Source organism: Pipistrellus kuhlii, unplaced genomic scaffold, assembly GCF_014108245.1.
Source record: "Pipistrellus kuhlii isolate mPipKuh1 unplaced genomic scaffold, mPipKuh1.p scaffold_m20_p_5, whole genome shotgun sequence".
Taxonomy (NCBI): domain Eukaryota; kingdom Metazoa; phylum Chordata; class Mammalia; order Chiroptera; family Vespertilionidae; genus Pipistrellus; species Pipistrellus kuhlii.
In genome coordinates, this window is record NW_023425551.1 from 49,333,906 (window position 1) to 49,478,084 (window position 144,179).

At 35.7% G+C, this 144,179-nt stretch overlaps 1 pseudogene; it reads left to right on the top strand.

Moving 5' to 3' along the window:
• The first annotated feature begins 77,577 nt into the window (after nucleotides 1-77,577).
• LOC118705981 lies at nucleotides 77,578-112,429 on the top strand (annotated as a pseudogene).
• Nucleotides 112,430-144,179: the final 31,750 nt, after the last annotated feature.

Consider the following 144,179-nt stretch of genomic DNA (forward strand, 5'->3'; position numbering starts at 1 on the left):
AATTAAGCTAAATGTTTATCTGTTCTGCACTTGAAGTTATGTGTCACATTTAAAGGTTTTGAAATATAAAATGTATACATAACTACTTAAAAATGGGTAAGTTCAGCTGAAAATTCAGCAAATTTTCATAGTGGCTAGTATTCAATAAAAGCATCTTCCTGATAAAATATAGTTAATTCTTTTTCAAACAAAATTTGTAATTTTTAATGTAAAATATTTTTAATATTTTCAAATTAAATTCTTTGTACAAATATATAAATCAAGCCACTTTGTATTCTGAGATTTTCCCTGCATATGGAACACTCAGAAAGGCACATGTTCTCCAGAAAAAAGATAATCATAAACATCTGGCTTTTCAGTGGTATTTTCTTCACCATAATAAATGAAGGGAGTAGTCCAGGGACTTCTATGAATATAAAAATATGAATTTTTACGTGAACTATTGAAATCCCTCATTTAATAAAAGCTTAGTGAATTGTGGAAAATATGTAAAATATGTTGATTTTCTATCTCTCTCAAATTTTCTAAAGAAGCACTTATAAATTTGATTGCCTTTAAAAACAAAATGAAATCCTTCTATAGGTCTATAGTTTGTTGTATTTCTAAGTTAATGTTTTATTATTATTATTTTTATTTTGTACGCACTGTGGCTGTGAGCCTAACTCACTTATTATGAGGCCCATTGAAAAGAACCTGTGGTCATTCTGACATTTATGTTGCAAGTCCTTAAGCCTCTTTGTATGGAGATGTTAAACATGACTCAGCCCACAGAGATGGATTGAGAACAATTCCACTCAAAGGCAAAGAAAAACATCAGAGACTTGCAAAGTGTATGAATGTGATCCATGAAGCAGAGTTTATTAGAGCCATAGGTTTAGTTTCCAGAACATTCATGTCAACAGGACATGCATTTTTTACATAGATTTATATAATTTAGAAAATACATTTTCCCCTCACAAGAAACTAGAAATCAAGTTGTTGTAACAATCTTGCTATCTGTATTGCCTAATGTATTCAGTTGACAAAGTGCTGACTGCAAGCTTATCTAAACACCAAAACACATCATATTTTTGTATTAAAAATGATTTCTAGGTTTTTTTTTTCCCCAAACCCACCCAGTATTTAATTAGACGGTATTTAATTAAATATTTCTCTTCTTAGAATTCCTTAAATCAATGGCCTATATTCATTATCACGGGATAACTGAATGTCTTAAAAAGCGCTTGCATTACCTTGGAGATTACTATCTATAATAATAAAAGTATAATATGCTAATTAGACCTGACTGCCGAACAACCTTCTGGATCATTCCTAACCGACTCTGCCTCAGCTCTGCCACCATGGCTTTGTCCAGAAGGACGTCCGGAAGGTCTACGGTCTAATTAACCTGTTACCTTTTTATTAGTACAGATGATTATAATCTACACTAATAAAGAGAAAAATGCTAATTGACTGTACTTTCACTATGCCCACAGTCAATCAGACTATGCAAATTAACCCAACAAAGATGGTGGTTAATTTGCATATGCTGAGGAAGGGAGGAGTGAAGGCTGAAGACAGCATAGAAGGAAGAGAGAGGAAAAGGTGAAAGCAAGGTGGTTGCCAGAGTGAAAGCATGGGCAGGGCGGGTGGTGGCACACAAGTGCAGCCTCAGCGGCCACAGTGGCCATTTGCAGAAATCTTCCTGCAAATGGGCTCCTAGTGGTTTCTTAAAGAGGATTACAAAATAAGAACAACATTTATAGAGGACATGCAAAATTATTTTCTCATGAAACCATTTTGTAATTTGGTCTTTAAGAATATTATATCAGCCCTGGCCAGTTTGGCTCAGTGGATAGAGTGTCTGCCTGTGGACTGAAGGGTCACAGGTTTGATTCCAGTAAAGAGCACATGACCAGGTTGTGGGCTGGATCCCCATTGGAGGGCATGCTGGACAGCTGATCAATGATTCACTCTCATCATTCATGTTTCTCCCTATCCCCCCCCCCCTTCCTCTCTGAAATCAATAAAAATAAAAAATATCCTTGACTTAATCACATCCATGGAGTCCCTTTAAGAATAAATTATATCAAAGGTAGCATGAAAGCTTTTTACCATTAGGCATTTTTGTGAGGATATGGAGAAAGAGCATACAGGTTATTGGTTCAATGTACTGACATGTCCATTCTTTGATCTATAGTTAGAGGACTACAGACCACTTTAGCCACATCTAGAAGATCTTTTGGATGCTTTAAAAATGTAGTTGCTGAGCTCCAAACCAGAAAAATTGCTTCAGAATTTTTGATGGTAAGATCCTCAATTGATATTTTTGGGTTATTTTTTTTTTAGATTAAAAAATTAATACAACAGCCGAGACCGGTTTAGCACAATGGATAGAGCGTCGGCTTGGGGACTGGGGGGACCCGGGTTCGATTCCGGTCAAGGGCATGTACCTTGGTTGCGGGCATATCCCCAATAGGGGGTGTGCAAGAGGCAACTGATCGATGACTCTCTCATCGATGTTTCTAACTCTCTATCTCTCTCCCTTCCTCTCTGTATAAAATCAATAAAATATATTTAAAAAAAATTAATACAACAAGATTAACACTTTTAGTGTAAAATTTTGTGAATATTTACACACAAATCCACATGTTAAGCAAAAATTTCAAGTTACTTTTATCTACTACATTTGCTTATCATTGATTACATTACTTTATTGTGTCAAACTTTATTGTGCATCAGAATCACATAGAGGACCTTTCTAAACACACTTTAGAACACTTCGCCCCTAACATCTTTGATTTAGCAGATCTGTGGAATGCTTGAGAATTTCTGTTTCTGACATGTTACAGGTGCTGTTGCTGCTGCTGGTCCGGAAGGCACACTGAGAACCAGGGGACTAGAGCAATAGTTTTCAACCTTTACTTGTGCATCACAATCACCTTGGGAATTGAGAGAGAGAGAGAGAGAGAGAGAGAGAGAGAGAGAGAGAGAGAGAGAGAGAGAGAGAGAGAGAGAGAGAGAGAGAATATAAGGAAGAAAGAAGAAGGAAGGGAGGAAGGGAGGGAGGGAGGGAGGGAGGGAGGAGGGAGGGAGGGAGGGAGGGAGGAAGGAAGGAAGGAAGGAAGGAAGGAAGGAAGGAAGGAGGAAGGAAGGAAGGAAGGAAGGAAATACCTAGGCTCCATCGCTTTAGAGAAAATTACTTACTTGCTCTATAATAGATACCAGACATACAGTTTTTCAACAACTCCCTATGTGCCCTGGCCAAGTGGCTCAGTTGGTTGGAGCATAATCTTGTACAAAATGTTATAGGTTCCATCCCTCGTCAGGGTGCAACTGATCTATATTTCTCTTTTACATCTCTCCCCATACTATCTCTCTAAAAATCAATAAAAACATATCCTTGGGTGAGGATTAAAACAAAAAACAAAAAGAATTTCCCACATGATTGTAATATGCAGCCAAGGTTGAGAAATGCTGCCATAATGGAAAGAATAAATATCATTCCTTGTAGTAATTTTTTCCAGAGTATACATTGGCCAGACTTTTGAGAGGAACTAAGGAAACAAGAGTATTAATACTCCTGTCATAAGGAGCATTAGGTATTTCCATTTTAGCACATTATTCCTGGGGGGAAAAAATCTCATTGTATCCACTATATTGAGGAGGAAATTGATGCACATGCTATTAATTAAAATCCCAAAGAACATGATTGAAATTAATCAGAGGTGGAGGCAGAAAACAAAATCATTCCTATCTGATTCTATAATCCATAGTTTGCAATTCATACTTTGAAGATCAGGTGGTCATGGGGGCATATTTTATTATAAAAATTGAAGATTTGACTTGTCTTATTCCCCACATGCCAATTTTACAAGGTCATGGACACTGAAGTACCATGAGGAAAACTTTGGATCTATTCAAGCACCAGATAATATACTAGTTTTCTCCCCACAGTTATTCACCATTAAGTATGGGAAACATTATTTCAGCCTGGAGAAAATGGAAGAATAGATGTTATAATTGACCATCTGGGCTATAGTATTGCTCCAGTGGGATATCTGATTTTGAATAATATTGCATGCAGATGGGCTGGCCAAGGAGTAATGAATCCCTAATAATTCAGAGCAAAGTCTATTCTTTTCTCTGGGGGTAGCTTCTGCAGTGGAAGAATATGCTCTTAGGATATATTATTTTCCAACATTGCTGTTGGTGACAAGATATAAAACATTAATAAATGAAAAATTCAGTCTTTTCCTCTCTCCCCAAACAAAATAAGTTTTATTTATTGTTCTCTTTTGAGTATTCTTTTAATTCCTATATCTACATGAACGTTAGTTTTGTCTTAACTACTTCTGCATTTTTTTAATTTTAATATGTTTTTATTAGTTTTAGAGAGAGAGGAAGGAAGAGAGAAACATCCGTGTGAAAGAGAAACACCCATCAGTTGCCTTCCATACACACCACAACTGGAGGTCAAACCTCCAACCTGGGTATGTGCCCTGACTAAGAATTGAATTCACCCCCTTTCGTGTACAGGACAATGTTCCAATCAACTGAACCTCACTGGCCAGGGCTGATTCTCCATTCTAATGATACAAACCACAGTAGGCTTAAAGGGCAAAGTTGAGATAGCCTCAGGGGCTATCCAACACTGTATTAGAAAAGGGCATATTGCAAATGGATAGAGAGAACACACACACACACACACACACACACACACACACACACACACACAAATACACACACACAAAACTAATGAGAAAAAATAAAAACTGCCTTTGGTATATTGCTTACATTAATGGCCTGATTCTTTAGACCATTGCATTTAGCACTAACTTCCTCTCTGCCTTTTGGTTCTGTCATGTGGCATGTTTTAGCCAATAAGGTGTTAGCATATGTGATAAAACAAAAACTTGAAAAGCATATGTGTAATTGGCTTGTTTTCTTGCCCTATGCCATTACCACAAAAATAACATGCCTAGATGACACTGCTAAGATCACTCTAAATCAATCAATAGGCAGCTGATTCCAGCTTGTGAACAAGTCCCACCAAGATCAGCAGAGCTGCTTAGCAAACCTATGGTAAACCACAGATGCATGTGCCAGCACAGTCCAAAGCAAATAAAGCCTTCAGTTTAGTGAGCTAAAAATATTGTTTATATGCCTGAGGTTTAAAGGTTGCTGCTTTGCAACATTATTAAAACAACTAGAGGCCTCATGCAAAAAAATTCGTGCACCAGGGTTAGAGGTCTCTCAGCTCAGTCTGCAACCTCTCGCAATCTGGGACCCCTCGGGGGATGTCTGACTGCAGTTTTAGGACCAATCCCTATGCAATCTGGGACCGCTGGTTCCTAACTGTTTATCTGTCTAACTGCCTGATCACCCCTAACCACTATGCCTGTCTGTCTCATCACTTTTAACCCTTCTGCCTGCCTGATTGTCCTAGGCACTTGCCTGCCTGCCTGATCACCCCTAACCACTCTGCCTGCCTGCCTGATCATCCCTAACAGTTCGCCTGCCTGCCTGATTGTCCCTAACTGCCTCTGCCTCGGCCTCCAGCATTGTGGCTTCATCCAGAAGGACATCAGGAATGACATCCAGAAGGTCCTCCAGCTGTCCGTCTAACTAGCATATTAAGCTTTTATTATTATAAATAGGTAACTGATACACAGCTTGAACATTGAACACTTAAGTTTGAGAAAATTTAAGAGAAGAACAAAGTTGGAGAAGTATTTTGTAGCTAATTATCATTAGAGAAAGAACAGTCACAAGAAAGTGATTCTTAAGAAGATTCTCAAGAAGAATCTGTTAAACATTATTGAACAGATTTTAGGTAAAATTTATATTTCTTTCCAGTTAATATTGGTCGTCATATTTGAATTTCATCACTTATAACTTAGTGGAGTTTATAGAGTTTAGTCTCAACACTAAAAAGTAGCAGACCCAAACTTTTATGGATTATATTTAACACTAAAGTATTCAGGAAACTCCATTCCAGGTTAAGACCATTGTCAAGATGTATTGGGTTGCAGGTTGCTGGATAGAGAGAACACACACACACACACACACACACACACACACACACACACATGTCCTATATGGGAGGCAATCGATTGATGTGCCTTTCTCACATTGATCCTCAGCTCCCCTTCCTTTTCAGTCTCTCTCTAGAAATCAGTAGAAAAAATATCCTCGGGTGAGGATTAAAAAAAAAAAAGAAGAAGAAGAAGAAATAAGAGAATAAATCTGCCAAATACCCAGGTCTTTAAGCCCAAACTATTTTTATAAAAAATAAAGTTACTGTCAATAAAACAGGCATAGTGAGAAGGCAGGGTGGAGCCAACTCCTGACTCCATGTTGTACTGTGGGGCAGGGCAGAGCTATCCTCCATTTTGTGTAACTGGACCGTAGCCCTAAGCCAGCCAATCAGGGTCAGCCAAAGCAGTGACATCACCACCCCTATAAAACCCATTTGTAGAGAGCGGCCTGAGAAGGCACGTGGACATTCTTTAATTCTTATCAGCTGAGCACAAGGGCACTGGTAGAGTCCTGTTATCAATACTGATTTCTTATCTTTATTCTTGTGCTTGGAATGAGGAACAAATAGGACCTTGACTTACCCAGATCTTGATATGCTAAATCTTGTACCAAAAAATGAGGAACTTACCCAGTTCTTGATGAGTAGGACCTGGGCACACCCGAAACTTCTTTTGACCTTAAACTTCCCCTTTGGAAATCAATAAATGTGCTGTGTTGTCTGTGGTGGATGTGACTGCCTCTCCATCGGAGAGGTGGCACCCACCTGGTGCCCAGCTTGATGAATCTATTTCTGCCTCCATGTCTCTTCTTTCTTTCTCTAATTTTTTAATCCCCAGCTCCTCCACTCAGGAACCTGTTGTTTTCCGTGCGAGATGCAAAAAACAGAGAAAATGCCCACTGCACCCATTGATATGTTAAATTCTCTCTCTCCCACCAAGCCATTGTCCTGTAAGTGGGACCGAGTTCCGACTAGTCTGAAATACAGGCTTTCTGCAATTGCATCGGACTCGCTCCCTGGTAGTCTTTGGGGATCACGAAACCTTTGGGCACAACAGTAGCAAGTTAATATTCTACACCTATCGGAATGAGCTCTCACTTGAATTGACATTTTTAGTAAGTATTTTGACTAAATCATGCTGTTATCCCTATTTTGACAAAAAGAAACAGTTTTCTTGGAAATATTTTTCTCAAAGTTTTCTTAAAAACATAGTTAAGGAAAAAGTAAATGCCATTTTCACCTATCAAGTTGAAAGGTTTTAAGAAGATAAACTCAGCTCTGAAAGATATAATATAGCCACCATAGGCAAATGCTGATGGATGGGAGAATAATTTGATGCATTAATTCCTAGAGATAATTTGAAAACTATATATTAAAATTTAAAAGATGATTAAATTAAAATGTACACATATTATTGAATTACTTCATTTATTTATTTTTCAAAATGTGTTTTTACTGATTTCAGAGAGAGATATGGAAAGGGAGAGAGATAGAAACATCAATGATAAAAGAGAATAATCCATCTGCTGCCTCCTGCAGGCCCTCTACTGGGAATTCAGTCTGAAATCTGGGCATGTGCCTTGTCTGGAATTCAAGACATGACTCCCTGATTCATGAATCAATGCTCAACTGTTGAGCAACACCAGGTAGGCTGGAATATACTTTAGAACATTAAAAAACACAAACCATATGAATCATGGTAAAAATACATAGAATTTCAACATCACTAGGTTTTTACTAATTAAATCAGTCTAATTTTTTCTCATTGCCTGGGAATAAATTCTATATCATTTGCTTTTTACATATGACATGCTCTAAAAATGTCCAATAAATAAATATATAAATAAATAAAAACATTCTAAGTTTTTAAAAAATGTATGTTTGGTGAGAAAGCAATGAGATGTTTATGTGTTTTAAGATCTGAAGCATTTTTTCTCTAAATTTTGCTTATTCAGGTCTCATTATAGAGTTTTATGTCAAATTTCATGTAAAAGATTTCTATTTTAATATTTGAAAAAGATTTAATTTTTTTATTATAACAGTAATATAATTGTAAAAAATTCAAACACGTTAGAAAGTATAAAGGGGAAGTAAAAAAAATCATGATGTGGTCAATCCAGAAGTAATCACTGTTGATACTTTTGTTATATATTTTGAAAGGTTTTATCTATGCATAGAAATTTATGTATATAAAATCATATCAAATGACCACAGACTGTTTATGACTTCAGCATACTGTGAATTTCCATGTTAAAAATGGTGATTTAAACATTTAAAAATATTAATGACTATATAGTGTCCCTTTGTAAAGAAGTATCATTTTTTAAATGATTCCTACAATTATATATAAAGTTGTATTTTTTATTGTTGTATTACTATTATAAACAACACTGAGGTGTATAATATTTTATAGACTTATATATTTTTAAAGACTGAAAATAATCAAGAAACATTCTTGTGAAGAGTACAGAAATAATTAAGAACATGATAAATTGACCTCAATTGAAAAAAACATCTTGGGGGATTATTGTGTATACATGTGAGTGTGTGTGTGTGTATACAGTGGGAAGAGGGTTCTGAGAACTTATAGTAAGGGAAGTAAGCATCTCCTCTTCCTACAGCTTTTTTTTTTTTTTTGTACTATTGAAATCTACTAAAGATGAACATTATAGAGTCCCTCAATGGGTAAAACAATGATTGCAAAACTATCACATATAACTTCAGAAGCTGTTCATGGAACAAAATACATTTACTGCATGGCTCTGCTGAAAACATGATGCTATGAGAATGGAGTAGTTGATGCAGTTGTCTGACTCCTCCATCTTACCTAAGAAACTTTTAATTAAACAAACAAAACAAATAAACAAACATTGTAATTCTGAAAACAATATCTTTTAACTTATAGACAGACTTTTTCTGAGCTGATTTGTTTAGAACCAGAGTTAATAAATTTAAACTAATTTCATCAAGCCAATGTCTACTTGTTTTATAGTTCAATGTTTTCAATCAATTTGTGTGCGATTTGACTTAACTTATAATACTAAATATTTCTTAAAATTATTTTATTCCATTAAAACACTTTTTGATTTATAGTCACTATTTTAATAGCTCTCCAGATATTACTAGATAATTTCCAAGAATAAATTAGAAACTCACACAAACCTAAATTTGCCCAAGAGAACAAGCAAATGACTATCAAATGTGGTAATGAAGATTCTCAGAAAAAAATAACATTCTTAAAGACAAAGATAAGACAATTTGGTCACAAAGGGCAGTGCAGTTTAACAATATAACTTTGAATAATCATTATTGTAAAAATATTGCTGTTTTATAACTCTAAGCTCTTTTCTCTGCCATCTTCACATCTTCCCATTCCTCTACATCAAACATTCAAACATAAACAATTAAGTTTGCTCTCAATAACTAGAATAAAGACTATATTTTGAACTGATAAAACACGTTAACTTGCAGTTACTTTGAATTTATTGTTTACAAGATATTTTCAAATATTTATTGCCCCAAATTAAAAGAAGAAATTGTGACTTAAATACAATCTACATTTCTTATTCATATACTGCTATTGCTTTTAAATAGTTCCCTCTTGTTTAGTCATTTCCTAGAATAATGACTATTGTTGGTGGAGATGTGGAATATAGGAGCCACGAGGCACTGCTGTTGACCATATAGACTTGTGTAACCATTCTGGACAGCAATCTTGTGGAACTTTGTCAAAGTAAATATATATGTTCCATGGGGCACAGATATCCTTCTGAGTATAGACTCAAACAAATTCTCAAAGAAGTTCCACAGGAGACATTTGGCAGAGTGTTCACTGTTCCAACATATTTTATGTCAGGGATGTGGAAGCCACCAACCTTCTGCTATCACCAGAGAGCTATCTAAGTATCATGCCATGGATGCAACATGGAGAATTATGAATCAGTTGAAATAATTGTGATCCTTAAAATCATAAAAATATGCATATATAATTTTTAAAATATAGTGCTGACTGACAAAATAGTAGAATGAGTATTAAACATGACCTGATTTCTATAAATTGAAATTATGTCCATATAAAATAAGCATACCAAACTAGTAAGAACAGAAACAAAAATTTATATATATTAAGTATTACCTAATAACAGACAAACATATAAATTGTACCTCCACTATGCACAGCAACCAATCAGAAGTTATATACAAATTAACCCAACGAAGATGGTGATTAATTTGCATACAAAGGCACCAAGTGATGGGGCAGGCATTCTGTCCCCCACCACCACCTCCCCATCCCAAGGCCTCTGGGCAGCATGGGAAGGCGGGGCTGCAGCCGAAAGAGGCACCTCTGGGCCTGGGCTGGAGTGAAAAGGCAGTGCCAGCAGCCAGAGAAAGGTAGGCCCATTCTAGCATGAATCTTCATGCATCAGGCTTCTAGTATATTATAATGACTGATTCTCAGTGGAAAATTTTTGTATGTATATTCTATTTAATATATACATATGTGTAAACATACATTCACACACATACATGTAATTTTTTTAACTGCAGAAAATGGGAAAAACACAGGTGTTAATCATCTTAGGTAGCAGCTGATTAATACTGTGGCTCTGGAGATTACTACTGAATTTGGCTCTACTTGTACCTTTTACTGCCTACATAAACTTGAATGGGTTGTGTATTCTCTCTAAGTCTTGATTTACTCATTTGTAAAGTATAAGAATCATATAAATATAGGATTTTTGTGAAAATTTGCACACAGAAGGCTTACGCATAGAAAGCATTTGCAGCCCAATGACTATGACATAGTATTAACAATTGCTATAACAACAGCAGCCTTCAAACTGGAACTTGATACAAAAGCAAATAGGTATATAAAAGTCAGAATAAGTTAAGGGAGATGGAAACATTGATGAGAGTGAAACATTGATGCAAGGCTCCTACTAGCAATCAAACCTGTGATGTAAGCATTGCCCTCACATGGAATCAAACCTGTGACGTCTTGGTTCTTGGGTTGATGCTCAACCACTGAACCACACTCATTGGGCAGAACTTTAATTTTTGAGAAATAAATGAAGAGTTTTAGAAATGGATTAATATAAATAATACTAATATAGTATCTTAATTTATTTAAAATGTACATTATTGTTTGCAGCCAAAGTTATAGCATTGTATTGTGAAGATATAATACTTATAAGTGTAATATACAATATATATATGTGTATATATATATATATTGTATATATATATTACACACACACACACACACACACACACACACACACACACATATATATATATATATATATATATATATATATATATATATATATATATATATATCCTCATTTGTCTCTTGATTCCTGGTGTTTCCTTTTACCCTATAACTCACCTTTTCATTTCTATAGCTATTCTCCTTCAGGAACACTATTCCCCATGGCTTTATAGGTTTTTACTATAGGGCTTGCTTTGGCTAAAGGATATCATCTCGTGTGATCTTTGTTGCAGAATTTGAACTTTGTCAAGGCAAATAAATTTTGCCTGTGAGAACTTTAAACTACCTCATACAGTTCACTTTTCTTTCATTTCTGAAAGATTTATATACTTAGTAACTCAACTCTCTTCTGATTATTCTTGGGTTCTCAAAATCTTGTTAAGTCTAGGATACTACCTATGCCATAATCAAGATATAAGGGCTATGGGGGGGGGGGGTAACAGGGGAATAAGGACACAGGTAATACCTTAATTAATAAAGAAATTTAAAGTAAAATATGCACAACACATTAAAAAAAGGCATGAGGGCTACCGAACATCTTCAAAGAGTGACATATTCTTCCATGTAGTTGATTATTTTCTGTTCTTGTGATGGAGGCATGTCAATGTTACTGATTCCATATTTACTTCAGATGACTTTGTTAGAGACTTTCAGATCTTGGAGAGCAAAGACATTCACTGCCATATCAAACAGAGAGTTATAGAATATCTTTTACTCTTTCTTGGACAAAAATACCAGGTACAACCCAGTTTGGGGAGTTTTTAAGATGCCTCAGCAACTCTAGAAGCTATCTTCCCAGTACATACTTTCAACTGCTATATTAATCCAACTATTTCTAATTAAAAGCAATTTTTCAAGGTTGAATCCGTTAAAATTTTGTATATTTTATTTATTTGTCCCCACAAAAAACAAATATTACATATGTTTCAGCAGAATATTTCTACTGTTATCAGCTTCCTGCTTTCTCTGCTCTGCTTCATTTCTCCTTACTAATTTTTCCTGTCATCATCCAATTTCTTATAGCCTCTTCTTATTGATTTCTGTGTCTTGAGGCTTATAGAACACAGCCATTTGTCTTTATTTGTTCATCAATAACATATCTTGAGATAGGTAATCCCATTAACTCGACTGGTCACTACTCAGAGCAAAGTACACCCTTTGGGTAGAGTTCTCACCAGGCTATTTCCTATTTCCTATTTACCCTATAATTGATGCCTCAAGGACTGGTCCCAGACCTGTTTACATGGTACAAAATGTGACTACCTATCAGGCATAAACAGCTAAGAGGGGGAACATTTAAAATATTAGGCTTTCGAATCAATCAATACAGTTATTTTTCCCCCCCCAGCTGTTTTTATACTTGAGAAATATATACTCATTTCTCAAGTACTCAAACCACATTTCTCCAGAGGCAGTCATATTATTTTGAATCTTTTTCCCCTTCCTATGAATAGAAAACATATTCAAATGATCCCACTAAAAACACACGAAATAAAGAACCCCTGACAATCTGCTAGGCTACAGACTCAGTGATGCTTTATCTTTATCATCACAAGTATAATATATGTTTTAAAAAGTCTAACATTTCCATTTCATTTTCTTCTTCCAGAAAATTGTTTCCTTATAAATTATATCCCAAATATTTAAAATCAATGACATACAGTATATTTAAATAATCTTTGAAAACTATATACAGACCGAAGCACTTTAGAATGGCCCTCAGCTTTTTTCTTTGCTTTAACACGAACAATAGGTCAGGTTTTCTCTAACTGAAACAGGTCTAAGTAAATCTGGCCCTCTTCCTCAGCATTACTGCTTGGCAGGCTCAAGCCCTACGGTCAGATGAAGGCCCTGTCTTTCCAAAATGTGATGGAGCGTGAAGTTCCGCCTCTCCTTCACTCCCTTTCAGACTTTTTTTTCCTCCCAGTGTGGCCAGATGGACTTTTTTACATCCTGTATACAGCACTAAGCTTGGATTCTGTTTTTCAAGAGGAATCCAAGCTTAACCTCTCAGTGTTAGAGGATCTTTCCAAGGGAAAATTTTTCCAACCACTCTTGTGCATTTAAAATGTCTCAATAATTGTGTTTTTAAAAACTGATTGCTTCGCCCAAACTTCCTACTAACTTCCTATCTTTATCTAGAGGACATTTATATAGCACACACAGAGACAGAATAGTGCATGGATTCAGCTCATGCTTAGTTAAAAATAAAGGGAAAATCAATTATAAGAAAATTTATTTTATAACAGAAACAAACAGAGGCAATGGGGGGGGGGGAGAGAACAAAATATTTTTTCAATTATGGTTCATTTTTCTTAATTATGATACAGAATGTCCTAATACTTTCTTATTCACTCTTAAGCAAATAGTAAATAAATTTGCTGCCTCAGACCTGGAGATGGGGCATCTAATCTGAGTGACATAATTCATCTGGAAAGCAGCTCACTGGGATTGTCTCATAGATCTGATAAACAGCAAGCTGTACCGCACTTTCAAATGCTGACTGCAAGTTGACCCTGTTTTGTTTCACTCTTTACAAGCCCAAAGGTTAGAATTGAACTTATTTTATAGATGAGGAACATCAATATCTTAAAAAACCATCAACGGTATTGGGGCAGGGGGAATGGGGCAGTGGGTCTGGAATACAGACTCTCTATTTCTTTGACCTCAACATGGACCTTCGATAAAACTCTACATACTGCAATTTTTTTTAGATCATACAGGAGGGCAAATTCACTTCTTTCCTGCCAAAATATCCATGTTTGAGCAAGTCTCAAGTTTATTAGGGAGGAAATATTCTTTTTAAAAAATATATATATATTTTATTGATATTTTACAGAGTGGAGGAAGGGAGAGAGATAGAGAGCTAGAAACGTTGATGAGAGAGAAACATCGACCAGCTGCCTCTTGCACACCCCCCACCGGGGATGTGCCCGCAACCAATGTACATGCCCTTGACTGGAATCGAACCTGGGACCCTTCAGTCCACAGACCGATGCTCTACCACTGAGCCAAACCAGTTTCTGCATAGGAAATATTCTTGTTTAGCATTCTGAAAGTATCAGTAGAACTCCCAGTGCCCCTCTCTCAATTTTAAGATCTGAGCTGGTCCTGGCCAGTGTGGCTCAGCTGGCTGGAGCATTGTCCCATGCACCAAAAGGTCTCAGGTGGGTTTCATTCTCATAAGTGCAGGAAGCAACAGATCAATGTTTCACTCTCACATACATGTTTCTCTCTGTCTCTCTCCCTCCCCCTTCTTCACTCTCCAAGGTCAATAAAAGCATGTTCATAGGCAAAGATTAAAAAATAAATAAGGTTGCCGAAACCGGTTTGGCTCAGTGGATAGAGCGTCGGCCTGCGGACTGAAAGGTCCCGGGTTCGATTCTGGTCAAGGGCATGTACCTTGGTTGCGGGCACATCCCCAGTAGGGGCTGTGCAAGAGGCAGCTGATCAATGATTCTCTCTCATCGATGTTTCTAACTCTCTATCCCTCTCTCTTCCTTATGGTTCATTTTTCTTAATTACAATACAAAAATTACGATAGTCATATTATTTTGAATCTTTTTGTTTGCAGCCAATAAAAAATCAATAAAATATATTAAAAAAATAAATAAATAAATAAGGTCGAATCTCAGAGAGAAGGCAGGGGCGGGTGGGTGGATGGGAAGAAATTAACCAAAGAATTTATATACATATATGTATAATCCATGGACACAGACAAATAGTGTGGTGAAGGCCTGGGGCAGGGGGCAAGTGTGGGCTAGAAGGGGTCAATTGGGGACATCATTAATACTTTCAGCAATAAAGATAAATAAAACATATTATTAAAGGAAAACATAAACTTTGGTTATGTTGGTTACTTACATTGGCTATCTAAATATAACATGGGGAAATTTGGATTTGAGATTTTATTTCCAATAGTTAATTAAAAGATATTGTTCCTGAAATAAAATAATGTAATAAATAACAAGCTAGGTAGGAGAAGTATCTGAAGGCAGAAGCCTTCCTGCCAAAACTAAGCTGTGCTCTCCAGAATGACAAACACCTTCAGTTTCAGATTGACACTCATTCATTAAAAATAAATTAGCGTTCCCATCTGGTCTGACTCACTTGATGGGAACAAAAAGTTCTAAAAGAACAAATAGGGGCAAGGGAATTGAAAAAGAAGGGAGGCATGAGACTGACCTTGTGCAATTTTCCTAGGTCTGAGACCACAAACATAATTCTGACGTATAATTCAAATATCCTAAGCAGAACAAGAGCAGCCGACCTCTGTAAAGTTATTTATTACCCTGGATTACCTGACAGGTCAATGGAATTTTCATTTCAGTCTTAACAATTTTTCCTTAATCAATTTTTTAAAACTAGCTTCTGTTCCAGGATAAAGTGTTGTTATTAAGAAATAAAATTAAAGGTGTTCTGCATTCATTGTGATTTACTTTTACCAAAGCAGTGGTGGAATTCATAAATAAATTAAAATACAAATTTCTTTAGCAGAGGCTCTTGAAACAAATAGCTCAAAACTTCTTCCATTTCTAAGCCCTTTGTTACAATCCACAGTCAGGGAGGAAAGCATGTTTGAATTGGCCAATCAAAAAATGTGCAAAGGACCTAAATAGATACTTTTTGAAAGAGGACATAAGAAAGACCAAGAGACATATGAAAACATGCTCAAAGTCACTAAGCATCTGAGAGATGCAAATCAAAACGACAATGAGGTATCATCTTACACCTGTCAGAATGGCTATCTTCAACAAATCAACAAACCACAAGTGCTGGTGAGTCTGGGGAGAAAAAGGAGCCCTCTTTCACTGCTGGTGGGAATGCAGACTGGTGCAGCCACTGTGGAGAACAGTATGGAGTTTCCTCAAAAAATTAAAAATGAAACTTCCATTTGACCTAGTGATCCCACTTCTAGGAATATACCCCAAGAAAACAGAAACATCAATCAGAAAGGATATATTCATCCCTATGTTTATAGTGGCACAATATACCATAGCTAATATTTGGAAATAGTGCCTATTAGCAGATGAGTGGATGAAAAAACAGTGGTACATCTACACAATGGAGTACTATACTGTGGTTAAGAAAAAAAAAAGAAATTTTTACCATTGGCAACAGAATGGATGGAACTGGAGAGCATTATGGTAAGTGAAATAACCCAAAGAAAGATAAATATCACATGATCTCACTCATTTATAGAATATAATGAACAACATAAACTGATGAACAAAAACAGATCCAGAGACAGAGAAGCATTGATCAGACTGTCAAACCTCAGAGGGAATGTAGGGTAGGGTAGAGGTAAGGGGAAGAGATCAACCAAAGGACTTGTATGCAGGCATATAAGCCTAACCAATGGATACAGACACTAGGGTGGGTGAGGGCATGAGTGGGGGAGGGGCGCCATGGGGGGATATAGATACCTTAATCCATAAAGAAAAACATCTTTTAAAAAGAATGGGAAAAGTAGATAATACAGACAAATTATTTTTCAAAGAAATGTTATCCAAAAACATTGGTATTTTACCCTATTCTGCATTTGAAAAATAGACTTAAACTTGGTTTGAAGTAGCACTGATTCTTGGGGGTGGGATAGTAAGTTTAAGATGTCTAATAATCATTTGTTCTGAGAATCAAGCATCTTATCACAAGAAATCAGAGCCAAGTTATAATATATAAAGAAAATATTATATTGGATTTTGACTTCAGGCTTTCTTTGCCTGAAAGTCAAGATTTCCTTCCAAGGGATGTTTAAGATACAACAGACCTCATGTTTTATAAGATAGCTACATGTTTACATGTACAATTTAGAACTCATAAAACATTATGGTTGTTTTCAGGGTACATTTAATGAACTCAAGGAAAGAATGTATTTACAGATGTTTGGCTTGCTGCTCAGTCTGGGTCTTCTAAGGGTAATACTTTAATTGGGTATTAACAACCAAAGTCTAGGCCTCCACTTAAGACATTTAGAATCTCGGTACAATAAGTACATTATGAGATAATCAATCTCCCTGAGACTGGTCCATGTAAATCCAATTAATATGAGAGTTTATGAGTTGAGTTATATTTAGTCTCCTCTCTGTTCTAGGCCCACAGGACTTCTTCCTGCCAATATAATCCCACAGGACAGCTTTTAAATTAGATCTAACTTGTGTCTAAAATGCTCTATCTTCAAATGTGTTGAAGTAAGAAATGTCCAAACTTGTAGACAATTTTTATAAGAGTTTATTTGAGCCAAACTGATGACATAGGGCATGGAGCAAGACCTCAAATGCTCCAGAGAATAACTGTTTTTGAAGCTTCACTTATGCATTTAAAATGAAGGAGGTGAGATAAAGAAGATTATATAGAGGTGGAGAAAAAAGCAAGGCCAGGATTGGATTACAGGATAGTTAACAAGATTATATGTTTTCTTAGGATGGTTATGCCTTACAGGGGTATTACTTCTGGCATCTCAAAGGTTTGTGCTAACCTATATGCACAAACACAATGGACAGGACTTAGCTTAAAAACTTTTCATTGAAGAAGTATATTGTCCTAGGTTGTGACTACTCACCATGACCTTCCCAGTTAAAAATTTGTAATTTATTACAGCACCTTCTTTTTGTCCACAGATTTCCAATTCTGAATACTGGTCTCAGTTGAAAATCATGGTCTCAGAGAAGCCCTCAATGACTAGCCTATCCATAATAACCTCTCTTTAGATTCCTCTCTCTAGATTTCTCTAATTTACTTTACTTTTTCACAAACCACTCAGCAATATCTGAAATACTCTGATTCATTTAATTTTCTACTAAATTATTCTCTCTTTCCCACAAGTACATAAGGCCCATGAGACAGTCTTGGTCTTTTTCACTTTTGCTACCAATACTAAGAGCAGCAGAGAGCTGGTACTCAATATATTTGCTTGCAGAAGAAGAAATAGGGCAGAAGCAATAGTATAATCTCTGAATTTCCATTTCAATCTATATAAGTGACACAGCTACTAAGATAAGAGTACATCAACTCAGACGCAGCATCTCTTCCTCACATAGGTTAAAAGGTGACTCACCTGCAAACTCCAGCATATGAACAGCCACATGTTGCCACAAGACCTGTGTAGTATTATCAGCAATTGTGGAAAGAAGCACAGGGAAGGCTAAGGGCTTTCTGTAGTCCTGAGAGCCAGAGACCCCAAACATTGCTAACAAATGCTTATTGTCATAAAGAAGACAACTGTGTGCCAAGTCTGGTGGATCAACAAGAGAAGAGCATTCAAAACTGGGAGGGGGTCTTGCAAGCATTGAGGTAGGGTACAAGGAGAGCTCAGAAGAACTAGCTGATTATTATTTATATTTTTATTTATTTTTTAAAAATATATTTTATTGATATTTTACAGAGAGGAAGAGAGAGGGATAGAGAGTTAGAAACATCGATGAGAGAGAATCATCGATCAGCTGCCTCTTGCACACCCCCTACTGGGGATGTGCCCACAACCAAGGTACCTGCCCTTAACCGGAATCGAACCTGGGACCTTTCGGTCCGCAGGCCGACACTCTATCCATGAGCCAAACTGGTTTCTGCTAGCTGATTATTTTTTAGTGTTCAATTGGGCTGAGTGAAATGAATTTAAAAAATAGTCACAGTCCCTGTGATGGTTAATTCTATATGTCAATTCAACTACCATGGAGTGCCCAAATATTTGGTCAAATATTATTCTGAGTGTAACTGAGAGGTTGTTTTGGGGTGAGATGAACATTTAGACCAGTAGACCGAGTAAAGCAGATTGTCCTCCTTCGTGTGTGTGCAGCTCATTCATTCATTAGAAAGCCTGAATGGAACAAACATGCTGACCATCACCAGGAGTAAGAAATCAAGATGGAGCGATAACGGAAAGTGGGAGATTGTCACGGCGAGTGGTTTTGGCTCCTGCATGTTGGAGCATTGTTCAGATTAAGGAATTTAGTTGTATTTATATTTAAAAAAATAGTTGGAGAGACTGTAGGCTGAAGACTTTTAATATTTTAATTTTGGAAATTTGTTTTCGGTTTTGCTTGTCCTATTTGGCACAAAGGGCTCTTTCTGTCATTGAATTGATGGAATAAAAATTATCTATACTTACATCATTAAAACCTGAAAATACATCAAAAGGAGAGATAAAGGCTGGCTCCACACTACCACAGAAATCTTTTACTCAAGTTGCAGTGGCAACAAACTTTCTAAGGTAGTTCCTGTGGACCTGTGCCCTTGTACAGGATCTTAGATCCTCAACTTCTGCACAGCAAAGGAAACCATAAACAAAACAAAAAAAGCCCACTGAATGGGAGAACATATTTGCCAATGTTATCTCTGATAAGGGTTTACTCTCCAAAATTTATAGGGAACTCATACAACTTAACAAAAGGAAGATAAACAACTCAATTAAAAAAAAAAATGGGCAAAGAACCTAAATAGACACTTTCAAAAGAGGACATACAGAAAGCCAAGAGACATATGAAATCATGCTCAAAGTCACCAATCATCTGAGATAGGGGTGTCGAACTCAATCAGAGAAGGGGCCAAAATCTAAAATCCAGCCTAAATCGCGGGCCGAATGGTTTACTGAACAGTCATAAACTGTCATTGTGATGGAAACGCAGCGGAGTGCAGTGATGACAGCGCGGTGCGGGCCACATTGCAAGGCCTGGCGGGACGGATTTGGCCCGCGGGCCTTGTGTTTGACACATGTGAGAGATGCAAATCAAAACAACAATGAGGTATCATCTCACTACCTGTCAGAATGGCTATCATCAACAAATCAACAAACCACAATTGCTGGCCAGGATGCAGAGAAAAAGGAACCCTCCTTCATTGCTGGTGGGAATACAGACTGGTGCAGCCACTATGGAAAACAGTTTGGAGTTTTCTCAAAAAACTAAAAATGGAACTTCCATTTAGCCCAGTGATCCCACTTCTAGGAATATAATCCCAAGAAAACAGAAACACCAATCAGAAAGGATATATGTACCCCTATGTACATAGCAGCACAATTTACAATAGCTAAGATTTGGAAACAGCCTAAGTGTCAATCAGCAGATTAGAAAACTGTGGTACATCTATACAATTGAAAACTATGCTGTGCTAAAAAAGAAGGAATTCCTACCATTTGCAACAACATTGATGGAATGGGAGAGCATTATGCTAAATGAAATAAGCCAGTCAGAGAAAGAGAACTATCACTGGATCTCACTCATTTGTGGAGTATAATAAACAATATAAGCTGATGAACAAAAATAGAACCAGATACATAGAGGCATCGAACAGACTGTTCAATCTATGAGGGAAGGTGCAGGGTGAAGGGGGGTAAGAGATCAGCCAAAGGATTTGTATGCATGCATATAAGCATAATCAATGGACACAGACAGTAGGGGGTTGAGGGCATGCTCTGGGGCACATGTGTCAAACACAAGGCCCGCGGGCCAAATCCGTCCCGCCAGGCCTTGCAATGTGGCCCGCACCGTGCTGTCATCACCGCACTCCGCTGCGTTTCCATCACAATGACAGTTTATGACTGTTCAGTAAACCATTCGGCCCGCGATTTAGGTTGGATTTTAGATTTTGGCCCCTTCTCTGATTGAGTTCGACACCCCTACTGGGGATGGGAGCGGCAGAACAGAGGTCAATGGGGAAAAAGGAGACTCATGTAATAATTTAAAGAATAAATAATTTAAATTAAAATAAATTTGTACAATGTCCCCTGAAGACCGTCAGGCTGGATCTGGGAGGGCTGCAATGCCCTTAAAAATGTAGCCCTGTGGGACAGGCTCCTTTGTGCTAAGATATATCAGTGGCTGACTGACTGTGCACTCAAATATGAGGTGCTGTGAGTGAAAGAGAATCTATTGCCAAGATCCACATATATTGCCCTGGTCAGAGGAAAAAAAAATCCTCCTGAACCACATATCCATCCATTTCTTATAGGAAATTCAGCTCCATTTTAATCTTATGGGACCACCATCATATATGTGGTCAGTCATTGACTGAAAAATTGTTAAATGGTGTCTGAACATATTTTTAAAAAATTACTTGAAATGGAAAAATTCCATGATTATCGAAACTGCAAAAGCAAAATCAAGATAAAATAGCGTGAAAGGCTCTGTGTCTAATAAAGATGTTAAATTTGTTTTTTAAAAAAAATAAGAACAGCTTAAGAGAAGAAACCTTTTGAATTATAACAAACATTTTAGGAATAAATGTTACCAATTCTACAGAAAATCTTTCAGAAATACCAAGAGTAGGGAATACTTCCCAACTCATTTAATGAGGTCAGAATTACTTTGAAGCCAAAATTATACAAAAACATTATTTAAAAAAATTACTATAGATCAACATTCTTCAGAAGATGCAAAAATTCTATACAAAACTTTAGCCAAATTGAACTCAACAACACAGAAAAAAAGATTTATTTTTCAAGTTTTAACATTTTGAATCAATCAATGTAATTTACCATATTAATAAATTAAGAATGAAAAGCCATATGACAATTTTAATATATACAGAAGAAGCATTTGAGAAACCTAAAATTCTCAGCAAAATATGGGTAAGAGGGAATTTTCTTAACCTGATAAAAAACAGTCATGAAAAATATAGAGCTACCATCATGCATAATGATAAGAAAACAAGCTTTTTTTTCCCCTCCTAAGTTCAATAAATAGAAGGATATTTGCTCTAACAATTTACATATAATATGGTTGAAGAGATTTAAGGAAAAGGAAAATAAGATTTGTTCATACTAGAGAAGGAGAGGAAAAGTGTTTATATCACAGATGACATGCTCATCTATGTAGAACATCAATGCAATCTACAAAAAAAGCTATTAGAATTACTAAGAGAAGTTTATCAGGTTGTAGAAATATATATCAAGTGTGATTCTATATAATAACTGAAAACCAAAAATTAAAATAAAACACTATTATTCCAATTGCATCAAAAATAGAAAGTACTTAGGGATAAATCTGGTAAAAGAAATACAATATATTGACATTAAAAAACAAAAAACATTGGGGACATACATAAACCTTTCACAATAAAGAATTATTTAAAAATAAAAAATAGAAAACATTGAGGAAAAATTTAAAAATGCACTAATTAAGATTGATATCTTGTGTATGAGTTGGGAGACTCATCGTTAAAATGTCAATTATAAACCAAATAGTTAGCATATTCAAAACAATTGTGATAAAAATCCAAGAAAATTTTCATAGAAATTTATATATCATGTCTAAAACTCATCTGTAAATGCAAAGGATTTAAAATAGCTAAAATAATTTTGAAAAAGAACAAACTGGAAGGTTAAGTATAGTCAAGACAGCATAGTATTGGCATAAATATAGACAACTAGTTGATCAAATCAAACTGATAAATTAATTCAACATTAAACATGTTTCCTATTTAAATTATACTGCCATAATAATGAAAAGACAAACTATAGAATATAAAAAATTTTGCAAAGCATGTCTCATAAATGATGTATATCCAAAATATATAAAAAATTCTCAAACTGTATAATACAAAAGCAAAGAATGCAATAGACAGGGGGTTAAAGATCTAAAAAGACACTTCAACATGCTGAAACTGGTTTGGCTCAGTGGATAGAGTATCGGCCTGTGAACTAAAAGGTCCCAGGTTCGATTCTGGTCGAGGGCATGTACCTTGGTTGTGGGCACATTCCCAGTGGAGGGTGCGCAGGAGGCAGCTGATCAATGTTTCTAACTTTCTATTACTTTCTCCTCCTCTCTGTGAAAAATCAATAAAATATATATATTTTTAAAAAGACACTTCAACAAAGAAGATATATAAGTTGTCAATAATTTTATGGAAAGATATTCAGCAATAACTAAAAACTAGAAACAACCCAAATGTTTATCTATATATATAAAATCCTAATATGCAAATAGACCAAACAGTGGAACAACTGAACAACCAAACAACCGGTCACTATGACATGTGCTAACCACCAGGGGGCGCACATGAAATATGGCGAGCATCGGCAGCAGTCAGCAGAGCGCGGGACATGGAGAGTGTCAGCTGCAGTGGGATGGTGGAGCAGGTGAGCAGGGTCGCAGGTCGCTGTCATTGGGGTGAGCCTTGGTGATTACTGAAAATTCTTTCTCCCACACACCACAGTCCCACCTGGCACTTGCATCTGCTGCCAGCGCTGGCCCCACTCACACCTGTTGTTGGCACTGGAACTGCCACTCGCACCCACTGCTGGCACTTGGTGCCAGTCCCGATCACTTGGCGCGGTCAGAGGGTACAAGCAGCAGCTGCTGATCCCAATCGCCCCTGAGTGCTTCTACACCTCCCCCTGCTTTTGAGGGGCAATCAAAGCAGCAGCAGCTGCTTGCACACACTGCTGGCACCAGCCCCAATCACCATCAGCAGATGCGAGCAAGGCCAGCACCATCAGTGAGTGGGAGCAGCCATGGCTGGAGTGGGGCTGCCAGCAGATAGGGGACCCAGTGTACTGGGGACCATGGCAAGAGGGGCCGGGATGGGACATGGAGGATGGGCCAAGACCTGCCCCTGTGCCCACTGCAGCCTCCCGACCCACAATTCCTTTCAAGGTGCATGAATTCATGCACTGGGTCCCTGGTCAATAGATAAATGGATAAATACACTGCAGAATATTCATAAAATGAATTACCACTCAGCAATAAATATTAATAGACTATTGGTGCATGGAGGAACATGAACAAAAATATCTAAAAAAAAAATGCTGAATAAAGATAATAAAATAATTTGTTATCATGGTTGCCTAGAGATTGGAGGAGGGGGCATAAGAGGGAGGAATAACTAAGGGACACAAAAAAAAATTTTGAGCATCAGCCTGCGGACTGAAAGGTCCCAGGTTCGATTCCAGTCAAGGGCATGTACCTGGGTTGTGGACATATCCCCAGTAGGAGGTGTGCAGGAGGCAGCTGGTCTATGATTCTTTCTCATTGATGTTTCTAACTCTCTATCCCTCTCTCTTCCTCTCTGTAAAAAAAATCAATAATATATATATATATATATATATATATATATATATATATATATATATATATATCTTTGGGTTGATATGTTCACTACTAAGTGCATTCTTACTAGCTCTTATCCTTTTTTTTATATAGTTGCAAAGTGGAGCAATTATTTGATTCTATTTTATGCAATGGTTTCTGTATTCAACAATGAGCTCATTAAATTCCTGGAAATATAACAATCTGCTCTTAAACACTGGTTTGAGAAAGTTTCAGCACACAACTGTATCTGATGCTCCAAAAACAAAACTAGGCCCAGCAGACTTCTAACAAAACATTATAGTGATCATTGTTACATAAAAATTTCCAAAGCATAGGAAATGAAGGAAAACTTGCAAATTCTTTTTAAGAAGCAAGTGTAACATTTTTATATAAATTTGATAAGAATAGTATAACAAACTAAATTAAAACCTAGTAACACTTATGAGTATAAATGCAAAAAGTAACAACTGAAATGATAGGGAGTAGAATCTAACAGCTCATTAACAAAATAATAAACCATACATTTCAAGGATGCACAATTAGTTCACTGTTAGGAAATCCATTAATTTAACATATAATAATAAAAATTATAGGGAGACAAATTATATGCATATCTCCATAGATTCTGAAAACAACTTGGCTAAAATGCAAGACTTGTTCATAATAAAAACCCTCTGGCAAGCAAAAATTGTTAAAAGTCTTGGCAAAGTAGATTAAGTACAACCATAAAAAATTAGAAATGAGTGAGGAGAATTTATAGAAGTAGAACAAGCTTGCTAATGTCACTTGGGATCCAAGATTTTAGGGTAAAAGAGAGAGAGACTGAGAGAGAGAGAGAGAGAGAGAGAGAGAGAGAGAGAGAGAGAGAGAGAGAGAAAGAGGGGCATAAAAAAAAAAAATAAGCATTCTAATCCTAAATTTCAATTTGAAATATCAGCATAAATTCAAGATATGTTTTCTTTTCAAAAACAAACAAACAACCTATTTCCTAGTTCTGAATACTGAACTACCTAAAATAATACCATAGCAATAAGCATTCCAAGTGTCTAGATTTGGAAATCTCAATATCATTCCCTCCTAAAGATAACTGTGTTCTTTTATTATATTATTATTATTATTATTATTATTATTGTATTTTATTGATTTTTTACAGAGAGGGATAGAGAGTTATAAACATCTATGATAGAGAAACATTGATCAGCTGCCTCTTGCACACCCGCTACTGGGGATGTGCCTGCAACCAAGGTATTGTACATGTCCTTGACCGGAATCGAACCTGGGACCTTTCAGTCCGCAGGCCAACATTCTATCTACTGAGCCAAACCGGTTCCGGCGATAACTGTGTTCTTTAGAGAAATAATATATTCTGGATTTAAAGAAGAAAATATACACAATAAACGTGAGATATTTTATCATTTGTAGAAAATAAAGATTCTGAAACTACCTTAAAAAAATGGCCAAAGTTGAGATAATTAGAACACTAATAAAGATAACTAAAACTCATTGCACTTATTAAATATATTAATTTTCGTAGTTTCACAATGATACAAAACAAAAAGAAACTTTGAAGGGCCTGAACAAGTGAAAACTTTTATTTTGGAAATGAATTTACACATGATTTAAGAAGGAGCACGGGGAAAGTCAGACATAATTCTGCATTTATTATATCTTTTCTGTATCATCTAATCTCAGAGTACCTTCCCTGTTGATAAAGGGATACTTCTATTTCTTTTATTATTACAAAACAATACTTATCTATTTAACCAAAATAACAATATTGTGAAATAAAATATTTCAAAGATAACTACAGAAGGTTAGCTCTTGCTTTTGACAACACTGCATTTTCTTAAGTAATCAAAGATCCGATTAAGATGACAGAAAACACAAAACATTGTTTTGATAAAATACAGAATTTTTGTTTTCTTAGTAAATTACCTTTTACAGGCTCTTATCAGGAGCAAACAGTGAAAAAAATATATTTTTTTTTCTTTTAGGGATACTTTTATCTTATAGAAACATTCCAGATACTCATTAGAAAATGGAATGGTAAAATTAGAATCTCATGATAATGCTGTATATATAATTAAAATTTGCTAAGAGAGTGAAAATTAAATGTTCCCACCAAAATAAAGGTACATTTGTGAGGTGATGGACATTTTAATTAATTCAATGGGGGATCTTTTCATAACTTATACATATATTAACTCATTATATTATACACCATTAATATCTTATAATTTTGTCAATTTACCTTAATAAAGCTGGAAAAGAGAGTATTAATTTTCAAACCTTTTGCAAACCTTAGTGAATTGACAAAATGGGGAATGACTGGTTATATCACAGGCAGAAATTAAGACATCCTGTATCCAGTGATAGATATATATATATACACACACACACACACACACACACACACACACACACACAAATACCTATAAAGTTGCCTTGGAAAAATAAAAGAAAAGCTGAATTTGAGTCTGATTAAGTCTTTATTTCAGTTTGCATCTAACCAAAAGACAGAAATCATATAGTTTGGACAGGAGCTATGTAAATAATTATTAACTCTAACTCAGGATTGGTGTAATGAGGGATTGGATACTTTAGGATAAAAATAATTCTAAATAATACAGGAGTGGCAGAGAGAGGGAACAGCCACCACACCTATGGGTGTGAAAACACTAAAAAAAAAAAAAAGAACAAATCAGGAGAAGACTCCCAACCAAGGATGAGGTCTAGATCCCATTGGAGAGGCTGGGTCCAAGGCACACTGCATGGCAGATTCACGGGAGTGCCACGCCAAGGGGTCTGCAGAGACTCTGCCTCTCGGGGTGGCAGGGTAAGGGGTCCAACAGTAGACTCCTCACCGGAGAAACTCACTGGAAAACGACTCGCTGGGGTGTTTGGTTGAGAAACTACCCAAGGGGAGGAGCTGTGTCCTGGAACTTGTTGCTCATCTGCTAAAAAAGAGCCAAGGAAATCACCCACAGGGCGGTGCCTTGTGTGGCTGGCCACTTCGTGCCGCAGAAAACTGCCAAAACAACACACCAGAACCAGGAGGCAGAGTTCCTTTCGTTCTCTAGGACCCCCTTGGCACCTTCTATGATAAAGCTTGACATCATGCCAGCTTGCAAAGAAAAATATATTCCGGTATACCAAGCAACATAATGGAGGGTGAATTTGGAACTAAGGGATAATAGGTTGAAAGAATGATAAATTTCTAACTTGAACTCCCAATACATTGAAATATAAGAGGTGTTTTAGTTGGCTCGGGCTATGCTAACAAAATATTGTAGATCAAGTACCTTAAACAACAGACCTTTATTTTCTCACAGTTCTGGAGGCTAAAAGTTCAAGATGGAGGTGCCATCAGGATTGGGATTAGTGAATCTCTTCCTGTCTTGCAGAGAGCTGCCTTCTTCCTGCATTACCAAGTGGCCTTTCTCTGTGTGCAGACGGAGAGGGAGGGAGACGTCTCTGGTAGCTCTTCCTCTTCTAAGGGCATTAGTCCTATCAGATTAGAGACTCGCCTTATGTCATCATTTAATCTTTATTATCTTTTTGTAGCTCCTATCTTCAAATACTGTCATTTTTGGATTAGGGTTTTAACATATGAATTTCAGGAGTACACAATTTGCCTATAACAAGGGACAAAGCAACACGTTTATCTCAGGGAATACAATAAAAATTAAAGTGGAGGGAAAACCTTTAGATTAAAAAAAAATCAACATTTGAAACTAAAAAACAAAAGCTATTTTGACAAATGTGAACACGTACTAGATATTTGATATTAACAATTAATTTTTTAATATGTGATAATGCTAAGTGAAAGCATTTTTTTAAAGTTCTTATCTTCTGAAGTTATATTCTGAAGTATTTACATATAAAGTGATAAAATGTCTTGGATTTTCTTCAACATAATTCAGAGGAGAAAAGGAATGGATGCTGGTAGGGATGAATTAAGATTGCCATGAGTTAATAATTTCTGATGCTGGGTGACAGGTACTGGAAGAGCTCATTAGACTATCTCTCTACTTTTGTATAAGTTTTCATGTCCCATAATAAAATTAAAAATAATAAGTATTTCTTTAAATAAAAGGTTAAACATTTAAGAGAATAGTATATATAACTATGTCAATTCCTTTTAAAATGTTTATATTTCAGAAAAATTAAAAATACATTATCTTGAGAATGAAAAAAATTGAACTAAACCAACTGAAATGTTAAATATTAAAACAAATTATAAAAAAAACCACAAAGAAACAAATTATAAAACTCCCTTAAAAAATGCCACAATAAATGCCTAAGATAATTTCTTTTGAACCATTAAGGATTAAAATATTTCTATATTTTAGAATTTCCATATCATGTTCCATGGCCAATAAAGTCCACAATCTGATTATCACTTTGTACCCAAAAAACTATTTGAAAGAACATGCCATATCTGGATATAAAAACAAAAATCAATAGTAGTATTAGAAAAAGAGAGTAATGATGCTATCAATGGTCTGAATTGTTTTAGTACTTTCTCTAAGGAAAAGAGAAAAATAACAATGGAATAAAAAAGGAACAAACCAGAGGTGAGGAACCTCCAGATTCTCGCAGATTAAGGCAATTGGAGAATTTGGATTTTTTTCTTTTTAATCTGGAAACTTGGTAAACAAAGCTGGAGGTAGAGTGGGTATTGAGCCAGAAAGGCAGGAAATAAAGGAAGGCAAGAGCCTTGAGCCTGGCCTTGCCTTTGAACTCTACACTGTTTGTGGTGACCATCTGTGGGCCACAGCTGTGGCCTGTGGAACAGTAGATGAGAATCTGCCATGCTTGCTGAGGGAAGCAAAGCACTCGATGATACTACTTTTCTTAGGTTATTCTTAAAAAGCACTTTGAAAAACCAAATGAGTAGGCTTGTGAATGAAAACAGGGGCTTAAAAGAAGGAGGCTTCCAATTATTTTGCCAGACTAACCAAAGGCAACCACAAATTCTTTGATGAGGGGAACTACCATGTCATATCTGAATTCCACTTCATAGTAACTAAAAGTTGATGAATAATATATTTATACTTAAATTATTATATAAGCAAAATGTATGCATTTTTCAACCCATAGTGTGGGTTCATTTCTTTTAAACATTTTGCAATATTCACAAATTCTGTCTTAGGAACACATAAAATATGCTGATGTATTTTAGGCTTGAGTCTTTTATATTGTTTCAAACATCTCATCTGAACTTTCCAGGGCGCACTTGGGCGCTCTCTCTCTCTCTCTCTCTCTCTCTCTCTCTCTCTCTCTCTCTCTCTCTCTCTCTCTCTCTCTCTCTCATCTTTAAATACTTTATGACACTTAAGCTTCATTCCTTATTTCCAATTTCCTACTACCAGCTACTTTGTGCTCTTCTGAATTTTGCCATGTTTCTCAGGAAACAAAATTTAAATTTGCTCACCAACTTACGCACTCTAGCTGTAAGTGAAAGACTCTTCTACTGCAAGGTCTTTCCTGTGAGCCAGAGTCACCACACCACTGAGGGAGGTTTGGGGGGAAATGCAATAGATACATTATAATTGTGATGGTATATGTAAAGTGAGAAAATCTCAGAATATTTCTTTTAGAATATTCATGTGCATGTGTTGCATTTTATGAATGTATAGTACCATTTGAAAACGACCGAGCTTCCTAAAGAACAGCTGTTGCAGGATTCATTTGTCCTTCTAACCCCATCCAAATAAGCAGGTTAATCCTAAGAGAGTCTTTCTGATCTCAGCATCCAGTGAGTAGTATTGATAGACCTTACGATTTCTATTGTAAAGACCAAGGTATGGATGATGTCTACATTTATTATATAACTAGAGGCCCAGGGCATGAAATTCATGAATGGCGGGGGCCCTCAACCAGGCTTGCACCCTCTCACAATCTGGGACCCCTCAGACATCACTCTTGCAATATGGGACTGCTGGTTCCTTATTTCTCACCTGCCTGCCTGCCTGATTGCCCCTAACCACCTCTGCCTGCCTGCCTGATCGCCTCTAACTACTAGACTACCTACCTGATTGCCCCTATCCATTCTGCCTACCTGCCTGATCACCCCTGACTGCCTCTGCCTTGGGCCCCTGCCATGGTGGCTTCATCTGGAAGGACATACAGAAAGATGTCAGGAAGGTCATTTGGCTGTCTGATCTAATTAGCATATTACACTTTTATAAAAGTTATTGCTTTAACTTTTACCTTAAAAGGAGAACTGAAAAGTCTCACACAGACTTTGTATTTTGCATTCTTTTAAGCTTATATGAGCTTACCAAGGCCAAGCTAGGCACATTCCTTACCAAATGGTCAGCAACCTCCTCTCTAATGGCACTGATAATGTGGCATTTGGACCATAAATATGTAAACAAGAGGATTTCTAGTGATTTTTTTTTTTTTTACTAAGAAAAACACAAAATATTATGGACTTACCAGTACTTCAAACTAAAGCGACCATATATCTCAGTTTTTCCAAGTAAATAACAGTTTTAATTTATTTACTCAAAGTATTTCTAGTGATTTCTTTCACTATCACAAGTATTCATACGTGGAGAATAAATTATATAATCCCAAACTTGAAACCTTTCGCCTCCCACAGATGAGCAGTATCCATTTTACCCTTAAGCCAGGTAAAATAAAAGAGTAACCATAAAGTGCAGCTCCCTGCAAAAGCAATGGTGACCTACCAGTTTCTAAAATGTTGAGGGTTTTTTTTCTTTTAATCTAACTATACATCAAACAATAAATGAAAAAAATTCTATGTTAAAAAAATGATTGTACATGGCATCAGGTAATTAAATAGAGCCACTTGTATTGTAGTTTACCAGAATAATCTTTTCCATATAATAATAATGGTAGTGGTAGGATGTCAAATGGGGTATATATACTTAATGGTTTTAATTGTAAACACAAATATAACTGTAGAATGTTAGTTTAGAAAAACAGAAATAGTACTAGGACTTTAGAATTAGAGGCTGAAATAATATTCATTTATAATTGTCTGTAATTATATTATTCATTGTGGAAAACAAGAGAAGAAAATCACAGAAAAATGGTATATAATCTACCCATAAAGAGATAAAAATAAGATATTAGTATTAAAGAAAGCTTTCAGTCAATTATGAGGTAATATTTCTTTTTATTTTAATCCTTTTTTTTTTTTACTTTGTTATTAGCTTATATTCACACTGATTTTTCTCACCTTTGGGATTTTTATTTGCCTTATTCTACCTGAAAATATATTTCCTTTATATGGATTGATATACATCTATTTATAATTGACTTGGAAATCAATGGCTTCATGACTAAGAAGAGCAGAAGTTATTTATTTATATATTTATTTTTTTCCTTTGTGAGCAAATATGCCACCAGGCAGGACATTTTGGATATTTCTTCAGTGCACATCTCATATAATATGCACTATATTTTAAATATGGAAAAATATGTACATGAAAAGCAATTCTTTGTCATGTAATACAAAAGAAAGCAGTGAAACAAGGTAACAGTAGAGATTTTTAGAATCACAAGTCCTGACTTTGTGTCTCCTTGCTGCCATGCAGAAGTGGTATGACTTTGGGTAAGTCATTTACCACCTATGGTGAGAATAAAGAACAAATGTGACAATATACTTGAAAGTATTTGTAATGTGGAAAATCTTATTTGTATGTTGACTGTAGAGCACATCATTATTATAAAAACATAAAGAAAATATAGAGTGAGATGAGTATAACAGCATTAACATCTATACTAATAAAAGGGTAATATGTTAATTAGACTAGAGACCTTCCGGACATCCTTCTAGACCACATGTGTCAAACACAAGGCCCGCGGGCCAAATCCGTCCCGCCAGCCCTTGCAATGTGGCCCGCACCGCGCTGTCATTACTGCACTCCGCTGCGTTTCCATCACAATAACAGTTTATGACTGTTCAGTAAACCATTCGGCCCGCGATTTAGGCTGGATTTTAGATTTTGGCCCCTTCTCTGATTGAGTTCAACACCCCTATTCTAGATCAAGCCATGGTGGCCGGGATGAGGCAGGGCTGTTAGGGAAGATCAGGCAAGGAGGAGAGGGCAGCTGGCGGTGATCAAGCCAGCAGGGGGGGCAGTTGGGGGCAAGCAGGCTGGCAGGCAGAGTGGTTAGGGGAGATCAGGCAGGCAGGCAGGCGAGCGTTTAGGAGCCAGTGGTCTCAGATTGTGAGAGTAATGTCCTACTGACTGTTTAGGCCCAATTCTCCAAGAGGTCCCAGATTGGAGAGGATACAGGCCAGGCTGAGGGACACTCCCCTCCGTGCACAAATTTCATGCACTAGGCCACTAGTACATTAAAATAAAAACCAAGAAAAAATTCACATCTAATGATAACAAAGAGAAGGGAAAAATAAATAATATATTATGATTCTTTCAGAAAATTCCTAAGTTTCTTTTTTTTGAAATTGTGGAACAGAGTGATATACATTGTTTCCAATCAACCATGCACTTTTCTGCCATTACCATGAAAAAGAGTAGTCTTCATTATCACTTTTATTTACAAAATGAATTTGCATGTTTTTTTAAAGCGCTGCATTATTTCTGCCATTATCGTGAAAAAGAGTAATGCAGCACTTTAAAATATTTTAAATTGCCTCAAAAATAAGGTGTTAAAGATATTTGCCACCTCATAATTCCAACACAGAACACTTACATACTGCACCATAGTTGAAGAAAATGGTAACTATAAATGCAGAGAGAAATATTTTAAAATGACACTATAAACATTGAATTAAAAATGAAACTAGAATGCAGAGTTGTTAAGCCATTGGAATTAGGCCTTATTTAGATGTAGCGGTTTAGATCACTCCACTCCAATACTAAAGCTGGCAGACTGCCTATTCTGTGAGGTAGATGTAAAGAAGAGAAGTTGATGTGCTAATTAGATAAAGTACAAATCCCTAAGATTTTTTTTTTCACATAGAAACTATTTTCAAGCACTAATAAAGTCACTTTGCATGTAGTTTATAGACTTCTAAGTTCCTCATTTTCAAAATAGACCTGAAGAAATGAACGCCAAGTATAAAACGCTATAGTTGACTCTGTTGATAGAACAGCTCAAGACAGGCCGAAAAGAATAATGTAATAAAGGTGCTCAATACATTTCTGGAAATCGTTAATGTTCCTATTATTCCAGTTATCACTTTGAACCTTAGAAGTTATAAACCCCACTTAAAAAGTCAACAAACCAAATGGTCCTTCCCCAAAACTCCACTGCACATCAAGTTCCTTTAGGGAAGGATTTCACCAAAATGTGTGAAATTAATCCTCATTCTGAAACACAGGGCTGGGTGCCTTGAAAGCTTGCTTGTTTCCTTGAGTCGTGCCTTGCAACACAGATGAGTTTAGTATTTCAGGAGCAGACACTAGGGGAAGCGGTGAGCCTGCCAATTCTGTAACAGACACCGGCATGTCTTCACGTCTCACAAAGACCACCTTTGTGGGCCGCATTCTTTTCCCATCAGGCCGTGCTGCCCTGACCTGTGGTGTGTTTTTACTTTCCAAAGAATGCTGATCCTCTCTAAATGATCTACTGAAAACTGAGTGTTGAAGCACAAATGAAAATTGAAAAGTGCCATTTAGCGCAACAACATAGTTATTTCATGGCCTACTGCAAGTTAGCAAAGGCACGTTTCAGCTTTTAAGATGGGAAAGCCAGATCATGCTGTATCATAATATTGTGTGTGTTTTCTGGAAACGGCTTTAAATCCCCCTTTTCCTGGGTTGGTGGCTGCAGAGAAGGCAGGGAGAAGGGAATGATATTTTCATGTGGAATAGCTTTAAAAAGACTGAGTAATGAAACCTTGATTAAAGGGAACAAACACTGAATTCAATATCTTCAGTGGCCAGACCCTTTCAAAAGGAACTAGCTTAGCCTCAGGAACAGTATAAGCAATTACAGTGATTAAATTCACGTTGTACTAAAATTTGATCCAGCCAAGAGTACCATGAATAGTCATACAGTGTAAACGAGTATGCACATGCTCACTTTTAATACCACGTAGATATGTGGGAGTAAAAGTGAATTTATGTAACTTCCAATTCGCACCAAGACTTCCTCCATAAGTCAGTCTTTATGATAACATATTTGATGTCATTTTTCTAGAAACACTAACGCTTAGCAAGTAGTGTCTCTGGTCCTAACAGTGGAGAATAACTTCTAATTTGACTCACTAACCACAAATCACTTTCACACAAATAAGTTTTGGGATAAGGTAATTTGCTTCCCTGCTAAAGCTACAGGTAATAGAAAGTACTCAGCCTCCTTCCCCAATTTCAGTGTATTGTTTAAAAGTTGGATTTTTAAAGGAAAATTACGAAAATAAATAAATAAATAAATGATGCTCTTCTGATTCCTTGTTGCCCCCACCTGTGTTTGCAACAGGTTCATGGAAACTGGAACATTGTGTTTACTGACAACAGTATAGTGACTGTTGTCCAGAACCTTCTCAATAAATGTTTGATTGAACCAAGACTTCAGTGAATTTCTCAATAGCCTATTAGCTTTTATCAGTGTGAAGTACACAGATGACAATAAGAAGAGAGGAGAGAATACCTGCAACATTTATGTTATATACCTCACCTCAGACTTCTGCCCTACCCATGCCCCAACCACTTCTCACTGCTGCATCTTCAAGACTTTTGTTAGAAAATGAATGAACAATATCCCCAAGTATATTTATTCTGAAACTCGAGGCCCAGTGCACGAAAATTTGTGCACTCGGTGTGTGTGTGGGGGTTGTCCCTCAGCCTGGCCTGGGACCCTTTGGGGGATGTCTGCATGAAGGCTTAGGCCTGCTCAGACATCCCTCTCACAGTCCAGAGCCCTTGCTCCTTACAGCCTGCCAGCTCGCTGCTCCTTACTGCTTGGCTTGCTGCTCCCCAGCGCTGCCTTAGATCTGGGAGAGGCTCTTGCCACTACCGCTGCAGTTGCCTGGCTTCTGGCTGAGTGGAGCTCCTCCTGTGGGAGCGCACTGAGCACCAGGAGGCAGCTCCTGCATTGAACGTCTGCCCCCTGGTGGTCAGTGCATGTCATAGTGACTGGTCATTCCACTGTTTGATCAATTTGCATATTACCCTTTTATTATATAGAATTGTTTACTAAGTCTCCTTTGCATTATCCATATGCCAAGCAATGTGACTGGGAATATTAATAAAGACTCAAAGATAATTATTTGATGCTATTTGAAAATAATTTTGTCTATTATAACACCATGAAAATATTTAAGAAACAATTATTTACTGATTTTTCTACCATGTATTGGATATCAATTCTCACAATACCTTTAAGGATTCAATGTTATTTTCATTTCTCATTTTCAGGTGAGGAAATTAAGGCTCAGAGGAATTAAATAATTTTCCCAAAGTCATGCAGATAATTCTTCCAGGGCCAAGATTTGAACTGAGGCCACCTGGCTCTGCACAAGGGCTCTTAAACACTAAATTATATAGTAAAGGCTTGCTGGGTAGTGATAAGAAAGTCTTGCTATGTTATTTGATTTGTGTGAGAAGTATATTTTTAGACTGTAATATAGCTCTTTCTGTGGCTTAACCAAGAGTTTTAAGTAAAACAATCACATATTTGCAAAACCACCCCAAAGAAATATATCCAGTTGATAAAGGCTTTTTCTCTGAATTATCAGTTGAACATTATTCATTTGCAAGCCTTCAGCAAATTGTAGCACTCACACAAACACAGTAATTAGTTTTAATTTCCCTTTGTTAACCTAAAATAAAAGCGGGGGTCACTGATATCTTGGTACTGAGAACTTCAAGCTACCTAAAAACAAGTTTAGCATTGAAAGGGTATTTGATAATTGTTACGAATCTTAAAATTCGTATGGCCTTTGTCTGAAAAGGTGGTTTTATGAATTAAATTTCCTGTTACATGCTTTACAAATAAATTCTGCGTCTTAGGTTTTGGTGATGCTTATTTCTGTTTGCCCTTAGTCTTCTGGCCCAAAGAAGATTTTAAGATTATAAATACAAAGAGCTCTGCAGCTCTCTTTACCTGTAAGTGAAATGACATCTGCTTAAGTGGATTCAGTGGCTTAAGTAATGCCTCTCAGCCTTAGACTTTCTTTTGTGTCCTAACTTGGGTTTTGTTCTTTATCAAAATGCTTTATTGTTCTACATTATTTTAACCCTCTTTCTTTTTATAAGTATTTTTGAAGTCTTTCTCGCCTTCCACTCTAAATACTTCAAATGTGTTTTTAATTGTTCATGCTTTGGTTTATTAAATATGTATGAAAGTTCTATTGTGTACTGGTACTATTTGTGGGTTGGAAATATGAAAGTGAATTACATGTTGTGCTATTTTTAGATTATTTATATTGCATAATGATATTAAATTTATACAAAGGAAAATGTGCACTATATATGTATAAGCTATAAAGTTCACAACAAAATGCTAACCTACCCTGTTTTCCCGAAAATAAGACAGTGTCTTATATTAATTTTTGCTCCCAAAGATGCGCTAGGTCTTATTTTCAGGGGATATCTTATTTTTCCATGAAGAAAAATACGGTACACATTTATTGTTAAATGAAATTAAAGGAAATTTGCCGAAACCGGTTTGGCTCAGTAGTAGAGCGTCAGTCTGCGGACTGAAAGGTCCTGGGTTCGATTCCGGTCAAGGGCATGTATTTGGTTGCGGGCACATCCCTGGTAGGGGGTGTGCAAAAGGCAGCTGGTTGATGTTTCTCTCTCATTGACATTTCTAGCTCTCTATCTCTCTCCCTTCCTCTCTGTAAAAAAAATCAATAAAATATATTTTTTAAAAATTAAAGGAAATTTATTACCTGTATACAGTATGGTAGTACGGTAGTTGTCAACACAAACCAGAGGAACTGTGAATCCTACAGTATCAAGAATTTACTCATTTATTCAGTGACAATCATGTCATCATCTTCTGGAACATCATCATAACAATCCAATTCCTGAATTTTCTGATGAATTTCTTGTGACTCCACATTTCTTTCAGAATCAGTGGACCAAATCTCTCATGTTTAGCCTAGGGGGGCCTTATTTTTGGGGGATGCCTTATATTTCACTCTGAAGGAAACCTGTAAGTAGGTCTTATTTTTGGAGGATGTCTTATTTTCGGGGAAACACGGTATGAACCAACCACTCAATCCCAAAACCAGAATCCCATTAAAATTATTAAAATCTATGCATTCATTCCTTATCCACTGCTTCTGCTTCCTCTAGAAGAGATATCTACTATTTGGATTTGTCTTTTTCACACCCTTTTTTCTCCTGACCTCTATAATTCTCCTCTTTCTTCTTTAATAGTTTTAATATAAGTGCATATATCTTCTTTCACTGTTTTATACTTTACTTTTCAAGAGCACAATTTTACTTGTTCATCTCCTATTGAGGAACTGAACTATTTTCAGATTTTGTTATGAACAATAATGCAATAAACATTCTTGTATATCTTTCTGAATGCATTTCCTAGAATTTGTTGTACAAACATCATAGTGAAATTGCTGTAGATTATATGAAGATTCATTTTATCAAATTATACTGCCATCAAATTGGTTAAAGGTCTCCATTGATTCAACAGTGGAAATTAAGAAACTTCTTAAGTTTTATCTAACTAGTGTGTATTAAATAATATTATAATGTTGTCTTTACTATTTCACTAATTTTTAACCTAGGGTAATATTTTCTATGTGCATGGATCATTTCTATTGCCTCTTCTGTGAAATATTATTTCATATCATTTGCTCCTTTTTATTATTTTTCATTTTAACATAAACATTAGAGCTATTTATTCATGAAGAAATAATTTGATGTATGGTATAAAGAAGTCAATTTTGCTTATTTTTAACAATACACAATAAATAAACTCCATTTATTTACTGGTCCAGTCATTTCCAAGTGTTCCTCAAAGCCAGTTATCTTGCACGTCAAATTTGGTTCTGTTTTTAACTTTATTCCATCGTTTTTTTTCTATTCCTTTGCCAATGTCACATGGACTTAATTACCTTTACAACCTATTCTTATTTTTTTCTGAGAGTATCTATATTATTTTTAGTCCTCAACACCACTGGAATTACATAAAACCTATTGATCAATTTGGAGAAAATGATAAATTTATAATATGACCTCTTATCCATGAAGACATTATTTATAATCCCATCTAATAAAATAATAATATGCAAATTGACCATCACTCCAACACACAAGATGACCACTCCATGTGGTCAAAGATGGCCACCCTCATGTGGACATAAGATGGCTGCCACAAGATGGCTGGCAGGGGAGAGCAGTTGTGGGTGACCAGGCCAGCAGGGGAGGACAGTTGGGAGGGACAAGGCCTACAGGGGAGGGCAGTTGGTGGGGGAGCAACCAGGACAGCAGAGGAGGGCAGTTAGGGGTGTCCAGGCTGGCAAGGGAGGGCATTTAGAGGTGACCAGGCCAGAAAGGGAAGGCAGTTAGGGGCAATCAGGCTGGCAGGGTAGCAGTTAGATGTTGATCCGGCTCACAGAGAATGGTTAGGGGTGATCAAGCTGGCAGGCAGAAGTGGTTAGGGGCAATCAGGCAGGCAGACAGGCAAGCAATTGGGAGCCAGCAGTCCTGGATTGTGAAAGGGATGTCTAATTGCCTATTTAGGCCTGATCCAGGAGGCAATTGGACATCTCTCAAGGGGTTCCAGATCGGAGAGGGACTGTTCTGAGGGACACCCACTCCCATGCATGAATTTCGTGCAACGGGGCTCTAATGTCTTTAAGTAAAAACGTATACACTTTTTACTTTGCTAACTATTTGAACTGTCAATAACTGCGAGAGTGATGTTAAAATTTTTCACTAAAATAGATTTTTGCAAATTTCTTTCTTAAATTTATGTAAACTGCTATATATTGGTAATTTTGAAACAGCAAATGTTAGGTAGACTTATTTTTTGACTCCTATTGAAATAGTTATATACTTTCTGTTACGATCCTAGTTGATTATTGTTAGTATAAAGAAAAATTCTTTATGTTACAAATGTTGATTATGCTTTGTTAATTTTACCAAATATATTATTTTAATAGTGTGTGCATTTTTCTGGATTTTCAATAAAAATGATCATATCATCTTCAAAATAGACTTTATAAGCAATATAGGTATAAGTAAAGTAGTTAGTTGTTTAAAAAATTTATGACAGTGGGTTGGTAATGGTCAGTGGTAAAAAAGAATTCTGGAAAAAAAGATTTAATTAAACAAACAAAATTAACAGAATAAATATTAGGGTTGAGTTCAGGTTTGGGATTTTATCATGTCAAAATAGTCACAATACTCTGTATTTTTCTTTGTATCTTCTTTCTTATTTAGGTCATGAAAAAATAAACATCATCATGCCACCAGTGAACTTCTACACTTGTTTACTGTTCTAGTCTATAAGGGTCCTAATGCATTGAAGATGTAAAAGCTCTTTGGTGACTATATCTTTAAACATGTGCAAAAAATTAAATTATGGAAACTTGTCTATCATTGTTTAACACATGTATGCAACACTTCCAACATCTAATAATTCCATTTGGACAATTCCCATGTCAGTTTTTCAAACTGTCATTGCCTTCTTAAAACTTAGTTTATGAAGACAGATTAGTCCTTTTCTAAGATGGAATTGGACATCTCCCCAAAACAAGGGTTTGTTTTCATCTGTAAAGGGAAACTAAGTAATGTAGGTGATACATGTTTGAATCATCCCATAAAAAATCAAATTACTCAGCAAATTTATAAGAGATAAAATATATATATATTTTTTAAATATATTTTTATTGATTTTTTACAGAGAGGAAGAAAGAGAGATAAAGAGCTAGAAACGTCGATGACAGAGAAACACCGACCAGCTGCCTCTTGCACACCTCCCACCGGGGATGTGCCTGCAACCAACATACATGCCCCTGATCGGAATCGAACCTGGGACCTTTCAGTCCACAGATCGACGCTCTACCACTGAGCCAAACCAGTTTTGGCAATTTTCAATGACAGAAAATCCAAAATCTTCTATAACTAGAACTTCATGAAAAATTGCCAATTAACTAACTTTTTTCTTTGTTTATGATACTGTTAATGGTAAGACTGTCCTGCTCAAATAAACTTTATAGAAAAATAATTATCATCTTTGGAATAAACACAAACATTGAGCAATACATCCTAAATTTATAAAAGAAAGAGTATCTCCATATGTTGAACTAATTTTCTTATAAATGAAACTATATAATATTATTAGGTCAATTTGACAAGATATCTGTCAACATTTGTATATTAAGAATTTTAGCTTGGTCCTAGAAATAAATAAATATATATATATATATATATATATATATATATATATATATATAGATAGATAGATATATATATAGATATATATATAGATATATATATAGATATAGATATAGATATATATCTATATATATCTATATATATCTATATATATCTATATATATATATTTGTAATATATCTGAATTAATTTTAACTTAATAGACTTTGGTTAGTATTGAAAAGCATATGTCAGAATACATAAAAAAGCTTCTAGCAACACAGTTATCAATAACATTAGGCTCAATTTTATTCTTCATACCAATATTCTATTATTCATATATTCAATAAATATTCATAGACATTAATATATCATCCTAAACAAAGGAGATATTATATCAAGAAAAGATTGGGAAGCTTTTGAGTGAAGATTATAATATGGTGAGAGAAATACAACAAAATAACAATTTTATAGGCAACCACAGAGTCAATTTCAGTAAAATGTGATCAGTAATATGAGAGGAAGATGCAGTGTGTGATAGGAGCACATTTAAGAGATCCCTTTTTAAGTCTGAAGATGAGATTTAATGGAGGGCCATGAGAAGCCTTTAAGAGGAATGGACATTGAGACTGAGACAGATACCTGATCTAGAGTTAGGCCAGTAAATGGGAAGAAGGGAGAGGAAAGGTGAAAGTATTCTGGGCATACATGGGGACTGCCTGCTGGAAGACATGGCAGGCAGACAGAGCCTGGCACAGCCGAAGAGCTGAATGAGTTTTCTTTGGCTGCAGCCTGGGCAGGAGACTGCAGAGAGAACAAACAGTATGAAGAGGAAGCCATGGGTTCAGTGCTGAAAGAGCTCATAAATCCCAAGAATACACTTCCGATGTTCAGCAGCATCTGGAATTTGAGACAGAAAGGTCTTATGGGCATATTTGTATTTCAGGAAGAAATAACATGCTGCCAGCATTCTGGAGTGAATTAGAAGGAGCAGGAATGATAGGCGGGAGATGTGATAAAAAGACTATGTTAATAATGATGCTCTTGGAGGCACAGTCAAAAGGATTCTATTATCATTTAGGTATAGAAGAGTAAGGTAAAAAGAAGAGTCAAAATTAGCTCTTCGTGTTCTTGGTATTAGAACAGGGTGGAATGGATGCCATTCATTCAAGAGAGGAATACCAAGAAGGAAACATTAGGAGGGTTTAGCTTTGGACAGTCAAGTTTAATGTATCTGGAAAACACCCATGTGAAGATTTCGATCAAAATACCTGCAGCCTAGAACTTAAGAAGAGAGACCTGAGCAGGAGAAAATAGGATTTTATAAGTTATCCATACATATCTTCCAATTGAATATACATAAAAAGTTGAGATATCCTTGGTACTAGAGTAGCTAATGAAACTAAGGCAGCCCAGAGAGTAAGTATTGCAATGTTTTAAATTGTAATAATGTACTGAGCACTACAATTTGTATCACATGGTAACATTTTGTGAGAAATAGTGAGTTTTACTAAAATGAACTGTTACTCTAAAAAATAAGAATAATGAATGACCATGGTACTCAAATATATTTCAACTCTGAAAAAACTCTATATGTATTGAAATAAATGTCCAGCATATTATAGAAAAAATTTGTGACTTAACTTTAGTTTTAACATTTTAAAAGATCACTGAAAACAGTCTTGCATATCATGTTCTCATTTTCAAGCAAAACAATTTATCATGCTGGCAGTTTCTTACAGATTTATGTTTAATATATTTACTATGATTTTACTGATATTAAATTTGTCAAACAAAGCAGAGTTGTTAAATGTACAAGACTACATTAAAAATAATGTTTCTTTTCTGTGGATTGCTTATCACTATGAGCTGTTTATTAAACTAAATTAGTAATTAAAATAATAATCAGTTGTTAGAAGCCTGGTTTACAAGTGCAAAAGAACACAACTCTAAGGTTTAAAGCAAGAGATAATTTAAGACATTAAGTTTGTGGAAAGAATCTTAGTCAGAAAATTTATTATCTGAGACAGACTTTTAACACATAACCATGAACTGAAATTAATTTACTCATCTATAGTAAACATTCCTAACAATAATCCATTCTGAATATCTTGAGAGGTAGCTCAGAGATGAGCATATCTTAGTTCAAAGTCTGAGAATGGAACAATCAATGAAAAGCCTATAAACATGTGTGTTTTAATCTGTTTTGAAAGCAAAAAGAGATGAATATGTATGCATATATACTGAGGAATTTTGAGCAGACAGACATGCAATGGTAAATGAGAGAGGCCCTTTTACTATGTGCCTGGTAAGGAATTATTTAAATTATTAGAAAATATCCTATATAATAAAAATGTGATATGCAAATTGTCCCATTGACTGGGAGGTCTTCCAGGAGTTCAACTAGGGGGCAGGGCCAGCTGGGGGAAGGGAGAGAGTACCCAGCTGGTAGCCAGCAGCTACTAGGGACCCTACCAATGCACGAATTTTGTGCACTGAGCCTCTAGATATAATATAAACAATATATTGTTTTGTATAATTTTAGCTACATCAAATATTTTCCTATTTCAATTGTTTTTTCCACTCTATCTTCTAGAAATAAATATGGGGCGAATTTTAATTAATTTTCTGATCATCTCCTCCATGAATCAAGTATTTAGCATTTTGTCAACATGGGACAATAATTCAACAAGTGTTTATTCTTTTAATCCTTTCCTACCTCTGAGTAGTTATGCAGATAAACACAAAAGGTTAAATTAATCATGCTTCAGGTTAAATCATGGTATTTTGATTGTTCTAGTAAAAAATGTGTTTTGCTAAAAGATAAAGTGACTAAAAAACAAAACAACAATAACAACAACAACAAAAAAAAACACAGGACAGTGAATTTCTGAGAAGCCACTGGGAGTTTTAAAATGAGCCTGAGGATAAAATGTATCTGGTACTTTCCAATCCCAAAGAGTTATTTCCATCTATTATGAAAACTCTCAGAGACAAACCATATTTATGTTATTAATTATTGTCTTTGTTTTCTCCACAGATTTCTGTATAACAAAGCTTCAGGGAACTGCTCTATTTCTTGGCAGGAACGTGGCATTTATGAGGAGAGTCAACTTGGTTGTTGTCTGAAGGCAACACAAAGGTCAACTACCTAGGGAAGCATTGCCAACTGAATCAAAAACTGTAAAAGAAACAACCCGATGCTGACTCTGCCAATACTTTCTACCATTTCTATCTCACTGGGGCACAGCACTAATTCTCTACAGGCCTGGCACTGCTGGTCTAAATAAAGAGCAGATGGTGGGGAGGGGGTCTGTGGACCATCTCAAATTTAACCTAATAAGACTTTCATCCATGAGGGGATAAATCCAGTCTGTGTGATTTTATATGTGTATTGTATTTTGCCTACTCAAAAAAGATTTATTAAAGAGGTAGTACATATTCCACGTTCAGTAAATATGAATACACTAGTGCCTTGGTGCATGGATTCGTGCACATTGAAACAAAATTAATTAGAAGGTGGTTGGAGGGGCAGGACTGCGCGAGATGGGCTGGACATGCTCTGGAGTCAACCTCCTGCTGTCCCTCCCTGGCCAGCCACACCTGGGGCAGTGCCATGGCTCAAAGGGCATTTGAGGTCACCCTAGCTCAGCAGTAAACCAGATTTGAGGTGACAGTGCATCAACAACAACATAACCCATGGCCAAAGGTGGGTTCATGCAGCTCTGAGAGGAATCAGGCTTCCTCCTCTCTGGTTCTGGGGTGCATCACCCAAGAACTGCCAAGTCACCGCAATTTGGCAGCTCCTGTGTTGAATATCTGCCTCCTAGTGATCAGTGAATATCATACCTACTGATTGGTCAGACAGACAGATGGTTGGTTGGATGGTCACTTAGCCTTTTGTAAATAGATATAATAGATAGATAGATGGATAGATAGATAGATAGATAAAGAGACAGTTAATTTAAAGTTTAAATTGTATTATCTAAATATGGTTTAGATTAGTAGATTTTTGGTTGTTTCACACTATATAATACCAAATTTAATGTCAGTATATCAACACAGCTAAAATATCTCCCTGATAGTTATGAGCAAACATCCTAGAAATGAAATATTAATAAAATAAGTGCTTTGTCACTATAATTTGGTCATATTAAATAGCTTTTTGGGAAGCATCATACATGTTTCTTCCCTATATTTTTTACCCCATGCTTCCTCAGTTTCCAAATCTAAGTTATTTTTTTTCAGCTGCTAGAAAGGGCAGGAATTACTTTAGGCTATATTATAAAGTTTTGGACCATCCTATACAATAAAAGCCTAATATGTTAAGTGTCCAGTAGACTGGTCAGCCATTCAACCAAACTGTAATATGCTAATGTTATTCTAAGGCTGCTCAGCCACTCGCTATGTTGTGCACTGACCACCAGGGGGCAGATGCTTCAACCAGTAGGTTAGCTTGCTGCTGGGGTCCAGCTGATCAGGACTAAGTGAGACAGGCTGGACATACCTTGGAGCCTTCCCACAGTTCCCCCCAAGCTGAACAACCTCCCACATTTCTCCCCGGCCCTGATCATGCACCAGGGAGATCCCTCAGCCTGGCCTGACCCTCTTGCAATCTGGGACCACTCAGGGGATCTCAGAGAGCTGGTTTTGGCCTGATCCCACAGGCCGGATTGAGGGACCCCACTGGTGCATGAATTCGTGCACTGGGCCTCTCGTGTTATATAAAAATGAACTAAAAACAAAGAAAAGTCTGACATAAGAATATTTAACATTGTATCACTGAAATGTGCTCCACCTTTTCCAAATATTGAATTCATTCTATATTTCAAAAATGAGCCCAATATTGTGTTCAATATCTGGAGCTTAGAAGTAGGTTATAAACCTTTATTAACTCCCAGTGAGCATATATAGAAAGACTAACATTTTATCTATGATGTTTTTTCAACTTTATTTAGCAGTATGCAGTGCATACAAAGGATAAAATTTGTCTCAATGACACTATCTCTCTGAACTTGTAAGATCTTACTTTTTGCTTCCAACTGTTTCTTTGATCTTTGCTTTTTGCAGAAGAAATAGTGTATTAATACTTGGGGAATGGGAGTCAGTTTTTTTGCTTAGGACTTAATACTTATCTCGTTTGAAAGGCTAGGTCTGTGGTCGGCAAACTGCGGCTCCTGAGCCTCAAGCAGCTCTTTGGCCCCTTGAGTGTGGCTCTTCCACAAAATACTATGGCCTGGGCGAGTCTATTTTGAAGAAGTGGTGTTAGAAGAAGTTTAAGTTTAAAAATTTTGGTTCTCAAAAGAAATTTCAATCGTTGTACTGTCGATATTTGGCTCTGTTGACTAATGAGATTGCCGACCACTGGCTAGGTTCATGATTTTGTCTAATAGTATCAGGATATGAATAGAAAAAGATACATTTAAATATCTTAAGAAGTATTTTGTAAATAAATATAAAATTATAAGTTAAGCAATGCATACAATGCAGAATATAAAAAATGTACATGAATATTTAAGTATATTTTGAATACTTAGTATTTTATCCATAGAAGCAATAGTTGCACAATGACTACTTCTTTCCTTCCTCATTATTTTTATAATGTGATTTTTTCAAATTCATATAGTCCTAATTTTTGTTTTGAATAGTCAAATATTTGTATATGTTGTACTATTTGAGTAGCCATAATTCTTGTTTCAAATTAATGTTCCACATTTAACTTCCAAAATATATTAGTGAACTTTATTCCTTAATTTATTATAAAATAGATTATTAATGCTTATAATTTTAAAAATTACATTTTCAAGTGGATTTACTTGAATTGTCAGTTTTATCTATATTTTTGATCCTATGCTTTCTATTTTAAAAGCCCTTAGACTATGGGGCATTTTATAGATCAGATAACTATTTTGTCTCGGTGGGTAGAGTGTGGCCTGCAGACTGACAAGTCACAGGTTCGATTCTGATCAAGGTCATATGCCTAGGTTGTGGGCTCGATCCCCCCACCAGGGTGTGCAGGAGGCAGCTGATCAATGATTCTCTCTCATCATTGATGTTTATATCTCTCTCCCTCTTCCTTCCTCTCTGAAATCATTAAAAATATATTTTGAAAAAGATAATTACTTCTAAAATTTTAAACTAGAAAATTAAAAATGTAGCCCAGCCGGTGTGGTTCAGTGGTTGAGTGTTAACCTATGAAACAGGAGGTCATGGTTTGACTCCCTGCTAAAGCATATTCCCGGGTTGAAGGCTTGATTCCCAATAGGGGGGTGTGCAGGAGACAGACAACCAATGTTTCTCTCTCTTCATTAACGTTTCTAGGTCCCTCTTCCTCCTCTCTGAAATCTATAAAAATATATTGTAAAATCAATCAATCAACCAATCAATTTCTAAAAAAAAGGAATGCCAGCCTTGTTATTTAGTAGCTAAATGACATCAGAAAATGTTATAGACCTGTCTAAGCCTGTATCCTCATGCATTACAGGGGTTATAGAGAATAAAGAGGCAAAACTAGACACTGAGGTGTCTTCATAATATTAATTTTGCCTGTTCCTAAGTGTCACTACTATGCGCTTGGAGGTGATGCTGACTCAGCCTTCAGTTTGAGGATGGTAATCCTATTTCTCTGTCAGTTACTATTTTCTATAACCTCATCCTAAACTAGTCTGCATTTGGTTCTCTTACCACAGAGACTGGTTGTGTTGATTCCATTTAGAACCAATAGACTTAGGTGGAAAATTTCTGGAAACTCTTGAGCGGAAAAAAAAATTTGCAAGGGCCAATTTTCTCGTTGTATTTTTCCTCCTGATGTGAAGCCTGGAAGTGCAACAGCCATTCTGCCACCTTGAGGCATCAGCTTTAGGTTAATATAGATACCACGGCAGGAGGAGAGACAAAGAGAAACGGGGTCTTTGGTATCATCATATGTGTCACAAAATAAAACCATCCCAAAGATGGCCCGGATTCATTTATTTTTTAAAATGTGCTTAAGGCGGGTATTTTGTTTGTTTGTGTTTGCTATTGCTTTTCCACTATCAATAGAATAATAATAATAATAACAGCTGATAAAAAGCAGTAGTTTCACCATGATATATTTTACTTATTTTCTAATTTTTATATAGAAAATATGTTTCATTTTGTGTTCTGAAAAAAAAAGTTTTTTGTTTAATGCTCTCCTTATTGTGGTTTCCTTCCAGATCACATTAACTGTTTTCTCAGAGATCCAGGAACTGCACCCTGCCCTTGGCCTAGCAGTAGTAAGAGCTTAGATACTATTTCACTGGGTTACTGCACTTCTTGTGTTTTACAAACCTTACATATTTGTAAATGAATCATTTGTGAGTTCTCTTCAAATTTTCTCACTTTAACTGCATCCTCTATTTCTCTTTGAATCCCTGACTAATAGGATGTGTGATTCAAATCAGATAAAATAGTATTAACCAAACTATTTTGTGGCCTATCCTGTATAAATGGATCACTTTATTAGAGCGTTTAGAATGAGGTATTTCTTCATTATGCAATGGACCTTCATAACAAATGCAGTAGGACAAAAATGTGAATTTGGTAGCTTCCAATAGAGTTTCAACTCATTATTACTAAAACAAGCTTTTCATAAATTTTTAAAACTATTATTGCATTATAAAATTGGGTAATAGTCTTTGAGTGATAATAAAGTCCTCTTTATTAAAAAGAGAAGCTATTATGATGTGTAGCAAACTACCACCAGATTAGGTTTATTTTATGTTTTATGATAAATTTCAATAGTCCTATAAAATATTGATAGATACTCAAAATTTGCCATTTTAAATATTCAATAAGTGTTCAATAACAATGGAACATATTTTCTGGGTTACACATTATATGAACTACTATCATTCTGGGAAAATCCTTGCAAATAAGCCATTTTATACAAAGGCTTTCAAAAATGCAAAAGGAATCATTTCATGCTATGAAATTTCAATAATGACTTTAAATTATACTAGGTTGGTACAACCCTGGTCCTCATGCAGCAGGAATGGAAGATCTAAAATTGCATTCCACCTTCTGAATAGAACATCTACTTTCAGTCCCCTAAGGTTCTTGGCACATGAGCTCTAATACAACCTAATTTTGAATGCACATAACTTTATGTGGCAGTCCAGAAATTACATACCAGTAAATGCCGGATACTACTATGGCTTCTTAGGGTGTGAATGGGAAGAAAGGAATAGTTTTAAATACTTGTTTCTTTAGGCTTAAAATGACCACTATCTACTACTGATCTGAATGGAAATTGATTTCCCAAATGCACATTGTGCTTCTTTACATTATAAACTCCGTTGGTAAAGCATTTATTTTGTCTATCCTGTGTTAATTGCAAGACACAGTAAGACACTTCTGTCTGTGATTTAATCAATTGTGGAGTGTACATGCACAATTTCATGTTATTAGAACAATGATTTTCACTTGTTCAAAATTTTCTAACTTCACATGATTAATAAGGCACTTGAGATGTGGTTTTCATTTAGATCTTGTAAGCATCAGAGTTTAACTGTGATTTTTATCTGAAGTATTTATTCTTCTTTGAATCGTAACTCTGGCAAAATAACATTAAAACTAAGAGTATGTGATGACTAAAGTGTGTTTTGAGGGAGGAAAGAGGAAATTGGAAAATTCTCCAATCCTTCTAATCTGAACTATTAGAGGAAATTTGTACAGGAAAAAAGTAGTCTGCTATATTTAATACTTGAAAAACCTTCACTCCTATCCCTGTAACAACTTTGTTCACTTTTTTTTTTTCCCTTTATACCATTACTACTTTCTTAGATTGCTTCAAGAATTCAGGATCCAGGGAGAGGAGATACAATGGCAAAAATTTCCATGAGTGAGTAAAAAACAATTATGATTTAAGTGTGTTAAATTGTTTAATATAGGGTTTGAAAGCTCAATAAATATTAGTTTAAAATTCTCAAAAGGCCCCTTTTAAATCATTTAGTTTAATTACAGAGCACATGGGGGCTGGGTGTCAAGAAGTTATGTTATATACCTAGAACCTATATATAATATATTTTGAACCCATTTTTTAAAAATTATGCTTTAGGTTATATAAATGATTGGTGTTAGTCAATACTGATATAGTTGTGAATATTAAGTATATAGATTAATATATTTGCATTACACATAAAAAGTTATTCATCTAATGGTGTTAAATGTTTTAAATGTACTGCCACATGAATTTTCATAAGGAAATGTTTAAAAGTGCATGATATAATTATTTAGGTATATTTATAAACATTCTTACTTTAATATAATGGAAGCTAATAATAAGTACAAGCATCATTTTTAGAAACTATGTGCCTTTCTCTGTTTGTTCTGAGAACTATTTAGGCCCAAGGAAATATGAATAATTGATATTTTTCATCATTTAAATTAAAATTATCCATATTAAATACCAAAAGAAACCCAAATCCACTTGTTAAAAGATGCCCGATTGTTTGCTTGTTCTTTAAAAATGGGGCTCTGTCACAACAGTAATGATAATACATTGTGAAACACTGACATGCTTAAAAAAAAATAAAAGAGGCCTGTCAAACTCAATTATGTAAACTTTTCATAAAACTTTTATTAAGTCTCTTTAAACACATCTGAGATATTACTTATATAGCACTTTTTCAATAGCTTTTAAAAATAAGTTGGGGAAAGGATTATAAAGCTTCACCATAGTAATTAAATATAATTTAAGTGTATATATAATTTAATTTAATTTAATTTAATTAAAATAAATGTATGCGGAAATAATTAAAATGTATCCAGAAAGATATCACTAATCACAGATACTATATGTCAAAAAACTCATTTCCTGACTTAAACAAACTAAATTTACTTTCAATTGTCAGCTTTTGTAGTAGCCTGTAAAAGCTTAAAAGCAATAGTTATAAAAACCTATCACAGTTTGTTATTTAACTTATGAAATTTTCTGAGTCTGTTATGTCAAACAGTGCCCCAGTACCATTTTACATTCCCACTAGCAATGAATGAAAATTTCTGATGCTCCACATCTTCACCAGCATTGGGTACTGTCAGTGTTTACAATTTTGGTCAAACTAATAAGTATTTTGTGGTATCTAATTTTCATTTTAATTTGCATTTCTGTGATGACATAATGTGAAGCATCTTTTCATATGGTTATTTGCCATCTGTATTCTCTTTTTCAGTGAGATGCCTGTTAAGATCTACTGCCCATCTTTTAGTTCAGTTGTTTTCCTATTGTTGACTTTTAAAAGTTCTTTGTATATTTTGGATAATAGTTCTTTAATAGATGTGTTTTTTTACATTATTTTCTTGTAGTCTGTGGCTTGTCTTCTTATTCTTTTGTCATTTTTTCACAAAACAAAAGGTAACTAGATTTTTAAATTAGGCCTTGAAAAAGGAGAAGTATTTTAAAGTAGAGTTGGAAAAAAATATACCTTCAGGCTGAGGGATTAGCAAAAGGAAAGAAAATAGAATGAAAAGTATAACCTGTTGGGAATATATTGGCATGAACTTAGGCTAGTGATATAAGCAAATAATAAAACTATTAAAAATTGTGCTCCCATTGTGATGACTTCTGAGTATCATGACACAAAGAATACACATTTAAGCAGTGAGATTTTTTGAGGAGAGGAGTAATCCAGGTTTTGGCTGGTCTAATATATGGATCACCTATATTGAATTTACTGTTAACACATTTGTAACTAAGTGCTTTTCCAATTTCTTATTTGTATGCATACATATAAGAATGATAGAGCTGGAGAGCAACAGGATTGTAAAAATTTGCATCTTTTTAACATAGCTTCATCATTACAAAGTGACAGGAACTGTAGGCATCCTAATGCTGGAAACTCTCTGTGCCATATTTGAGGCAGTCATTTATTTGGTAAGTTACTGTCCTAAAAAAATGCACAAACTTGTTTTACCCATATGTTAAATATGAAAACAATGGCATCATACCTTCTTTTCAGGCTAAATATCAGAAAAGGGCCATTATATGCTGAGACTTTACCTTTTTTGAGTGATCAATTTATTTGAAATAAAACCAACATTACCATATTTGCATTCCACAGACTTATCAGAGATCACAGGAATACTACCTACTCCTAAAGCTTAAACACATGTCTATTAGGCATCATTAATATTTGAATTCTTCTTTAGAAAAATTTTTATTTTTTTAAAATATATTCTATTGATTTTTCACAGAGAGGAAGAGAGAGGGATAGAGAGTTAGAAACATCGATGAGAATCATCAATCACTGCCTCTTGCACGGCCCCCACTGGGGATGTGCCTGCAACCAAGGTACATGCCCTTGACTGGAATTGAACCCAGGACCTTTAGTCTGCAGGCCGATGCTCTATCCACTGAGCCAAACCGGTTTAGGCTAGAAAAATTTTTTAAAAGTGCATTGAATAAGAAATGTATTTGTATGCAAATTGTATGAGAGTTTATTTATTTTCAAGATGTGAACTCTTTATTCCCAACTTTCAAAGGTCAAAGATGCTTGGTATTTTTTTTTTTTATTATAGCCCTGCCAGAAATGACACTTTCCTATATGATGAAAGGAAGAGTACATGTTTAAAAGTGTCTCTGTACAACACTGGTTTGATATATCATGTTTTCTCAGTGGGGTCTGCTGTTAGAATCACAAGTCTGAAAAAAACACAATTTTGCTTAATATTAGGATTGATCTTGCACTAATACTAAGTTGGAACAAAAAATGTTTTCGAGTAAGGATATACCCTTTTGATTTCATCACTCTTGCTAGAGCTCCTTCCTTTACCTAGCTACTCTAAATGTAAAAGATTGAGCCAACTGGACCATATCCTTCCTTTGGGGGATAAGGCTCTTGCTACATCTTTATTCAGTACTTTAATCTTTACAAAAAATCTGATAAGACTAAAATATAAGATTTCCTCTTTGATTTTTTTTCATCCACATGAAAGCCATTGTGATCTCTCTGGAGAATCCAACTTTGTTCAGTTGTTTCCTCACTGTATTCAAAAACCTTTAGTGACTCTCATCTCCCACAAAATAAAGCCAAGCATGTGAGGCTTTGACTGTCAGTGTAAAAACTGCTTTCCTATATCTATGTCCAACCACAGAACCCTAACCTTTGGGCACACTGAATTATGCTCCATTTTCCAAAAGTACTTTCCACTTAGCTCTTTTTGAGATTTTGTTTGTGTCATTCTTCCTATGAGAGATGAAATCCTACCTTGACCTTGCTTGGAATGCTACTGTGGATTTTGAAGTATGTAGCGATGTTTGAGAATTTGGGAAACACATCATTTGGAGAAATTCTGAGCTTTTGACTTCTTGTATTTCTTGCCGATTAGCAGGTAAAATCACAAATCTGCTGAAACATTTCACTTTTGCTTCTGGAAAATCCAACACTGTGAGTAGTTTCAGCAAGTATTTACAATTCTTTTTGGAACTTGAAGACTATCCTTGTTTAATCTTACCATTCACCATCACCATCTCTATATTTATAAGCAGTATTCTCACCACAAGTATAATTCTCTTTTCATTTTAGTTTAAACAAATAGAACTTCACAAATTAAGAATGAGCCGTCTAATAAACAGTGAATAGAAGACTAGACTCCTGGATGTCCTTAAGTCACTAACTAGAAGAGTATTGGAAACAAGAAGCATTTCATGTATATTACCTTGGACATTGAAGGCAACAAATATTGTCTGGTTTTGTTCAGTGTTTTTAAGACACTTATTGACCTAACAAAAAAAGGAAACAGTGAGAAATTAAGTTGTAAAATATATAACAGCACCACAGTTCAAAAGTTCTTATCAATCAGATTACCGGGCTGCTCTTTTATTTTTAATACCTGTAGCCATTTATCAGTACCAGTTGGAATCTCACACTGTTCTAAGTGCAATACTAATGCTATATAATTATTTTATGACATGTAATAATGCCACAGTATAGAAAGAAGTCAAGTTAGGTGACTCTCATTTATTCTTGGTTACCTTGAGACTTGGTTTAGCAATAATAAATTATTGTTTTAAATTATGTTGGCCTATGAATGTCCTATCAACCATCCATTGTGTAGGATAATCAATCAGATATTTTAAGGCTGTACAGTCAAAATAGGTTTTTAAATGATACACAGAGTGAGCTAGCTTTGTAATAAAACAAAACACATTATAAGCACATAAATGTTCTATTTATATAGTACATTTGCAAGTGTAATTTTCTCAGGGTCAAAACAGTTTATTATGTTTTATGAGTCTTCAGAAATCATTAATAGTGTATGTTGATATGCAAAAGCTTGAAACTGTTGTTCTAGCACTGTGTGTGTTCAAATAAGATTGCTATTTAGCCCCATAATAAAAATAATGAAGTGGCTGGTAATTTATATTTCTCTTTTTTGCTTAAAATATTTCACACATTTCAAAGCCTATTAACCAGTATCACATATTTGTTTCAATGCGATGTAGCAATTTCTTATAATACAATTATACTATTTCAGTGGTGTCAATATTTTGTCTTTATTAATGCAATATATGTCTTCATAGATCATTTTTGAACTGTGTACTCTTTAATAGATTTTTCAGCAAGAGTGGTATACAAAATATTTAATAAGTGGTAAGGCAAGAGCAATAACAAATTGTCTTGAGTTTCTTAACTAGTTCCCAGAAAGCCACATAAGAAGTCACTGACATAAAAAGTCAATCTGGTTGACTAGGTGTGTTCTGGTTGCACAGCATTTCTGTTCTGAAAGAGATGCTGTTCTTTATGATTGGGTGCCAAAATTAGAATAAGTTCCTTAATGCCTTTCAAAGACTTCAAAGTTCTAATTTTTTGGAACCAAAGTATAAATACAATTGCAAGACACACTCCTGAGGAAACAAATATTAAAAAATAATTTAGTATATTGGAGATATATACCATATATATATATATATATATAGAGAGAGAGAGAGAGAGAGAGAGAGAGAGAGAGAGAGAGAGAATATGCAAATTAGCCAGGATGCTGTAACAGTCACCTGTGCGACTGCACAGGTGAGGCCCAGAGCAGACACAGAGACAGAGACAGGGAGGCCTGCCTAAGCTGCCCCAGTTGAAGGCAGGCCCAGAGAGGAGAGGGTGGGCTCACCTGTAGCAGCCGCATCTGAGTGCAGGCCAGAGGGGAGAGAGGAGAGAACAAAGGGGAGTGGGGAGAGGGGAGAGCACCCACTCCCAGTCGGTGACCAATGGCAGGCCCTTGCCAGCAGTCCTGCTTCTGCACGTGAACTGCAGAGGAAGCCTTTTCTCACAGCTCATTGGCTGAGCTCCCAGTACACCACTGGCAATGTTCTTGGTAACTTGAGTAATAAGAATCCAAGAAGGTTATCTAGGGGTTTTCCACCTCACTCATGTGGAGGAAAAAATGAAGGTTGCTGCTGGAAGGCCTAAGAAATGTCATATCCTGCCCTAGCTGGTTTGGCTCAGTGGATAGAGCCTCAGCCTGCAGACTGCAGGGTCCGGGTTCGATTCTTGTCAAGGGCATGCACCTAGGTAGCAGTCTCCTCCCCAGCTGGGGCCCAGGTCAGGGCTCATGCAGGAGGCAACCAATCGAAGTGTCCCTCTCACATTGATGTTTCTCTCTGTCTTTCCCTCTCTCTCCCATGCTCTCTAAAAATCAATAGAAAAATATCCTCAGGTGAGGATAAAAAAAAAGAAAGAAATGTCATATCCTATGAAAAATACATCTTGAAAATGCCTAAAGAAAGTTGTCATATTTTTGTGGTGAAGGGATTGGAGTCTGTGTTGATGAAAACACCTTGGCGGCTGCATTGGCAGCAGCAGTGGGATGATGGGGGCAGCGCCTTCTAATGATTAGCCAGGTTGCCTCCTGCAGAGGGAGGCCAGACTGTGGCTTAGGCCCGCTCCATCCCCTGAGGGCTCCCCGACTGTGAGAGTGGGCAGACTAGGCTGAGGGAACTCCCCAGTGCATGGATTTTATGCACAGGCCTCTAGTAATATTATTTACAAATAAGTTTTATATGATCATTTAGTTGCATCTAGTTATTGAGTAGGCTTGGAAGATGTTGCTGAGTACTTTGTTACTGCATGTTGGAATCACTTAGGAGAATTATTAGAAACTATGGATGCCTTATGCATTGTCCCCCACACATTCTAATTTAATTAGTGTAAAGTGCACTAAGGATACTGGAATTCTTAAATCTCCCCAGTTGATACTAATGTGCATTAAATATTATATTTATATCAATATATTTTGCTACTTTATGATAATTACATATTAAAATGTGAAAGACTAAAAAATAACTATTCAGAGATATCTAAAAAGAAACAAAAATATATGTTCAAAATGGAGTATTCTGAGTTTACTGAACTCAAGTATTGCACCAAAAATGGTGCACAAAATACCACTTTTTTGTAAAACAATTTTTCCACAAATATAGCATTTTTTGGTGTTTTTATTCTTACTTTTTTAACACATTTGTGATGGAAGTTATTTAGAAAATTGGAAATATTAGGAGCTGTCAATGTCAAAAACAGACATACAGCCTAATTTTTATGGCCAATTCATCTGGATTATTATTTTCACTTGCTTGATTTGAAGTTTCAAGGATAGATTCAGGTTAGCTAATGCCAATGGATGTTCCTTTTCAAAAAATGTTTGGCTTATTGTTTTAACAGCTCTAATACTATTTAGTAATGGACAAAACAGATTTTTTTCAATTGTTCTCTTTTGGCACTTTTCATAGGTAGGTAGCATAAAGCTTTTATATTTTTTGGAATTCCTTTGAAAGGTTACTTATATTTTCAGAGATTTTGCTTTATTTCATTTTGATTTTTGATTTTTAATGGAAATTTATATTGGGCATGCAAAGAATATAGTGATTCAGATGAACTATAAACTCTTTGTGAAATTAGATCTCTAATATGACATTAAAACTAAACCAGTCAATAAGCAGGATGGATGAAATTGAGAAACTATAATCATTAAATAATCATCAAAGATTGCCTATAAAATTGTTTGGGTAATGAGGGACTTGACACTTGACAGTAGTCTTGGCTGAGAATACACAACAATAAAATACAGGTATGTCATCAATAAAACAAACTCTTAGGAGAGCTTGAATCTTTAATACCATCAATTCATGTAAAATAACCATATCTCCTAATATTTGGTAAGAATCGAAATGCTAGCCCCCATGTCTTTGACATTTTAGTGATCTATCTTTGGTGATCGCTTTTTTTACATTTCCATCATTCATAGGGTGTAACATTATGTTCTGCTGAAAAGAATGTGACCTCAGGGGTGATTGAATAAAATTGAATCTAATATACACAATATGTTTTAAAGAACATTTTCAGCTATAGAAAATACTGTTGAGAAACATAAACTAGAAAATGAGACATCACAAGGGTAAGAAAAAAATTCATGCATATTGACCTCTAAATCTCACCTATTCTGCTTATAGGCAGCTTATTTATTCTTTTTAAAAAATTTTATATATTTTTAATGTTACATGCAGTAAACCTTAATATTTTAAGAAAAAGGATCTTAAATATAGTAATGTTACATGCAATAAACATTAATATTTCAAAAAATTTTAAAAATATGATGTTACATGCAATAAACACCAATTGTTCAAGAAAAATGTTCTTACATATAGTAATATTAAATGCAATAAACATTAATCTTTTAAGAAGAAAAGAATTTTAAGTATAATAATATTACCAAAACTGTACTAAAATAGTATGATATCGCAAAAGTTGTAGGAAATATTAAAAATCTGCTAATAACTGGATTGTTTCTATCATATCCCAGAATATTTTTCCCCTCTGGCCTATTTTTGCTCATCAGTTTATATTGTTCATTATATTCCACAAATGAGTGAGATCATGTGATATTTATCTTTATCCAACTAGCTTATTTTGCTTAACATGATATTCAGCTTATTTATTCTTGATCACTACTTATTCCCTTTTATTTGGTCATGTGTTTAACAAAATTAGCTGTCTCTTTTCTGAGCTATTACAAAGGTGCTAATGGATGAGAGAATTTTAAAAGTAAATATCAGATACACATGTAGTAGTTAAAAAAAAAGACTGTTAATTGCATAAATGTGAGAAAAAATAAAGAAAAACTATACAAAGCAGATTTTAGAATTTAATGGAAAAATGTCCTAAAAGTTTAATGTTCCTTTTGGACATACTTCTATTGCAGTACAAGTAATAAAAACATGTATTTAACGATGGCATCGATACTTAAAAGTGTGCAAAGATTTCTATAATTCATTTATCATGGATAGAATACAATAAAGTTTTTAAATATTCCTATGAAAATAGAAAAAGTAAGTTCATTTATTATAACATTCACTGTCTTTGGCAAACACCTCATTCTATGGCAAAGTCCAAATGATGCCTTATTTTATATTTCATGCTTTTTAAAATATGCTATGATTCATATGTATTTCCTCTCATTCTTTGAACATCACTGTAAAAGAAGTAAAGAAATTATATCTACCGGTATTGTATAGGTGGAATATAAAAGTTTACAAACAGCAAATATGGATATTAATCGTGAAAAAATTCTAAATGTTTTATCCTCATCACATAAAAAAAAGTTGAACCTATTTATTACACACTCATATTTCAAAATATTCCCTCAAAATTACACTGGCATATTTAATTTTATTTTGTTAATTATTTTTTATTTAATGTTTTGTTCTATTTTATTTTTATTTTAAAATATATTTTATTGATTTTTATACAGAGAGAAAGGGAGAGAGACAGAGAGTTAGAAACATCGATGAGAGAGTGTCATCGATCAGCTGCCTCTTGCACACTCCCCACTGGGGATATGCCCGCAACCAAGGTACATGCCCTTGACCGGAATCGAACCCGGGACCCCTCAGTCCCCAAGCCGACGCTCTATCCATTGAGCCAAACTGGTCCCGGCTAATGTTTTGTTCTAGATGCACAACTACAGATCACTGAAGTTGCAACCCAGTTGAGTGCAACAGTTCTTTCAGAGAATATACTTTGTCTGAGCTGTCATGCTGGGTAGGATATTCTTAAACCTCTTGGTGGGACCAGAGGAAAAGAATGAAGTGGTGAATACTAGTAGAGGTATACAATATACCCATGTGGACAGACACAGCCTGTTTTGAATGCTATGGACTTCGATCAATACCTTTCAAAGTATTATTTCACCATGAAATGGTGTTCTCAAAACAGTTTTGTCAAATGTCAAGAAAGAGGTGGGCCAATAACATGAAGTTTGGAAGAACAAGTAAAACATTTTAAAAGTAAGCCTGCTTGAAAGGTATTTTGATCTAATTTACTGATATATCTATAAAACAGTGTTTCTCTCTGCCCCCATGGCACATTTTTTTTTTTATTGAATCTACTTGTAAAAATAAAAATGTTTTTACCTGCTTATCTGCAGAGTAAATATGACCAAATACAGCTCCAGAGATGGCTCCATAAATACTTTATAACAGTAGAGTTTGTTTAAATCTTCTATTTTTACACGACCATTGCCAAATTGTGAAAGCTAATGCTGAAAATATTCTTATTAGATTACAAGTTACCAAGACCCATTAAAGAATTATTCCTTTTAAAATGTGTTTTTTTCTCCTTCTCAATGCCTCTGGAATGGCATGAAAACAAACTAAAGCTCAAAAAGTTGTTTATGTGGATGGATTAATTTGATTACACAATAATTTCCTGATGTGATAGCTTCTTGTGGTCATTACATAAATACTATTTGAGAATGAGGAGTGAGGATTTACTAAGATCATTTTTTTTTTTTTTGACACTGCCCAAAGTTGAAACAAAACATTGGGCCATTTGTTTTCAATTTCATAAAAACATTGGAATTCCCTCCCTCTTCCTTCCCCTTCACTCCCCCAATGATCACAAGTGGATAAAGTGGAGTAGAGATAAAAGTTATTTTCTAAATGAAAATACAATCCGGGAACCCACTTTAAAAACTCCAGAATTGACTAAGGACTAGTCAATCTTTGCAAAATTTTAAGTGATTCGTATACACAGTCAGAATTGAGGACTGATTTATTGTAGATGTAGGTGGTCCAGGATTAGACCTGAGAAGAACATATTTAATGAGGGTTGAATAGGTTTTTAATTCATTTATGTTTGCTTTACTAAACATGAATCTGAAATGTGTACTATCAAGGGAGATTTGGTTCTACTAATGACAGGTAAAAGAAGTATAATTCTCCCAGAAAGGCAAAATATGTCCTATTCATATTCATGTCCACTTATAAGCATTTAGTTTTAAATTTTAATTATAATTGGTCAATCTAATAAAGAGTGCAATGATTTTTCTGAAGAAAATATATTAAAATATCCCATAGTAAGCTGCCATGAAATGTTGCATGCTTTGGGATGCTTCACTTACATTATTAAAGCAATATATAAAAAAAATCAGCAATAACAATAAAAAATATAGCTCAGAATTATTAAAGCTTTGCTACAGAACTTAAAGGTTGCCTATGTAAAGTTCATTTTCAACTTATTTTCAGTGAAAGTGCAAGAATTCAGAGCCAGTATGGTCAGTTAATTATAGCAAACATATTCAAGATGCCAATGATGCTTGTATCTATAATAATGCTTCTTATAGGTATGATTACTCAGGAGAAATAAACAGATCATACAGGAAAACAATATCTTCCTTTAGCATTAAAAATATATATGCAATTTAGAAATTAGTAGTCCTTCTAATATGAAGACATCATTTAATTAGTAGACCAAATTTGGAGTATAGGAAAAAGGTTAAAACAATATATCTTCATTTTTTGTGAGATAATATTCCAAGTATAGTCCAATAGTATAATCTCATATATCTTCCTAATATCATTTTGTAATTTTTAGGTAAATAAAATATACTAAATTCACAGTGGGGTAATGATAGTATGAAAACCCTTTTTCCTTGTTTTTACCAAAGTTTCACTTCTCAGAATATTCAGGTTATGGTTGTATACACTTCATACATCCAATTTTTCTCAAGATAGGGCTTTATAACAATTTTATTTTGCTGTGAATAAAGCTACTAATTTCTGTGTTTTAGTTATTCAAATTATGTGCAGATAGCTATTGTCTGGCTCTAAGCAAATAAATACTTAAGTGTTGAGGAAATATAAATACAAGATTACTGCCCCAAGTTATGAATATTCCTAGTGTGTTTAGACAAGAAAATGTTAAATGTGTGTTTAATAAGTTCTATTCAGGCTTCATTCATTATTTGAACTTCTAGAAACAATTAAGTATTGACACAAACATGAAAAAATAATTAAGTCTATGGAATTTAAGAACACACATAATCCTTAACTCTTTTATCATTTAAAAATAGTGGTTACAGATTTTTAATTGGATATAAGGGCTAGTAAAACCCAGAAATATACTTATAATATAAGCTTAGATTCAGTTAATTTAAATGGTGCTTTAAGGATCACAAATAATGAATCTCTAACATACAATGAATGATTCACTTTCATTTGTTGATAATATTTTAACAATAAAAGCAATTTTTGCTTGGCTGGTGTTGCTGAGTGGTTGAGTGTGAACCTATGAACCAGGAGGTTTTGGGTTGATTGCTGGTCAGGGCACGCCAGGGTTGCAGGCTCCATTTCCCAGCATGGGCCATGCAGAAGGCAGCCGATCCATGAATCTCTCTCGTCATTGGTGTTTCTATATCTCTCTCCTCCTCCCTTCCTCCCTGAAAGAAAAAGATATTTAAAAATGTATATTTAAAATATATTTAAATTCTTCCGCACAATGTGAGGAAGTAATTTTTCTTCTACCCTTTTAAGAACACATATAATCTTTAACTCTTTCTATCATTTAAAAAGAACATTTCCCCACCCTCTATTCTGGAATAAAAGATTAACAGAAGACAAACCAACAGAAGTTTAATAACATGTATAACTCCTGTGTACATGGGAGACACCCAGAAAAAAAAACGAGTAACTCCTAAAATGATCCAAGCTTTCATCTTAAATACCATCTCCAGCTAAAAACACAAGATATTGAAGGGTGAGAAGACATTTATGAAAAATTTTCAAACAAAGCACAGTAAAGGAGGATTAGGCTGTTAGGCAGATTTCAGTCTTGCCTTCTCGATTGATAAGCGTTTTGAGAGATTTAGTCATCCTTCTCCTCCTAGAGGGAGACACCCTTTCAAATGGAGATTTTCCTCATAAAGATAAATGTCTCTTATAAAAGGGTAACTTCTACTCAGTTTTCAGATATTTTCAGCTATTTCCTAAAATTTATCAGACTAAAATAATATTTATGCCAAAGAAGAATTGAGGAATAAAATGAAGAAATAAAATGGAGTTAGGATATTCAAGCTGCTAAGTTACTAAAACCAAGTAGGTTGAAGAATGAAGAAATTATTCTATTCTTGTTTTACTAGTCTGGGACCTTAAACTTTTAAACTTCCCAGTCCTGAATTAATGCTGAAATATATACCAAACCTCCAGATAACTCCCTAAAGGACTGAGGAAAGAATATTTACAGATCCAGACCTTGCATCCATCCAGACTACCAGTCATCTAGAGAATTACCATCGTGGGCCAATCCAGAGGATAAGAATATAGGATGGTTCTTCTCAAGAATGTACTTCTATAAGAACCCTCAGCTTTTCCTTCTTTTTTTTGAGCATCCCTGGTATTGCCAACTTGTGTTTCAGGTTTGCAAACCCCAAGATTTTTGAGTAAGTCCTTATGTTTTTCTAGCAAAGCCTGTAGGCTCTTTTTGAATTCATTCCTATTTGGGGGTGACAAATTTTGCTGCCTTTCAGAATAGTTCTAATTCTTGGAGTTATTGGTGCCCTTGATTGAAAAAAAAAAAGTTTCTGCTCATGTCATTTAAGAAATAATGATCTGAAAAAGTATAAAGTTGTGAAACTTTTAAATTAAAATAATTCTTATCTTAGAATCTGTAAATGAGATCTCTTAAGATTATTTACATACCAAACTTTATGAAGCATGTATTTTCAATTTCACATGTTTGTTGTCCTTCTTTCCTCATATTTTTAAAATAATTTTTAAATAAATGGAAAATGTATATAAAATAAACATTTCCATAACTTAGAACATCTACAACTGACATTTTTCATATTTATTTATTATTTTTATTTAAATAAAGCTTTAGAGATTTAGCTAGTCTTCTGTAATGAATCCCCTCAGCACTACTCTTCTTTGAACTCCCCAGAGCAATTACCATTTGACTTTCATAAAAATCCTTGTAATCTATTTACTATATTATCATTATCTTACGTGTTCTTTTTTTATTTATTAAATTATTATCTGTGTACATATCTTACCATTCCCCCCCTCCCATTCATACTATCTTACATGTTCTTAAACAATGCACAGTTATGTGTTGTATAGGTCATCCTCCATTTTTTCATTTTCATTCAACATTACTTTTAACATCTCTGATGCTGATCTATCAGGAACCGGCATTAATATTTTAAGCATTCCCTTATTAATGGATACTTATGCTGACTCAGGTTTTCCAAGATTATATTTATTTCTATAATACAAACACTTTCTTAGGTGCCTTTGTTTCCTATGGAGAGTGTTTCAGGCATAAAATTGTTGTATACCTGGGTATGCACATTTGCAGGTCTGCTAGATATTGTCACACTGCTTTACAACGTAGCTTTGCCACTTGCAATTCCACAAACATGGTCATATTCTCATTTTTGACAATATTATTGGGAAAATAGCACCTTGTTTTGCTTATTTTGCATCTTGATTACATGAAATTATTATATTTAATAAATAATGTACTTTTGTTTAATTATGTATTTATGTTGTAATTATGATTACATAACTTTCATGTGTATACAGATGAAAACATATACATGAAACTTACAGACATGTAAGATTAATAATATGATAATCCCCTTACTTTTTGAATTATATGCTAATTATAGACACTACAATAAAATGATGTGTAGAATACATAATAATGAAATAGTAGCAGGAGGGTAAGTAGCAGGAGGGTAAGTAGCAAGAGGGTAAGTAGTAGTTAAGGGTAATCTTCAAGAGAAGATTATGAGATGGAAGAAATAAGTTAAATGAAGGGGATAGTTAAATGAAGATAGGAAATGGGTGATGTAGAGGAGAACTGCTGGAGAGAGTCCCTTGACTATGTAATAAGGAGATGGGTTGAAGTTTCCAAGTGAAGGACATAAGCAGTTTGTCTACAGTTTGGGGAAGGAAGGCAAATATTGCCATACAGAATAAGTAAGGTACATGAGACGGGGCAAGCTGTTGAAAGTCCTTTCCTGATGACTTCTGATTGCTTAACAGTTTAGGAAGCAGGATCATTAGATGATATTGAATGAGGGAGAGGAGATGCAGGAATTTAATGAGAAATATTGTAATATTGAAAAGAGTAGGAGAATAAACAAATTAGGAAAATAGTGATTCATGGGCAGCTCTATTAAGCTCATTTGCCGTTTGTCATCTGAATTGAAAGTCAGCATAGTTTGTGTCTTTTTCTCTAATCATCTTCACTTTGCAGTGGGGAACAGGTGGAAAGGTAAAGTTGGTCATGCAATTACTCATCAAGGATATGAAATAGGAAAAGGTTAAGGAAAGTGAGGAATTACCATGAAATGATTGTAATAACTGATTGTGGATGCCGAGTAAAGAGGAGGGAAGGTTTATTACTCTGTTCAGGCCACCATTAGAAAATATCACAGACTGGATAATTTCAACAACCGAAATGTATTTTCGTACAAGTCTGGAGGCTGGAAGTCAGAGGTTTGATTTCTGCTGGGGCCTCTCTGGTTTGTGCTGCACTACTAAAAAAAGATAACTTGGAGATGAAGCAGTAAGGCATGCAGGGTAGAAGGTCTGAACCCATCCTCACATATATAAGTTCCCTTAAATAAGTGCTTTCCTTGCCATTGGCTCTGAATTAACCCATTTAGGCCCTATAGAAAAATAGTTCAAATAATCTTTGGATATGAAATGGTGGCTTCACTTTATTGTTTATCGAAGCAATGATGGGAACATTATTGATATCAAGTATGTAGCCCAAAGAAAGGAATTCATACCCCCCAAAATATGAGAAGTGTTGGGATAGATATGTAGACTTTGTAGTCTAAACAGTTTTGTACTTCCTCCGGGACATTTATGCCTGCTGGCCTGGCATTCCCAGTGTACACCTGTCATCCTCAGGGTAGTACTCCCTTTACTCCAAAAGGTGTTCCATTTAAATTATAAAATATAGCCTACCAGTTACCAATATCTGGCAATAGAGGCCAATTTTTAACACTAATATTTCCTCCAACATTTATCATTTAAAAATAGATAAAAAACACAAAGTACATGTTTAATTTACATGTAAAAGTTAAATAAAATTAGCACATAAATTAATGTGTGTCATTTACTTATGCTTGTTCCATAAGTACAGTTATACATGCCATTTTATAAAACTAACAGCAAGCATGCTCAGCCATGTGGCTCAGTGATTGTCAACCCATGAACCAGAAGGTTTTGGTTCAATTCCTGTCAGGGCACATGCCCGAGTTGCAGGCTTGATACCCAGCAGGAGGTGTGCAGGAGGCAACCTATTGATGTTCCTTATTGACGTTTCTATCTTTCTATGTCTCCCCTTCTTTCTAAAAAATAAAAATATGTTTTCAAAAATAAAATAAAAAACTAACAGCAAGGAAATGAATGTTTAGACTATTAAATATAAGAAATATATTGCATTTACAATAAAATCATGGCTGTGTTTTAATTTTATATGAAAAAAATGTTAATCCCATTTAAATGTAGGGAAAAAAGTTTTGATTGTATGGAAGAGGAAAAAAAAAAACTTTCTTCTACCCTTCAATGTTCCTGTTAGTTGGTCCAGTAATTAAATTGACATGAGAGATATTACAAGAGAAAACAACCAAACTTAATTGCATATATATATATATATATATATATATATATATATACACACACAAGGGAGTCCCACATACAGGAGAGAGTCAGAGAAATTGTATTCATGAGAAATTTAAAAACAGAAAGTAAAAATGAGGTATATATGACATTCTGAGCTAAAGATAAGGTAAGGCACTGGGTGCTTCAGAAGGAGGAAAGACATTACAGGATGATAGGAATAGATGTTCAATAATTAGCAGTTTTCCTTGAAATATAACTAGGTAAAAAAAATATTTCTGGTGATAACTCTTACTATAGGCAAGGCCCCTCATTTAAATTATTTAAGGGAGAGATAAAAGTTTATTGTGAGCCTGCAGGGTCTCTGTTGCCTTTAGGTCAAAATAATGTTTATACCACAGAGGCAAAGGAATAAAACATAAATACCTTCGTTCTTAAACATGACAAATAAATATGATTCCCTTTGCTTGGCTTAGTTTTTCCCCAAATCCATTCAATACATGAATCACAGATGTTCCCACGGCAAGTCCTTAGAGATGTGAATGCAGGGTAAAAACAAGTATTTAAAAATAACTTGAGTAACAGAACAAAAAAAATTAAATGTGAAAACTCTTGTAACAGTTTTAAGATTAGCAACAACCCTGGGGGAAGTAGAGGGAGCATGTCATTGAAATCATACACCCAAGAGTGTAAGAGTGTAGAAGGTCACAATATATCATTTTTGAATGTGGAAGAAGATAATCTGTGAGGACCTCACTTGGCAGATGACAAATGTCCTCTAGGCTTTTCTAGATTAAAGCCTGCCAAACATGAAATTTCTGCATAAAGCTGTCAACTGATCTGTAGCACTATTGTATTGCTACAGATTTCAGGAGAGATAGCCAAAAGAATCAAGCTAAAACACATGCAAAAAGATTAAAACCAGTTTTGAATGTTAGGGAGCAAAAGAGGACAGGGATCTACAAAAAGAACTTAAAATATGTTGAGGAAAAGGACAAAAACTTTTATTGGACAATAATTATTTGACTCTAAGTGACATAACAAAATTCAGCTCTATTTACTATTTCTAATTCATGAAAATTAAAAACTATTAGAGCTGAAATGGATCCTGGGTAAGTAAATAAGGAGGTAAAGTTTGGAGCTTGCACTATAAGTTAGATACTCCTAAACTTGAATTCTATTGTAGCTCTGCATGTACTCAGTGATTGATCAAGGTAAACTTATTTACCTTTTTCCATGCTAATAAAAATATTTGTAAAAGGAGGATGATACAATCTATGTATTTTATGATAAGTTATAAATTAAGGTAGTTTAAAATTTAAACTCTAAATAACTATGTTTATTACTTGACTAGAGGCCCAATGCACAAAATTCATGCAAGAGTAGGCCTTCCTTCCCTGGCTGCCTGCACCGGCTTCCCTCTGGCTCTGGGTTCCCTCTTAGCTCTGGCTTCATCCAGAAGGTCATCTGGAAGGGCATGGAGTTTAATTAGCATATTTAAAAAATATATATATTTTATTGATTTTTTTACAGAGGAAGAGAGAGGGATAGAGAGAGTTAGAAACATCGATGAGAGAGAATCATCGATCAACTGCCTCCTGCACCACCCCTACTGGGGATGTGCCTGCAACCAAGGTACATGCCCTTGACCTGAATCGAATCTGGGGCCCTTCAGTCCGCAGGCTGATGCTCTATCCACTGAGCCAAACTGGTCTTGGCTTCATTAGCATATTATGCTTTTATTATCAAGGTCAACAGCCATATAACAAGTGGCAGGGGCCATACTGGTTTTTCTAGTATTGATTCTGTATGTAGAACAGAAATTGTAATTGGAACACCATGTGATTATGTTTAGAATAGGGTGCACATATTCTCCAAGAGTCATCCAATTTCTATCCAGGAAAACAGGTTAAACTTATCAGTAAATGGAGATGTAACAGGTATCACCACCCTGCTTCTTTTAAGAAGTGATGGCATTAATCCCTAGAATTCCTGGGGGGAAAAATTCCCCTTTTTGTGAAAGCAATCTTCACAAGAAGGGAATGTTTCAGGAATTTCCACTTAACTCTTCCTTTAGCCACTGGGTCAGAGAGCAAATGTAAGGATTCTGCCAGTTGCCTATTCTGTTTATCCCAATTATATATCCAGAAACTTGAAAAACAATTAGATGCAATATGAACTGAGATTGAGCTAAGACACTAATCACTTGACTGTCCTAAGCCCCTACTTTGATTCATGGACGATATCACACCAATTCAGGTTTTAGCACCAATCCAGAACAAATGTCTACTATTAACTATTATAGAAGTACTGGGCATTGCCCTCACTGGTTTGGCTCAGTGGATAGAGCATCAGCCTACAGACTGAAGGGTCTCAGGTTCCATTTCAGCAAAGGGCATGTACCTTGGTTGCGGGCACATCCCCAGTGTGTGCAGGAGGCAGTTGATGGATGTTTCTCTCTCATCAATGTTTCTAACTCTCTATCTCTCTCCCTTCCTCTCTGTAAAAAATCAATAAAATATATTTTTTTAAAAAATTAAAGTACTGGGCATTTCCTTTTCACTTTAGTAAATAGCCTCGGGTCCCTTTGGAGAAGGTCTGGAATATATACCGGCAGCAATAGTTCAGGGTCTTTCCTCAAAAAAAAAAAACACAAAAAAAAAACACTGTCTCCTTTAGTCAAGGGGCTTTAGGTCTAAAACATTATATGGCTATGAGTTTCCATTGTGACTGTTCAAGTCAGGTTTTTGACTACTTGATATAGAAGGTTTGTTTTTTTTCCATGTAATGCTCTAGCTGACTGACCATTTATTTTATTTTTTTTCAGAGGGACAACAGCATCAATTAGTCACTGTCAGAGATCCCTAAAATGCAAGGAACTCTTATTACTGACATGTTACTTTTGCCCTTTATGGTAAATATATCAATCTTATCTTTGGCAATTAATTGCTATTATTGGGCATCTCATACTCTTGGTCCCCACTTGGTTTATTGGTAAACACTTAACAACTAGATTGCCAGTGAAGGTGGGGAAGGGGGGAGTGTGAGAAAGGAAAAGGGAAAAAAAGGAAAGAAAAGGTAAGAAGGGAAGGAAAGAGAAGGAGGGGGAAATAAAGCAAGTTCTTATTTGTGGCATTTGCTGATTTTTGTAGTACAAATTCCACCATTAAGGCTGACTTCAAGTTACTGATATATCACTGAACATAAAGTTGAGAAGAGATACAATATTTAGTATTTCTACCATATATACACAAGACATAAATAAGTTAAAGGGTTTTTCTCATTTTGATAGAAATTCCTCAGGAATTATAAGTTTTTATCCTCTGACACCACCCATTTTCCACACCAAGATATTGACTGACTCTTTTGCTTAAATTTTCATAGCTTCTAATTTGATCAAAATAGCCCTTTTCCAGAGGAGCTTTTCAATGAAATAAACTACATTTTTGTTTCTCACTATTTAGTTGTATTGTGTATGTTTTATGTTACTTTCAAATAATTAATAATGTTCTTTTAAGAAACCATATGTAGGAGAAAAGAGATGATGGTAGCAGTAGCACTAACTTTGAATATTCTCAATTCATTCTTAGAAAGAGACAGGACAACTAGGATAGGAAAAATAAGAACACCAACCTCATAGACATAGACAACAGTATGTTAATTATCAGAGGGAAAGGAAAGGGAGGAAGAAGAGGATAAAGAGGGGATGAATAGTAATGCAAGGAGACTAGACTTGGGGTGGTGAACATATAATAAAATGTACAAATGATGTATTATGGAACTGTAGACCTGAAACTTATATAATTTTATTAACCACTGTTACCTCAATAAAATCAATTTTTTAAAAAGGAAAAATAACATCTAATACAAAAATTGGTGCCACGATAATTTTATAAGCCTTAGAGTATGCACAAACCAGGCCAATTCCAATGTAGCATGAAAGGCTGTGAGGAGGAGAAGTTGTGTGGGAACAGCACAGTAAAGACAAAGAGGGCTTCTGGCAGATTTAACACCTAGGAAACCAAGCTTCCTAACCAGCCCTCATTTCTGTGGGTGAACAAGTCAATTGACAAACTGGGGAAAGTCTTTAAAGTCTCCAATTTGCTGGTAAGTGCAAAGGGGACTGAGAAAATCAGAGCATGCAGGAGATCCTGGGTCCACAGGGCTCCCTCAAATATTCAAGAGGGAGGGCACACTTCTGGGAATAGAACTTACATAAATCCTGAAATTTCAGATACAAGTGGGAGAGGAATTCTGACAAAGATATATCTCAAGAAGTTTTGAAGAGGGGGTTTAAGGTCAACTATACGACAAAATTGGAGGTTCCAATCCTTGTCCCTCCCAAAACAAAGACTTAACAACATATGGACCAAAATACCTTTATGAGAACTTCAGAGTCAAGTTAAGAAGTTGCAGTAACCCAGAAAAACATGGGACTAAGAACAACTGCATTGAAATAAGTAAGTTTACCTTTCCCTGTGTCTTCCTCTTCTCCCAGATGACAGAGTTAAAGATCAAAAGAGATGCTAACAATTTCTCTTGCAGGGGCTACAAAGAGTGAGAGGAGCATCCCACATACCCAGCTTTTGGAATGTTGCCTGAGAAATCTCCTGTCTTGCTCCACCCAGAGTGCTGAGGAATCTGGCATAGATGGAATGCTTTGGAGCAGCTGAGTACAAAAAGGCATGGGTGGCTCTTGGCAGCTGGTGCAGCACATAGAAGCCAGCTTAGTCCCCAGCAGATGGCAAGGAACTCAGCAGATAGTGCAAATCTCAGCGGCCTATGTGGATCTTAGCAGATGATGCAGTTCTTAGCAGCTGGATTAAATCTGCAGGAGTGAAATGAGGCACATAACCAAGAGACTTCTCCAGAAGGTGGAGGGGGAGGGGGGAGAGAGGAATGGGGCTTGTGCACCATGTCCTGGCATCTAAGTGCATTGTCCTAGGGAAAAGAGGACAGTACCCACATGGCTCAGCACGTTTGGAAGAAGACATGCAAACCTGAGACTTCTCTCCCAGGAAGAAGGAGAGGAGTGGAAAGTGCACACCCTATAACCTATAAAAAGGTTTGAGAGGCTTCCAGAACCTCTAGTCAGGCTGATTGGTTAAAGTCTTTCACTGCTACAGTTCTGAAAACGGGAAGAGGTAGCTGCTTGTTCAACATGCACACACAAACACAAGGCTACAAGAAACACAAAGAATCAGGGAAATATAACATTAACAAATGAAAAATAATCTCCAGTAACTGACAGAAAAGAAATAGATATCTATGAAGTACAAAACAAAGAATCCAAAATAATAATCTTAAAGATGCTCAGTGAGCTACAGGACAACACAGACAACTAAACAAAAGAGGGGAAACAATTAAGTTAATGAATGTAATATATGCATTATGAGAGTCCCAGAAGGAGAAGAGAGAGATAAAAGGGCAGAAAATTTATTGAAATAAATAAAGACAAAATCCTCCAAACCTAGGGGAAAAAAAGAATATCCAGATTCATAATGCCCAAGAAATTCCAAATATGAGAAAACCAAAGCAGTCTACATGAAGACACATAAGAAAATTGTTGAAAGTCAAAGCAAGAAGAAAATTTTGATAATAGCAAAAGATTCATCATGTGGAACACAAGCAGATTTCTCAGAATAAACCATGCAGTTCAGAATGAGAATGGAAAAATATATATAAAAAGGAAAGGAGAAAGGATTCAAAGAATATCACTACAAAACTAACAAGACATAGAAAGGCAGGAAAAAAGAAAACAGGAAGAGATGAAAAAAGACAAAATAAATTGACAAAATGCCAATAGTATACTTTCCTTATTGAAAACTTTAAACACAAATGGATTAAACTCCCAGTAAAAATTTTTTGAAGTGTCTGAATAGATGAAAGACCCAACTGTATGCTGTCTTCAAGTGATTCTCTTTAGATTAAGGACACACAAACTTACTTAGTGAATGTTTGTAGTTAGTAAAGGTATTGTGAATGATGTATATGCTACAAATTTGGATTGAGACTTATTGAAATATAGTTGCCAATCAATAATTGAGATAGAGCAAATAGGTCATTGGGCAAATGGAAGTGGAACTCAAAAGAAATATAAATTAAACTGAATCTCTAATTCACATCATTTACAAAATTCAGATGTAAATAGATTAAGAACTACATAGGAAAAGTGAAACTTTAACATTTTAATAAAAACAATGTTTAAGAAGAACTTTATAAATGCAGAGTCAGAATAAATTTCTGAAAAAAGGGCAAAAATTACAACCCAAAAGGGAAAAAAATGATGCATTTTACCACAATCAAATATCCATGCATCAAAAGATATTTGCTAACTATTTCATACGAAAAATTAGGAGCCAGAGAAGTTAACAAATTCTTACTTCTCAATAAGAAACATATAAGCAACGCAATAACAAAGTTCACAGAAAAGATAGATAATTGATAAACATCTGAAAAGCAACTCAATCTTATAATAATGAATAAAATATTAATAGAAACTATGGCAAATATAATTTCATACTCACTGCAAATTTCATACATCAGTAAAAATGTAAGTCTTGCCAAAACCAATTTGTCTCAATGGATAGAGCGTCGGCCTGCGGACTGAAAGATCTCAGGTTCGATTCTGGTCAAAGGCATGTACCTTGGTTGCGGGCACATCTCCAGTAGGGGGTGTGCAAGAGGCAGCTGGTCGATGATTCTCTCATCGATGTTTCTAACTCTAGCCCTCTCTCTTCCTCTCTGTAAAAAATCAATAAAATATATATATTTTAAAAATGTAAGTCTTACAATAACATTGTAAATGAAGTAAGAGAGCAGTGAAAATTTCTATACATTGTTGAGAGCTTGTAAATTCAGACAATCATTTTGGAAAGTAATTTAATTTTATCAATAAAGTTAACTATAACTTTTCATTGCTAACTGCATAACTTAAAGAAAATTTTGCTTATGTTTTTTTTGAAAAAAATATACTATAATTTTCTAACGTATGTAGATTAAAAAAAGCAGAAATATCCATTTAATGGCCTCCTTCTGAAGAGAGCATAACATTATTCTTTTGTTCTTGCTTGCAAGTTAAAATTCCCAAAAACTCACTGTTTAATATTACTCTTTCTCAAATTTGTGGTAAAATTCACAACCATTTTATGTGTGTTGTTATTGTTCTTGGTCAAATCCCATGGAAGAAAGTATACTTCTTCCGGACATAAGTAAAGAATAGCCCTCAATATATATTGAATTCATCTCCACAAGAAAAAAAATAAGTATATTTTTATTGGAAGTCAAAAGAAAAATCTGTAATGAATTAAAGGATATCTGCTTACCTAACAAATGAATCCAGCTAGCTAGCTAGCTTTCAATCTACCAACAATCTCCATTTTTATTTGTCTAGGTTCCTGGAAGTCACACATTTGTGAGATTTAGAGTAATTTCAGAGACTGAGTTCTAAGTCTCATTTTGAGTGTGTAGCAAGGTGGGGAGGGGTTATAAAACTATCCCATCTTCCTTGTTTCTATATATTAACATTAGAAATCTCTTTTTAATTGCTAAGTACAAATGAGGCAAAGAGTTAGGCGCTTTTAAATCATTATTCTTCATTGTTTTTCTGACTGTACCCAGATTTTCCCTGGACAATTTTTGCCATGGCTGACTTGTTAAGAAACAATGAACCTGATTAAGAGGCACTATAATTTAATGGTTAAACCAATACATACTCTAAAGATAGAAGTGTGTTCTAATATTGCCTGGGTAAACACGAGCAATTTATTTAATCTCTCTGAATGCCCTGATTGAGTCATTTACAATGGAGATAATCACATTAAGCACCTAATAGAGTTGTGTGAATTAAATTAGACAAATTGTGCCACATTTAGCACAAATCCAGGCACAAAAATACACGCTGAATACAAATTAGCTGCCATTATTCTCCTCTGAAGCCTGGGGAATATATCTTCCTTTACCTTCCAATACTGAGGGAGCAGGAGTATGGCTGTTTCACACAGTGTGAAACATCTGTGTGGGGACAGAGACTGCATATGAGTGAGTTGGCTGCAGCTTCATTAGTATTGTGTTAGTTTCCTATGGCTGCTATAAAAAAATCCCACAAATTTGATGGATTAAAAACAACAATATTTGTTGTTTTGAAGTTATGGAGGTCAGCTGTCTGAAATCAGTTTCTCTAGGCCTATTTCAAGATGTCAACAGATCTACATTCCCTCTAGAAACTATAAGGGAGAATCCATTCCTCGCTCTTCCAACTTCTGGTGGCTGTTGGCATTCCTAGCCGTGTGGCCTCCTCATTCCAGTCACTGCCTCCATGGCCACGTGGCCCTCTCCTCCTCTGTGTGAAATCTTCCTCTGCCTCACTTTTGATGAATTTGACAGAGAGCTCAAGATTCTTAACTTAATCACATCCACAAAATATCTTTAAACATTCCCAGATTTGGGACTGGTTCCCAGATATCCTTGGGGACAGTGGGTCAGCCTACTACCAGCATCTTACTCTCCAGCTAGTTATATCAGGACGGCCACTCCCTCTTTATCACATAACTGGCCAAAATAAGATTTTATGGTTTAGTATTTGTCACACACATGTAACCTATAAAATGCTATCAATTGATTTTCCTCAAGATTTTAATCGTAGGTTGTGGGATCTGGATTCAAACTGTCTGGACTCCAAACTTGGGTCCTGCATATACTAGGTGAGTGACATGAGGAATTTTACTTAAGCCCTCTGTGTTACAGCTTCCTCATTTACAAATGGAAATAATAATTATTTCATAAATTTGATGTGGAGATCAAAATAAATCACACATGTGAAATGCATGCAATTATACTTAGCACATTACTAAAGAATAGATGTCATTCTTTTTATGTTATTGTTTTGTTATTAAACACAGTTGCATATGAGCTGTATTTCTCAATCAGCGATGACAAATGTGGTTATCATTCAAGAGGGAATCTGACCTACATTTTATATTATGTTAGACTAAAAAGAAAAAGGAAGGAGCTGAACTATAGCAGAGTTATATGCTGTCTCCCTTTTGTTTCCATCTTTTATCCTCAGAAGCAAATGGAAAACATACTTGAAATTTCAAACGAGCCAATATCACTGACAAGCTCATGAAAATGGTTTATGGAATACACTAAAAAAAATCTTAACAGTCACATTTTGGAAACTATTGTAATTAGCAGCAATGCAATTTACTAGTCTAAAATGTGTAAATAAATTTTTATCTATATAGTACACATTAATTTTATAATGAAAAGTATTATCATTTTTCTTGCATTTCATATATAACATTTTTTCTAAGAATGTTTTCAAAATGTTTATTCATATTTATTTTTAAATTAAATTTAAATTAGATGATCATATAGGTTTCAAGTGTACATTTCTGTGATACATGATCTATATATTTCAAAGTATTTATTGAGTGCATATTTATTCGAGGTCATTGGTGGCATTTCAGGTGCAATATACTAGTAATAAATAATACATAATGGCTTCTTAATTCCTGAGAGGTCCTAATTTAATATAAGAATTTCAATATCAAAAACTTCACTATGAAAACCATGTACTGATAATTAAAACTAATAAGTACACATTTTTATATGGATTTTCACATGCACTCCAATATGTGATCTTCAAAAACATTTTCCCATGATTGCAAAGCTAGGTCTTAAAAAAAAAACTCACAAAAATGAATCTAAGTTCCTTGACTCAAACTACTATGCTTTGCTTCTCTCAAAAGTTTAGACAAGAGCTATAGAATTTCAGGGAAATATGTTCCTTACCTTCTAAAAGTCATAAAAGAGAATTCATTGAAGTGGCTAAATTTTAACCTAATCTTGATACATTTTAGATTAAAGGCCAGTGATAGTGTTAGTATTTTAAATGGAGCAAGCATCGCCTAGTTTAATGAAAAAACGTGGCAGATGGGACTGGAAAATATCAAGTTGATAAATAAAATACTTGTAATGGAATATGAGAGATTGACATCAAATTGGTGAAAGACTAAAAAAGTGCATATTTTACTAGGCATATAATAGAGAATTAAAGTTTATGAGAAGAATCATATGCTGCAAATTCTGTAAAAGAAGAAATAAGGGCAGATCAGAATACAGGCTGGATAAGAGGGTGTAGTGAAAATTACTGATGTGGCTTGAGTTGGCACACTACAGACCTTTACTAGAGCCATAGCAGAGTGAAAGAGTAAAAAGTAAAGAATGAGAGAAAAGCAACTAAAAAGAATGTGTTGATTTATTACCAAAAAAATGATAATAGTATTTTTAGCTGCCTACTAAATAATTAATATTTTAGTTGCACTGCATTAGTACATTAACATGTTAACTTAATAGTATTTATTTTATTTTATTTTTAAAAAATCTTTACTCGCCGAAACCAGTTTGGCTCAGCAGTAGAGCATCAGTCTGTGGACTGAAAGGTCCCAGGTTCGATTCCGGTCAAGGGCATGTACCTTGGTTGCGGGCACATCCCCAGTAGGGGGTGTGTAAGAGGCAGCTGGTCGATGTTTCTCTCTCATCGACGTTTCTAGTTCTCTATCTCTCTCCCTTCCTCTCTGTAAAAAATCAATAAAATATATTTAAAAATATATAAAAATAAAAAAAATCTTTACTCAAGGATATTTTTTCCCATTGATTTTTAGAGATAGTGTAAGGGAGGAAGAGAGACCAAGATAAAAATTAAACATTAATTGGTTGCTTCCTGCATGCACCCAGATCGAACCTGCAATGGAGATACGTGTTCTTGACTGACTGGAATGGGACCAGGGACCCTTTAGTCCTCGGGCTGATGCTCTATCCACTGAGCCAAACTGGCAACAACAATTTATTTGCATTTAAAAGTATATGAGTAAATATTATTACATCTTTTAACTGGTTATATGGTTGGCATTAGGTAAGGACAGAATCATTTACTGAATAATTTAATCAAGATCAAACAGAAATAAATGTAGAACAAGAAAAAACAAGGTAGCAATATTGGCTCTCATCATATAGTACAAGGAAAAGGGAGGAATATAATAATAGCTCACAATTCAAGCGTGTATAGTTTTTTGTGTTTTTTTTTGTGTGTGTGTGTTTTTAAATAACAGGCTTAAAGAATTATTTTAGGCTTTAAGATTTGAGCATTGATATCTCAACTTTACATCTTTCTAGTTGTTAATTTGGACAATTTGTTTAATTTCCCTGAGATTCATGTGTCTTTTATAAAAGGGTACTAATAATCACAAGTTAACAGTTTTTGTAGTAGTTAAATGATATATTTGCTAGTTTTCATAGTGCCTAGTATTAGCTTAGGCTCAGCAAAGGGAAGTTATAGTGACTTTTGCAGGTTGAGGTGATATTAAATACTATTTTGTCACTTTTGACAACATTCAAAGAAAAAATAGTTATTTATACACTAGAAATAATTTCAAACGAGTACAAAACACCTAAAGTACAAAAAATTTTGTCACTTTTTTGTACTTTATGTGGTTTTTTTTTTTTAATTGTACTGATAAAGAAATAGAAGAAATTTGGTCTATGTCCCTGCAGCAGTTCTAATAATTGTTTTATCTTGGTTTTTCTTCACCGCTGGCCTGGGAGCATTTTGAGATTAAAGAGGTATCTTGGATCCTTGGATCCTTCAATGCCTATCACAATGTCTGACATGTCATATGCAATCAGAGTTTTTGTCAAATGAACATGTAAACATTGGATTTCATTTTGTAAGCTCATCGTCATCCTGACACCATTTCCATCCTGAACTATTTTTCTTAACCTCAGTGGAAGAAGAGAGGAGGTCATATTTCAGTGAGTAAACATAAGAACAGCAATGCAGTCAGTAAACCATTATCAGAGGGTGTAGACAACTTTACTTTTAGTTATTTATAGATAATCAGATTTCTGCCCACTGAAGCAACACAATCCTCAGCAAGAAACAGTGCATTGGCTAAAGCTTTGTTCTGCTCTGGATCACTTTAAGCATTCTTGTGTTTTATACAGAGCACAGATCACTCGGGACTCTGTAGTAATGATTAGATGGTATACAAAGAGGACCAGTACCAGAGACCTTTGTCTACCAGCAATGTCTGCAGTAATCTATACCAGATGGTGTTGGAGAAGTCTTTGGTTTGTAACTTCTCTGAGGAACTCATGACTAAAAGCAGGGTAAAACTGAGAAATAAAATTATAAAATTTTTGGAATAAAGTTGGATAGTTTTCTGTAAGTTAAAGAATATTTGTTCTCTGGCTATATATATATTTTTTATACTCTCTCCCATAGTATAGTTTAACAGGAGCCTGTATAAACAGAATCAAGGGGAAATTCTAGAAATTAAAAAAAAGATAACTAGCCAAAACCGGTTTGGCCCTGTGGATAGAGTGTTGGCCTGCAGACTAAAAGGTCCCGGATTCAATTCCAGTCAAGGGCATGTACCTTGGTGCAGGCACATCCCCAGTAGGGGGCGTGCAAGAGGCAGCTGATCGATGACTCTCATAGATGTTTCTAACTCTCTACTCTGTATCTCTCTCTCTTCCTCTCTGTAAAAAATCAATAAAGTATATTTTTTTAAAAAGATAACTATCTTTGTAAGAATTTTTACTGTACTATTAAACTATTTTACAATAAATGTGCATATGCATATATTTAATATTAACCAAAAATTGGCTTGCTATATAGCAGTGTCTTAAATAGTAATGTTTCCTGCCCATGTGGCTTAGTTGCTTGGAGCATAATTGGGTACACTAAAAGGTTGCATATTTAATTTTGGGTCATGGCACATACCTGGGTTACATGTTTGATCCCCTGTTGTAGTGCATAAGGGAGGCAACTGATAGATGGTTCTCTCAGATCAATGTTTCTCTCTCTTCCTTGCTCCCTCTCAAAAATCAGTAAAAACCTATCCTTGTGTGATGATTAAGAAAAAAAGGATGTTAGTATTCTCTCAATTTCCCACTTACATCTCACTAAGGAGTTGGGGTACTACTGCTGGTGTTGCTTAGGATATATTTCCCTCACAGAATACGCCATGGGTATGACAACCAACATCAGCATCTTAATACCAACACATGCCTACATATGAAATTTTTAAATTACTTAATATGCTAAGACTTTCAAAGAGCCAAGTATTACAAGTCTGACTGTATTCCAGTATAACTGTTAAATGAACCCTGACAGAGACCAAGGATAGAGGCATAAATTATACACAACATGTTATTAAAAACTATAAGAGGATTTCACCAGTACTGAGATTGACAAAGAATTTGAAAAAGGGCTATATATATGCCCAAACCATTGTCATAATATTTGGCCATATCTTCATTTGATCAAGGATTTATAAATACTAAAAACCCAAAACGTAAGCTACGAAAAGTTTCTTCAGAATGAAAAAGAATGTGTGAAATACTCAGAGAAAGATAATACTTATAAAGTATTTTACTAAAGAAAACAATAGTTAAGAAATTGATTTTGCATGCTCAATGGGGAAAAATATGACATGGTTTAAGCAACCCAGAAATCCAGTTAATAAAAAATAAGATGAAATAAGAAAGTAAGAATATGAGCTAAATACAAAAAAAGTGAGAAAAAGAAGACTGCAAAAATGATACAGAAATTCTCAAATTTATTTTGAAGGCTTAAGCATAACACATATAATGAGCAATGCAAAGGAGAAATTTAGGTTTTGCATGGCATTTATAGACAACGGAAAAATGTAATAATGTAGGAATAATTTAAAGAGCAGGGAAATAGAGATCCAAATTTAGAAATCATTTTTTAAATAATATCAATTATAATAGCAGTGATTATCAAAGATATAAAGGAAGTAATTCATGAGGTTAAAAAAAAAAAACCTCTATAATATATAGAAATAAAAATACCCTATGTCATGATGTGTTTCCTTATGCTTTCTGCTAGGAAATTTACAATGTTATGTCTTACATTTGAATCTTTAATTCATTTTGAGTGTGAATATTCAGTTTTCCTACAAGTAAGAGCACTTTCATTTGATAAAAGATCAATTCTGTTAGATGGAAACATGAATTTGTTGTCTTGGAGAGAAAGAATACATTCGAAGAAAAAATAGAAAATAGTCCAAGCAGGAAAAGAGACATACATCCAACAGAAAGCTGGGGAAAAACTTGAATAGGCACTTTGTAAAAGATGACATCCAGTTGATAATGTATTCTTTGACTATGACTCAGCTGTGTGATTTCCTTCAGCCATAGAATGGGGTAGGAGCCTTGCACATTTTGGCCTGACTCTTGTATTTTTTACTATTGTCATATGTAGGTGAATCCTGTGGTCTAAAGAAGATAACAGACTAAAGAAGCAGAGCCCTTCCCAGAGACAACCCACAAATCTGCAGCAAGAAGCAACCTTCTCAGCCACTGCTGCTGAACCAGAGCTACCTACCCCACCTACTATGAGTCATCTGAACCTCATTGGCCAATATACCTTTAAAATAACCACATTGCTGAATGCTGTTTAGATGTCTTGCTATTGGTTATTAAGAGGGTTGTTAGAAATGAATATTTCTGTACCAACTATACTGTCAATAAGTATAAAGTCACATAGTTCATGTCACAGTGGGATGGTTGATGTATAGAGACCAATTATCTACAACCACTACAGGAGCTTGTATAAACAGAATCAAGGGGAAATTCTGGAAATAAAAAAGATAACTATTTTATTTTTATATAAAATAAAGTGCTTGTGTGAGTACTCCTGTGCACCATACAGAAACAACATAAGTATTGACACACAAAAGTTGAAAAAATGTTGCCATAGAGACTTTGGAATTCTGAAAGGGGCTTGCTATCCAGAAACAGATATAAATATATTCTTGAGATTTTTATGAACACCTGAAAAATAAAGTACGGAACAAAACAAAAATCCTATAAAACACTTGTTTAAAATATAAAATTAAAGTGCCAAGGGAAGACATGACTTTGGGGGGTGGGTACACGGTACAATATAATAGAAAACCACACCTGAAACCTATATGTTCATGATCAATGTCACTCCAATCAACTTAATAAATAAATATTTTAAAAAATACTAAGTGAAAAATAAGGTCATTTTCCTTCCCTGTCTAGACTCCCAAGGGTCTATGGTTCTAAAAGCAAATATGGAGAGTGCAGCTGTGGCTATGCATTGCTGTGCTCATGGTAGGCATCATTAGCAATGACAGCAGGAAGACTTCTGAATTGATTTATAGGCAGCACTGGGACCCTAAGAGCAAAAGAAGAGGCCAGATACTGCATACTGACCACAGTTTAAAAACTGTAGTGTGAGCAGCCACTGGAGAACTCCATCATGTAAGTGGAGAATAAAGTAATAGTTTTCTGCTGCAGGATATGATGAACATACAGTTTTAACCCATCTTATAATCATTAACAGTGATATTAGATATTCTTCAATTATTCTGACAAGCAACATTAAATAAGTTGATATCTCAATGTTCAATTTTCAATTTTTTTCATTTATGATCCATTCCTCCCATCTCATAGAAAAAAAAAATAAGCAAAGTATCACCCTAATTTTTCAATTTGAAGAGAAAGCTCTTTCTTAAGATAAAAGCATGTGAGTGCTCATATATTTTACTCAATTAAGATGAAATTGTAATATAAAGCTTTAAATTTTAAGTTTCACCCCCAAACACAACTTACATTGCTAGTAGTTATACATTTTTCTTGGTACTCATTTTCATTGTTCTCATGAGAAGAACATTTTAATTGCAGAGAAGGAAAATAAATTGTCTTAGGAATAAATGAATCACTCTTTGAGAAAATGTAGTATTGGTGTGCTCAAACAAACTCTGCTTGATATACTCTCTTTGTTTCAACCCACACAAAAAAACACACACAAAAAACAAACAAAAACAAAAACAAAACAAAACAATATTTCCTACCAAAGGGCAATTAAAATAAAAGTCTTATAAAGAAAGGAACATTATCATAAATTTTGAAAGTGCAAGTTAACTATGAAAGAATTCTGTATATTTTCTATATTTTTTTTCTTGAAAGTCTCACCACAAATAGTGTAAATGTGTTATTTTCTATCAAAGCAGTATCAAAATATAAATACACACATGCAATGGATGAACTTGGATGGAATAATTTATGTAATTTATATAACTTACATATTGGCTCTTTGCACTGACATAGCAAATCAATGTGCCATGTCAGACACAAACAAAAGTTTATATATGCCATGTGGTATGAAACAGAGAAGTTATTTAAAGATGAAGGAAAATGATCAATCAGCTAAGAAATAAAATAAACAGCAATGAAATGATCAGTTTTGTAACAAAAAGAGTACTCAAGTTTTAGCAAGTATTTGGGAACTTAAAGCCTTATGAAAACAGAGAACAAGCTTCTATTTAAGAAATACAATACAATCCATCAATTATTTGTTATAATTATTATTCCTGTTTTCTAGTTTTATTCCTTCCCATTTAGAATCATACATGGTAGACAAGCTGATGACGAATTGTCTATTATTTAGCAATCACTATTTGTAAGGTAATATGAAAAAAGATAAGGATACTCAGAAGATATATTGTATATAACTAGGGGCCCAGTGCACAAATTTGTGCACCTTGAAAGGAACTGTGGGCGGTGGGCATAGGTGCAGGTCTTCATCCATCCTCAGTGCCACTGGTCCCCTGTCAGCAAGTAATTCCACTTCCAAGCGCTGATGGCGCCAGCCTGCTTGCACCTGCTGACCATGTGGAATGGAGCATTTGGGGGCCGGCCCCAGCAGCAGGTGCAAGTAGTGGCTAATGCCCTAAAAGCTTCTCAGGAACAGGGGGAGGTGGAGAAGCCCTCAGGGGCAATCAGGGCCTGCAGCCATTGCTCGAACCCACTGATGGCATCAAGCAATCAGGACAGGCATCAGGAGACAGCAGTGGGTTTGAGAGACAGCTGCTGGTCTGGATTGCCCCTCAGGAGAAGCCCTCAGGGGTGATTGGGGCAGGTGCTGGGTGCCAGCAGTGGGTGCAAGCGGTGCTCCAGTGCCAGCCGCAGGTATGAACACTGGGTGGGACTGCAGAGCGTGGGAGCAAAGAATTTTCAGTAAGCATCAAAGGCTTGCCCCAATGACAGTGACCAAGTCCCACCTTGGTCTGGTGCCCCCACTCACCTGCTCCAACATCTCGCTGTGGCAGATGTCCACCATGTTCTGTGCTCTTCTGCCTGCTGCCAATGCCGGTCATGTTCCTCGAGCACCCCCTGTTGGTCAGTGCACATCATAGTGACCAGTTGTTCTATTGTTCCTCCATTCAGTCTATTTGCATATTTGGGTTTTATATATAGAGATGATATTTACATATAGAGATGAATACACACTCACCTATATATCTCTTTATCTAGAGAAAGAGAGGATGAATTGCTAAATGCCAAAGAGAGATAAAGAGAGATAAATATAAAGACTATAAGTATGCTATGAAATATTAAATGAAAGTAATATTTCAAATGGAGTATTATGAAGAACTTTGAGAATGTAGTGATAATTAAGCTGAACCTGGAAAGATGAATATGATTTGGTGTACAGAGTTTTGGGAATATGGAGTTGAAAATACATTTCTGGAAACTTCCTTCAAGACAGAAATGTCAGTCACATTAGGGCACATCAATAGGAAAGTCCTTGGAGGCAGTTTATAGAGACATAGTCTGTAAAGAATAATGAGCATTATTTCTAGAAAATGATATTGAAGCCATATAATAAATGTAAATAGAGTTTGCTTTAACTATGTTTTCAGTAGGAATTAACTAGTTTTTTGTGTGTTTTTTTGTAGTTTGAATTTGTTATTGGATAGTGGCATGATTTTGCTTCAAGAATTTTAATCTGGATGAAAATTGTAAAATTCATTAGAGTTATGAGATAGTCAAATTTAGATACTAGTTGGATGGTCATCATCCATCTCAATCAGTCTGGATGAGGGATTAAGAAAATGCTCTGGGGAGTCAGGAATGAAAAGATTAGAAGTTAAATCAAGGGAAAGGAGAAATACAATGATGACAAAAATTGCAATACAGGTATGGAACATAAAGGAATGCCCTATTCACCCCTTGTTCTTTAAAGCTTAGTTTTAGGGGGCCCAGCTTTGATAGTTTGCCCCCTTAACTCTGCTTTCACCACCAATGAAGGCCTAAAAACCTCTCAAACCTATAAATTTTCATGATACATCATTGATTATTAGATCTACTGAATGTCAGATCAAAATGAACCTCATTTATCAATTAGGTGTCTCCCATTTTAATTTTTTTAAATATTGATTTAAATTATTGATTTCAGAGAGGAAGGGACAGGGAGAAAGAGATAGAAACATCAATGATGAGAGAGAATCATTGATCAGCTGCCTCCTGCATGCCCTCCACTGGGGATTGAGCCTGCAACCCAGGTATATTCCTTTAACCAGAATCAAACCCATGACCCTTCAGTCCGCAGGCCAATGCACTATCCACTGAGCCAAGCTGGCTAGGGCATAAGTGTCTCCCATTTTTAGATGAGAATTCTGAGGCTCAGAGAAATTAAGTAACTAATTTGAGATCACATAGCTAATTACTGTCAAATCTCCAATGAAAACCTGAGTCACCAGCCTTGGCAATCTAGTGCTCCTATTAGTCTATATGTGTCTTGCCTGTAGCCTACTTCATTAAGCATCTAGATTTATCAAGGGACCTGTGAAGTGGGAAACAGAAGCAGTATTTGGAAGCATCCTTTGGAAAAGTCTGTGTAAATACAATACTCAGCATGCAGCTGACACACACACGTTAATTATAAAAATGATATTTAGCTTCCACCCACCTGATGGGATTGATTTAAATATTGATAAATCACCTCTATCTGCAAGTTCATGTTTTTTGGCAAGTGTTATGGAGACAAATATGTTATGTTTATGAGGCAGTTATGCTTCAAGGGTCCCTTGAATTGTTTCCCCAAATCATTCTTAAAGAAAACCAGTGAGACAGCAGCCATCAGTATCAAGCCTACACCACTCAGAAATAGACTTTATACCTGCAAATGAGCCACAGTCTGGCCAGCTGCTGATAGGTGGATTATCTGTAGCACATAAATTCAAATTATATCCAACGAAGAAAAGTTGTGGACTCAAACAATGGTTGGATCTAATTCAAACATAGTGGTTTCTGAATTTTCCAGGATTATTTGGCTTTTTTTTTTAATTTTTTATTCTGCTGAATCCATGCTAAACATAGTTACAAGGGTAACCTCCTTTCTACTTTGAACGGAGGCAGACAGGCTGCCAGAGCACCACATGTAAAAGGCCTAATTGAGGGGAGGGATGATTTAGTCATCTGTGCCCAGAGACTTTCTGTACTTTCTGTACTCATTGAGAGTACAACCCACTGCATCTCTACACAGCTGAGTCAGCAAGACTTCGTGGTCAACAGTGTGTACAGATGTTACTTTACTCAGAACTCACAAAGGTGAAGTGTTTAATCAAAGAGGACTCTATGCATAAACCCCAAATTAGCTACTAGTTGCCAATGAATGGTCCTTTCCACTCACACTCCTGTATCCCAAACTGAGCATATCTTTTGCAAAAGCTTGTAGGACCCAGGACATCCCAGAATACTTAAGAGTCTGACTGCCCTGAATTTAAATTCTGGGTTTCTGCCATTTACAAGCTTTGCATTCTGTGATACAAAATTTACTAAATTTAATTTTCTCCTCTGTACAAAAGGGCTACAAGTATCTTGTATATTTGATATAAAGACTACATGTAAAATGTCTAGCAAAAACCCTAATACACAGTAGGCATTCAGAAAATGGTAGTAAATATATTTGCTTCTATCACTCAGGATTTTCTTGCAGTAGGGAACCTCAGGTCCTAAATATTATTTGGTGTTCTTTTCTTATGAACTACATATAACCAACTAGAAGAATCATAAATCTGGAAATTATAATAAAACACCATCTTATTTTATTTCCTTATCTCTAGGAGATAAACATTGCTATATTAGTGGAATTAGATCGACATTCCCAGTTATCGCAATATTTTGCTTGGTAATTTGAGAGAAAGAAAAATAAAGTCACCTATGGAATTGTGACACTAAATTATTCAAATACATGGGTTCATTTCATCCATTGTTTTTTAAATTAAGAGAATTGAAATTAAGTCACCAATAAGACATAGTTCCTGCTTTTGAGGAAGTAAAAATTTTGCAGGGGAAGCAGAAGATTAAACAAAATAACTGTGTGTGTGAAAAGAGAGAAGAAGTGAGGGGGTGGGGAAGAGAACAGAAAGAGAGAACAGAGAAATAGAGGGAGAAAAATAATAGAATGACTTATAAAGTTTTATGAAAACACTCAAGATGGGGCAAGTTCTTATTCAGACACCAATTTTTTAAAACACCCTTGTTAGCATACTGTTTAAAATTATTTTTCTGATACAATTTTAGAAATACAACCCCCAAATAATTAGCTGTGTTTACTTAAATTCAATTATTTCTACTTTATAAACCTAAAATTATTTCTAATTGGGAAATTCAGTGAACAATGAAAGAACACAGTTGAAAGGAACCCAAAAATATCATGGGTTAGCAGCAGACAGATTTACTAAGCAATTAACATTAAGAGTTTAGTAGTCCATGTCTGTACAAAAAAAGGCATTCTTGTTAATTGTCCTTTCTGTGTCCCTGCCAGATTTCATCTGGTCAAACCCCATTAGATGATTGCAATGGCCCTACATCTCTGATTCTCTGGGCTTCTGGAAGGCTTTGCCATGACTGAAGGAGCTCACTGGCTCATCTTTCTCTTGAATCAGGTTGATGATGCTGGCTATAGTGGCTGCTGGTCAGAAGTGGCCACTCTGCCTCACTTCCAGGATCTCTACTGGGTTCCTCTTACTCCTGGAAGCCCTCAAAGAGGTCTACTTGTCTGTTCTCTGAAATTAGAATTCCTTTTCCAGTAAGACCCAAGAAGGTCTTTTAGAAAACTGCTTCTCGGGAAGCTCAATTAATGGTCTGTCACTGGTTCTGTTTACCACTTCAAAACTGCCTACACATTGCCAGAAAACCAGTGGCCTTAAGTTGTGTTTACCAGGCATTTGAAATCTTCAACTGCTTTCCTGCCCGCTAAAGGTGGGCTACAGACTTCAAAATACAAAAAGTCCTTGTTATCCAAGATAACTTATAATGAGAAAAGCTTACAATAAGGATGAAATTATTAAATCTAAAGAGATCAAATGATATTTTTATCTAAAAAATAAAACTAAGGATGTTTGTTTTATTTTATACTAAATAACATCAAAGTATAATTTAAAATGTACCTAATTCTTAAAATGAATAAATTTTTAAGTCAATCATATGCTATCTGAATGCTATGAATGACATTTTCTTCTTTTTAAATTTTATCTTTATGACAGAATTATAAAAAATGCAAAAATATCTGGTATCTTTACCAATTTCCCGAGGGGATTCTGCTAATTGATAATCAAATCATTCTCTTCATTATCCTTGTTTTTGCATATGGTTTATATCCTATATTTTGCATATGGTTTAATCAACTTTGTAATACAGTGCTGCAAAATCAGCATTTTTATTTGTAACTGATAGTCATTATAATTGCATTGCTTTATTTAATGTTTCCAATATTAAAAATCAGTAAGATGATAAGTATAGCAGAATACAGTAGTCCCCCCTTATCTCTAGGAGTATGTTCTAAGACCCCTAGTGGATGCCTGAAACCATGGATATTACTGAACCCTATACATACTATCTTTCCCTATCCATACGAACTAGTGTACATACCTATAGCTTAATTTATAAATTAGACAAGCTGAGGGGTGGGAGGGGGAAAAAGAGATTGACAACAATAAGTATCAATAAAATAGAATAATTATAAATATACTATAATAAAAGTTAGGTGAATATGGCATTATTAAATAAAATGTACAAGCATTGCACCAGCATCCATCTGATAACTGAGAAGGCTACTAAATGAATAATGGGTGGGTAGCATATGCTGGGTAAGAGAAGGATCTACGTCCCAAACAAGGTGCAACAAGATGGTTAAAATTTTCATCATGCTACTCAGAATTATGTACAACTTAAATGTTGTGTATTACTTTGTTCTAAATTGAGAAGTTATTCTTAAAGAGTGTCAGTTGACTTTGGGTCGGCACATGGTGCAATATACAGATCTTGTAACATAGAAAACCACACCTGAAATATTTATGATCATCTTGACCAATGTTATCCCAATAAAACAAACAAAAAACAAAAAGGAAGAATGGGGTGAGAGTGAGGAATAACTTGGAACTTACCATAAATACTCATACTCCAACTTGAAGTCACAAAGGAAGTGAATCTCCAGCATTGTTGATTTCCTGATCATTGTTGATTTGGCTACAAAGTAACTAGCTCGAAAGCCCATCAGTCTAGTGTCTGAAAATTCAAATGAGATATAAAAACCTTTACAAGGATAGGAATTATATATACTTTGAGCATCATGTATAATTCCTGGATTTTTAAGAATAATATAATTTACAACAAGAAATATACATTTGGCCTTCATCCCATTCCAGGAACAGAGCTCCTAAAACCATTACAATTTCCTTAAGGGCTGAGAGCAATCAAGGTGCCTTTTGTTATGTATTTTGGAAAGCCTATGGGTAACTCAAAGACGAAGGCTAGAGATTAATTTCATCATTGATGGTCAATAATTTAAGTAATCATGTTTAAGTAATAAAGTCTCAATAAAAACCCCAAAAGACAGGGTTCAGAGAGCTTCCAGGTGATGGACATGTGTAGGGATTCTGGGAGAGAGTATGAAAGCTCTGCCCTTTCCCTCATGCCTTTACCCTATGTATCTCTTCACCTGGCTGTTCACCTTTCCCCTCTTATCATACCCTGCAATAAACTGGTAAACATAAGCAGGTGTTTCCCCACACTCTGTGAGCTGTTATAGCAAATGATTGAGTCCCATGGGGAGATGGTGATGGGGACCTTTGATTTGTAGTCAACTTAGATAGAAGTGGTGGCTAACCTAGGAACCTACTTGTAATTGGTATCTGAGATGGAGGACAATTTCTTGGAACTGAGCCCTTAACCTGTGAGATCTGACACTATCTCAAGGTATATAGTGTTAGAATTTAGTTAAATTGTAGGACACTTATTTAACTAGGTGTCCCAGAATTGCTTAATGTGGCGGAGAGAGAATAAAAAACAACAACACATCTGATGTCAGAGTGTTGTGAGTGTGGTAGTAGAGTGAGAATAAAGGAGAAATACAGAACTGGGTTTTCCATATATTAAGTGAATGCTTTTATCTGAAAACTTCATGTAGAAAAACGCCATTCAACAGTAATCCTTTTCAATTCTACATTAGACTAAAAATACTTAGATACATTTTACTATAATTTAGACATAATGACAATGAATAAAATCGAATATTACTAATTATGTTTATATTCTCTTTTTTAGCATATAAGTGCTTTTTTATTGGTTATATTCATAAGCAGTGGTTCTCAACCTTTCTAATGCTGCGACCATTTAATACAGTTTTTCAGGTTGTGGTGACCCCCAACCTTAAAATTATTTTCATTGCTACTTCATAACTGTAATTTTGCTACTGTTATGAATTGTAATGTAAATATCTGTGTTTTCCAAGGGTCTTAGGCTCTATAGCAGCGGTTCTCAATGTCACGACCCACAGGTTGAGAACTGCTAGCAGGGTCGTCTGAGAAAGAAGTAACCAATTAATATGTAATCAAGCATTTTATGAGTAATTATTGGAACTATTGGCAATTACAATCAATTACCCCACAATACCCCAAATGATAAAATACTCAGGGAGTGTGTGAGAAATAAAAAATGCAATTCTAAATGTAAAATTCTAAATATTTGTTTTCAAATAGCATTTTAAATATAAATAATAAAATGAGAAGAAATTGATTAAGCAGTTATCTCAACTTTATAGCTTGTTGTTCTGAACATAGGCCAAAAAAAAAGCATATAGCTTATTTTAAACTAGTGTTCCAGTGCATGGATTCATGCATATTGAAAGGAAATTAATTAGAAGGTAGCCAGTGTGGCAGGATTGCGTGAGACAGGCTGGACATGCCCTGGAGCCAAGCTCCTGTGAACCCTCCCTGGCTGGCCACACCTGGGTTGGTGATGGAGTTCAAAGGGTGTTTTTAGAGTGACTGCATCTCTCCAGCAGGTGGGGTCCCTTGGCCTGGCCTGTGGGGATCAGGCAAAAGCCAGCTCTCCAACATCCTCCAAGGGGATCCCAGATTGGGAGAGGACAGCTCTCAGATGATGCACCCTAGAATGGGGCTCCCTCCTTCCTCTCTGGTTCTGGGTGTGTTACCCAAGAACCGCCACTGCCAAGTCACTGCATCTCAGCAGCTCCTGTGTTGAGCATCTGCCCTCTTGTGGTCATTGCTCATCATAGCAATCAGCTAGACAGTTGCTTAACCTTTTACAATATATATACAATATATATTAATAGATGTGTATAAATAAACACACATGTACACACACATTCATTTTAAGCTTTTTTTGAGCACTGGAATTCATCTCAGGTTTCTTTCATTTGCTATTCCTCTGTATAGGTCATTAAATTTCACCAATTGATGGCCATGATGGTTAATACAGTACCTAGATTTTGATCAAACATAGGTTGCTGTGAAGGTATTTTGGTGAGATTACCATTTAAATCAGTAGGTTTTTTTCATAGAGCAGGCTGCCTTCAATAATGATGACACTTGTGAAAAACAATATAAATAAAGCTATTTTAAAATGGAGTCTGAGTTGCCAGCCCAGAGGAACAGCCTTGAAAGTCTTATTTCTAAAAAGTTTGGGAAATTAAAAATTGGGCAAAATAACCCTTGGACTCAGTCTAAAGCAGCATTTTATTCCAAACAACTATTTGTTATGACTATATGACGGAAAATTAAAGACACTGTTTAGAATTAGCATCATTATGTTAGCTTATCTGTGCCTATAGAAAAGACTTCCTTTTCTAATTTTTTAAATCTTCTCTTGCGGATACTTTTCCATTGATTTTTAGAGAGAGTGGACGAGGGTGGTGCAGGGGAAAGAGAGACAGAGAAATTAAACATCAATGTGAGAGAGACACATCAACTGGTTGCCTCCCACAGGTACCCAACCCAGGACAGAATGGAGCTTCCAACTGAGTGAGGTAAGTGCCCTTAATCAGGGATCTTTCAGGTAGAAGGAATATGCTCTATCCACTGAGCAAAATGGGCCGGGCTAGGGCAAAATGACTTTCTTTTATTAATGTAATTTTTCCTATTTTCTTCTCATAAATACTCCCTGTCTAAATCAGAACACTTGCTGCCTCTCACTTTGGCCTTTTAGTTTCATGTTTAGATAGTTGGCCAATCACTTGAAGCTTTAATTGGAAAGGCTGACATGCTGGAGAAATAGGGAATTCCTTCTCCAGACTGCCTTCAGCTTTGAGCTGCAACATTAACACTTTCCAGGGTCTCTAGCCTACTGGTCTACCTTACCAATTTTGTACTTACCAGAATGCACCACAATCACTTGAATTAGTTCTTTAAAATCAGTATATCTCTCTAGTTATATAGTCTCTAAGCTCTGTTTCTTTGGATAACTCTAACATATTGGCTAAGAATTCTTTAATTAATAGTGAAGAAACAAATTATAATACCATAATATTCTAATAACCCCAGGTTCTGTGCCATCTCGGAACTACTTCGGACTTCTTTAAGTCATCACAAATGACATTTTGAAACAAAAGTATAACTGAAAAGTTTGTTCAGCTGCTCTAACTCTGCACCCCATCCCAACATGGTTTTTTGAGATCCAATCTATAAAATCAAATTCAGGAAGGCTGCAAAACTTAGTATGGTTATTATCAACTATTTTCTATACAGCGTTTGTTGGTATTACAACGAATACAGGATTACTTTACAACAATATTAACATGCTTCACTACTCTCAATGGACAGCAATATACTGCTTAACTGCAGCATGTAAATTGAGATAAAAAATAATTTAAGATTCTAACAGCCCCATTTTTGTTAGAAAAGCTTTGTCAAATGTTTCCAATATATATTATTTATGTTCATTTTTATAAACACCTAAAAAGCATGAAATTAAAATTGCTCTGATAGTCCTAAAAGACTTTTCTCACTGTTATAAGAAAAAAGTAAGCTATACTTTTTGTCATTACAGAAATAACTACCATTTTCACATTAAAGTCCATTCCCTCTTCTGGTTTTTACCTGAATTAAGTTATGTGATATGCACAGACTCCAAAGAAATATTTCTGCTTTCTCCTGGGACATGTGCTCCTGTGATGCCTTCAGGGGGTTTTGGTTTTATTTTTTATTTATATTTTTTTAACAGGTTTTTGTTTTTTTGTTTTTAAAAAATATATATTTTATTGATTTTTTACAGAGAGGAAGGGAGAGAGATAGAGAGCCAGAAACGTCTATGAGAGAGAAACATTGACCAGCTGCCTCTTGCACACCCCCTACCGGGGATGTGCTTGCAACCAACGTACATGCCCCTGACCAGAATCAAACCTGGGACCTTTCAGTCCACAGAATGACACTCTACCACTGAGCCAAACCGGTTTTGGCTTGTTTTTATTTTTGAGGCGGGGAATGATGTTCATTCTCTTCAGGTTTGAGTTTGCTTCTGGCCATGTAAATTCTCTAATCCAATATCAAGTCATAATAACTTCCAGCAGTTACTAAGCAAAACAAAACTTGCTTTTTAATAAAAATCCATTATCGCAGTGTTTTGTTTTGTGTGTGTGTGTGTATGTGTGTGTGTGTGTGTGTGTGTGCGCGTGCGCATGTGTGTGTGTTTTAAGTATTCAGGCTGATTCTGATATGTTTACTTCAAAACAGTATTATTTCAGGTAACATATTCACTAAAATTTAAATTTATGTTTCCTGGCATATATCTATGAAGGTCATTACCCTTTCTGTATTTTAAACAACCAAAAAGAATTTGGTAAATTTGTTCCATATGTCAAAGCGCTGTCCTAAAAGTTCTTATCTCTAAATGTTGTGGTTTTTAGGTATGAACAATAGAATTTTCTGGAGAATTTCATGATAATGTAAATGATGCTATGTAATTTAAGCCAATAAATTGAATATGATGAGTTTACTCCCAAATGAAAATCCTGTACCAGTTATGATACCTTTGAATAACAAAACTCAATGAAAGGAAAGTTGAAAGAAGTTTAAGAAAAACTCAGGAATGCCTTTCCTTGATCAAATATAAAGTTTGGGCACTGGGAGATGGGAAATTTCAAGCATGATAACAGAATAAAATGTATGAGAGTGTAATAAAAATATGGTATCACTCTAAGGTTGTTTCTCTCTCTCTCTCTCTCTCTCTCTCTCTCTCTCTCTCTCTCACTTAATATAAGGATATCCACAAAAGTTAGTTAGGTGCAATGAATGTTCCCATTTTATAGATGATGCAACTGAGAAACAGAGGTGGTTAAGTTGCTCAGTGACATAAGCCAGTGAGCATCAACACCAGAATTTGTCTCAGGCATTCTGTCCTCAGAGTCTTACTCTAAATAGGGCTTATAAAATTCATTAGTGTACTAATACAGAAAAAGTTGAGGATAGCCGGCACTGATTTGGCTCAGTGGATAGAGCATTGGCCTGCGGATTGAAAGGTCCCAGGTTCGATTCCGGTCAAGGGCATGTACCTTGGTTGCGGGCACATCCCCAGTAGGGGGTGTGCAAGAGGCAGCTGATCGATGATTCTCTCTCATCGATGTTTCTAACTCTCTATCCCTCTCTCTTCCTCTCTGTGAAAAATCAATAAAATATATTTTTTTTAAAAAGAAAAAGTTGAGGATATAAGTTGTTTGTTTTTGCATTCAGATATATCACAGGTCTCTTATTTTCTTAGGATAAAGTGAAATAATAAAGTAACCTCCATACTTTCAAATGAAAAAATGTTATCATATCACCAATTAAACTTCATATATTTAATAATACCCACTGAGCAATAGGTCAGCCAGTTGGGTTATACCTGGACGTCACCTGTTAAAATGACTTTCACTGGTAACCTTTGGGGCTCAATGCAGATACAACAAGGTATGGTCAGCAACAACAGGTGGGTTTCATCTTTCAGTAAAATGGAAAACTTCTTAAAATGGCTGTGTGGATGTTTAATGGCAGTACTGCAAAGCCAGAACCTTCTCTTAAATATATCCAATAGAAAACTTTCTCTCAACTAGCTTCTGCACTGTCCCCTATTGAAAGTATGGATATTCTTATTCTTGAGGCTTCTCTCTTATTGTTGACTAATTCATGTCCAGAATCTACAGCAGTCTTTATTTTCTAATAAAATGATATTCTCTGGTTATGACAAAAAGTAAACTCCCTTAGCTAGAATGGAAAGTAAGAATCCCATGCTAATTACTGAACATTGAATCTATGTTAAAGTAAATCATATTAGAATAAAATATCATTCATTTCAAAGAAATTCTAAATGGAGTAAGTATATTAATATTTAATTAATAAGTTTGTGTTACTTTTTAAAAATATGTATTTTAACTAGAGACCCAGTGCACAAATTTGTGCACCAGTGTGGTCCCTTGGCCTGGCCTGAGGGATTGGGCCAAAACTGGCTCTCCAACATTCCCCAAGGGGTCCCAGATTTTGATAGACCCCACCGGTGCACCATCAGGGCCAGAGAGAGATGCAGAAGGTTGGCCAGCTGGGAGGGACTGCCCTAAAGCTCCAGGGTGTGTCCAGACAATCTCGCCCAGTCTCCATCTGCCAGATCCCAGCAGCAATTGGAGCGTCTGCCCCCTGGTGGTCAGTGCATGTTATAGCCACTGGTTGACCAGCTGACTATCTACCCCTGGTGGTTAGTGCATGTCATAGTGAGTGGTTGAGTGGCCTTAGCATATCATTAGCATATTATACTTTGATTGGTTGAATGGAGGACTGGACACAATATATTAGGCTTTTATTATGTGGAATAACTATTTTATCACTTATTGCTAGCTTAATTAACTATTTAAAATATGCATTGCACCTCATTTTTGCCCAAGATTTACAAATGACATTTTTGTGTGTCTAGAAATATCATTGCAGCACCTGAGTCATTTCTTACAACTTTTCAAGTTTTTTTCTCTTAAAAGGACTGATCTGTAACTCAGTTCCTTAATATGATGAAAACCTTCATTCCAAATAATGAGTGGTGAAGTGATGAAAGGAAGTGAAAAAGAATATTTAAAATGGAAATTAGATGCCTGCCTATCTATTGCCTGCAAGTGTTTATTTGTTTGTTTGTTTGAAATAGTTTTGTATGTTTAATGACTACCAGATCCTCTCTAGGGAGTCATCCAAATGTGATCATGACCATACACTTTTCTATGGCTTCAGCTAGAGCACAAAGTATGAAGCACAGAAGTCTCTCAGTAAATAATAATTATATTAAATGAAGAATAAATTTTCCCTTCAAATATAGGGCTTTACTTGAATTTAGTTCAAAATATGTAATTTTTATATAAAGAAAGTTAAATCATAGGATCATAGATTTTAGAAGTGAAAAGAAACTCATGAATTTCTTTATTAGTGCCTAAGATAATTTTAGATTATTGGAGAAAGGTACACACTGAGAGAAGCATATTACAGCTCTCAAGTGTTAGTTTGTTTTCTAGTTATGTGCTATTTTTTGATATTTTAAAATTCAAAGTTTCCTTTCCATTCACATTGGAATGACTCTCCCGTCTGCTAACCAGATGCTTCTCAGACTAGCCCCTGTCCAAATTCAGTGTGGAAGTATCATTAATTGTTATCAGGCCCCTTTCTGTTTCTTCTTTTATACTTAAATTAAAAATTCAGTGTGTTCCAATTATTAGACATTTTAGAAACTTTCCCAGTAGGAAAATTATGGCTCAATCTCAACAGAATAATGCATATTTCAGAGAGAAAATTCTAGAACTTTTCAAATAGAACACATTCAGAGATTTCACCTAACTCAAAATCTATATTTTTTATCTTTAAATATAATGTTTGAATCAAAGAATGGTAGTATGACATTTGAAGACCTACAACAAACACATTAATCCATCTGTTATTATACAAAAAAGTTTTTTTCCTGTGAACTTTTATAGTTTTTAAAATATATTTTTAATTTATTTCAGAAAGGAAGGGAAACGGAAAGCGAGATAGAAAAATCCATGGTGACAGAGAATCATTGATCAGCTGCCTCCTGCACACCCCCTACTGGGTATGGAGCCAGCAACCCAGGCATGTGCTGCCCTGATGGGGAATCAAACCATGACCTCCTGTTTCATAGGTTAATGCTTAACCACTGAGCTGTGCCAGCCAGATGAATTTTTTATGCCTTTAAAATGCAAACATATGAGACTGATCATATCTGCAAACATGTTAATTATGCTTTAAAACCTTATTCAGGGTTACTAATCCTTTGAAACTAAGCCTGGGACTCAAAGCCGTTACCTCGGTGTGCAAGGAAGAGAATAGCATTAATAGTTTAAGTTCATCAAACATAAATATCTATCCAAATGAACTAGATTTCAGCTCTTTCTCCTGATACTCCATAGGCATTTTGTACAATTCTATGGGACTTACATGTATTGCTGTTACATGAGTGTTTTATTCTCCCAGAGAGCGTGTGCCCTCTGTGTGCGTAGGTACTGTGTGATGCTTCCATTTGTTTCCTCAGGCACTTCGCATAAAGAAAATGCTCCTTTTCTGTTTGTCTATTAAAATTGCTTTGAGCCATCATTACATTTGGTAACTTCACTCTTTGGTCATATTTAGAATGAAAAAGGAGCAAGTAATAGTGGATAGACTTCAGCTAATTAATTGCAGAAGCACTAATATTCTAAAACAAATCACCCATAATGTGTAGAAGCATCTATTTTGTTGATTTTCTACTTCTAGACACTATTAATAAGGAAAAGACAAGTAAATCTGACATTTTTGTGTGTGCTGCAATTTTGACCCATGAAGCTCCATACTTTCATCAGCAAACTTTGCAAATCACTGGTTTCTGGTTTTGTTTAATATGCCCAAATCAAATTTACCAGAAAACTTTGACCCATTCCAGCACATCAGGCACAAAATGTCTCTGATCTTTTTGCCACTTTCAAAAAACATCTGCATCTTTGTAAAGGCTTAGCAGGAGGAGCCAAAAGTATGAGAATGGATGCAGCCACATGCAAGAAGATAGAATTATTAGGGGAACCCACTCCCCTTGTTAGAATCCCAGAGAACCAAAAGGTGGTTGGCAGCATCTAGAGCTTATAAACAAAGAGTAATTTCCAAGGGTTGGACTTCAAGGGTTCCTATTCCATCACCTTATTGTACAAGACACCCTGCTATCACTGTCAAAGGAGAGTGCTGGAGAATTGTTTTTATTAAAAGTTTTCCATTCACTTCACAAATGCGGAAACTCACAACCAAATTTGTTCTGACTTGTATTTTGCCCTTTCTTAAAATTTTAAGGTAAAATTTAGATCTTTCTTTGTCAAAATCCTTCTCTTGTGGTTTATTCAGTCTGACAGGGAAGGCTCAACATACATCTATATGCATGTGATAAAAAATAGTCAGCTACTGCATCTGTCTCCCTCGCAAGGCTCCAAGCCCCCTAAGCACATTTCACAGCTCCGGTCGTATGTTTGAGCAAAACTGAACTTGTTTTATTCCACATAAATGCTGAGAGTACTCACTTTGAGCAGACTGTTGCAAATGGAAAGATGAAGCTTCCAAGATTTGCTCAGATATGCGGGTTAAGAGAGCCCACGAGGGCCAGCTCGCAGACCTGGGAAGGGTTAACCCTCACCTCCCGTTTTCTGCTGCTGTTCTGAGGTTCACTTTCCCAAACAGGTGGAAATGGACCGCTGAACAAAAGCAAAAGCAAAGTGGCCGATGACAGACAGCAGAAGTTTTCAATCATAGCCTCATCCAGGTTTCTAGCACATGTTATAGACTGAGTGTTCTGTGAAGCCCAAAAGGCATGAACTGAACCGAAGGTTAAGCCAACACTCTTGATGGTTTATTGAAAACATTCCCAGGTCTTGGAAATATATCCTAATATAAATTCCTATCATTTATGGGAAAGCCAGACAAACCAATATGCTCTGAGAACCAAGTGCCTTCCCTTTAGTTAGAAAGACAGAGAAGCTAGTGCAAACAGTACATATAGAGAACACTAATCATATAGAATATCCTATACGACTCAAAATTGTCATGCACATGTGTACATATATGTACTTATGCAGTTAAAACATCACAGGCTGGGAAGCAAAAGATCTAGATTCTAACCAATGCTCCCCTCCTCAGGCAAGGCCACGAAATGATCTCTGAGGTGCCTCCAAATTCTAAATTATATTATTTTATTCTGATCAAATTTTTCAAAGTATATTTTAGGTACACTAAACTGTATGCCATTTCTCAAAGCATGGTCAAGGAACCCATGGAAAATTAATGGTTTTGCAAGGTCAAAACTATTTCCATAATTATATGAGGACATTATTTGCCCATTAGTACAAGAATGTTAATAGAATATGTGCCTAGGTATTCCTATGCTTGTTAAAATCTAATTAGCCCATATATGTATTTTTTTCATGTATTAACTCAATTTTTTTTGTATTTATATTGTACTCTTATTGTCACTAGTTATACTTCTTGTAATCTTTGTAAATTAATTATCATGTAGTATATCTTACTTTGAATTATACACTTATCTTTGTACCTACACAAAAAGAAGTAGAAGTCTAGATTTGTATATTTTTAAGCTTTTGAAAAATATTGAAATTTTTAAGTATTACCTAAAACTTATTATTTTAGAACGTAATATAATTTATTTTGAAATACAAGAAATATACTTTCTTATAGTTAAGAAATGATTATTGGCTTAAAAATATGATTCATTTTCTCAACCCACAGATGCACTGTCTACATCTAAAGATGCTGAGAAAAACAAACTTTCATACAAGAGGATATTTAGGCTCACAGCAGACAGGAATCTATTCCAAAGAAACTGTAACCAAGAAACAAAAGTATGAAAAAATGCTACTTCTGTTATCTTTATACATGCTAATAATTTTCTTTATTGTGTTTTTTATACACAATATTTTAAAATAGTTTTATAGTGCCAATTAAGTTGCAATGTTATTTTGAGACCAAACATTCAGAAGTTAAAAAAAAAAAAATTAAATATTTAAAGCATAGTTAAGCTACAGTCTTTAACAGCCCAAACTATTTGTTGTAGCTTTTCAGACTGGATTTACAGAGCCATTGGCACATCTTTCAGGATATCTTATCATAGTGCATTGACTGAAGAACACACTAGCTGAAGTTTAATGAAACTTTGAACCATTGACATTGCTCAATGCTTATTGATGAAAAATCAGTGAAAGCATTCACATTTCTGTCTATTTTCAATATTGCAGTATCTTGTCAAATTAAAGATTTACTAAAAACATGGAGATGAGATAATATCTAATATGCAGAACTTCACTTTTTTCCTTACAAATAAGTCAGTCCATGAATATGGTCTTGCTCATTTGCTTGTATTCATCTGATATGGGCAACAACTAAGTATCAAGGAATATCTTGGTGACTATTTGGCACCAAACACAAGTGGCATTGAAATATTCAAAGTGTTGATTAACATTTTTGAATTTATCATTCCAATCATTCTTTGGACTTGGAGGAAGAATTGAGTTGATTTTTACAATGATGGTACAAAGTAACGATAGGTAAAACTGCTGGTGTCTCAGCATAAATCAAGATAGTGATGCCCAGCCATACGCCTGGTCACGGTATTCTTCACTGATGGGCACTTTACAAATAAAGAAAAAGCTAATTTTAGCTGGAATATCTGGTTCCATGGCTCTCTGTGAACCAAGGATAACAAAATCTGGGGCCTGCTTCCTTTCTTGGAACACTCAGGGAGGCTTGAGGGATTTCATGTGAGGGTGGTTTGTGTGCCTGCTTTGCTCTGCTAATTCCACAATACAGGAGAGAGAGGCTTCAGGAATGAGTGAGCATGCTGCCATTTTTCCAGAATTCCACTTGCAAATCTGTTTGGTAAAATAGAAATAAAATACTAATTAAATCCATTAATCCCTTATTGGAAGGCTATTTTAGTAAATAATTTTCAAACAAAAACTAGTTCTTCACATGTATAATTATAGGCTGGCAAATTTATTTTTTGTTTTCTGTTGTTTTATTCATTTTTATTTATTTACTGTTAAAATTATTTTATTTACTGTTATCTCTTTTCTAATATAATGTAAAGCTCATGTGGATGGGTCTAATATCTATGTTCTGTTTGTTACCCCAGTGCTTAAAATAATGACAAGTACATTGTAGACACTCAATAAATTAGGTACAAATTGGATGATTTTTAGTTTTATGTTCAACTTAATTTGTCTGATTTTTGTTTTTGTTTTTTGTAGGCCATGCTTTAAGTAAGTAATTGATAACAACGAAAAATTAGTCTATCCAATTATGTCTACCATTATTTTTAAAAATTCCTTTCTATGCAGGATTTTTAAAGATTTATTTTATTTTATTATACTCTTTTCTGACTTGTGATTTATTGCATTAAATTGGTGATATCTTATTGCTTATTTTCTCCAGATTGTTCTTTGATATTTTTTTGCCTATTTAGTCTTCCATACTTCTTTAATAATAAATGTCTATAAAATATAGATATATTTAGTGGGTTAAAATAATGTAAATGCATATTTATAGCATACATGAATAACCAGACATTAACAGCTAGAAATTTCACTAAACTTGTCATTACTGACATGCTTTGGTGGCCTAAGACTTGCTCCCTTCTGCTTAGGATATTAAGTCTAGTTCCAGAGTCCACCCTTATGTATCCAATAGCTAAGACTCAGCGTGGACCTGATTAGAAGTTCATTCTCTTTTAGTTAAAGACAGAAAAAGTCTTCTCCCAGTTTACTATTCTTTTCTTCACGTGCATATCCTCCTCACCCTAGAACATCCACAGGAACAATAGACAATGGTTAATCTCCCTATTGTGTCCCGCTGTTCACCTCTCTAGCCTCCTGGCCGTCTTCTTGGTTTCTAGTTCTAACCAGAATCTCCTGTTGATTTTGGAGACCAGATTATAATCACTCCATTGTTAAAAAATCTCCTGCTTTATTTCATCCCATTTTTTCTGCTCTGACTTATTTTTCATACACCTGCCCCTCCCCCCCATCCACAATTTGGAGAGCTATAAATATACTAGTTTACACCTATATATGCATACACAAATACTGAATAATACCACTGCGTACAAGTACCAAAATCAAACATAAGCACTCAGGTAATCTTCGTTGGAGAATGATGGCAGTTTGAATCATGCTGGAGAGGGCTAAAGTGTATGGCTGGGGACATGATTTCACTCTTCCACTTTCATAACACAACAAAGTATGCAGCATAAATATGGCTACACTGGCTAATGCATTTCCTATGTAGTTGTTTATTTATCATATTCACTATTTGCATATATACATACTTGTTATTTCTTTTAATAATGAACACAGTATGAATTTCATTAAGCAAATGTTCTAGAATATTGAGGCCACCTACTAGTATATTTGCCAACATCATTTCCAAGCCACCAAATTTATTTCTATTTTAAAGAAGGGAATTCTGATGTACAGAGCAGAAAAGTAACATTTTGCTAATGCCCCACTGTATGTCAGTGATGGAGCTGGTAATAAAACTCGAGTTCTCTGAATCTCCAATTCAGTGCGCAATTGAAATTGCATTCTTCACTCAGTGAAAGCTAAATGAGAATATAAAAGTTACACTCTGAATTTACAGGAAATGTCATGCCAGTCTAATGTCACTTATTTTACTCCTTATAACTCAAGCATACTTCAAGTACTATTTATTAAATAACCTGTGAAGGTCATTTCATGCAACAGTGCAGTGTTTGAAGGTTGGCAGTCACAAATACTATGAAATATTAACAAAAGACATTTTGCGAGCCTTCTCTCCCTTGTTGATAAAATTAATAGACCACTTACCTACTCTAGTCTCCTAATAAAGTTTTAAGAACTTATTTAGTCAAAACAATAGTGCTAATGATAAGTAATATTATAAATAATGAAGTAGCTTTTTTATCTGCCAAGTGATAATCATGATAATTTGACAAATATTATCCCATTGAAACTTCTCAGACAACAGTAAGATTAGTATTATTACATTATCATTATTATTATTGCTTTAATATTGATTAAAATAAATCTTTGAGCATTCAATTCATATAATTAACAGAACCAAGTTTTAACTTCTACTTTCAGATCAACATCTCTTATGCTGAGAGTAAGAGATTATCCTAAAATCAATCGATTTCAAATTTAATAATAAATATGAAGCTAAATTTAAAAAAAAACTGTTTAGCCAAAACCGGTTTGGCTCAGTGGATAGAGCTTCGGCTTGGGGACTGAAGGGTCCCGGGTTCGATTCCGGTCAAGGGCATGTACCTTGGTTGCGGGCATATACCCAGTAGGGAGTGTGCAAGAGGCAGCTGACCGATGACTCTCTCTCATCGATGTTTCTAACTCTGTATCTCTCTCTCTTCCTCTCTGTACAAAATCAATAAAATATATTTAAATAAATAAATAAATAAATAAATAAATAAATAAATAAATAAATAAAAGAAACTGTTTATTACCATTCATACTTTCCCTGTCATCCAGAATACTCTACTAGAGACACACAAAACATTTGCAATCTATAGTACAAATTTTAAACAGGTATGTTATTTATCATCACAATAAAAAAGAACATATATTTTATTATTTAAGAAAAACCTAACCACTTAGAGTTCAACAAATGCTTTTTTATATTTTATATTTTATTTTAATATACATAGTATTTACCAAAAAAAATAAAAGATGCCATATAAATCATCATAAAAGTATGGTTTAAACTAGGCAGAGAATTACTACCTTAGTTTATTTCTTTTCTTTGGCTAAATATTTGTAAAGGCAGTTAGTGTCTGTAGAAATTATCAAAAAGAAGAGTAGAAGTAGCATAAGACTGTTGAAATATTTAAAGGTAACTAAAAACTTTCACACACAAGAGTCAGATATCTTAAGAATAAAGAAGAAACATGTCAAATAAAACTGTAAAACCAGATACTCTAAAAGACAATAGATAGGAAATAGAACATTAATAATTCCTATCTAAAGTAACAGAAGATCTGGCAACACACAGAGTGTGAAATCCCTCACACTGGGTATATGCAATGTTTCTGAACCTTGGGTCCTTATGAGACTCAACTGCAGAGCTTTTAAAAAATCATCTATCCAGAATACTTTACTAGAGACAAAAAACCTTTGTGTTGCTGCACATCTACCTTTGAGATTCTGATTCAATGAATAGATCTTGTACCTATAATTTAAAAACCTAGCCAGTCAAGCAAACAAACAAACCTCCATCAAAATCTCTTAAGGAATGAAGTAAAATGCCCTGATCAAGAATAATACAAAATAATTTGATAGGAAGAGTACTAAGCAAGTTAGGGGTCAGGGTAGCCTGAATATAATAGTCAAGTTGTGATGACCATAAAGCTTCACAAAACGCTCTGCTGCACAAGAACAACAAGCAAGGACCAGTGCCAGAGGCTGAAGAGTTTACCGAGGGCTCACAGAGGAGCATGTTCTACAGCTTGTGTTTGGCTTCTGCTATCCTAGTGACTGAAATCAGAGAATACAGAGTGTCCCCAAAAATGTATATACTATGAATGATTATAAAGTCAGCATTTATTAGCATACAGTTCATTTTTAAAATTTAAAAGAATCTACAGAAATGAGTAAGTTTTTTTGTCAATGACCGTTTTCAAACCCATGACTATTTTGTTCTGGTCTAGGCACTGGTAATGTGAAGCAATATATTTGAAAACATCAAGAATAATTTAATTCAGTATTTGTGTGCCCTCAATTCATTGATTGTTGCTGGTTATTACATCGTAAACTTTATTTTTTATATATTCCTAAACAAAAATATGTGTAATGGCACTTTAGGAAAAATTTTCTTTGTTCAAACTTAGTCTGGCTTCATATTATTTCAAATCAGTTAAACCTGAAAAGGAGTGAAAATTAAGTGAGTTATCAGTTATCTTGGTATGCATACACTTGTTTGGGAACCCTATATTTTCCTTAATTTAATTTTCATTTTCATAATACACTTAAAAAACATTATAGTAAAAATGTTGTTTTAAATAAATTAATCAACCACTTTCTCATTTGCAATCTTTGAACTGTCTTTGGTTTATTAATATTTAATAGAAACTATCAATGATTATGGGAAGATAAACTAGATTTAAATCTCACTGCAGAAAAAAAAAATCACTATATAAATGATTTGTTATGTGTTAAACAAGAACCAACTATTTCCATTATTGTAAAATATCTGTGTACACCACACTTCCCCCGCTTTTTTTCTTTTATCATCCACCCATTTGCAAATCATTCAGACCATTTTGCCAAACAATACCTGGATAATAGTTTGCTAATTCTCCATCTCTCTAGGAATGGTTCATGATCATCTAGGCAATGAGATAATCTTCAATGGCTCTGTAGGACCCAGGCGAAGGCTGAGAAGAGGCAGTATTACTTCTGGCGTGGGTGAGTGGGTCTCATTGAAGTAAAAGAGTGCTTGAGCAGTCTATGGTAACACCAAAACATTGGGCATCAGAATTAGCACTATAACATGGGAGCCCAAAATAAAAATGGAGGAGGAGAAAACAAGACCAACATCATTTACATCACAATTTTGGCTTAGTTCAGCTTTGTGACATGATGATTTAATAATATGTACACTAGTTAGAAGAGGCCAACATGTAAGCAAGCCTTGCAGATTACTTCCAGTCCTCAGATCCATAAAAAACATGTTTATTGACTGATAATACAATAGTTGCAGAGCAGAGAAACTTTTCTAAGGAGTGGTAGGTAAGCTTAAGGGGCAACAGAGTGATATATTTTACATTTTTCAGACATATGGATGCTATCAATAAATTAGGTTAAATTTGTTCTTCAAATTATATAAATGAGGACAGATTTCAGTTGATTTGATGCCATGGATATTTCTAAGACTGATAAAAATTTAAAATTAATATGAAATTTGATGGCAGGAACTTTGAACTTTATGGGTTTTAGAAATTACAAAGTCATGGAATAAATCCAACCATATGGCAACATTAGTGATGTAATTCGAATTTTGTAGTACCTACATATACCTTAAAGATTTTTTCCATACATAAAAATAAAACTTTATGACATTAGAAGGTAAGCTTTTTAAATAAGCTAGACATTTACAACTAAAGGAAAGAAATCATTTAAGCAATTACATTTAAAAATGTATAGCTTATTTTATCATATGCTTAAAACTAGGTTCTGAATCACTAAAAAATATATACAGCAGATTTTGTTTTATATAGACCTTAAGTATTTCCCATTTCTAATGAAACATAGAAACCTCCATCTTGGGTAAAAACTGCTGTTTAAAACTTTAACCTTGCTATGCTGGCTTCTGTAATCATTTGCTTGCTTAAATAATAGAGAAACATAAGACTACTCCCATTCCAGAGAGGCCATAAACTATGCCCCAGACAGAGTTGTGAGTGCTGGCTCCAGGCCAGGCCTTGAGATATAGTCTCACGGCCCTGTCCCAGCACCAGCACCAGCACACAGTACTTCTTTCTCAGAAGGCCTGAAGTCTCATTCTAAATTTGGAAGACAAAGAACTGAAAAGCATATATATAGGAAAGACTTCCTCTATTTAGGACCCAGAATTTGACAGAGACACTCTACTCTAAGCCAGTACTAGTATAATAATAAAAGACTCCAAATAAATTTGGCTCATTGATTAAGTCATCTTCTGATTTACAAGATAACACTAATAGAAATAACGTTTTGATAAAAATCATGAAACTCAATGCTTTTCTAAAACATTGTCTTTTTTTTCTAAACCCAAACATATTTGTGCAAGTTCTTCAAATGTTTAATAGTAGAAAATTATATATATAGCTATGGAGAAAGAATAAAAAATTGTTAATAGCATATAATGTAGGCTAATTTATATTTCTTCTTTTTTCTATAGAGTTTATATCAACCAACTTATAATAAATATTAAAAGATCAATTGTTTATTTTCTGCCTATTTCTAAGAATTATTATTTGTTTACTTTTTGTTGTTAAGAGTATTACAAATGTCCTCTTCCCAAAATTGTTAACCAAGATTTAGAGCATCACAGAACAATAAATTAAACCTCTAGGGAGTTGAAACCGGTTTGGCTCAGTGGTAGAGCATCGGTCTGCTGACTGAAAGGTCCCGGGTTCGATTCCGGCAAGGGCATGTACCTGGGTTGTGGGCACATCCCCATTAGGGGGTGTGCAAGAGGCAGCTGATCGATGATTCTCTCTCATCGATCTTTCTAACTCTCTATTCCTCTCTTCCTCTCTGTAAAAAAATCAATAAAATATATTTATTTAAAAAATAAAAATAAATAAAAATAAAGCTCTAGGGAACATTCACAGAAATAATATAAAATAACAGAAGACTGGGCTAAAGGATCTCAAAGTTTATCTCATTTTCAAATTTAAAGATCCCATCGTATCTTCCATTAACACCAACTAGGACACATAGCCAGTTGGTATTGCCTAGAATTTTTATAGAAACAGGCAAAAGTCTCAGAATCTTCCTAAATAAGCTTGTTCTGGGTCTTAAACTAGTATAAAAAATAAAATAGGAACATCTTTCTGACCTTAAATTCCATCATTTCATCTAGCTCATTTTTTGGCTTACCACCAACTCAGAAAACTTATTCATTATAATGTGGTAGAAGAACATGAATTCTAAAACTAAACTGTCCTGATTGTCAACCCAGCTTTGCCACCCTTGGGCAAGTTTCTTGGCTAATCTGTAACATAGTCTCTTTATTTTATTTTTTTCTTTCTTTTTAAAACATTTTTTTCTTTTCTTTTCTTTTCTTTTTTCTCTCCCATTTTAGTCTCTTTAAAATGTGGATAATGTTATTACCTACCTCCTAGAGCTATGGTAAGAGATACATAAATTACATGTTTGAACATTGCCTGACACATAGCACATGTTGCTATTATTTAGCAGGTGTTTGCTATTATTACTATTCTCTTACCCTTTAATTTACTTATTTAAAAACAGAAAAACTGAGTAGAGTTAGCATGAATTTGAAATTCACAGCCTATCTTTCCTCTGCATCACTTCCCACCAAAGACATAATTCAGTAATATTGTAACAGAAAATAAATATTAAACTCTAATTATTCCTTTTCTTTTAACATTTTAAGCAATCATGCTGCTTGATTTGATGAAAAATAAATATTTTTCCAGGACTAGTTAAAAATAAGTACCCTCTTCTCTAGGAAGAAAGTACTAGAGAACTATAAAAATTTGTTTATAAAAATTGGTTCCTACCTGTTTTTAAGTAAAAGTAGTTTTCTTTAGATAATGATGAGGAGTCCAGTTAAAATAAGTCTCTGAGATTCTACCTGATAGATCACCAAATTGAGGTTTGAAATGCATCTTAAAATGGGTAGAGGCTGGGAAGTTAGAGAGCTTTGGGTGGAAAAGTAGCAGATTAGAGCGAAGTGGTATAGCAAACGCAAGAAAATAACACTCGAGTTCTTTCTGAAAAGCACCAAGAGAGTAGGAATATTACCAGGATATTATTTCAGTGTCCATAAGACATGTTGAAAGAGACTAACAGATAATCAGATTTGTATAAATTATAAACAAAGACTTTTAGGGGTTGCCACTGAACTTTAGAATGTGAAGCATCTATTTCCCCCTTCTAGCAAGAGTAGCCTGATTTTCTTTGAAGGAATTTTATTTCTCCTCAGAGGGTAATAGCAATGCTGTTGAGGTGGGCCGAACAGACTTAATCCAGTCAATTCATCTCATCACTGTGGCCTTGGTATTCAATTTAGGCTGACCCAAAACCCAATTCAAGCCAGGAAGACCACAGGGAAGTTGTCTTTGTTCTATCTTCTGTGTGAATTAGTGACATATTAGGAGGTACAGGATTGCAATCATTATAAAAGGAAGTCCAGGAATCAGCATGTGAAACTGAAAAAGAACACCAAAGTTGTGAAAGATAGAGCAAAAAGAAAGAAAAAAATTAGGTACCTATGACTTATTCACTGTGCAAAATCATAGAAGCACCCTTTATCTGGACTGCTTTATAGGGTTATAAAGGTCAATAAATTCATTTGTAGTTGTTAATTATTCTAGTTTTTGTTGAGTTTTCTGCAATTTGCAATTAAAGAAAACCTAACATAAATACAAGTTGCAATTTCATGAATGTATCTTAGGCTTGCACGACTTGACTAACAAATGCACAGATGAGTAGGAATTTTGTTCATTGTAAACAATGCATCCTCTTAGCTGACATCTCTGCTGAAATATGTCACAAATTTGCAATCAAGCTCTATCTGGTGACTCCACAAGAACCTCTGTGAGGTTAAAGAAAGTATGCTAGGTTAACAAACTGGGATAAGACAGCAGGAAAACATTACAGAAAAATACTTTAGTCATGTGTAACGATCTTAAGTCCTATTCTAATAATCATAGCAAGCACAAAGAAGTTTAGTTCTATATTCTCATTTAATGATAGCACACTAGAGGACAAACACACACACACACACACCCCTATTCTATTGCACCAAAAGAAAGGCATAAAAGTGGCATATGCTTCTATCCCTAGCTACACATCTTAGTCAGCATGGCCATATCATATTTTCTTTTATATTATTTGGAATGGGAATTACTCTTTCCTGAAATAATAAAAAAAACTGATGTCAGTCACAAAATCTCATCTGGTAGGCCATGTGAGGTCTGTTAGCTTACCAGATAATCTTTCCCAAAGGTTCATCTTCATATTCTAAAACATGAATTTGAAATTTATTATTTAATATTTTAAATAATTCTTTGAAATTCAGGATACCAATAATGGTTTTCAACATAATATCTTTAGATACATAAGTTCTTTGTGTGTGTGTGTGTGTGTGTTTTAACAATTTAGTATATTGACAAAATATATTAGATCATTTCATGACATTTGAAATAATATTTGCATAATTACAACCAAAAAATCTCAAAATCTTCTAAAAAGTTTTAGAAATTTTAAATGATTGCAAAGAGTAAAAAATATATATTCAAGACCTACTTTACATCCACTTTACATTATATCACTCTAACTTTATCCACAGGAATTTCCACAGTTTTAAATTGTGTGTGTGTCGGAGGGAGATGGAAGGATGTGGTATGATTGCTTTTGGTCCATTGCTGTTATCTTCTACTCTGTAAACTATGAAAGGGCAGAGACAAAGACTGTTGGTCTGACAAAATAAAAGAATCTCTCAATATCTATTTGCTGAATGTATAGGTGAATAAATTAATTGACGAAGAAATGACTAAGTAAGCAAGGGTCATCCTATAGTTAGCACTGATCTAACAATGAAGATAAATGTTGCAATGACATTTTCACATCCTTGTTGAGTAATTGCCATTTATTTACTAGACAAATATTTATTGAGCAGCTAGTTTATGCAGCAGGATAATGGTGAGCAGACCACCATACACAGCAGTGTGGTCTATGGCAACCCCTACTCTTCTGAGAGAATAGCAGGCTGCAGAACATGTATAAATGGGCTAACTGGGTTGTGCTTTGAAAAAATGGTTACTTTTTTTTTTGCCAGGTTCTGAAAGGGATTGTTTTTCAGTTTGGCAGGTTCTGAGAGGGATCATTTTTAACACTATCTCAGGGAAAGTTGTTTCAAAGGAAAACTGCGTTGGATGGACTTATACAAAGAAGACCTTGTTCAAGACTTACCACACTAGGGAGAGAGATTGAACTCAGCTACACTGACACTAAAGATGAAAGTATTGTAAACTCAGGTAAATTAGTGGGAAATACTGAAGGATAATATAGGGGAGATTGGTCAGTGGGATTAGTCCACTTGTGTTTGCTAATTTTTGTTTATTGATGTTAGGCTCCAACTCTCCCTCAGAAACTGGGAGATGCCTGCTATCTTTCTTGATGACTACATAACACAGAGATGACTCCCTGGTCCCTCAAACAAATATTCCCAAGTTGTGAAACTGTCAAGTGCGTGTGAGAACATTTAAATGACAAAAAGGCAGAGAAAATTCACAATTGAACATCTTCTCTCTCTTTTTTTTCTTTATTAAGGTATTACTTTCTTGTCCTAATCTCCTCATTGCCCCCCACCCCCCCACTCATTTCCTTACCCCCTTGCTGTGTCCATTGGTTAGGCTTATATGTATGCACACAAGTCCTTTGGCTGATTTCTCCATCTTACCCCCACCTTTCCCTACCTTCCCTCTGAGGTTTGATGGTCTGATTGACACTTCTCTGTCTCTGGATCTGTTTTTGTTCATCAGTTTATGTTGTTCATTATATTCTATAAATGAGTGAGATCATGAGATATTTATCTTTCTCTGACTGGCTTATTTCACTTAGCATAATGTTCTCCAGTTCCATCCATCCTGTTGCTACAACTGAACATTTTCTAAAGAAAATGTTCTGAGAAAAAAAAGGTCAGGGGCCTAAAATCAGAAAAACACACACAAACCTGTCCAGTTTAGTGAAGCTGAGGAGAATGTTAAGGCCATTGCAATCAGACCCAAGGAGAATTGGTCACCTTTGCGTGTTGTGTTGCCTAGAACCTAACTAAAAACTTTAGCTGAAATTTAGAATATTCACATTTAGCAAATTCTCATGTAAACCTGTGGCTTCATTAGCTTATGTAGTCTACCAAGGAAGTGATATTTTTTCTTTGAAAGATATTTATCTCAAAATACAAAATTATATTTGTTTCCATGAAATATTTTTTTGGAAACAAATAATATATTTTTGGAGCTTCGGGGTGTTGTAATAAAATGAAGGTGTCTAATTCAGTGAAAAGTTTTAACAAATCACACACAAAACAGCATACAAAGAAGGAATCTCTGTTCCATGATGCTTCTGCTGTCCAGTTAGAATTCTCTATGCTCCATAAAGGGCTTAAATTTATTGCCACCTTTCACTTCCTCACCCCAAACCTCACCATTATTTTAGACACTGAGTAAAATCAAAGACTTGGGGAGAATTACAAGAATGAAGCCACATGTTCAACCATGATCATTTAAACTCTGGTGTATGTGACTTAAAATCAAAGATAGGTTGGAAGGAATATTTTTGGTGTGATAAAAAATAAATATCACAAGTTTCCATGTTAAAGTGAACCGTGCTTTATCTGACAATACACTGTTTTGTTCATTTCTCATATTTGTAGTCCTTAAGAGTTCTAAGCCCATTTGGTGTAGGAGTTAGACTCTAGAAATGCACTGAAACCAAACAAGTACTTGAGACAAGAAGGAAAACCTTTTCCAATGACTGTGGCCAATTCATTGTTGACTTGAGCCAAGAGAGTGAAACTGAGAAAGCCTAGATATTTTTGTAAAGAATCAAATACTACATTTTCTCAGTCAAAAGAAGGTCAACAAACTTCAGTGTTTGTCATATTAAAAGAAAGACCATCACATCATCAGTAGTTTAAGACTACATTAATTTTCCTCAGATGTTGAAAGACTATATTGGTAATGCCAGAAAGTGTTTCTTCCGTTAATTCCAGGAATTCTACTTTTCTATGATGTGTGTGTGTGCGTGCATGTAACAGCTCTAAGGAAGTATCCGGAGGAAATAAAACTAGAAAAAGGTTCTAACTTAGATGTATCATATTGGTAGTTAAGAGAGAAACAGAAACCTGACTGAGTATACATGAGAAATAGAAAACATTTATGTGAATGAAAATATATTTAAATTGTGATCACCTATAACTGGTGAAATATTAAGAAATCAAAAATAAAAAACTCAGGCAGTGTACTCAGGTGGGACCAGGAACTCAATCGCCACCTCTGCAGTGGAGGCGGGGTTGGGGGTGGGGAGATGTATTTTCCACAGAGTCCAGGGCAGGAGCCTGGACGCGTTTCCCACAGAGCAGGAAAGGGAATGGAAAGGCCCATTCTACTTCGTCCAGGGTGCAAACCCAGAATTTGGACTGATGAAGGCCTGGTCCACTGGGGATTGTGACAATGGTGGAGATTGTGACAATGGTGGAGATGAGTGGGGGCAGGAGAATCGTCTAACTGAGCAAGCCATTCAGGACATCAACAAGCTGAACCCTAAGCCCAGATTCTTTGTTCTGTGTGGGGACCTCATCCATGTCCTGGATGCCGTGATGGAAGGAGCAGATGAAGGACCTGCAGCGGCTGCTCAAGAACGTGGACAGAGACATCCCGCTGGCATACTCAGCGGCGGTCACAATGCCGGCAACGTCCTCACGCCCGGAGACCATCGCGGAGTTCCAGGAGACTTCGGGAGACGACTATTTCAGCTTCTGGGTCGAGGCGTCCTGATCCTCGTCCTCAACTCCCAGTTTGTGTAGGACGCCTCCAGCAGCTGAGCATGCGGTGCAGCAGAAGTGCCAGCACGCCATCATCTTCCAGCACATCCCCCTCTTCCTCCAAAGCATCGGTGAGGACGAAGGACTACTCCAATCTCACCAAGACTGCATGGAAAAAGATGGCAAACAAGTTCGCCAAAGCAGCTATCAAAGCTGTGTTCTGGGGCACTACCACAGGAATGCTGGGGGTGCCTACCAGAACCTTGATGTTGTGGTGTCATCTGCCACTGGGTGCCAGCTGGGCAAAGATATCCATGGGGGTCCGAGTAGTGGTGGTCACCACTGAGAAGATCATTCATCTGTTCTACGGTTTGGATGAGATGAATGAGAGGGGAATAGAAGGTGACCTGATGGACTTCATGAAGGAGAAATGATTGCCGTTATGATCCAATCACTTCCACTGCCACTTCCACTGTCTATTAATTTTGCCAGAAACAGCAGCTGCATATAATCCTTCTAAATAAAGAAATATTCAGGCAGATTTGTGAATTTATGTCCTTTGCATAAATCAGAGAGCTGGATCCTATTCTGAATTACATTTGAAGTAGAACTGTCCCTTTAAGAAAGAGAAGCGGCTAGATGAGGGTTGAAGCCTGGGAATAAGAGAACAAACAATGCTGGACTATCTCTGCATGTTTGAATAAACTTTCCTAATGATGTGTTTCTAAAAACAAACAAACAAACAAAACAATATATATACAGACACACACACACACACACACACACACACACACACACATTTTTTTTAGAGGCCCACTGCATGAAGTGATTCGTGCAATAGGCCTTCCTTCCCTTGGCTTCCAGCATCTGATTTCCTCCAGCACCCAGGACCCAGGCCTTCGCTCTGGCCAGAGTCTGCAGTCTTGTCTTTGCTGTGGCCAGAGTGCAGCTCCTGTAAATCCCTTCGTTTCCCCCTTGACCGCCCTCCCTCTCATAACAGGCATCAGGCCCCACCCAGCCACTCAGCCCCTGGGGCAGCTGGGCAGCTGCCATCTTTCTTTTTCTAATTTGCATATTCCCTCCTGATTGGCTGGTGGGCATAGCAGAGTGATGGTTAATTTGCATGTTTCTCTTTTATTAGTGTACTCAAATCAAGAGTGTATTTTTAAAAATTATGCATTGACTCATTCAAAACAATATTTACTGAGCATCTTCTATGTGCTCAGGCATTAAAATAGATGTTATATGGATAGGAATGTTCTCTGAGAAAGTAATATTTGACAAATAGACTCATGTTTGTGTGATCATTCCAACACAACAAGAAACCTAATTCCTGTTCTTGTAACACATGGGACACATGAGTGAATCAGCAGAAGAGTCCTCTTCCATTCCATCTTTCAGAACTCAGTTAACAGACATTCTATCATCTTTAACATATGGCCTCTAAGGTCATCCTGACCATTATTTCTAATCAAGCTGGCTAAAATAGAGAAAAACAATGATGGAGGGTGAGAAAAAAAGCCAGTGACATTCAATGTGCCACACTTGGAAGTAACCCAAGTCTCTAGAACAGGTCATAGAATCCCAGCTAGAAATAAGAAAAAAAAAAAAAAAAAAAAAAAAGAGCCTAGGAAAGTTTGCTTGTGTTTCCCATGAAAACTCCAGAATATGAAACAGGAAACCTATTTTTGGTGGCAGTTAGGCTTTTCTTCCACAATCTATTCTCTCACCACCAAATATTATTCTTTACTGCATTCACAAAAAGGCAACTCAAAATCCAATCCAGTTGTTGCCTTTAGTATGTAGTCCAGAGACACACTGTCTTCTTCATTAGTTCCAGAGGTAGTTTCTCAAAATTTAATGAGCTGTGTATTAAAAGGCTAATTATCCATACCCTCCAACCTGTATACTTACTTCATAAGGTGGAGCAAGGATAGCAATACAAACCACCATTCAAAATGCTGAATAATACAAGACATACAGTCACTATTCATAGCAGTCATGGTATTCTAATTGGCAGTTGTGAAGGTCTCTACTCTGGCAGTAAGGAAAAGTCCTTTATTTATTACAAGAGGCCTGGCGCATGAAATTTATGCATGGGTAAGGTTCCTAGGCCTGCTCGGCGATCAGGGCAGATCTATGGGGTGACTGGTGGGGCGATCAGGGGATCCTCACTGGCACTTGCCTTGGCCATCCTGGCACCACTTGCCCGCTGACCCTGCCCACCAATGCCGCTGCCACCACTGCCAGTAGCCTCGCTCTGAAGGGCAACCAGAAGGGCAATCAGAGGTGCCCCCACTGGCACCCATCTTCGCTGGCCTGAAGCCTGCAGACTGGGAGCAGCTCCTGCACTGAGCGTCTGCCCTCTGGTGGTCAGTATGCAGCATAGTAACCAGTCATTCCATTGGTTGTTCCCCCGTTTGGTTGATTTGCATATTAGGCTTTTATTATACAGGATTGTTGTTTGTCTATCCTCCAGAGCCACATCTAACAAGGACTGTTGGAGAGTATGTCCTCTTAGTCAAACCAGGTGCCAGAAACTACAATAAAATTTTCTCCTAGACATAATTCTCAAGTCTGATTTGTTTCCTTGCTTCCACCTCTTATGTCTCTCTCTATGGCAACAACCTTAAATCCAGGTGAAATGGAAGAATTTTTAATTTAAAGTTTTTAAAGCTGTGTTTTTGTTTAATGAGGATCATTGATAAATTATTGTTACCTATGTCCTTTTAAAATTTTGTTTTCTATTTTTTAACTTGCTACTCTTCAGCCTTTTGAATCAGTCAATTCTTCCCCAAGCTGTTTTGTGTAGTATCTTCCTAAATTCAATAAATAACAAATACCACATACTATTAACATTTTGCTTTTCAATCTCTTCTAGAGCTACAAATGTTGTGGGCACTTACTCTGCTGTCTAAGTTGTTGACAGCAATACTTATTTCCATAGTAAGGTTAAACTGACTGATATAAAAATTAGATCCCAAAATGTACACTGGTTAAATATAATAGAAGGTTATTTGTATTTATCTAACAGTATTGGGTAGATAAACAATTGATGGAATCATAACTGTCTAGAAATTAATAAAAAACTTATTCTGATGGAGCCACTAACATTTTCAACATGTTTCTTTCAATAGTACCTGGGGGCTGCTCTTCTTCTAGTCATACTGAAAGTGTATGGAAGGAGCATGGGTGAGGATCTTAGCAGCTAAACCTTGAAGTATCACATGGCATGTCTTCTCATGTTCCCTGGAGAGAACTACTCAGATGGCTTTACTTAGCTACAAGGAAGATTCAAAATGCATTACTTCCCTTTGATGACTCTATTCTTTAGAAGGAAGAACACATTTTTTGTTGTTGTTAGTTTATAATTAGCCAAAACTACTACAAGTTGTGACTTGAAAGATGAGAATAAAGGAAGACATTTTGGGGTGGTTGAGTGGAGCTGGCACTCATTTGAAGGAACGTTTAAGGCAAAACAAATTGAAATCGAAAGCCCTGAAGTGGAAAGATGTTGTTTAATTATGATTTAAATATCTCAGAAAAGGCTACTGTGGCTCAAATATGGTGAGTTAAGTGTAAACAGGGAAAGGTGATGCGAGAGACATAGATGGGGGACAAATCAAGAGGGGCAGTTAACAAATGTGAATTGCATTCTAAATTCAATAATTGAGAGTGTATTTTAAGTAAAAATGAAATTATTCAATATTTTAAAGACCATAACAGTTTTAAAAAATTAACTGTTTTGTTGTAGAAGAAATTATCAATCATAATAATCTGGATAAGACACTAAGGAATGTTCAGAAGAGAAGTAGAGAAGGATCCCACCCATGTGTATAATCAATCTATTAATAGATTTAAAATTATAAGCTTATTTAGAATCATTCAATTATTAACTATGGTCTGAATTAAATAACATTTTTTTCACTTACTCTGTTTACCTGAAGATCACATTTATTATTAACCTATTTTTTCCAAACACATTGTTTTCTCAGTCTTTTTATATGTTTCATATAATTTTTCTTCATAAAAGATTTCCTCTGGGATAAGGTGTATCATCACTATAACTTCTAGTTTATCTATTCAGTGAGTTTCATTCATTTATTTACTTGGTTAAATTAAGTCATCCAGAATAAGCATGACTGATATCAAGTACTGGCAATGTTATGATGAGCTACTACTGAAGGCAAATGATTAAAATAATAGTTGAAAGGTATTAAGTGCTATGATAAGGAATGTTCAGAGCATCAAGAAGAGACATAGCAGAGATACTTGTCCTGGTATGCAAGAGCTGAGGCAGAAAAGAGTTAATGAAAGAGATGGGGTCTCTGTTATACCTGAAGTTTGAGAAGGAATTACTTGGAATAAGGGGAAAAAGCTATTTCAGATCAAAGAAACAATACCATATGAAAGTAGAAGTAAATAAAAATTGACAGGCACTAGAACCTGAAGGAAGACTAGAAATATGCTAAAGCATAGAGTGTATGGGGACAAAGGGGTGTGTGCAAACATCTGGACTGTACAGTTGCGCAGGTCCAGGCTTTTTAAGGAATGTCAATAAAATTTATCTTTATCCTCAAAGCAATGGGAAAACATTAAAGATTTTAGTCTTCCTAAAGAAGTATCAGAACTTGCTCTTGTGTGAAGAATGGATCTGAAGAATTAAGACTGGATCTAAGAAAATCATTTAGGGGTCTACGACAGTCCATCATATGATGGTGCTTTCATGAGCATGATGAACCTAGGATGAAGGTAAGTACACAGTCTCAAAATATATGTTTTAAAGTAGAATTCATAAAACTTTATTACTGATTGACTATGAGGAGTAAGGGAGAAATAGTAGTAAAAGATGACGCCCACAGTATTCTCTTAGAAAATTGAGTAGTTCCAATAAGTTAGTAAAATGGTGGTTCCAATAAGATAGTAAACTCTAAACAAATAAACATAAGTTTGGTTTTTATTATTTTAAGTTTAAACCAAAAAATAAAAACAAAAAACACAGAAATAGAAATGTAAAAGAAGTTAATTATGTAGATCTAAGGCTCAATCTACAAAATGGGAGAAATAGATTTGATAATAAGTTATTTTCCAAAATATATGAAGAAGTAATTAACTTAATAGCAAAAACACAAACAATCCAATTTATTTATTTATTTTTCAATTAAAAAAATAATCCAATTTAAAATATAGGCAAAGGAGCTGAAGAGACATCTTTCCAAATAAGACATACACATAGCCAAATGGCATATGAATAGGTGCTCAAATAATATATCATCAGAAGAATACGAAGCCACAATCAGATATCACCTCACATGTATTACAATGGTTATCACTGGAAAGAAATGAAATACGTTTTGGTGAAGATGTTAATAGGAAGTAAATTGGTACAACTACTATGGAAAATAATATGGAGGTTCCTCAAAAATTAAAAATAGTACTGCCCTTTGATCTAAAAATCCCACTTCTAGGTATATATCCAAGGAAATAAAAACACTATAATAACACTCTCATGTTCATTGCATCATTTTTTTTTGAGACAGTGACTAGATTTGCCATTGCAACAACAAAAAATAAGATACCTTGGAATAAACTTAATCTATATTAATAAATCTATATTAATAAAAGCCTAGATGGTCCTCACGCAACACCCTCACATCACCAGATTGGCTGCCACTAGATGGCTGCCCTCACGTTGTCACAAGATGGCCACCACAAGATAGCTGGCAGAGGAGGGCAGTTGGGGGTGAACAGGCCAGCAGGGGAAGGAAGTTAGGGGAGACTAGGCTGGCAGGGGAGGGCAGTTGGGGGTGATCATGCTTGCAGGGGAGCAGTTAGGCATCAATCAGGCTGGCAGGGAAGTGGTTAGGGGTGATCAGGCTGGCAGGCAGAAGCAGTTAGGGGCAATCAGGCAGGCAGACAGGTGAGTGGTTAGGAGCCAGCAGTCCCAGATTGTGAGAGGGATATCTGAGACATCCCAGATTGTAGAGGGTGCAGGCCAGTGTGTACTGGGCCTCTAGTCAATGAGATAAAAGACCTGTACTCAGAAAGCTATAGGACATTGAAAAAAGAAATAGAGAAAGACACAAACAAATGGGAAAATGTATCATGTTCATGGATTGGAACAATTAACATCATTAAAATGTCCATACTAAATACTCAAAGCAATCTATAGATTCAACACAATCACTATTAAAATACCAAGAGCATATTTCACAGATCTAGAACAAATATTCCAAAAATTTATATGAAACCGAAAAAGACCTCTTTGTTTTTGAGAAAGAAGAACAAATTTGGAGGAATCACAATACCAGATATCAAGTTATACTACAAAGGCACTGTAATCAAAACAGCCTAGTACTGGCACAAGAAAAGGCATATAGATCAATGGAACTGAAAAGAGACCCCAGAAATCGATGCAAGCTATTACACTTAATCAATATTTGACAAAGAAAACAAGAGCATACAGTAAAGAAAGTCTCTTTAATAAAGGGTATTGGAAAAATTGAACAGATAGAGGCAAAAAAAAAATGAAAATAGACCACCAATTTAAACTATACACAAGAATAAACTCAAAATAAATAGAAGATTTAAATGTAAACCATGAAACAAAAAATCCTAGAAGAAAACAAAAATCTCAAAAACCTCTTAAAGCAATATGTTTGTTGATGCATCTCATGTTCATTGCTGTATTATTGAGAGTAGCCAAGATATGGGAGAAATCTAAGTATATGTCAAAAGATGAATGTGTGTGCAGACATGGATACACACAATGGAATATTATTTAGCCATAAGGAAGTAAAAAAATTCTATTTGTGACAACATGTATAAACTTTGAGGCATTACTATGTTAAATGAAATAAAGTAGACAGAGAAAGACACACATTGTATGGTATCTTACTTAACTTTTATGTGAAGCCTAGGATACAAAAAAGTCAAATTCATAGAAGTAGAACAGAAAAGTGCCAGGGGCTGAAGGATGGGACAAATCGGGAGAAGTTGGTAAAAGGACACAAACTATCAATTTTAGGATGAATAAGTTCTGGGGATCTATGGACAACAATGTGACTGTGATTGACAATACTATTTATATAACTGAAATTTGCTAAGAGAAAAGAATGTATTGTGTTTATTTTTTTGATGTATACTTTAAAAATTTTACACATTTATGTGTCAACTAACCCTCAATAAAGCTGAAATTAAAAACAAATAAACAAAAAAAGGTTGGGTCCCTGTCCTGGTAGCTCAGTTGGTTAGAGCATCATCCTGCTATGCCAAAGTTGTGGATTAAATCCCCAGTCAGGGCACATACAAGAATCAACCAATGAATGCATAAGTAAGTGGAACAACAAATATCTCTCTCTTTTCCCTCCCTTCTTCTCTCTCTCTATACATCATAAATAATTTTTTTAAAAAGGTCTGAGCTAAAAATCTGAGTATAGTGATCCATTAGCAAACGGGTGGGTACTGAAGCCACAGGAATGCAAGATTACCCAGAGTCAGTGGTCGGCATAACTGTGGCTCACGAGCCTCATGTGACTCTTTGGCCCCTTGAGTGTGGCTCTTCCACAAAATACCACGTGCAGGTGCACACATACAGTGTGACTAAAACTTTGTGGCCCAAGCGCAGAAGCCGGTTTTCAGATCTCAAAAGAAATTTCAATCATTGTACTGTTGATATTTGGCTCTGTTGACTAATGAGTTTGCCGACCACTGACCCAGATGATATAAAGATTGAAAAGAGGAGGCATGGAGAAGATTCCTTCCATACTCCAACAATTTAAGAGACAAGAACAAATAAGAATAAATAAGCAAGAATTGTCAGAGAATATAAGGATTAAGTTCTTCAGAAGTTGGTTGTGGTTGAAAATTTTAAATGATTTGCTTAGAAGCTCTGTATTAGTTTGTAAGGGCTGCCATAACAAAGCAACACAGACCCTATAGCTTAAACAACAAAAATTTATTTACTCACAGTTCTTGAAGCTGGTTTCTATCATAAGATCAAGAGGCTGGCAGGATTGCTCTCTCTGAGACCTTTCTCTCCTCGGCTTGCATGTGTCTTCACATGGTCTATCTTCTGTGCACATGCATCCCTGGTGTCTCTTCTTGCAAGGGCATAGGTCATCTTGGATCAGGACCCATTTATATAACTTCATTTAACCTTAATCTTAAGCTTAGTGACCTTTGTAAAGGGCCCTACCTCCAAATTCAGTTACACTTGGAGTTAGGGCTTTAACATACAAATTTGTGTACGATATATCACCGTTCAGTCTACAGCAAGTCCCTGGTGGAAAATGGTGATGCTGGAGTTAGCTCTGACTTCCTCTGTCACTTAGTCCAGTATTCTTTTTATTACAACTCTCAATATCTCTATATGATATTTGAATTGGAACTTACTACTAACTCCATCTAGAAAATTGCAAGCATTTTGTGTGCAATGTACTTATTTACATTTATATCTCACAGTAATTGTCATAAAAAGTGATGTTTTAATTAAAGGATATATATATATAGGAGAAAATCTGTGCCCATCCTTTCAATGGTAAATTGACATTTCAATTAGTTTTGAATGATCCTTGCTAGTTATCTCCACTTCAGGACATTCCTTTTATTAACTGTAAATGGATATTAAGTAGTGGTCTTTTAGGAGAAATAAAGGCAAAGTGTTTAAGAGAAGTAAAATACTAAAACATGGCTATTAAAAAAAATTAAGTGGAGGAGAGAAGGTATATGTGCACATATCATGTCTGTTTCATTCATTCTCCATTCCTTTATTCAGTTTCTGAGTTCCTTAATTTCACAGAAAAGCAATGCTGAAGATTATATGGAGAAATGACAGGCTGACTTGGTGGCACAGAGAAAGCGATCAGAACACTGAGCAAAACTGAAGTGTTAACAATCTTTTAACTTCCTTAGAGAAAATTTCCTTTTTAATTAACTCTCCCATTTTCCATTTTCTACATCATTCCCTTTAAACAATCACTTAGGGGGGAGGAAATGCAAGGAGCTAAAAGAGTTAGTTAAGTGAAGATTACTAGCACAGATAGAGATGAAGGCCAGAGGTATCAAGGATGCAAAGTGAGTTTATCAGGTAATAATAGAAATCCACATGTAAAATGCAATCCAGGAAATGACTTGATGTGTTACAGGGCTCAAACAGTCATTTTCTTATTAAGAAACATGGTCTTTACTTGCCACAGGAAAAGCTCCTCACTGCTTTTGCTTGCTGGAATGTAGGATACGCATTTCATTGGTCTCTGTTCCTGAAATCTGTGGTTTGAAACTTGGAGAGCAGAAAGGTCATTAGATTTAGCTGGCCTACAATAATACTCTATGAACCAATTTTAATTGTCAAATAAAAGTTTTGGCTTAGGAATCTAAAAACTTGTAATTCATAGAAATAAAGTAATTGATATTTTTTAAAATGCTAATTTTATTTGCAGCATTTAGGAAAATATGTAGTCTCCATACACAAAAGACTGTGCTTTAAGAGAAAAGTATTATTTTAAGCCTGCTATTGAATTTTAAAAGACCTTTTATGTTTTGAATAACTTTGATAGATTTGGTATATTTATCAGTTATAGCCTTTATTCCTTACCTTCATGAAGGCATGAGGTTGCAATTTTTGATCCACAGAATAAAACCATTGCAAAGGAAAACATTGAAACTAAAGTTTGAGTTCTGGCTAGGAATGAATTCAGAGTCAAGACTCAAACTATAAGAGAACAGTTAGTTAGAGGTGGAAGAACTGAGAGGTAAAATAAATGGGTTCAGAAAACAAGTTACAGAACTAAAACAAGAGTCCTTGGAGCTTGGGAGTGAGGAAGGAAAAGGCAACAGGCCTGGGGGGAAAAGAGAGGGCAGGGAAAGGTACAGGCACACTCCAGGAGGAAGAGTATCTTGGGTCCTCATCAGATTGGAGATTTGCATCAGTGTTCCAGGTGTGGTCTTTTAGGGTAATGGTCTCCACTGATTGGTCAGTGCCAGGGCAGGGGGTAAATAGTCAATGCAGTTGGACCTGAGGTCAGCTATGGTGTCACTTACCTGGTTTTGCTGCTTGTCTGGACGTGGAACAGAAATACAACTGAGCCTGCATGCTTTCTGTAGGGAGGAAAGGTCAGGCGGTCCAAACTGCATGACTGCTGATATGCAAGAGAAGGAAAAGTTAACCTGGGATGAGGCCATTGTTTTCCAGTTTTGCCTATCACTAAATACCTGTAGCTTTTTGCTATGGTGAACTTCTGTACCTGGCTCAGTGTCCTTGCTTGCCTCGTGTCTGTCTAACTACTTAGCACACATGGTCTCTTATATGTAAGCTTGAACTTTTTTCTTGACTTATGTAATATTACATAATACTAGAGGCCTGGTGCACAAAATTTGTGCACGGGGGTGTGTGTCCCTCATCCCAGCCTGCACCCTCTCCAATCTAGGACCCCTCAAGGGATGTCCAACTGCCCGTTTAGGCCCAATCCTGGTAGAATCAGGCCTAAATGGGCAATCGGACATCCCTCTCATAATCCAGGGCTGCTGGCTCCCAACTGCTCACCTGCCTGCCTTCCTGATTGCCCTTAACCGCTTCTGCCTGCCAGCCTGATCAAACCCTAACTTCTCCCCTGTCAGCCTAATTGCCCCTAACTGCCCTCCCCTGCAGGCTTGGTTACCCCCCAACTGCTCTCCCCTGCCCTCCCAACTGCCCTCCTCTGCTGGCCTGATCACTTAAGACTGCTTCCCTGCTGGCCTTCTTGTGGTGGCCATCTTGTGTCCGCATGGGGACAGCCATTTTGTGTGTTGGAGTGATGGTCAATTTGCATATTACTCTTTTATTAGATAGGATGTGTCTCTGAGGTGTAGGCCAAGGGAAGATTATAAGAAACAGCGGTGTGCTTTTAAAGGGCCCTCTGCTGATCTATCTTCCAAACTCCCCATATTATGAACAAAGTGGCCATCCCTTTTATCTAATAAAAATAATTTTCTATAATTTGTAGATAAACCAGGAGATCTGGTATAAAAATTTTGATCAGACAGACTTAGAGCAAAGAAGACACAGACCTTTTGATTTCCTGGAGTGTTTGGCTGAAAGCTATAATCTGTTTAAATAGTGTTGATTTTACCTATTGTGGGACAATTCATGGAAGCAAGGCTTTTGATATTTCCCAGGGCAAGTTTTAGCTCCAAAAATTATATTTATATTGTATCATGTTAAAAAGTACTATCTATCTATCTATCTATCATCTATATATATATATATATATATATATATATATATATATATATGTATATATATACACATATATATATACATATATATATATATATATATATAATTTTTTTTTAATATATTTGTTTTTCTCTTCTGCTCTGGGTAGGATCTAATGACACTTGTTCTCAGCCTGGTTGAATGTCAGGATCATCTTGGGAAGGTTTAGAAATTTTGGTGCCTGAGACCCACCCCCAGAGATTCTAATTATGTTAGATCAGAACAGAGGTACTTTTAAGTTCTCCAGGTACTTCTCATGTGCATCTGAGGTTAAGAACCATTGCCTCTGGCCATCATGCAGAGCCAGACCTCTTTGTTTACATGTCCATGCCTACTACAGGATTTTAAGCTTAGAGTTAGAGATGCCTGAGTTTGAGTTCATGCTCAGCTGCCTACTAGTTGGGAAGGAATAGCAAAATTGGTTTTTAAGGCTCAGATGAGTTTTTGTGAAATATGGAAATGAATAGCTAGTTCATTGATTGGAAGGTTGAGAAGGTTAAATGAGATTCTGCAATTTCAAATTGCTAACTAAAGGCTTTGCATAGGGAAAGTCCTGAGTGTATACAAGCTGCTATTCCTGCTATCACTACTGCTATTATGCTTCCCTGAATACTAACTATGTTATTCGGACATTTCTGGTGGAGAGGCAGCTATGGTTGCTGGCTTTTAGGCGAGGCCAGATTTCCACCCAAGCCCCCAATAAGGCTTTTTCTCTTGCTAGTACATTTAATTAAAACCTCCTGCCCACAAAACACAAATGTTTTCAAATTGTTCTTTAGATTCATATTGGTAACTAAAATGTAAGCCAGGTAAAAATACAAACATTATTTTCTATTTCCAATACTTTGTACTATGCATTTTTAGTATGTCTACATTGAACTGAAATCTTGAAATCCAGGCCTGAATCCAATTCTTATTCATGTTTGCATAAAGCATAGTTTAATTTTTTACACAGATTAAATGAATACATTAATGAATAAGTTATGTATCTAGCAACTCCTGCAGATAACATCTTGCTTTGTTGGCTTTAGAATCAGGAAAAGCACCTCAAAAAGAAAAGTTTTGATAACTCCTATCTCAAGATTTTGTGATTTCTTGTTTCTTGTCAGCTGAAAGCTTGATGATGGCAGCAGTGTTGTCTGTTACTTTCTCTCTCCTAAGAAGACTCCTCTCATATAGCAGATGCTCAATAAATATTTGGAACAGGACAGTATGAACTTATGAATAAATACTTGGGGTATAAGCTCTCCCTCCTCCACCAGCATTTTTCTGAGCTTTACGACCCATCTGGATCCATTTTTTACTCTCTGAGCAATTCCATTCTACATCTCACAAGTCATTGTATCCATGCAAGGCATCCTCTCATTGTTTCAGAAGTGTGTGTGAGCTTTCTTTCCTAAACCAGATTACGTCTTCCTCAAGGGAGGGGGCCAAGGCTCCCCCCACTTTATATCATCTATGTGACTTGGCCAAGCTCTGGACATATGTCAAATGATGATTAATAAATGCTTGTTGATTGCTCTATTCCCAAGAAGCAAAGGCAAACATATTGTTGTTATTATCCTTTCTATATTTCAACTCTATCTTGTGTTATAGGGAAGCTTAAGAAATCCCCTTCCACAGGGAAATCTCTCAGCAGATTAAATCCTCCTTTCTGTGGGCCAGTGTGGGTGTTGAGGGCTGCATGGAGGAGAAGGGATGCACAGTCAAACCCCCGAGTCCATCCCGCTCTTTGTCTCAGAGACCTCAGCAAGGAGGTAAACAGGGTCTAAATGAATTCTGCAGATGATACTGAAACGGGAAAAGTTGGAGTAATAAAATGGGCCCTAGCAAGAAAAATAAAGTAAGATTCAACTTGGAAAAAAGAACTAACACATCTAGGGGGAAAATAATTCAAAATGCAGATTCAGTAGGAGCGACAAACTTGGAAAGCAGCACACACGGCAGGCTCCCCTTCCACTCTCCAAAGGCTGCACTGACATTTCAGTGCACTTGCCCCCGCTACACTTTTCCCCCTCATTCCCCAAAAAGTGAGTGACACTTTCCTGTGGTTCTGATAAAATTTGAGGCTAAGTTTTTCATGTCCATAGTTCAACCTTTTTGACTCAATAGGCAAAATGTAACTAGGAAAGTTCGGATGAAAATAATGAAATTAAGGAGGAAAAATTTGAGTATTTATTCAAAATGATAGGATAGAAACCATGTGTCAAAACACACTTTACAAAATAAAGTATTAATGTTACTATTTCACTGCACCTTACACCACATTTATTTTATGGCCACAACACAAGGGCTCTTACTGTGGAACTTAGGATGCTGTTCAGGGTTTCAGACCGTGTTACCATTTAGATGTTTTCCCCATGTCCACATCTTATTTGTAGCATCTGTGCTGCAGCTTTTTGTGGCCTCTGCTCTCAATCTCAGCTGCAGCACTTTCACTTCTACGAAGGCAGAGCGAATGAATCGACATCTAGAGTGCTGGGATATGTTTGTCTTATTTATAATTTGAACATTCTGTAGCATACAATTGTTTTAAGACAAGCTATGGTTTCTAACAGTCTACTTAGCCCCAAACATTTTTTTTTTTATCATATAATATTAGCTCATCTTTACTAGATCTCATTAGGCTCCATCTATATTAAGGGTTAAGAGGAGAAGACATAGTTTTATCCCAAGTAGATTTGGGATTTCACACAAGTTCAAATTAACATGAAAAACAGACAAAAAAGAAGAGACAGGTAAAATATATTAAGATTTTCATCATTATCTTGTTGCCTGCTTCTCATTTGCTTTGCCCTGATTTCTTTTAGTCAACTGTATGAGACTGCAATTATTTTCAAGGTTTCCAGAAAAAATTGTTTACCATTGTTACTTTAATAAGCAAGAACCCTGATATTTTCTAAGAGTACATTTCAGAGAAGATAGCCATATATATTTCATTTTCTTAAGGACTATTTGGACTATAATTTATTTGCTGATTAAAAAGCTATCTTTAGACTTCTACTTCAGACCAAGGTGAAATAAAAGAAACTAAATGTATCCTGTTGCCTGAAAACAAAACAAGACAAAAATAGACAAGATATATGGAAAAGGTTTATCAGCCATGAAGAAAACTGATCTCTGAAAGATGAGAAATAAACAAATAAAACCTAAAATTCCCAGAATATTGCCCTGGGAGAAATTTGGGTCATAATGCAGGGAGAAGGAATTCAAAGAGAGACTGGCAAACTACTTAAGGTGTGAAGACAGAGCTGAAAATCTGCAGAGAATAAGGCACCTAGAAATCACGGCAGGGGGTTGGGGGGGAGCCTCAGAAAGGAGAGAGAATCAGAGAGAAGAGAGATCTCTCATCTTAGAGAGGCCCCATCTTTATTATCAAATTGAGTACTGATCAGCAAATCTGTGTGAGGAAAAAACTACCTGAAAAGTTAATATAATGCTTGTTCAGTACTCATACAGGGATAAAAATCCTATCTATCCCACTAATCATATTGGAAAACCTCAATATTCATGTTTTTAAACATTATGTATCTGGGGTTAGGATTGCTTAAGTACCTAGTTCTAAGAATCATATCTTGACTTTGACATTGTTTATATAATTTCAAATGAATTAAACTCAGTTTTGGTGATTGTCCTGTTTATACTAGTGTTTTATTATAAGAAAAAAATGCAATTCAGTTCTGTAAATTTAAGAATTTATGCTATCACCATGATATGATTGCATAGCCTGTATTAGTAAGGGTTTTCAGACACCTACAAAACAATTATTTTAATAATTAAAATAAGAATCTTATTGAGTTGCCTAAGAATAATAATAAATTTTTAATGCTGTCATAACTACCCAAGGGAGATTCCAGATTGGTGACATAGTTCATGGAAAAACACCTAACAAGCTCTAAGATACTCAATACATGAGTTATCAGAATAAATCCGGACTTATCAGAATAAAACTTACTATGACCATTTTATTAGCATTTATCACTTATACTAGTCTCCACAGCTGTTTGAATCTGCTTAACATCAAATCTTAATGAATATAAAATGATATCTTGCTATAATAAGTAGATGACATGAATATAATTTAACTTTCCTTAAGCACATAGAATCTAATTTTCAGAGTTTAGGTCATGGGATTTTGATCAGACTGAGATATTTATAAAGAGAAGTAGGAAGAGATGAGGTTACAAATCCAGTTTAAAGACATATTGTAAGAGTCTTTACTGATAGGTTAAGGAATTTGTACTTTACAATGAAACATTGGAAAACCATTAAATATAAAAAAGGTATATGTTCAAAGTTTTGGGTTAGATATACCAGCAATACATCAGGAGAATTCAAATAGGGAAGGAGACTGAAGGCAAGAACAGTCTAAGTAGCTACTTAAAGTTGGGGGATTGAAATATATTAACATTGAAAAAGAAAAAAGAAATGAATAGAAGACATTGACAAATCATAGCCAATCCTAATTAGTGGTGGTTGACTCTGCAAGAAAATTTTGAATCTGATAGACTTAAAAATTAAGAAAATAAAAATAGAGGTATTATTTGAAAGTAAAGACAGATTTGAAGGAATATTTAATTATGGACAATTCAAAGTGATTTAAAAGATAAGAAGAAGAATTTGCTGAGCAGAGAGCTAGGGATATAGAACTGGAGGAGCCTATGAGAAACTTTAGCATCAGGTAAATAGTTTTGGGAATCAGTTACTAAGAGATGTTTCCAAAGAATGGAAATTGACATAAAATATAAAAGGTTTGGACTAAAAGTTAACTCATTTCTACATAAAAGGGATAGTAAGGATAAGCATATGACACAGAGAAGCAAAGGCCAGAGAAGCTGTAGAATTCTATTATACATATATGTGGCATTCCTAGGTATTGAAGATAAATAGACTTTCAAGATGAAGTTGGAGAGTCGACTATGAAATATATTCTTTGTCTTTAGGATGTTAGGAATCAGAACTCTAAACAAAAGGGACAAAGACAGGAATGTTCTAAATTATTGAAAGAAATTAAGAGAACGTAGAGAAGGAAATAGTATTTGTTAAAAGAGTCCAATATGTGCTGATCTACATGCTAAACCTTGTTCTACAGAATTAGAGAATTTAACATTAATTAGAGCACATTATTTTAAAGAATAATCCTGGGGCAATCATCCTACAAATGACTCACAACAGATATCAATGGGGAAATTGGCTCAAATTAAAAAACCAATTTTTCATTACACTTGAAAAGTTTTAAAAAACCAATTACTACATCAGCAGATAGTTTATCAAATCATTAGGTGTGTTTAAAACAATGAATTTAAGCGCCAGAGCTACCACATCTCATTAGTAGAATTTTGAGGCAGAGTACTATCATGGCAATGTACACAAACTGTTCATTGAAGGCTATATCAGAGCTTAGTCAGTTTCCACTACTTATAGGTTGACTACCACAAACACTTCTCTGAGTTTTAGTTTACTCTAATAAATAACTAGTGGCCCGGTGCATGAAATTTGTGCACAATAAAAGGGATTTAGAGGAAATATTTTAATATTGCTATTCATATCCCCCGGCCAGGTGCTGGGTGGGGAGGCAGCCTCACGTCCCAGGCCTGCACAAGTCCTGCACCACCCCCACCTGCCTCACACAGCCTTCTGCTATTCATTCCTTACAGTGTCATGACATGATGACCATTTGCATATTAACCTTTTATTATTATAACTAGGGGCCCAGTGCATGAATTTGTGCACCTTGAAAGGAATTGTGTGCCGTGAGGCTGCAGTAGGCTCCGGGGTGAGTCTCAGCCACGATGACAGCAACCGATGCCCCCACTCTCCTGCTCCACCATCCTACCACGGCCAATGCCCACCATGTTCTGCACACACTCCCTGGTGGTCAGTGCATATCATAGCGACTGGTTGTTCTGCCATTGGTCTATTTGCATATTAGTCTTTTATTATATAGGGTGATATCTGGCCCAAATTTTTTTTATTATTATTATGTATGATGAATTCCTGGAAATGTAATCACCCATCCCAAGAGCTTGAATATTTGCTACATCCTGTCAAATTGTCTCCAGAAATGCTATCCCCTATACTTTGGAGCAGTGCTATCAGTTGTCTGTTTCATCACACCCTCTCCAATACTGAATATTGTGATTTCTTTTTAAAGTCCCAGGTATATTCCCTTTGCAATTACTTGATTACCTTTGAAGTTAACTTTTCTCATGTTACTTTATTTCTTATTTAGTTCAAGGTCTTTGCTCGGACATATTCATCTTTGAGTAATCCTATTTAGTTTGAGTTCACGGGAAGCAATAGCAGCTTCCATGGAGAAAGGTGGGGGGCTAGAGTGGGGAGAGTGGTACTGGACCAGATGTGGTTGGCAATGGCTACTGTTAAAGGTTAGATTGGAAGTGACAGGGTTAAGGGAGGTGTTAGGTTCTGGAACTGAAATGTTAGGGTGAGGGCAGGCAATCAAAGGTCATCATTTGGGAAATTGGTCCCCTGGAGTCTGGTGGGAAGGATGAGGGTCAGATCTGGGTGTGGTGAGGGATGCAGGAGGGGAGTGGTCTAGCTGGGAAAGCCCGTGGGTCTGGGCGGCTCCCCAGATTTAGGGGCCCAGCACATGGCACCAGTGTTGGGGCCACTGCACTGTCCTGGCCCCACAACAGCCAGACAGACCTGCAGCTTCAGCTCCGCTATGCTGCAGGGGCTGCGGGAGGCCTCGTTGCCCCCAAACCTATACCTACTTGGCTCTGAGCTGGGTGCATGCCCCTTTTCAGGGAAACCGCCTGATGGGCGCCTCTAGGTGACATCACCTGGTGATGCCATCAGTGGGGTGCACCACATAGCCTGATGCTACATGAGCTGGGGGAGACGTTATTGGAGGAGGTCCTCTGTCCCCTAACCCGGCCACCACAGGCCCTGAGCCCTCATCCCTGCTCATGTGGTCATCTGTAATCAGCACTCAGAGGTCAGGGTGAGGGCCGGGGTTCCTATGGCATCAGAAACCGCTTGTCCCAAGAGTTCCACGGTCTCAGTATTGCCACATGACTGCATGACCTCTGTGTTATCCCACTACTTTCTGATGCCAGTTTTGCACTTTAAACTCTTAAATTAACTGCAAGAACAGCTTTCCTCTTGGCCCTCCCGGGACTTACGGTTCTGTTGCATACACTTCTTTCAAAGGGCAGTTTCTAGTTCTTGGCCATGTGGGGTGTTGCTGACTTTTCATTCTAGGTTTGCATGTAGAGCATCCTGGATCTGTGAGGATGTGGACTCTGACTGTTCTACAGCAAGCCTGTGAGCAAATAAATATGATCCCCATTTTACATCTACTCTCAGACTATAGTAACATTACCCCAACTGGGACTGGATCCTATAAACCAATTCCCAAGCTCCACTACACTGAATAAGAATGAGGATCCGAGCTCACCTTTCACATTAAGAGCCAATGAGGCAGCCTCACATCCTCGGCCAGGCACTGAGCTGGGAGGCAGCCTCAAGTCCCACTGGCGCAAGTCCCTGCCCATTCCCCACCCACCAGCTCCTGCTGTGCGTGCAGCCTGTTGAACAGTCATTACATGGAGTAATGACAGTTTGCAATTATCTCTTTATATACACTGAATAGCCAGATTAGGGGCGGGCAGGGGAGGGCAGATTATTATATGTTCAGAGATATAATAATCTGTCCACTCAGTGTATATAGATAGGAGAATAATGACATAAAATAACTATAATGGCTACAATTTTTATGATCATGACATTAAACAACTTTAAAATGGGACATAAAAATAAATATTTTCTTAAAGCTAGAAACAATGAACTAAAAGCAAATTGTGTTAAGAAAGATCAGGACAGCAGGTAGCTTAAAGTTAAGCCATAATCTCCATAATACATAAGTGCTTACTTACCATAAGTCTTTGAACTGAGAGAGGACACAGTATATTAAACCCATACATTAAAGGTTTTATCATCAAAGCTCAAGCACATTGGAGTGGCATGATAGAACTATTTTCATGCTGGCAGATAAAAAACAATGTTCCAAACTAAAGAAGGCACAGTTGATACTTATGAAGTCAAAATGAGTACATAACAATTTGATGACACAGTACTGGAGAAAGTAAGCTGAGGATAGCAGATGAAGGTTATTTAAATCTGCTTGTCAAGAATAACAAGTATTATTATATTTTGTTTTTCCCAACTGTTCATTTCACAGAAATAAATTTTATATTTGTAGGATTCCACTTGTAGCTACAAAATTGAAAATTAACACCTCAAAGCAAAAAGAAGAGAACGATTCAAACTGGCAACCGCAAAGCTAATGATGAGAGGTTTGCTCTCAAGCTTGATCTCTGCCTAGTGTACTCTGGCCTCACAACATTACAGTAGCACCTCCTGGGTAAAATAAAGAAACTTGATTTAGAGTCCACACATTCTCTTCCCGGTTAGATGCATATCAATTGCTCCTAGGAGGATATTGTATGACACCAAGTGTTCACTGCCACAATACAAAAAGGAAAAAAAGTGGAAGAAAGGTGAAAGGAGGAAACTAAAAAGTGTTATTTTACTTGGGTTTAAATGTCAGGTTTAGAGCTTCAGTAGCTATAGTTTTAGTTCTGAAAACAAATCTTTAATGGCCTTATTAGAGACACAGCTGAAGAACTTTATGTGTTATTTATCTTGAACTTCAAGACTCTACACACACACACACACACACACACACACACACACACTCACACACATACACACAATCATTTGAATCCATTAGAAGTCCTGGGAATTAAGAACCAACAAAATGTTGCTATATGAAATGCATATAGACAAGAAATTCTAAGAAGCTAATATATTAATATATATCCAAAAACAGGCATTGATTTATAGCCCCACATGTTCTCTCACTTTCTGGTGTCCAAAGGCTTTAGATATATCTAAATTTAGTTTATATACTACTAAACCTAATGAAAACTTGATTGGTATTCCAAAAGCTTCCACTACCAACAAAAGGCATTACCATCTGCAACTAGCTTGTGAATGAGCAATTAATCTTTGCCAACTACAGATGCAATAAGGAATGCAGAGAAGCATACATCCTCTCCATTTGTAAACTTAGGGACAGAGTTACAGATTGGTTTGCAAAACAGTGCCATAGAGAAGAAAAACACTCTCTATTCAAAAAATTACATTTTTACTTATCTAGTCATATAGGTTGCTTAAGAATTTTATAATTTAACTAGGGTTCCAGTGTGTGAATTAGTGCACCTTGAAAGGAACACTTTTTAGTTTCCTCCTTCCTCCTTTCTTCCACTTTTTCCCTCCTCCAGGGCACAGCCCCTGGTCACCTGTCTGCTGGCAGCCTTGCTTCTGCCACCGCCACTCCACTTCCACATGCTGATGGCACCAGCCCCGCTTGTACCAACTGATGGCGTGGAACAACTGGGGCCAGTGCCAGCAGGTGTCAGTGGCAGCTGCTGTCCCAATCGCCCCTCAGGAGCAGGGGGAGGTAGAAAAGGCCTCAGGGGCAATTGGGGCTAGTAGCCTCTGCTCACATCCACTGACGGCGCCAAGGGATTGGGATCGGTGCCAGGAGCCGACAGCAGGTACGAGTGGTGGGTGCGAGCAGGGCTGATGCTGGCAGTTGGGTGTGAAAGCTGGGCAGGACTGTGGTGTGTGGGAGCAAAGAATTTTCAGTAACTATCAGAGGCTCACCCCAAAGACAGTAACTAGTGCCCTGCCTTGGTCTGGCACCCCCACTCACCTACTCCATCATCCAGCCATAGCCAACATCCGCCTTGTTCCATGTGTGACCCCTGGTGGTCAGTGCACATCATAGCGATTGGTTGTTCAATTGTTCCACTATAAAGTCTATTTGCATATTAGAGTTTAATATATGAAGACTAGAAGTCTGGTGCACAAAATTTGTGTACTAAGGATGGAGGGGGTTCCCTCAGCCCAGTCTAGGCCCCCAGAAGCCCTTGAGAGATGTCCGACTGATGGCTAGGGAAAGTGGGCCTAAGCCATCAGTCAGGCATCTTTAGTGTTTTCATGGAGGCAGAAAAGGTGCCTGCCACCGCCACTGCACTCGCCAGCCATGAATCCAGCTTCTAGTTGTGCAGCGCTACCGTGTGAAAGCACATTGACCACCAAGGGGCAGCTCCTGCATTGAGCATCTGCCCCCTGGTGGTGTGTGCATGTCATAGCGACTGGTCATAGCGACTGGCCATTCTACCATTCAGTCAATTTGCATATTATCCTTTTATTATATAGGATATTATCTATTTAGGCAAATTTTTATGTAGCTAAAATAAGATACCTCAGATTATACCTGGTACTGAAGTGTTTCCCCATAATGCACTAGAAATGTGAATTAATATTAATTTCTAATGAGGCTTAAAATGGATGTAAGATTGAAATGTGTTATAACCTGTATTTGTCTTCTGGAGCTTCCATATAAAAGTTTGACAAACTGAATGGTTTAAACAACAATTTATTGTCTCACAGTTCTGGAGGCTAGAAGTCCAATACTGAGTTGTGGGCAGGATTGGTTCCCTCAGAGAGTGGTAGCCTCAGGCATTCCTTGGCTTATGGATTATATTTATCTGTCTCTTCACATTGTTTTTTCTCTGTAAATGTCTATGTGTCTAAATTTCCTCCTATAAGAACACCAGTCATAGTGGAGTAGGAGCCCTTCTTACTCCAATATAATTTCTTTTAATCAATTATATATGTAATGACTTTATTTCCCAATAAGATCACCTTCTGAGATACTGGGGATTTGAACTTCACTATATCAATTTTGAGGGGGATACAATTTAACCCATAAGACAACCCTAACCACCAAGTAAAACAGAAAACTATATAGTATTTCTTACTACTCTATTCTTCTAGATCTACAACAATCATACTTAATTCGTATACTCCTAGATTTATATGTTCTCTGTGGAAATTAGTAAATTTACAAAAGGAGTTCTGCAAAAATCACAGAACTAAAGCATAAGAAATTATCAAAGTCATTAAAAACAATAAGGATGTGTTAGAATAAGTTTTCATATAATGGGCTCCAAAGGTATGTTAACAATTAACTATGAAAACAATTAATTATGGAAAGCCTTTAGTAGCATTTTAGAACCTGGGGAATCTATATATAACCAATGGATGCATACACCTGGGGTTGGCTCAAACCTGATATAGACATCACCTTTTCAGCTCTATAGCACTAGCTAACTTCTCTAAAAGTCTAGCCAATGTCAGGAAGTACTATAATTTTTCACATGGATCTTCTCTCTTAATAGTATTCTACAAAAGATGTTGCTACTTTCCCTACCTCCACTTAAAGGAATATGTCTTACGGAGTGAAATAACTCAGCCATGACATAGCTGGTTCAGAGGACCTTAAAACTACTGGAATGCTTCAAATGTTAGAGATTACAATATTTTAGAGAAAACAAGGAATGTACACATCTAGCTATCTCCTGATTGAAAGAATTATGTAACATTAACTTTTCAGATTATACTATTACATAATAATCTTTCCAAACACAATAAGCAAAAATTGAGGGAAATTAATTCCCCCAAAGGATTAAATTTCATTTCTATTTCAAAGTAAATCACTAAACCACGCAAACCTTCATTGCCCACCTGGGCGATTAATCAGATTACATAATCTACAACACCAAAAAGGCTAGACTATTGAAAGGTACATTTTTTTTTTACAAAGTGGGTTGGCAGCTGGGGTAGAGATTATTGTACTCACCCACATCCAGTTATGCTCTCTCACTCTCCATTTCCTGCTTTTATATCTTAGGTGGGGCCTTGGGACTAGATTTAATGAAAGACTAAGAAGTGGACTGTATTCCTTCTGGGCTAATGTATGAAAAACTCCTGTGTAAGCCTCTGAGCTCCTAGACCTTGGAAGCTACATGCTCTATGTTTTTGGATCCCTGAGCTACATTTGAAAGGAAGTTGCTTTGGTGTGTCCTGCAGCAGACTTTTTAAATGTCAAACCACTAAGTATCTGGGTTGTGTTTAGAACATAGCCTAATCTACCCCAACTAACTTAGCTTTTATTTATTTGTCTGTCACTTTTAAGCTTCCTTAAGATTTGTCAAAAATTTAACAATTTACCTGGACAGTCACAGAAGGCCAACACACAGGTGACATCTCCCTAGAGAAATCAGATTGGCAACACAAAAAAGGAGAGGCCTCCTTGCATGGTATGAAATCCATTCACCTCCCCACTGTTCTAAATGTATGGGACAGATGGAGAAACAAATTGCCATGAAGAAGTTGCCAGCTTTGACATTCCTGGGACAAAACAAAATGCTTCCAAAGGGCATAACTCCATAAGCCCGCAAAATCTGGAGTACTAATTCACTTCATCGCCCTCATCACATTGTTAGAATAGTACAGTGTTCACTGGGATACAACTAATGGAGAAAACAGGGAATATTCTGGTACTTTTGTGCAAATTAGGCATTTTATTTTAAATTTAGAATTTTATACAAAGCTACCAAAAATTATTTTGAATTTAAGAAACTAACAGTTGGCCAATCCAACTTCTCTAAAGCTAGTGTGCCTAAGTTATATAATAATCAATAGAAACTATAATATTTCAGACACTATACCTGGGAAGAATATATTATTTACAACCTGAACTTTTGCTGATAAATCTGAACTGAACTGTCAGCTAACATTGCAGGATCTTGAGTTTTACCTCTCTGACTGCTAGCTATTCTGCTTAATAGGAAGGTGACTTCAGACAAATATATTGTTTTGCTTCTTGGAAAATGGCAATTATTCCCACATTATGGTGAGGCTTAAACAGTGTGTATACATTATAACCTGTTTTCCACAGGGCCTGAAATATAAATATATACAACACTTTTTATTAGTTTTATCATTATAAGTAAATACCTAAGAAAATTAAATAAAATATAAGTTACAAATGACTTATAGTCGTTAATTTGTGTGGGAGTAGGTGTACTGTTTTGGTGGAAAATTCAGGCTCCGAAGTTTGACTACTGGGTTTAAATCTCTGTACTATAGCTTCCTCATCATTTACACCTGGGTGAATTACTTAACTTTCCAATTCTTCTGTTTCTTCCTCTGTAAACAGATATAAACAATATAGCCCAACTTGGAGGAACGTGAGAAATAACTAAAACACCACAAAAGTCCTTTTGTCACAAAGTTACTATTTTCAAAATATCAAGAGTGATATCACCTATTTATATACAATTTCTATTTAGAAAATTGCTATTAAATCTAAGTACAAAAATGTCCATTTGTTCATTATGTTGTAGTTATTCTCAAAGGTAATTAAGGTGTAGCATCTGATAAAACGTGATTAAGGTATAGTATCTGATAAAACGTGAGGCCAGTACTGAAAATAGCAGTATTTAGACATAATATTGAAAGTTACTATATGCTTAAAGATACTATACTTAAAGATAAAATATTTAAAAGACTTTAATATTTTGTTTCTAATACTTGCAATATTTTTCATGGCTCCTAATTGGATGTAGCTGAAACTGTCTACAATAATAGTATTATTGGATACATTATAAGAAAGCTATGAAATAAAAATGAAAATCAACTTTGCATTGCTCATCATTTCAAATAGTTACAGAATGGTGTTTAGACAATACAGACAGTTGAAATAACCTATATTTTATCTGGAGAAGAAATTAAAAAAAAAAAAAAAAAAAAAAAAAACCACACAGAATAGAGCTGGGAACGCAGAGCAGGATCAAATGCAAAGTATCTTTCCATGAATTTTTCTTTGCTTAGGCAGGGGACTGTTAAAGTAGAAAAGAAGCTGGGTAATCACATTTCTACTTTGCCACTAATCTTTTTACTAGGAAAATACTCTTTCAGTGCCCAGGGAAACGTGTGCAGGCCACCTGTGCCTGCTGCCTTCCTTTAAGAAAAAGTTTGTGAACAGAGCTGCTTTTATCCATGAACTTAGCTGAGCATCTCCACAGGGTCTGGCAGGGAGAAGGAAGCTGCCCGGGGCAAGGCTGTCCTCCCCAAAGTGGCTCCTCTCCTCACTTCCTAAATACAATAGTAATTTTTGTTTTACGGGGTGGTGTTTTGGAAGGCAGTTTGAATTGTGAATAGGAAGAAAATGAACAGGTTTTTCAAAAGCCAATTCATAGTTCATTTATCTTATAATAACGGGCCAAGAGTAAATGTGCAATTTATGGGGGGTGAGGCTAAGATCAAGCCCCCTTGGCTTTCTGACCTCATTTTCAAGTGTTCACATGTTCTGAGTAGCAAATGATTTTCTCGGAGTTCACTGCTGCACCCCAGGGACCGAGCAGGAGTGAGTACACTGTCAGTAAATGCGTTCCCTGGCTCAATGGAGGCCAAGAGTTGAAGTCAGGAACTTTCTTCACCTCAGGCAGGAGTGGCCCACTCCCACTGAGGCAAATTGAAGCCATCTTCCCAACCTTCTCGTCCCCACCACCAAGAGTCGGGCATCATTCACATTTCACCCTTCTTTATCCACCACCGAACCCCTACACAAATCACAGCCTGGCCAGAGTGGCACTAATCCTTTCAAACTTTCAGGTCTTTTAAAAATTCTGTCACCCCAAGAAGCCCCAGTTATGTGTGGGGGCGGAAGGGGGCAACTAATTTTCTGCATGCTAGTCTTTGTTTCCCCTTCTCCCACCCCTCAGTTCCCCTCAATTCCCCTCAGTTACACTCTTCCTCTGAACACACAGTCCAGCAATAGAGAAATCTCCTTCATCATCTACTTCTTCCCAGAATTCTTTCTGGCTCTAAAAAAACCCTAGCTCTTCCTTGAGGTCCCTAGTTCCCCTATAGCTCTCACCAGTGGTGTCTGTTGTTACTACCACTGCACTTGTCCCACTGGAACTGGAAGGAAAGTGGACATCTCTGCTCTTCATTGCTGCTCTCAGACCATTCTCCCTTCCTTCTCCAAGTCTGTTTTAAACCTCATATCTTCCCTTTATATCATTCACAAACTCCCATATGGCAGCATGTAATTCCTTCACAATTTTCTCAGTGTCTTCCTTATGTTTTCCCAGGAATTTATTTTCCAGCTCATTATAAATCTCTGGATATATTTTTGTGGTTTCAAGATGTATGTTGTTCCTCATTTTAACACCTTAGTCTCTCAGTTCCACAAATTCCTCTCCTACAATGATCTTGTCCTCCACACTTCCATAATTACCAGTGCCACCCATGGCCATACCCTAGTCCTTGTTAGTGCTAATAACTGCAATTCCTTTATCATCACAATTTTATGATAGTCGTTTGCTGAACACCTATTTCTACTATTTTATCTCATTTCCTCTATTGCATTGACTCCAAATATTTAGGACAGTGGTTGGGAAACTCATTAGTCAACAGAGCCAAATATCAACAGTACAACTATTGAAATTTCTTTTGAGAGCCAAATTTTTTAAACTTAAACTTCTTCTAATGCCACTTCTTCAAAATAGACACCCCAGGCCGTGGTATTTTGTGAAAGAGCCACACTCAAGGGGCCAAAAAGCCACATGTGGCTCTTGAACCAGTTTTAGGACATACTGAAATCTCCAATGTATTGATTCTACCACTGTTTCACCATCCCTCATCTTGATATCTCTCTCTTTTATACTTACTTAAATCCCATGGTTTAATATAATCATCCACTGTTTATATCCCTGAATTCCTCTTTTTTCTCTCACTTCATTGCACTCCCTTAACAAAACCATATCTCTCATGAAATCCAATTCTCTACATAGTTTCTTACAACTAACAACTGTCCTGACTGTTCTCATTTTACTTTTGTGACTGTGAACCTCAAATGCACATTTACTGCTATAGGCTATCTCACTATATGTCCTTCATCTATGCTCATATTCTACTTTATTAGCCTATTCACTCTTCATCTATATGACTATATGACTTTTCTTCCCTTTCTTCAAGTCTTCAACAATCCTATCCCAAAACTCACTCTGAACCAGTAATATTCTTTTATATTTTTTGACAAAATTGAAGCATTGGGAGAAAACTATCACAGACTTTAACCACCAACCTCCTGTACCATCTACACTGACATAATCAGTCTTCCACCTGGCACCACAGATAAACTATCCATTCATCTTTCAAATATCCTTTCCCTCTATTTGTTCTCTAGATCCTGTTCTTTCTTTCCTTTGCAAGGATACCACTGTGGCTGGCAATTCTTTACTTTACTATGCAGACCTTCTCTTTTCTCTCTCTAACTTTATTCATCAATATAAAATCATGCTGATATTTCTACCATTTAAAAATGTTTCTTATTAATTTTCAGAGAGAGAGAAAGGGAGGAGAAAGAGAAACATTGATCAACTGCCTCCTGCATGCCTCCCACCAGGGATCCAGCCCACAGCCTGGGTATGTGCCCTGACCAAGAATCAAATGGTCAACCTTTCAGTGCACAGGACAATGCCCAACCAACTTAGCCACACCAACTAGGATGATATTTCTACCATTTTATTTTATTTTTTAAGTCCCTTAACCTATATAGTATGTTGTAAAAGCAAATAATGAGACTGTATTAAAAAGTGAGTTATAATACAAAATACGTTAAGAGTAAATTTCTGCATAGTCTTTATAGACAGAGTAAATATATCAATAAAAATAGGCACGAAGCAAGCAGAAACATAATATAAATTTGAGTAAATTTCTATATAGGGAGTCATCTTGAAATATTTTAATATCTAGCATATCCTTCTTGGCTGCAACTAGAATTTGTTTTATTTGAGTTAAATATTTAAGAGATGTTCTCTTCCACTTCCAAGTGTTCAGACTCTACAGAAAAATCCCAAGGACACTGGGGCCTGAGAAGGGATTGCTTTTCTTACAAGTATATGCTAAAGCCTCCTTTCTAGTTTTCCAGTTTAAGAATAACTGTCTTAATTCCTTCCAAATAAAAAAGTAAAAAGGAAGCAGGAAAATGTTCTTTCTGAGAAAAAGTACTTTATTTCCTGAGGAAAGACATTTTAGTCAGATATTTTTATTTTATCCTGAGAGTGTTTTAACATATATACTCAATTTCCATGGTATTATTTTCTACCGTGTTTTCCCCTAATTTTATGAAATAATAAAAACAAATTTATCCTTTAAATTAATACATCAAGTACTGTATTAGAACCTGTATTTGGGACAATACTGAAATAGGGGGATGAAACAGTGTATTCTTAACGATTGGCAATGAAGTGGTAACTTTTTATGCAAAGAGAAAGACAGTAAATATTTTAGGCTTTGCAGGCATATGGTCTTTCAATGCTGATGCTGTAGCATGAATGTGGCCACAGATGATATGTACAAGAATTAGCGTGTCTATATTCAAAAAAACTACAAAAAGAGACTGGATTTGGCACATAAACCATAGTTTGCTGGGTGCTGAACGTGACAAAAATATTTTAAAAATTAAACAATCTTAGAAATGTATAATGAAATAAATGTTCACATTTATAGATAAATAATTAGTAGTTCATGTTAATATTGGTATACTTAATATAACGTATTTAATATTTTATTTTTTAGTTTAAAGGTATGAGGATTAAACTTGTAATTAGTGAAATTATTAATTTGTTAAATCATCCTTTTTTTTTAACCTATTTAAACAGTCAGGTGAATTTTCATTTTTACAATTTTTTATTCTAATCATTTTTATCGACTTCCTTATAAGAAGTATTCTTGTTGAGAAGTATGTCAGCAGTCATTGTGGCTTCCATTTGATGTCTAGATCAGGTTTTAATGACCCTGTGTGTAATCTTAGAACAAAAGGAAACTATGTGTAATGCCCACTTCAGTCACCAACACTTCATCAGAAGAGAAATGTTCACACAAATTCCAATGGCATAACCAGAACAAGAGGAGGGCAGAAAACCTCACTGGTTTCTATTTCTTCTTTCTTCCCATTAAAATTCTCTGAGCTGTTGATCAGAAAATAAAATTATGATGACAAGGTGGTTTAGGAAATTGGCAGCCATAATGTGTTTTTGTCAGTGTTCTGAAATTTTGAGACATCATCTGGTCCACCAAGTTAGTGATAAATAGTAATTCTCTGCAAGAGAAATATATATATATAATTTAATGATCTTTCTGCACTTGCCCCTGTAATGTCCTCACACAATTTAAAAAAATCAAGCAAAGACAAAGTCAGAAGAAATTTAATCCAGTTTTACCCCAGACCTTTCCAATGATTTATGTGCCCTTGTTCTTCTAAAAATTTTGCCTAACCAACAGGGTTTTTGACGTCAGACCAAAGAATCTGGCCTTAAAAAGTCAATCTTCTATCTAAACTTTAGGGGAATATTTTTCTCTTCAGGACACTTTATATTCCCTTAAAATAATATAACCAAGAATGAAAGAAAGCATAATATTTGATATATTATATGGACCTCTAAAATTGATATAAAATGCCTCAGAATGTTTGAAATCTGCTAGAGATTCTTTATTATTTTCTCCCTCTTTATTTTGACCTTTGCAAAACCACTGTTAATTTGGGGAAAATGTCACTTAATATGGAATCTAGCATTTGGGTTAATATAAGATATGATAACACAAAAATTAGGACACAAATGTATAAAAATGCAATATCTCAAAATGTATAATTTAGCAGATCCAAATTAAACTTCAATATTTCAAGTTGAGCTGTAGTTTCAGAAGTTATCATGTCTCACTACAGTCAATGTTTGTAAATCCTTCCATGCTCATTATTAAGTAGCTGTAGTTTCCTGGGGAATTTCACTTAAATGGAATTCCTTGACTGATAAACATCTAAGATTTTATGTCATTTCTTCACTTCCAATCTAAGCCAATGTCTTCTTCAACAAGACCTGTATGCAAAACTCTCAGAAAAACCAAGTCAAGGGTAATACATCAACAACAAAATGCTAGTTTTTCACAAACTTTAGAAATTTTTAGCATTGTTGTTGCAATGTAATAAATTTTGGAAAAGTCATGCTAGATTCATGTTTTAAAACCATGCTGTAGCTTTTCATCTCTTTCTCCTTTTAAAAAAATATTTAAAAAGAAAATAAAAAAGTAAACACTCTTTAGGTATTCATTTCAAATTTGAAATAAAGAGCTGGAGGTTGGAGGAAAAGGGTGTAATTTTAGTCTTTCAATCTGAAGGAAAGTTTTATTTATTATTACAAAGAATAAAAATTGTCTGCAAAGCAAAATATAAATTACATCTGCTTTGAATTACATTTTCATAGCTTTTTCAATATTGCATAACATACTTTACATATGTCATACCTCATGGCCATGCAATATTCTAATAAATTATACTATAATTCTGTTTTTTGGTGTGTGTGTGTGTGTGTGTGTGTGTGTGTGTGTGTGTGTTTTAGAAAATTTGACTTTTTAAATTTTTTCATTTTGTTACTATCATAAGTAACACATAAATCAACACATTATTTCATTGTTTTTAGCTTTCAAAAATTCCTTCATTTATAAAAATTCTCAGTAATTTAGTATTGCTTAAAATACATTGCTTTGTGCCTTTGAAAATATTTTTCTAAACTGGATTTCAAAATTATAATGATTTACAGTGTTATTACTTTTGATTTACTAGTTTCATGCATTTGGCATTGCTTTATTTCCTTCCTTTTTGCATATTCAATCTAAAGTGATTCATTATTTTATTTAACAAACATTTTCTGAGAACTTTTGTGTCAGGCATTGTTCTTAGTTCAGAAAAGCCAAATGAAGAGACAAAAATTATTTCTTTTATGGAGCTTAAATTCTTGACTCTGGAATCTACATCAGTGTACATTTTAGTTTTGATTTATTTGTAAGAAAACATATAACATTTGTTTAGGCCAGAAACATATTCTAAGTGTTTTGTTTACATTAAATCATTTAATATTCAGAATTTCTTCAAGTAATTGAATAGATGATAGATGTAGGCTGGTAGGCTGGTAGGCAGATAGGTAGATAGGTGGATTCCCATTTTATCAAATATGCTATTCCCATTTTCAAAAAATTTATAGAAAAAAAATGTGAAGAAAATTTTTACAAGATCACACTCAGACAATGGTACAAGTCTGAGACCAGGAAGTCTGACACCAGAGACTTTGTATTTAAGGATGATATGCTGTCTCCTCCACAACTGTCAACAAGAATGGATATTCTCAACATATGTTTTGTCAATTGTTTTTAGATATCATCTCATACTTATTTATTCATGTTGACATTGTCCTTACAATTGTATAATAATAAGTAATACAATAGTTAAAGAAAGTGGTTGCCAGTATTAACTTTGAAATTATACAGACCTGAGTATGAGTCCAGCCACCACACCTTACGCCTTTGTTATCTTGGGCAAAACATCGGTCTCTCTAATACTCTCTTCTGTAGGAATAATTCTAGGCTTACTTGAAGAGTTGCTATGAAGATCCAGTGGGATAAGAATTTAAGCTTTTAGCTCAATGCCTAGCACCTAGTGACTATACACTACATCTGATTTGTTAATATATATACCAATGACCTCAAATATATGATACAAGTTTTACTAGAGGAGGTATGAAACATGGAAAACTTTGGCAAAGCACATATATTGACTCATTAAAGAGAGTTTTTGGCCACACCCTCAGAGAGAAGGGGAGGGAGGGAGGGAGGGAGGGGGGGAGGGAGGGAGAGAGAGAGAGAGAGAGAGAGAGAGAGAGAGAGAGAGAGAGAGAGAGAAGAAAAGTATTAAAGGCAAGCTTTGTAAATCTCAAAACTATGCATTGATGGAGGGAACCCTTATACCACTAAAACATAAGACTGGCTTTCTGGGCCATTGTTTTCTGGCGTTGGGCTTCTGACGGCCAAAGCTGGGGCAAGTCATAAATTGATAGCTTTGGTGTATGTGTCTCAAGGTGAGCTGGCTCCTCCTCCTTGAACAAAATGCTCTGTCCATATACAAATGAGTTTACAGAGCACTGACACTG